The sequence below is a fragment of the Poecilia mexicana genome, unplaced genomic scaffold (assembly GCF_051168715.1).
Source record: "Poecilia mexicana isolate PSO_F unplaced genomic scaffold, ASM5116871v1 scaffold_15, whole genome shotgun sequence".
Classification (NCBI taxonomy): domain Eukaryota; kingdom Metazoa; phylum Chordata; class Actinopteri; order Cyprinodontiformes; family Poeciliidae; genus Poecilia; species Poecilia mexicana.
Window position 1 is genome coordinate 3059578 of NW_028263384.1, and position 144179 is coordinate 3203756.

A 144179-nucleotide genomic window follows, 5' to 3' on the forward strand; every position below is an offset into this window, starting at 1 on the left:
AATATAACAGTCATAACTGGTTTCAGACTCAAACATACCAATCGTACTGAAGGTCATTTATCTTAACATCCAAGGCAAAAAAAATTTAAATCTACACTCCTTAACATGAATTCATTCTGACTACACAACACACAATAAACTGTCATGTGTTGTCATTCCACAGCAGATAAAGCAGATTTGTGCAACAGCCTGCTATAGCAATGTTGCTTCTTTAGTTATGCAGTTACACAAGGAGGACATAGATGAGCTTTTAAGCTCTAAAGTTCTTAGACAATTTTTAACTAACTTTTTTTATTTTGCATTACACTGTCACTTCTACTTAACTGTAGCTTGTTGAAGATGAAACAGGTTATGCAGTCTGTGTAACATGAACCAAACTGTCACACTAAATTACAAAATAATATGTTAATTAATCTCAGGGTGTGCAACAGTCTGATGTAAAATGTTTCTTTGAAAATCTGAACCATGAGGTAAAAATGCCTGTTCAAATCACTATAATTTTTGGAAGTAAAATGTTACACATCATCACTGCTTCACTTCAGGGCTCATGATCGTGAGGGAAGCTGTGCTGTGAAGCATACTGGAAATTGCATGTAATGACAAGAAGAGGATTAGACATCTGTGCCAGAAATAAAATATCTTAATCATTTCTGCTTACTCCAACTTCAGTTGCTCAAAATTTGGAAGTTTGGCCAACACAGAGTGAACAACTTTGCTGCTGTTGCTAAAACTACAAGCAGACTACAATTCTTAAACAGTGCAGAAAGTGAACTAAGCCATTCAGTCCAAATACTGAGCAAATCCAATTCACATTGAGCTTTTTTTCTCTGGTAGAATTTCTACTGGGCCAGTCAGCGAACAGAAGTAGTAGTGAATGACTCTGCGCTGTTTTAGAGTTGCAGTCTGCCTGTAGTTTTAACAAAGTCAGCGGAGGAAGTGAACGAAGTTGTTGACTCTATACGTTTCTAAATACTAAATTAACAGTCGTCTTGTCTGGCTCTCTTCGTAGTGAAGGATGGTTGTTAACAGTGCAGGCAATTTGTGGTAAACTCCATACAGTTGAACTGCTGCATTTCATGTCACGTTAGTGATTGGGTTAAATAAACAGAGTCCACATCTCCAACCATTTCTGAATAGCTAAGGGTCCAATCTGACTGTTCATAGAAGAAGGGGGTGGTTTTGCCAGGCTACAGTAAGTAGAAATTAAAAAAAGGGGGTAAAGAATCATGTAAAATGTTGTTTTATGTATTAAACAGTTGCCATATTTTTACTGGTTGAAGAGGCACTTGGCTCCTTTCTACAAGCAATGTAATAAATAGCTGCTGTTTCCATTAAAGACAACTGACTAAAAATAATTGAATATATCCCCCCCCCAAAAAAAAAAAACAAAAAAAAAAAAATAAAAAAATAAAAAAATTCCCCTCTCACCCTCCGTGGGTGGTCTCTTTCATCCTCTGAGCTCGGGTCCTCTACCAGAGGCCTGGGAGCTTGAGGGTTCTGCGCAGTATCTTGGCTGTGCCTAGAACTGCACATTTCTGGACTGAGATGTCTGATGTTGTTCCTGGGATCTGTTTGAGCCACTGCTCCAGTTTGGGGGTGACTGCCCCGAGGGCCCCGATGACCACAGGCACCACTGTGGTCTTCACCTTCCAGGCCTTCTCCAGTTCCTCTCTGAGGCCCTGGTATTTCTCCAGTTTCTCGTGCTCCTTTTTCCTGATGTTGTGGTCACTTGGTATTGCTACATCCACCACAACGGCTTTCCTCTGTTCTTTATCCACCACCACAATGTCCGGTTGGTTCGACATTACCATCTTGTCTGTCTGGATCTGGAAGTCCCACAGGATCTTAGCTCGGTCATTCTCCACCACCTTTGGGGGTGTCCCCCATTTTGACCTCGGGGCTTCCAGTCCATATTCTGCACAGATGTTCCTGTACACTATGCCCGCCACTTGGTTATGTCGTTCCATGTACGCTTTCCCTGCCAGCATCTTGCACCCTGCTGTTATGTGCTGGACTGTCTCAGAGGCCTCCTTGCACAACCTACACCTTGGGTCTTGTCTGGTGTGGTAGATCTGAGCTTCTATTGCTCTGGTGTTTAGGGCCTGTTCCTGGGCGGCCAGGATGAGGGCCTCCGTGCTGTCCTTGAGTCCAGCTTTCTCCAGCCATTGGTAGGATTTCCTGATATCAGCCACTTCAGTTATTTGTCGGTGGTACATCCCATGTAGGGGCTTGTCTTCCCATGATGGGAAGACAATATATATATATATATATATATATATATATATATATATATATATATATATATATTGTCTTCCCATGATGGGAAGACAATATATATATATATATATATATATATATATATATATATATATATATATATATATATATATATATATATATATATATATATATATATATATACATACATATATACATACACACATGTCTCAGGGGTATCTTTACATTATAGAGTGTGCAGGTAAATGTTGCCACTCAGTTTTATTTCTGTCTGAAACATTATGTTGTGTGTTCCCTGACAGACGAGATGAGGACAGCCTATTTTCAGCAGCCTTATTGCAACATTGCCCTCTACCAGCTTCTTGACTGACAGCTCAGTTTGAGGGTGGAGGAAAGGCTTTATGTTACCTCCGGATCATCTGCCAATCACACCTGGACCCAGTCATGTTATGTGTTGAGCAAGTATGTAAAAAAAGTGTTTATTGGTGTCTGCTTGACATTTGCTTCTATATAATTTTGAACTGCATTGAAGTTTAAAGGATCGCTTGCAAATTTGTATTGTGTTGACTATGTAGTGGGTTAGTGACGGTAACACCGATAGAAACCAGTCCTGTAAACCACCTCAAGCAGAAGTCCTGACAGCTACGCTCAGTCACACAGTGTGTTTCATATGGTCTCACTCGTTTTTATCAAATGCCTGAAGGAAACCAGCATATAATTGAAGTCATTTTGAATTTACATTCTCCTTATTCCAAAGAAAATACATTACCATGCAGTTTGAAAATACTTAAAAAATCCAATGTGCAATTTAAATTTTTTGTTATTCAAAGTGTGTACAGCGCATGGACTGCTGTATATGTTGCCTGTGGCAGTCCACTCATCAAACAATACGAGTGAGCCTTTCAGCGGCTTACGCAATTACCTCATGTGCCTGCGTCAGAAAGTTGACTGATGGTTCTCCAGTTTCCAAAAAGTATTTATTTATTTATTTATTTATTTATTTATTTATTTATTCTGTTCTGATTTAAAGTTCACACAACTAAAACTGTGGAAGTTCAAAAGAGTTTAAAGTTCATGGTACAGTTTATGTTTATCAGAATATTATGCATGAGTTCAATCTTCAGCCTTAAAATGTAAACATAAAAAAATATTATGTGCTAGGGAGTATTTCATCACTTTCAATGGGAAATTATATTGAAAGGCTTATGATCCTGTGTTTCCTCTGGCATTGTTTACCCATTTTTCTCAGCTGCTCATGTTTTGACCTTGCTGTATTCAGGGATTCACCAAGTCAAATTAAAGCCTTTTCAATGCCTATATATATATATATATATATACATATATATATATATAATGGAAGACTATTAATGCAGAAATAATACTCTTTGATTATTTGTTTTATTTGTTAGTGGAAGACATTAATACAATTCCTTTTAACCATTTTTCATTATCTGTCAGTCATAGTTGTATCTGTTCTTTTTTGGTTCAGTGTTCTACTCCTTTTTTTGTCTTTCTCACCTGTATTTTCCTCCAAAATAACAACTTTGTTGAAGTAAAATTTAAAATTTTAAATATGTAATACTAGTGGAACAAATCAGAGCTGGGCTGTGGGCTTTCTGATCTAGCATGAAAACAAATACTGTTGTCTTTCATTGTTGCCCTTTTCTAATTATGATAGTGATTAAGTGAGTTGAAAACAGGATCAGGGAGGGAAAAACGCCTACAAGCAGAACAATAAGCTGAGTTCTGAGTATTACAACCAAGGATTGGATTTTTACAAGTCACTTCAAAAGCTTCTTCTGGCTCCTCCTTGCAAGGTGTTTGGGAAACTCTGGTGCTTGGGTTGTGCTCACAGAACAGAGCTTTCTTTAGACATAACATCCAGGGGAGGATAGCTGGCCAGCCAAGCCCAGCCCGGGGAGCCAGATTCCGATAGCAATAATTTGTTTAGGTCAGGTTGACATCAGTTTACTGCCTGCCTTGAAAGTCTCGCTGGTGCTTCTCAGTGGCAAATCCAAACAGCCGAATTTAGGGTCTCCTGCCTTATCCGAGTGAACAACGTTCTCCAAGGTCACACTATATCCATTCTGAGTCCGAGATCCGCTGCCCGGCCACGGTCCTGTTCCAGGATTACAGCCAGTCTGTGGCTGAGCTCCCGTATCATCTGAGTCTGAATGTTGATCACTCTGCAGATCCCATCAACCGGACCCGGCAGCCTTGAAGTGGCCAAAACGGCCACCGGCATCTTCCGAAATTTCTGATAAGGCAGGTATCCGCCAACTACAATAAGCAGAAAACCTGTTATCATGAATCCAATCATGTACACATCTTCAACATCCTCGACTGGCAGCATCATCAGACACACGGTCTTCCACTTCCATCCGGAATCCATCATATATCTAGCGAAGAATGTCCCGTGGGGACACGAGGGTTCCCCTTACCCGGTTTCCGAGAGGAAAAATTTTTATCAATTGCGTTGAGAGATCAGCTGATCAGATCCATAATTTGCAACTTCAGAAGCTATTCAAAGAAGACCCTAAAAACACAGGATACAGACGCTGAGCAGGGAAGACAGGAAGGGCAGGGAGACAGAGAAAGTGTGTCCTCTTTCAAAGAACAGAGGAGAAAAAAACCTTGAATTCCCATGAAGACATTTGTCGGAGAACTGGGCTTCGCCCTGAACCTCAGCAGAAAACAAACAGTTACTAGGCCACACTGCACTGGCAGGAGGCCATCACACTCAACCAGGAATACAAATACAATCAAAATAAGGATTTAATCTGTGGGATAATTTGGGATGCTGCTGTTCATAATGCAGCTGGTAATTTGAATGAGCTTATTTTTAATTAAGTTATTTTCCACAAATAAAACCGCACAACAAGCATAAAAGTCAACAACCTTTCAATTATTTCAATGTTATTTTACTCACAACTAATGGTTGTCCTCCTTTTTGTCTTACAGCATCTATACTTTGTCATATCTTAAAATACACCCATCACATTAAACCACAGTCTTTTGTGATTAATACAACACAGCTGCCAGTGATATGACAGTTTTTCTTTAGCAATGGATAATTATTGCTCAATAATTTTTTTCTAGAGCACATCTCTGGATGTCTCTGGTTGTCTGTATCTCCTCCAGGGAAAGGCTCAGTTCAGGGTTGTTCAGTTCCATTAAAGCTAAGAATAATGACAAGATGTGCTTTGTTCATTATTCCTTTTGGGTATCACTGTCAAGTTAAAAATGTTTTGTTGCAGTTTGGAAACAGTACGCTTAAAGGTTCACTATTGAAGTCTTGTTGCAAAAACAGGTCTCAAAAGTCAGGAATAAAACAGAAGGGGGAATGAAAAGTGAGATTTCCACAAAAACTAAGAATTTGGGTACAAATCTAAGGTTCAGAACATAAAACTTGTAAGAGTGGACAGGGAAATGACTGCATTCTTGGAAAAAGTTAATACATCTGTATTCCTTCATTGCATAATCATTACTTCATTAAGTAAAAGTTACTATCTCAATAGGAGAGATCCCAGACCATGTTTTACGTTTTATTTTGTACAGACCATCTGGACTTTCGGCTATTGAGAGATGATTACTTGCTGGAGGTCTGGGCTCTGTTGAGGGTTTGCTAACATAACATATGTAATGCACCAGTTTAACTATGAAATTTACCAGAAGTTTCCTACACTTTGTGAAGAGAGAAGTGCCAAACCAAGCGAAGCGGCTGTTAATGTTAATTGAATATTTGAAAGTGTGACCAGCTTCGTTCTCTTCCTCCGCTGCTTTTGCTAAAACTACAGGCAGACTACAATTCTGAAACAGCACAGAAATTTGACATCATCATTCACAACTTCGGTTAGAACATAGGGTACATATAGCTTTGACTTAGAATAGACTTCACAATGCTGATTGTATCTTCTTGGTACTGGCAAAACTTTTTATACATGACAGCTCATTAAATATTTACAGAACTCATCGTTCTGTGGACCAGAAAAAGACAGGAGGAAGAGAAGCTGAAGGAAAGACAGATTTGGACTAAAGGAAGTGATAGAAAAGACACTCTCAACTCTGATTAGTTTTAAGGGTCAGTGGCCAGATTTTTCACTTCATGCAGTTTGAGTGACACCAAACTCTAGGTTTTCCAGAGTTAGTCAGCATGTAATTCCATCATAAAAGTTCACATGAGGCCTTAAAGCATGATGTCTTCAAACATTAGTGACATTTTCTTAAAAAATTTGACTGCAAAAATATTTGGGTGGTAATTCAGAAATCAAACTACCACATTGAGTGGGAAATCGGTACATGTGAAAAGAGCTACATGCACACACGCACACACTCTTAACACTTATTCTGTTGCCAAAAGTTGTTAGGAAGATCTTAGAGTGCTTAGACAGGGAAAACAGGCAAAAGTGCCAGTCCAATTTCTTGTAAAAAATAAATAAATTTAAATAATAATAATAATAATAATAATAATTATAATAATAGGGTCGGCTTTTCAACAGTGTAAAAATGGAGCATCTCTGTAACACTTGCTGTCCAAATGGAAATTATTGAGCTCATTTTCATATATCGTGATTAATTAATCTGTTCCTTACTGTTAAAAAAAGAAACACAATTTCAAAGAATCAATAGAAATCACATACCATGTAAAATTAGCATTATTTTCAAACATTTTCTGAGAGAATGAGTGTTTGCAACCAGGCACGTGCAGAGGGGTGGGGGGTTGGGGGCTGGGGGTGCTTGAGCACCTGCCCTTTTTGCTCCTTGCCCCATAGTGCCCTTTTGGTCAATTTGTTTTTTGTTTTTTTTTGTATTATTTTCAAAGCCCTCTTCTGATACATAATAACATGTACTAAAATTATTTTTTTGTTTTGTTTTGGTTTTTTGTACAACATAATAAGCCCTCTGGTCACCTTGTTACCTTTGACCTTTTGCCCGTGACGCATGACGCAGTTGCCTCTCGTGCAGTGAGATAAGTCGGCTAACTGGAGCTCAGCATAGCGAACGTTCCAGATTACAGCAGTTTTTGGTGAATTATATATATATATATATATATATATATATATATATATATATATATATATATATATATATATATATTAAAAAAACGTTTCAGGTGAATAAAGTGGAGTAGACTTGCTACTTGTCAGATGACGGAAAACGTTGTAGTATTGTTTCTGCTTCAGCACGGAGTCGCGGTTTAAGCAGAGAGATAATGAAATACAACAGACACTGACAGGCATCTAGTCTGCCTTTCTCTGAAGAACTACTGAGGGGAGGAGACAGCCAGGTGAGGAAAAACTGTTCTTATCTATCGATTCAGTATTTTTATCATACAGACATTAGGCTGTTGTTGCTAGCTGCTAGCTACGACTTTGCTAGAAGCTAGATAACTAAAAAGCTTCTTCCCTGTGTACGAGGCACATCGTCCGTCCAAAACTTATCATCTCCATAATGGATATATGTCCAATCTTCTAATTTCCTTTGCTGCATAATGTACATTGCATTTATTCTGGCGTTAAGTAAATGTATCTTGAAAGAGAATAGCATTAAATAAAAGTCCAACAAGGATATTCATTTAGAATTAAAAATAACACACCCTGAATTACCATGATAGATATAATGTATGTCATTAATGAAGGGGAAAAAACTCAACCCAGACTTTAAGTTTAGGGTTCGCAGAGTATGTAGTTAAATTTTTTCCCCAATTATTCAATGGGAAAAAATAAACTAACCTCAGTTAAGTAAAATAAAATTGTAATCAAAACTTTTGGAATTGTAATGATTTCTTTTTTAAAAACAAATTATTTTGTTTAAAAAACTTTTTTTTTAAATTAAATAACTAATTCTTGTCTTGTGAACTTAAGAAGTTATTTGCCAAACATAAACTTTTATTTGCACACATCAGAAATCTTTTGTTGTGATTTTGGGTCCTGCCCCTGACATCATGTGAGAATCACAAGCAAAACTTTGAGTCAAACAAAAACTTAGAATATCAAGAAACGATTTCTGACTTGCACAAATAAGTTTGTTTTGCAAAAAAATTCACTTCATGAGACAAATGTGTGATTTAAATGTTTAAAAAAGTTTTAAGCAAAACTCAGTAGGCTTTTCCCATAGTGACATGCATTAACAATTAAATTTTTGCTTTTGTTTTTTTCTTTTTTTCTGCAGTTCCACCTTAAAGTTTGATGCAGCTCTGCTTTCCTGAATGGACCATCTTCATCTCCACTGCAGCAAACAGGCAGATCTTTTTTATAGATTACAGTCACTAAGAGGTTGCATTGTGCCTTTGTTTATATTTTTAATAGTGTAATTCTGTAAAGACAAAATATGTAAATCAGAGCTAAACCACCAGCTCTGATTTACATATCTTACTAAATTGTGGGTTTGAATATTGCAATACTTTCCTATAACAAAATAAACCTGCAGAAAGAAATTACTAATAAAATATCTTACATATGCACAGTTGTATGCTCTGTATAGAGATATACCTTAGCTTTGATTGTATATTTCACAATTTTGTAATTTATCATTGTTTATTAAACTCTGAAAGCTGTGTGGCTTTGTTCATATTCTGTCCTAGAATGCGGTAAGATGTGCCCTTTGGTTTTTTTTTTTTGAGCACCTGCCCTTTTAGTGGTCTCTGCACGGCACTGTTTGCAACATTGTAACCTATTTTAGATACACAACAAATTCACCAAAAAAAACAACTCAGAAATGTTCTTTTTAAAAAGAAAAAAAAGTCTTAAATTCCAGTTTGAAAAGACAAAAATTGGCTAAAGAAACATTTTTCTAACAATTACATTATAGCTAGCTGGTCAAACAGTAACTTAAAAAGATTTTCTAGAAAAAAACATGGACATTTCTGAGATTAATTTTTAAAAATGATAGAAAAAATCAGAAATGTCTGAGTTTGAGAAGCTTAACATTTGCTAGAAAAAACTAAAACTTTACTGAGAAAATTTTTTGACCTTTTAGAAAGTTTTTACTTTTGAAACTAAGAAATGTCCATGTGTTTAGCATGAATTTATTCTTTTTTTATATTCAACTAATGGAATTAATTCACAGTAGCACTAAATTTTTCATCTCGGGATAAAAACACAGAGCAGGTTTTAATCCCATCACACCACAAAAAAGTGATAATGAAAACAGGGAGGATTAAAAACTCAAACTGTTCTCTAAATAACATTCATACATTAATGCATCTCATCTTACCCTGTTTTTCATCTCACAGTGAAACAGTGTAATGACAAAAGGACATGGCATTGCATGTTTCTCATCTTCTGTTTTAGTAACCCAACTTTCCCCAGATCCTGTCAAAAGAATCTCTTTGTGTCACATGTTAATAAAAGCCCCTTTGGTCCATCCTTAAGGAAAACGAAGTACCATGTCAACGAACAAACGCCAACTGTTTCTTCCCTTCATTAGTAAAACCATGAGATTAGAAGGAGCCATGGCAACGAGCTCAGAACAGCAGCAGACGTGTCACATGAGAAAATTTTTAAAAGAAATAAACAAAAAACAAAGAGGTAGTGACCGGATTGTGAGATCTTATGTTTACAGGGTTTTTTTGTTTTTGTTTTTGGGGAGTTTTCTTGTAATTAACCCAAATTTTAAATGTTTCAGTTTAAGTTACACCCTGCTTATCCACTTCAAGACAAGAATTTTGTTCTGGATTTAAATATATAAGGACTACACACACTGTGTTGTGCACCAGGTATGGTCATTTGCCAAACTTTTAAAAGATTATAGCTTCAAAATCAGAACATTTCATACAATTTAAAGTCCTTATATTGGACTTGAGCAGTTTGTTGACAATTTTGCGATGTATGTCTCTTTTGCACAAGTTGGATCAATTTGTAGATCCAATACAGGTGCTGCATATAACCACCTTCCTAAAATAATAATATCGATATTATCAATACCAAGTTCCTTGAAGTAACATGAATGCTTAAAGTCCACTGCTTAAATGACCAATTAAATCATAAGTTATTATTTTCTGTTTTACATTTCCAGACCTGAAAAATGTGTCTTTTTTGAAGAGAGTTTGCAATGAACAAACATAAAAAAGGTCTGTAAAAAACACAGACCCCACAGATCTCATTTACTTTTATAATAGAATCCCTAATCAGAGATAAAAAGAATAATGGAGGGTTCTGGCTGCTTGAGTTTTCCCAGGGTTTAATGAGATAACGGAGAATCTACGCACAAACAGCACCCGTTTTAAGAGCATAATACAGCAAGCAGAGATGGGCCAAAACAAATAAAACAAGGCCTTAGGAAATCTATTCTGGGGTTGATTGCTTGCATAATCAACTGTGAGCCAAGATCCAGCATGCGTTGTTCCTCCGATTTATTTGGAATTTTACGGAGGCTGACATACTGGATTCAAAAAGTAACACAAAACAACTTTTAAATACATTCCAATCTTCTTCAGCTTGGATTTCATGCAAAGCTTAATATGCTCTCCTATCAGTTACCATAGCAATATGACTACATGTGCTTGTCAACAGGAGTGAGAAAATATTTTTGTAAAATGTGTACAGGTCACTATTTTATTTAAATCTGATTTTAGATGTTTTTTATGTTTGCAAGCAACGTTACCCTAGTTTTGTTGAGAAACTTATCATTTTACTGCACAGTGGTTGGTACGGCAACCTGCAATTTGTCTGTTACAGCACGGCTCCACCACTGTTATCAGCACACCGGCAGCAATAAAGCTCTGATAAATCAACAGGGAATATATGATCAAAACAGGGAAATTGATGCTTTTATTATGACTTTGCTATAAAGTGTATAGGGCTATTAGAGATAGTTTTAATTTCAATGTAATGATATATGACAGAGTATTAGGATACATTTAATAAGAATTACAAGAAAAAGGCAAAATATTAAAAGAATAAAGACAAAAATGCCAGAAGAAAGTTGTAACCTTATGACAAAGTTGTTTTAATGAGAGCAAAGTTCTGCTAACATAATAATAATTTGATGCTGATGTGTTAAATCTTTCACAAGATCCTCAACAATCCTCATTTTTATTTTTTAATATTTTTCATGTAGGACTCATAAAATTACTACTTCATTATTATGACTTTATTCGTTTTAGATTATAACTTTGTTTTATGACTTTGTTCTTATATTATTTTGACTGTTCTGGCAATATAATGACTTTATTCTTGTATAATTACAATTTTGTTTGTGTTATTTTTATTTACTGTTGTATGAATTTATTCTTGTATTATTACTTTTTCTTGTGTTATTACGCCTTTATCCTCATAACTTTGTAACTTTAGTCTTGTAATATTACAACTTTGTCGTATTTCATTTACTGTCGTATTACTTTATTTTCTTAAAACCTTTTTCTTGTATTATTACTTTATTCTCATTATAAACATTAAGCTGATAACATTCAGTATTAATACTCTTGTAATAATACTTTTGGAATATAAGTATATACAAGTATAAATTTTGTTTTTTTGCTTTTGTTTACTGCAGACTTTGAATATACTTTTGCATGGCAGTTTATTTTTCACAATTTGTCATAATCACAAACTTCAATGCATTGCATTGGGATTTATTGTGACATCAAAAGTACTAAAATATTTTTAAATCAAGGCAAAATATATGGATTACTTACTTTACTTTTTCTTGTGTTATTATGCCTTTATTCTTATAACTTTGTAACTGTAGTCTTGTAATATTACAACTTTGTCGTATTTCATTTACTGTCGTATGACTTTATTTTCTTAGAATTTTTTTTTGTATCATTACTTTATTCTCATTATTATGACCTTATTTATATTATTTTGGCTAGATGTTGTAAAAATTTGCTCTCGTAGTATTATTTTGACTTAACATTATAACACACAACTTTTTCTTGCAACATTACACATTTTCTCTTATTACCACTTTACACCCATGATAGCATTCAGCATTAGTACTCTTGTAATAATACTTTTGTAATATATTTTGTTTTTTGCTTTTGTTTGTTTACTGTAGACTTTGAATTTACTTTTGCATGGCAGTTTATTTTTCACAATTTGTTGTAATCACAAACTTCAGTGCATTGCATTGGGATTTATTGTGACATCAAAAGCAAAATTTTTTAATTCAAGACAAAATATATGGATTTTCAACAATTTTACAAATAAAAATGAGAAAAATCCCACATTTGTATTCCTCCTCCTTAACCATTGCATTAATACATGTTTCCCTTTTAATCCAGGTGCAATGATCCACCAGCTTTACACAAATGCAGAATAAAATTACAGAGAAGTGTTTTTTAGACATAAATCTGTACAATATGAGTAATAATTTTAACACCTTGCTAATGACAACTGAAACAGTATGACAACTTTGAACATTCGAAGCACAGAGTATAACTATTCCTGAATTCTTTATTGAGAACAAGGCCAACAGACATACTTTCTTGGAATCAAGTGACACATTGCAGTGGAACTTCACGGTAGGGCTGTTGTAAACGAATATTTTAGTAATCGAGTAATCTATCGATTTTTCTTACGATTAATCGAGTAATCGGATTAAAAAAAATTATAAAATGAAATATTGGTAAATCTGGCATAATACTGGTGTTACTATCAGATATCAATATCAGTCCAATTTTCCATATTTGAGCATCCCTAACAGTTGCTTTTTTGTAGCTTAGAAAACTAACCTGTAACAATAATAGCTCACTTTCTAAGTTAACCAGAAGAAAAGTTATAGAAAAATCTGAAATTATATTGAATGTAATAACAAAGAGGCAGGCTCACAAATGTGCTTATAAAAAATGTCTACAATCCAGCTTTTAGTTTATGTATTCATCTTCAGTGAGTTTAATAGATTAATTAAACTCACCTTGCCACCTAACCTGTCACGCTTTGGGTTTGAAAATACTGGAAATGCCGCCTGGAGTGGGAGGAGAGGGCGAATGAACGAACATGGGGTGGAGGGGAGGAAATACATAGACATAATATAAGGATAGACGCCTCATGGACCGCTCTCTCCTATTGTCGCTGACGAGATTTAGGGCGGCCATCTTGGAGCGGTATACCACTCCACTCGGTCCTATGTGTTTAACAGCACAGTGACGGATCAGCGCATTTAATCGATCATAACACGCTTTTTTGTTACTGGAAACCATATTCAAACATCTATCAAAGCTACATTTATAAACAATTGTATTATTTAAGTATTTAAATATGCTTAGTGGCTAAAACAATAGAATAGGAATGGAATATTCTGATATTGATGTATAAAGAGCATATTACAAAGCACACAGCCGTTCATAATTTATTTAATAAATTATTTAGTAATATCAATACATATTTAAATAACTATACAACACAAATAAAGATTCATAATGGCACAAATAAATAATTAATACTGAATAATAATATATATATATGTTCTAGGCACAGCCAAGATACTGCGCAGAACCCTCAAGCTCCCAGGCCTCTGGTAGAGGACCCGAGCTCAGAGGATGAAAGAGACCACCCGCGGAGGGTGAGAAGGGAATTATATATATATATATATATATATATCCATCCATCCATTTTCCTTCACCCTTGTCCCTCAGTGGGGTCGGGAGGGGTGCTGGTGCCTATCTCCAGCTCACGTTCTGGGCGAGAGGCGGGGTACACCCTGGACAGGTCGCCAGCCTGTCGCAGGGCAACACAGAGACACACAGGACAAACAACCATGCACACACACACTCACACCAAGGGGCAATATATATATATATATATATATATATATATATATATATATATATATATATTTTTTTTTTTTTTTTTTTTTTTTTTTTTTGCCGACTTCTAGCTTCAGAGATTCAGCAGCTGAGATTAAGTCCAAAATCTGATGAGATCCATCCTGCTGCAGTGAATTCGTCTCTCTTTATAGATTTCTCCCTCTTCTTCCTCACATCGTGTCTTTATGAAACTTTCAAAACAAAAACGGAAGATTTGGGATGTATCTTACTAGTGAAAGAATTACATATAAATAATAGTCTTTACCACCTGTGTAAACTTTGCTGGTGAATGTTATAACACATAAGTTTTATAATATGTGTTATATTGTTTCATTTCTAATGCTCTTGTGTCATATAATCTAAGTCAATGTTAGAGAATAATTAATATTTTTAGATGTACAGAATCTCAGTTAGTCTTCATAGCGGGGCTGAACCTGTATTACACCGGGTTCAGATACCAGCTAATATTAGCTGGTATCTCGCCGGTGGACATAAATACAGTAAAGTAATATTCTAATATATAATATAATCACAATATATACACAATAATATGTCCATCTTACTTGTGAAATGCTGTCTGTGGAGCCCTCACATCAATAATCCATAGATCCGAACAATAATATCCCTCAGAGCTGAGGCATCGTCTATTGTTTTGATTGAGGAAAGTAGGAGTTTATACCGCTCTAAGATGGCCGCCGTATTTTCTGCGCCGGAGCAGCCAATGCGGCGTCTACCCTTATATTATGTCTATGAGGAAATAGACCAGCGGACTGACGAACCGTTAGACCGGGGGACGAACACGGGGGGAAGCAATACGGGATATTTACGACACCTTCACTGGTCACACTCAGAAACTCATCTACCAGCCATGTACGATGCGCTCCGCCACCCGTTTCTTCAGACCGGGATATGAAATTTATTGTGCGGTTCGTCGGTAAAGCTACATTTACACGGTAAGCATCAGCTACTCAGCCGCCCGCCCTGTTCAGGCTATCCGCTCACCTCAGCGCTCTTCCCGCCGTTCGCTTTCAACCAGCAGCCCCGGAGGAGAAATGCTGCCGTACTCCAGGCATTCCCCCAGTCATTTTAAGGATGCTTATTGGTTCCCCAAAAACGATAAAAAGTCGGGCATTATCATCAATCAATAAAATCCCCACGGGCCAATCTTGAAGATTGGACTTTATGCCGCTGAGACTTAGCTTTTGTCAACAACTCAGAGGCGGAAGTGAGAGCTCCGCGCAACGCAAATGAAGTCCCGGCCGGAACACGGTGCGCTAACTAATAAAACATAAATTAACGAAGCTTCGAGGCAGGTAAATTTTCCTCGAGGAATTTTAGTAATCGAGGTACTCGAATCATTCGAGGAATCGTTTCAGCCCTACTTCACGGACTTGACAGAAGTCATTGAGAACTTCCCATGTTCACCCAGCTAGACTGCTAAGACTATTGAACGTGTTTGCTAGTGATAAGGACCTGACAGGGCTGTCGGCCAGCACTGGGCGACAATTAACTCAGGATGTGTCAGCCTTATCGGAGCGCAGAGGACAGGACCATGGTGACCCTGCTGATGTCCACCTCATGAATCTATCTGGATCAGCCACATCAGGCGTTTTATCAGATACAGATCTGATGACTTCAGCTGAAAATGGCTTCACACAGTTCCACATCGGGGGCTGATTTGAAACAGAAAAGGTGTCATAGAGAGGCTTTGTTCATACTATGTGTCCTCAAAAATTTAGAAGCTTCTTCCTGATGTACTCTGTCAATATACACTTTTTAAGTTACTAGCTATATCGCAGAGGTCAGAAAAATTCATAAACATCCAAGAGATGCTAGAAAGGCCATCATAAGCAGCGTTTCCATTACAACTGTGTGCAAAACTTTGTCAATATTCCCCCATTGTCAAAATAAGTGAAGAACTTATCACTTATCACATGAATATGTTTGTTCAAGCGATAAGTCATTAAAAGTATGGCGCATCATAATCCTTCAATAACTTCCTGTGTGCTTCAATTGAAGTTTTGCCAAACAAATTTCCATACAGCCAAAAAAAAAAAAAAAACACCTCATCTTAGGGTAAAGAAACATTTTAAAAAATTTAGTTTTATCAGAATTGTTGTATTTCCATTAAGACAATTCAATTTCATAATTCCAGTTTGCACAACATTAAGGTCAATGGAAACACAGCTATAGTTGCCTGACTACATTCAAATATCTTGTGTGTTTTGAAAAAGCACACAAACCTCAGAATAATATTGAGCTGTCCATTGACGAAGATTCCTCAGGAACACTGCCAGAAACTGGTATTTGGCTGCAAATCACATTTACAACAAGTCATAACAGCAAAACAATACTCTAGTTAATAAGTACTAAAAAATCTTGTCATTAATGGGTTAAAAATAACTAAGGCTGCGGCAGTTATTAGCTGGTAGTTCGAATATGTTTCTAGTAAACCTAATTTGAAGATGGTTGAATTTTTTGCTCTCTCTGAGCTTCTTCTTAAAAAAAAAATACACATGTCTACCACCCGGGAGACCGGGGTTCGAATCCAGGCTGGGGCAAGTTACAACAGTGCAATTGAGCTATGCAGTGTGGGTCCCTAGGCAAGACCCTTGGAGCTATATAGCCTACCTCATACCATGAGAGACATTGATATGCATAACATGCCGGCTCAGACGTCGCCCGGCCAAACAAGGTCTGCGTCAGGTGCTGGGGAACCAGAGCACCTTGATGAAAAATGGGCTACTGGAACAAGACGGAAATGGGCGAGAGACGAAAACATGGATCTGTTGGAATGCTACTACTCAAGTAACCCTAGTCAGAGGGGCTACATGCAAAGACTGAGGGTGGAATGGTTACTTCGACACCCACAGTCTACAATGACTGCCAAACAACTAGTAGCTCAGTGTTCCAACATCCCCAAACAGCAATTGCTATCACAACTTGAGATTGACGAGATACAACACAAATGCTACGGCAACAGGGAGGAGTCCGGATGTAAGGTCAGGGGGGAGTTAACTACAACTCCCCACCCCGAGACTGGGTATGCAGCCCCAGTAATGAACGAACTATCAAAGCTGAACGAGACAGCAACTGACCTGAGAGAAAGAATTGTGGCCCGAATGAACACCAGGCAACCCCGACGCCAATTACAACGGCTGAGTGAAGTACCATCAGAAAGTCTCATTGAAGATGTGAATGCAGCATTGAGAACAATCCCTACCAACACCATAACAGAAACCAATGAGCTGATATACAACTCAGCATCAGTGATCCTTGAAATGCTCAGCTATAAGAGCAACCATGAGACCCAATATCCATCATGGAAAAGATGGTTAGAGGCTAAGATCAAGATAACAAGGAGGGAAGTGAGCCAACTGTCAGAGCTCCAAAGAGGTGCAATGAAAAGACCAGTACCTAAGAAGTACAGCCAGATGCCCATACCTGAAGCACTCGAAACTGCCAAACAAAGGCTCCAAGCCTTGGCCAGCCGCCTAAAGAGATACACAAGAGAGAATGAAGCCAGAAGGATTAACCGGCTCTTCTCCACCCAACCAGCTAAAGTGTACTCTCAATGGCAGGGTAATAACAACAGAGCAGACCCACCAAGGCTGGAGACTGAACAATACTGGAAAGGCATATGGGAAAGGGAGGCGTCCCACACCAGCAATGCACAGTGGCTAACCTCTCTACGAGAGGACCACAGCAACCTCCCTGAACAAGCCCCGGTAACCATCACTGTGGCAGATGTCCAAGAAAGAGTCTCGGGTATGAAAAACTGGACAGCACCAGGGCCTGACATGATCCATGCCTACTGGCTAAAGAAACTCACTGCCCTCCATGAGCGACTGGCAGCTCAACTGAACCAGCTGCTACAGAATGGGACTCACCCTGAATGGCTAACTGAAGGGCGCACAATCCTGATCCAGAAGGATCCCTCAAAGGGTCAGGCATCATAGCAGCTAAGATAAGCGGGCACGTGGATAAATACATGAGCACGGCACAGAAGGGCATCGGCATAAATAGCAGAGGAGCCAAACACCAACTCCTTGTAGACCACACAGTCGCCCGAGACTGCAAAACCCGACACACCAACCTGTGCACCGCTTGGATTGATTACAAGAAAGCCTATGACTCAATGCCACATACCTGGATCATTGAATGCTTAGAGATGTACAACATCAATAGGACTCTAAGAGCCTTCATTGCAAACTCGATGGGGCTGTGGAAAACCACCCTTGAAGCCAACTGCAAACCACTTGCCCAAGTGTCCATCAAATGTGGCATATACCAAGGAGATGCTCTGTCCCCACTGCTGTTCTGCATAGGCCTGAACCCCCTCAGCCAAATCATCAACAAGACTGGCTACGGATACCGACTCAAGAATGGGGCCACAATCAGTCACCTCCTCTACATGGATGACATCAAGCTGTACACCAAGAGCGAGCGAGACATCGACTCACTGATCCACACCACCAGGATCTACAGCACTGACATTGGGATGTCATTCGGACTAGAGAAGTGTGGCCGGATGGTTACAAAGAGAGGGAAGGTCGTCCGCACAGAAGGGGTCTCACTCCCAGAGGGAACGATAGCAGACATAGAGCACAGCTACAAGTACCTGGGAATACCACAAGCAAATGGCAACCTCGATGAGGTCACAAGGAAAGGAGCCACAGCCAAATACCTCCAACGAATAAGGCAAGTCCTGAGAAGCCAGCTCAATGGCAAGAACAAGATCCGTGCAATAAACAGCTATGCCTTACCAGTAATCAGATACCCTGCCGGAATAATTAGCTGGCCAATGGAAGAGATAAAGGCCACGGACGTTAAGACTCGGAAGCTACTAACCATGCATGGAGGGTTCCACCCCAAATCCAGCACCCTGAGACTGTACACAAGCCGTAAGGAAGGAGGCAGAGGACTAGTGAGTGTGAGAGCCACTGTCCAGGATGAAACATCCAAGATACATAAATACATCAAGGACAAAGCCTCAATGGACGATGTGCTCAGCGAATGTCTCAGACAATGGGGAACAGAGGACGAGGTGCTGGAGGAACCATCATGGGAAGACAAGCCCCTACATGGGATGTACCACCGACAAATAACTGAAGTGGCTGATATCAGGAAATCCTACCAATGGCTGGAGAAAGCTGGACTCAAGGACAGCACAGAGGCCCTCATCCTGGCCGCCCAGGAACAGGCCCTAAACACCAGAGCAATAGAGGCTCAGATCTACCACACCAGACAAGACCCAAGGTGTAGGTTGTGCAAGGAGGCCTCTGAGACAGTCCAGCACATAACAGCAGGGTGCAAGATGCTGGCAGGGAAAGCGTACATGGAACGACATAACCAAGTGGCGGGCATAGTGTACAGGAACATCTGTGCCGAATATGGACTGGAAGCCCCGAGGTCAAAATGGGGAACACCCCCAAAGGTGGTGGAGAATGACCGAGCTAAGATCCTGTGGGACTTCCAGATCCAGACAGACAAGATGGTAATGGCGAACCAACCGGACATTGTGGTGGTGTATAAACAACAGAGGAAAGTCGTTGTGGTGGATGTAGCAATACCAAGTGACCACAACATCAGGAAAAAGGAGCATGAGAAACTGGAGAAATACCAGGGCCTCAGAGAGGAACTAGAGAAGGCCTGGAAGGTGAAGACCACAGTGGTGCCTGTGGTCATCGGGGCCCTCAGGGCAGTCACCCCCAAACTGGAGCAGTGGCTCAAACAGATCCCAGGAACAACATCAGACATCTCAGTCCAGAAATGTGCAGTTCTAGGCACAGCCAAGATACTGCGCAGAACCCTCAAGCTCCCAGGCCTCTGGTAGAGGACCCGAGCTCAGAGGATGAAAGAGACCACCCGCGGAGGGTGAGAAGGGAATTTTTTTTTTTTCACACACAAACACACACCGTATTTTTTAGACTATAAGCCGCTACTTTTTTCCCACGCTTTGAACTACACGGCTTATAGCCTGGTGCGGCTTTGCTGTGGACTTTTCTTAAACCACCAGGGGGCTCTTTAGCAGGAAGTGAATGATTGGAAGTCAAAACTGGAAATAAAAGAATGTGCTAATTTTCATTAAGAACAAGCACATGGTAGCAGCAGGAAAAATTTCTTCAAACTCATTCCCCCTCATCATGGAAACAACACGAAGAAAAAGATGCAGCTTTTAAGTTGAGGGATATCTATCTGGCAGTACAGGAGGGAAATAGAGCCGCTGCACGTAAGCTCGGCGTGAACGAAACCATGGTTCAGAGTTGGAGACGTTACGTCCTTAATAACAGATTTATTAAGGACCCAGCCCTCTGCTGTGTCCTTGTGGACACCGAGAGCAGCGGAGACCTGCTGTGGGCCTGCTACAGTGAGTTTGTTTTAACTTTCCTGAGGAAACAAACTCATAAAGATTCTGAAATCTATTTGAACTATTATTTAAAAACATAAAATGCCTCTTTGAACAATTGCATTTCACATCAAAGTCTTTCTCACTCTATATTGACTCTAATATCAAGGCAGTAGGATTGTGGGGATGATTAGCTAGATTAAAAGTGCAAAGATTTGTAAGTGTTGACAAGAGTGTCTTCACACCTGATTGTGAACCAAAATTGCAACATTTGTTACATTTTCAGCTGATTTAGTCCTCTCACACTCTGATTCAAACCAATTAAAAAAACTGACTGACTAAAATCAATTAGTCAGTTAGTCTGTCAGTTCGGTCATGATGCCAGTAAGGACTAAAGCAAATTTCTTTTATATTGGTCAATTTATTTTACATAATTGTCTGTGTTAAAATGAGTTTAAGATATAACAAACCATGACTCCAATACTTTATGAAATATTTAGTCCAATTTAATGTTTGTTATGAATATCGCCAGGATCTACAAACAAATGAAGCTTTTATTTATTAAACATTTGAAAATTCCAGGAGCTGCAGCTCGCCACAGCAAAGGGAAAGTAAACTGATAAACAGATAAAACAACTTTAAACCACTTATAATCTGCTTTTCCTCACTCTCTCTGTCACCTTGACTACATGTAGACCCGTTGCCATATCAATCAACAAAACACCTCCACTAATCCACAGAGCAGACAGAGAGTAATATATTGACCAGAATGCCCTCACTGAAATGCTGGCTTATGCTAGATTTGCTTATTTGTTTTAGTTGTATTTACCCAGAACAGTGGTGGAGAAAGTACTCAAAAAATGTACTTAAGTAAAAGTAAAACTACCACATTAACATTTGTACTTAAGTAAAGGTAAAAAAGTACTGGCTTTTAAAAATACTTAAGTATTAAAAGTAAAAGTACTTGCTGAATGCATTACCTAATCCCTAATACAATATCATTAAGTGAACCGATCATATTTAATTTTAATAAATTAGAAATGTACCATTTTGATGAACAATGCCACAAGTAAAGTATGTTTTTATTGTGTTTACTTTGTAACATAGTTTAGACTTAGATATGTGATTCTATGCATCATAATTTCAGGGCTGGAAACATCATGTCTCCTGTCCTAACATAACATGAACTTCATTAGTGACATTTATTTAGAAAGAAATCCAACTGAAAGGGGATGGAACAAAGGTGGATGGGGGAGGACATGCAACCGAGGAGCCACGTAGCAGAGTTGTAGTAAGACCACCTACCCAAGACCAAGTCAAGACCAGCACCCGGAACTACGTGACATAAAAAAATTAAGTTTTACCTTCAAAATTGCTTCTCAAATTGATCTGAAAGATCCACATTCCCATAAAACACCTAGATATTAAATACTTAGAGCTGAAATAAATTTAATCAGTAAAGATCCGTCCAGAAGAATCAGATCATTCCTGAATGTCATATCAATGCAGACTTTGGTCACAGCGTTGTCCCATATTTGCGACACCTCAGTCAACACCTCCACACAATAATTCAGCGCATGAGTGACAACTTTTTTTCATCGCAGATGCAGCATATGTGTCTCAGTACAGCTAGCTTTGCTAGCATCACGTCCACGGAGCTTACCTTTCTTTAAGCTTTCCTTCCAAGTGACGCTAAAAGTTGGACGAAGTCCCCGCCGTCTGTGAAAGCGAAGCGCTGCTGAGTTTACATGTCGCCATATCTTATGATTTATGCAGCGCTATTATATAACTGACGATTAGACAGACATCTTCTCGCTCAGAGGAAACCACTGCGCATGTCTGGAGCTCCGCGTGCGAGTAAAGGTGGAGGCGATGGGTGATGTTGAGAAAATAAATTTAAAATAAGCTAGTTTTAAAACTTAACATGTCTTGATTCAAATGGCCTAAATTGTGGTTTTAAATCAGTAACTTATTCTGGCCTATTGACCTTTATTTTACTTGTAGTTACAGCAGATGGTTTGCTAGGATCGTTTGAACTGCCTTTTGTCTGTGAGAAAACAATACAGTGGAAGTTGTAGCTTTTCACACTCATCTGTGAAAGGCCGTAAACACGGCAGGGGTTTAGGCTTCAGATAGAGGGTCAGAGATAGCTCCTGGTTGGAGGAGCAAAGATACGCCTTATTTGAATAAATTAAATACAAGAGGATAAAACTTTCTACACAGAAGTAACAATTTAGATTTGCTCTTGCAATTCTCCAAAGATGTCTTTGCACGTCTTTGCTTTTCTTTCTTTCTTTCTTTCCTTTTATGTCAGGTAAATGAATGTATGTCTCCGTTGTTCTGCAGTTTCTGGTGTAAGTTTGTGCATTGTCTTACTTTTAAGTTATGCATTGTCTTATATTGGATTAAACTCTGTAATTCTGTGATGTCAACACGCATTGTTGTTTCCTTGTGGCTACACGTGGCCTGCCGAGAGGACCTGGGATCTAAGGAAGAGAGAGAGCCAGACTTTTTTCTAAAGTTAACTATTTTATTAATTTCTTCCTTAACATTTGGGGGCTCGTGCCGGTTCTGGAGTCTCGGTGGGCGGCTGTTTGGCCCTGATTGATCCGTTTCGGCCCGACGCTTCGGTGTGGTAAGACAGTATTTAATTGTTTTTTGGTTGTCTGAAGTGCTGTGTCGTTGGACCGTCGCTGATTGCTTTTGGTGTGTGCGGCATCACGGAATTTAGAAACTGCAGCGGTATATAGAATCCCTCCTAAAAGAGTCTATAGTTTAAGGATTTGAAAATACACACAAACGGGGGTTCGTGGCTGTTCCACGCAGCAGGACTTTGCGCTACCTCTGCTAAAGCTGGGTTTCTTTTGAATTCTTTGCCCTGAGAGTCGTCCCGTACCTCTTTAAAAGAATTTGGGTCTTTGTGTATTCAGATAGTGTGGGCTTGAATCAGCCCGGAGATTACGACTCATCTCCAGAGGACTTATAATTGGACTGGTTTGGGATTAATTGGATAGGTTCGGGTTGAATCACCCTACTCTAGCAGTAAAAGGACTGAAGCGGGTTGAATCACCCTACTCTAGCAGTAAAAGGACTGAAGCGGGTTGAATCACCCTACTCTAGCAGTAAAAGGACTGAAGCGGGTTGAATCACCCTACTCTAGCAGTAAAAGGACTGAAGCGGGTTGAATCACCCTACTCTAGCAGTAAAAGGACTGAAGCGGGTTGAATCACCCTACTCTGGGAGTAAAAGGACTGAAGCGGGTTGAATCACCCTACTCTGGGAGTAAAAGGACTGAGAATAAATAATAAATTACAGGTTGAATCACCTTGAAGGACTGATAAGTTGAAATGAGAATAAAAGAGATTTATAAAAGTGAAGTTGGAAGATTAAATGATGCATCATACGTTCTTTTAAGCCGGCGCCTAACATTTTCTTCTTTTCTGTCTTTTCTTGGCTGAACTACGACGTCGTCTGTGTATCTGTGTTTGTGTGCGGGTTGATCTATTACTGATTGTGTGTCTGTCTTCCGCCGTTATATGTTCCGCCACGCGCTGCTGTCTGTCTCAGTCTGAGTTGTGTTGAGATTGTGCAGAAGAGATTTGTGTCTTATGTGTTTGTCTGTTTTGCTGGATGTTCTGTTGCTGTGTTTCTGTTAACTCATGCTTCTGTGGGACAGAGATTTCTTCTCCATTTTGGTTACAGGTTTTGTTCCACAGAGCAGGGGGCCTGATTGACCACTCCATTTGCATTTGGGAGTGCTGCAGTTCTGTTAGCACTGACATTTCCAGCTCACTCTTTCAGGATTCTTGGAATTTGATGTGAATTTCTTTTAGAACTGTGTTTTATGTTGAAATGAAAAGTACAAGATAACAGATTTAAAGATGTTTTTACTTTCTCAGCGGGAGTAATGTGTGGTGTCAGTTCCAGGCTGGAGCACTGGAATGATCTCATTGCTTTTTCATAATATTGTAACATTTACAATCACTTCAATTTCTAGGTTTCCTGACACTGGATGGAACACCCTCACTTATCAGAACGGGGACGCAGAACTGATAAATATGATGTTTTTCTCCTTGACAGTGTTTTGTACACTGTTAATGTGGGACATGTTGGAACACTAATGAATTACTTTGTTTCTTGTAGGATGATCTTCGTGTGCAGCCCATTTTTTCTTATTTCATGACCATATGAATGGTTTTTGGGATTTTCCTACAGGGGGTCTAGTTACTGAGTAGCCATTTAATAACAATAGGCTATCTTGAAATAAGGTTGTGTGTATAACATGGAGTTTTTGAAACAGGTTCACTCAAAACTGAACATTAGAACTGTTGGATGATTTTGTTTCCTTTCGGGCATAGTCTTATCATAATTGTGTTTAAAACTTTCTACAGGATGAATTTTGGTTTGAAATTTGGGTAAATATGTGTTTGGAAGATGGAATCAGTACAAATTGGGAAGTTCTAACTTTATGGTTCACAAATATTTTATTTCACATGTTGGAGTGTGACGGAAAATTACAGGTGAACATGGGGATCTTTTCAGTTGCTGTAGGTGGATTACACTACTTAATGTGTTTTGCCCAATGTCATCGAGGATAATTGGGAGTATATTTCTTACATTATGGGTCAACTAATGTACAGCTCTCTTCAGATGCTGAGAATGGGGTCTTCTTCCTGCTCTCACGGCAGTGTTGGGGGAGGATCACACCTCACTTTGTTTGGTCAGCTTGATCTGGGGTAACATCCTGCATCTTTCTTACAATGGGATGTTAAAGAGTCTGTTTGAGTGTGAATGAGAGTGAATGTGTATGCAAATGGCCATTGCTGGGTTTTAGGAAGCGCTATGTAAATATGATGTCACTTTAGTGAGTAGCTGTGTGATATTTTTCTTATTTTGAAACTATTTAGGGACAGTAAAGGTTTTGTTTCATAAAATTACTTGTATTACTGGTTTACGGACAATCTTAAAGGTGATGATTACATATTTTGGTATCACAATCTGGTTGAAGCTGAATCATCTGCCTGTGCAGTAGAATTAATACGAAACAAGAATTCAGCCTTGGCTTAAAGAAGATAAATGTAGTTATTAGGAAACTGTCTCATCCACTTTGACTAACAACACTAACAAACTAACCTATATTCTAACTAAATTAACTTGGTTTATATGTCACATGGGTAACTGATTGGACATGTTGAAATTTTAGCATAATGGGAGAAAGTTCTTCAATTTTAGTTTTCCACCTCTAAATTGTTTTTCTTTTTGAAATAAGAAAAACACAGGGGGATATTATAAAGTTAAGAGATTACTGATAGAACTTTGGAATTTGAAACATCTCAGTTTGAATATCATCTATTTTGAATACTAGATGGGTGATTTGGAGAAATGGTGGAGCATCTTACAATATTTTGGTTTTTCAGCAAATTATAACAGTAACATAGATTCAAAATTGTTTTCAAAATGATAATTTTATTATATCAACAGGGGGAGAAGGAAAAGTAGACCCTAATTCCTGGTAAATTTTTGGATACGGTTAATTGTAAATTAGTTAATCAATAATGACTTTTTTATTCAACAATAGTGAATTATGGATTTCTTTAATGTAGAGTCATATTGCCTTCCTGCTGGACTAAAATATGGTGTATGTGATATAGAAGCTTCTACTAAATTGGATTTCATCATCTAAAATGGAACAGCTATAAACAATATCTATGCCATGTTTATTTCATTTAAAATTGTTAATGGATTTCTGCATCACTGCTGATGTTGATTATATACAGTTGGGTGTAAATTGTGAATTTTGAGGAAAATTTTGGTTAAAACTGCTATGAAATTCAAATAAAATGTGAATAACTTCTGAAATTTTAAAATAGGACTTTGTCTTGAAGCGTGGGACAATGATAAGGATGTTTAGTATTTAGTAGAACAATATGAAATTCATAATTATTTGACAAAGTGCAATTCAATCACAACTTTTATTAGTGTCAGTATTAGGACATTCTAAATTTGTTCTAATTCTTTAATGAGTTTGTGAGGTTGTGATTTTAAAATTTGTAGTTGATATTTGGCACAAACGGAGTGAATGTCATCGAGGTATTGACGTCTATTGATTTTGAACAGTAAGTGTCATTATTTACTTAATTCTGGCACATCTGATGGTGGAATGTTTTAATGCATTTCTATGTTTACTCTTTTGCAGTTCAGGATTTGGGGCAGTTGGCCGTTTGTGCTGTAACAACAAATCTAGAGCCACACGGAAGGATGCATCACAAGATAAAATTAAATTTTATTTATAATAGTGAAAGTAACAAAATGTGGCATATATAAGTTTTGATTTTTAATTACTTTGTATTATTTTTTCTTTGGCAGTTCTCCTTCCTTCTGACTTGATGGCGATCTTTGGGGCAGGGTCTTTCAAGCTCAGAGATCATGGGACGATGTGATTAGAAAGGATCTTCTTGATTACCACATCAGGCCGCTGTTGTTGCTGCTGAACAAGGACATGACGATGCTGAACTGTGCCCATTTTCTGCTGGACTGCTGTATGGAAGCCAAAAACTGTTGAACGATTACTAAGGTCAGTGAAGATGAACTGTTGTCACGTGAGGGCAAAGTGCTGCTCACAGGACCTTGCAACAGATGTCTCCTTTGGGTGTTGCTTTTCACACCTGGCTGAAAACAAAAGGGACTCAGGCGTTATCTGCGAGAGTCTTCTACGGCCGGGAATCAGCAGGGAGTCTGGACCACAAAGATCAAAGCTTTTTGTCCAAACCCAGACGGGGGTTTCAGAGGATGACTGATCTGCTGTGTTTCTACGTCCTGCTCTGTCGACTACGAAAGGCTGACCAAAGTTCATCAAAAAGGGACTGTATCCAGATGTTTCTGCACTGCGGGAATGACTGCTACTCTGGACACCTTCTGATTCAGCAGATAAAGAATTGGGGCATGGCAAGTCGCTCAGCAGTGGTCCTGTTGTGTGTTCTCATGTTTGATCCTGGATTCTCACCTCTGATCATGTGACCTGAGCGCCAAAGCCCACTCCTGGGGTTCCCTTCAGTCTGCAGGTTGGAGACGAAATGGATGCCAACAAAACTTGGTAGTGGTGAATAAGTTCTTTTTAATTTTTTTTAGTGTGTGATGCCATTTTTTCTCTCCTTACTTTAGTTATAGCACAGATGCGCCCTGTTGCCTTCACGTCCTGAACCCATGCTGTGAAATGCTAAGTGTTGAGGACACCCCATCTCCTGGTGTCTGAGGTTTTACAATGCAGTTTGAGGGTTCATGTGAACCAACTGTTACGATTCTGCATTTCTCGGAAATGCATTAACTTCCTCCATGATTCACTCGGTTTGTCTCACAAAATGCTAATGTGTTTTGTTTTCCCTTCCTGCTTGAAAGAATGGGCAGGGACTAACTATTACAATTACAAAAGTTTTTCTTAACCATAGCTGAGTTTCATTGTGTGTTACGCTTCATCTACTAAACAAGATGATCTAAATTTTATTTGGCCTATTTTACAGTGGCTACCATTCAGTGACAACTAAATTTAAATTTAAATGGAATTTAAAATTCAGGTGTTAAAGTGGATTGAGTGTCTATAGAGCTTACTGAGCTAATGACACCAAGTTCTATGTTGATTTCATAAATTTAATCAAACATTAAATTCTTTGATTGAGGTGTGCAGATTGTAACAGCATCCGGGACACCATGTTTAAATTGCATCCAACTGTGTTATATGATGCTAAGGTTAGCGGTGCTAGCAGATTTCATCTCAATGAGTTGTATGGGATTTTTATTGTTTTCTATGACAGAACATTTATGTTCTGTTATAGAAACAGGGGGAAATGAATGGAATTGATCCAATAAGCAAATTTGTAGTTCGGAGCTCTCTTTACTTCTTGGAAAAAGAGGGTGTTAAAGTTAAATTAAAATACATTAAATGTTTTACAGTGTATTAGCAGCATTAAAATATGAGCTAACTATTTGGATATGGAATAACTAAAATTTATAAATTGAATACACTAAACTTAATATTACTTGTCAAATAATTTATATAAAAAGTGTTTCTTAAAACAGGGAAGGTGATTGTTGGATTGTTGAATCTCTATTCATATGATTTAAAATAAGTTGTTTAACTAAGACATCCAGGAAGGTCTAAGCTAAATATTTACATCATTTAATAAACTTAGTTGTATCGAATCTCTCCCCAAAACTGAAAATGCATTGATAATTGATAAACAATATAAAAAGGGTAATTCATTATCCAATTAAATACAAATAGCTTTTCAAAAGAATAAATGGATCAAAGGTAAAAAATGTTTGAAATTTTGGGATTCAAAACTATGATTGGAATAAAGTAAATCATTTTTGATATTTAGTGACACGGTTAACTTTATTCTTGTAAAACAGGCTAATTATTCTTTAAGGTTTTAAAATAGAAAATATGATGATTGAAATTAAATTGGTCTAAATTGGAGATTTACAAATGAACAATTATGGAACTGCTTCTAAAATATGGTTAAGGTTTGGGTTCAACACAATGGGAAAACATTTATTTCTCATGAATGCCTTACATAAAAAGAGGGTCAAAAGATTGACAAAAGCTTCTTAAAATTCGAAGTTTACTGAGTTATAATACAAAAGGAAAATTACTGGAAGAGACTTAACATAAGGAAATAAATGATAATTAGGAATGAAGTTTTAAAGAGAAATAAAACTAAAAGCTACCAAAAAATTTCTTACTTGGTGATAATAAAGTAAGTATTAAAATAAGATTTGAGAACAAGAACAATACATGACTTGAAACAATAAAGAATAATTAGAGTATTAATTAATAAATCAATGTAAATGAAACATTAATTCAAATTGGAAGGAATTACTTATTTTATTTTAAAATACATTAAGGAGCTCTACATAGGTGACAGACTCTGTTCCAGTATGGTGACCAGCTGATGACCTCATTGAATAACAAAGGACCACAACCTGGTGTGACTGAGGATCTTCCCTGACCGGAGGACGACCTCACACCTAGATGTTCATCAGGATTTCTTTCATTCTACTCTGCTTTTGATGTCATCAAATTGGAAAAGAGGGAACGACCTCTTTGTTAAACTCACCAAATTGTGGGCATAATAATCCCTAAATAGGTGAGCATCGGTTACTGAGCTGACGACCCTGAGTTCAAAACTATAAGGAAAATGAGCTGCTGGAGACCAGAGGATCATCTTTGTTTTTCCTATTAACAAGTTTTCATCTACGACGTGCCATCAAACTCATCTTACTTCAAGGAGCATCAAGAAACACGGACACAAAATGAAGATATGTGAAAAAAAAAAAAAAAAGAAAAAAAAAGAAAAAATTGTACAAAAACTATTCAACTGGAAGTTTATTAATAGCTTGTAAGTTTTTATATGCAGTATATTGTATCTAACTTTCTCATTTATTGCAGGGATAATTTTGGACAAATATTTGTGTAACATCCTATTGACATCAGGAATATGATTGAAAATATCATTTTAAGTATTACAGTAAGATTTGTGGTAAAGTTTCTGTTAAGTATTGATAAATTTATGCATCATCTTTTGGTAAGATATGACTATGGGCTAGATAATTTTGAACATTTATTTTAGGATTTGAATCCTTTATATGATTTTGCTGTGATTTTATGTGCAATGAATATGCCAACATTTTAACAACAAATGTTATGTAGAAGGTTGCATGCAAAAAGAGGGGCGTAATTTATCAGCTATAATATGGTGTTAGGCTTATATTCTCGCATAGCATATTTTGAATTTATATTTTAGAGTGTAATCTCTATTAAGAGATTAAAAGAGGGAACTGTTGAGAAAATAAATTTAAAATAAGCTAGTTTTAAAACTTAACATGTCTTGATTCAAATGGCCTAAATTGTGGTTTTAAATCAGTAACTTATTCTGGCCTATTGACCTTTATTTTACTTGTAGTTACAGCAGATGGTTTGCTAGGATCGTTTGAACTGCCTTTTGTCTGTGAGAAAACAATACAGTGGAAGTTGTAGCTTTTCACACTCATCTGTGAAAGGCCGTAAACACGGCAGGGGTTTAGGCTTCAGATAGAGGGTCAGAGATAGCTCCTGGTTGGAGGAGCAAAGATACGCCTTATTTGAATAAATTAAATACAAGAGGATAAAACTTTCTACACAGAAGTAACAATTTAGATTTGCTCTTGCAATTCTCCAAAGATGTCTTTGCACGTCTTTGCTTTTCTTTCTTTCTTTCTTTCCTTTTATGTCAGGTAAATGAATGTATGTCTCCGTTGTTCTGCAGTTTCTGGTGTAAGTTTGTGCATTGTCTTACTTTTAAGTTATGCATTGTCTTATATTGGATTAAACTCTGTAATTCTGTGATGTCAACACGCATTGTTGTTTCCTTGTGGCTACACGTGGCCTGCCGAGAGGACCTGGGATCTAAGGAAGAGAGAGAGCCAGACTTTTTTCTAAAGTTAACTATTTTATTAATTTCTTCCTTAACAGTGACAAGAGACACTAAGTCACGTTATTGCTCGGATTTTACGGCGCCACCTTAAGAACCTGAACTTCACATTTCAACGGAAAAAAGAGCAACGCGACTTGGATGTAACGAGTAACGTGACAGTTTTGTAGAAATGTAGTGAAGTAGAAAGTACAGTTACTTACTGTAAAATGTAGTGGAGTAAAAGTAGAAAGTACCCATTATTAAATCTACTTAAGTAAAGTACAGATACACGAAAATTGTACTTAAGTACAGTAACGAAGTATTTGTACTTCGTTTCTTCCCACCACTGACCCAGAATGCCTGGCGCATTAGTTCATTTCCTGCTTTTGGAACGGTCTCCATTCCACTTGGCGTTCACACATGCGTCTTAGCCGCATCAGAATTCATTTCAATTGAATCGAGTTCTATGTTTTCAGGCAGACTAGAGTTTGCATCAGAGTTTGATTACACATTCACACACACCCAGCCGAACCAGAGTTCAGCTGAAGCAGCTTAATTGCATAAACTCTGCAATTAATAGCAGATTGCTACATTGGCCAAGAGAGAAATAAATGTCTGATGAAACTAAGATTGCATTCACATTCAGCCCTGTTTAGTCTGCTTTAATCAAACTGTTTTGTTTGTCTAGAAAGTCCGGTTTGTTTGTGGAGGTGTGAATGCGCAATCAAACTCTGATGCAAATCAAAAACATGAATGGTGATCTGCCTAAAAACCTGGGTCTTTGTTCAGTTGAAGTGAACTGCATGTTCCATCCAGTTCCACTGCATGTGAATGCAAGCGGAGTGGAGACTGCTCCCAAAGCAGGAAGCTAACTACAGTTAGAAGCAGTTAACAGTTATTAGCATTTAGCCTAGCGGCAGTAAAAGGTCACTTCCAATACAAAGAAAGATCTCAAAATATGTCAATAAAATACTGTGCTGACCTTAGTTAACCTTTTAACAATGGTACCTGTCCTGTTACTTATGCACGTTATACACCTGCAAGAACAGAAATCAAATTCTTTACTAGTGGTTTCAAGGTGATTCTGACTTGACTTTTCAGCAGCTCATGTTTACAATGAGCTTCTTCTGTTACCTGTTACCATCTATTAACACCCTGAGCCCTGCTCTGTAAAACAAATGGTTCTGTCAGGACTAAATCAAGTATGATCTGTGCATTGCAAATTTGCTCAACTTAAGACAATCTGTGAGACTATGTTATTTAGATGTTGTAAAAGTGCAGTGTAAAGGTTATTCCTATTTTCATTTTCAGGGGGGAGGCATAATTTTATGATATTTTTTCAATCTTAGAAGCTGCTGCTAGACTCCATCTGTTGTGAACAAAGAGCTATAGCACCTGGTTTTTCGATTAGCTGATTCTCATTTCCTGCTGGGAAAACAATTTGAGGAGAAATATTTCATTCAAAAGAGGTATCTCCACATCATTTGAACATTTAGGTATGTCATCACTCACTTAAAATCCCAGAAGAGTTTAGACTGAGAAATTTATTGTACAGTCATTTCACATAAACAATGTTATGAAAAAATATTTGCTTCCATTAAAGAATTCTTGTTTTTCCTTCCTTTTTTGTGGTCACACTTCAACGTTTCAGATCACCAAAGATGTTTTTAAATCAATACCAACAAAAAAACCCCTAAGTAAATATAAAAAGCTGTTTGCTAATTAAGATTTTATTAATTAGAGGAAAAAGTAAACCAAACCAAATGTCCCTATTAATATTAGAGCAACATAATATATGTGCCCAACAGGAAAACAACATTTAACTAAAAGGGATTTGGTTTTTGTTATAGAAGAAAATCTTCTTCTATAAATAATAAATCTATTACAATCAGGCAAATTAAAACAATCCAGTGTTAGAGGTTTGAAACGTCCAAAAATAAAGCTGGTATCATATCAGTAATGACAAAATGTTCTGTCCGTACACCTGGATCTAAACTTTACTGGGAAATGTTCTGTGCTGCTGTGCATTCTGCTGAGCCTTCTTTGTATTTCAATAATAATAAAACATATGACTGTAGCTCATCCTTTCCAAGCACCTCTTTTAAAAGCGGTGTGGTGGATTATCAGGTATGAGAGGATTTTAAAGGACAGGTAGACTGTCATCTTCCTGTGCTGTGGGAGGATTTGTTGATAACCTTTAGCCAGACTACTTCCGAACGCGATCGTATTGCTGTTGAAGAAATTGGAACTTGCTTTATCTGGGAGGAGGCAACACTCACTTCTTATACATTTCATTTTCTTTCACAATGACAGCTTAGGCGAGAATGGATTCAAAGCATGCCCCTGACCCAGAGGAACAGGTTTCATTGCTGACGTCAGTGAGTGTGTGAGAGAGCAAACACTTTGAAATGATCCTGCTGCTTTCTTACATTACTGTACTCCATAGCTCCAAGGACTTCTATCACTCAGTAATTTACAGCAATGATTTTTAGGTTCAAACATCATACTTCCTGTCCTCTTGCTGGTTTAGCTGTACAAATACCTGCATTGCTGCATCAAGAGTTATTGTATAAATAGTGTGACAGTCCTCATAAGAGGGACCACGGTGAAATGTTTGCACAGGAAATATGTGATTTTAGACAAATGCTGGAAATAACATGTCTCAGGTTTTACAGAACCTAGAAGAAGTTATTCATATTTTCCCCCAAAACCTGTGAGTTTTGCATACTAAACATTCTAGTTAAGATAATACAACTAATGATGCCCTCATTTATCTGTGGAACCCGTGTAATAAAAACTGCAAGAAATGTGAGCAGGGCTTTAAAACGAGTCAATAAAAGTTAATAATTTATTTAAAAATGAGTCACTAAAAAAAGGGATGCAGGGCACGTATGTGCGACAGAGTCAATGGATCAGTCTGTATGAGGAAGAATTAAGTCTTAGCTAGCCCAAGGAGCAGTGACCTCATTTCTTTATACATGATTGGTGGCAGTGGTCTGAATCTCTCCCTTATAGGGCATGCATCTCCCATTGAAGTGGTGTGCTTGACGGCATCTGTCTGACCAAAGTCCTCATCATGTTTAGAAAACACTTTCCCATTTTTGAAGTAGGGTGGTCAGCTTACCGGCTTCGGCAGGTGTTAAACCTGGTTATTCCACTAGCCTCTATAGGCTGAAGCTTTGGCTCTCCTCTAGGGAATCCACAGCTTCCACCAGCCTGACCTGTACCATGCCACTGTCATCAACAGCCAGGTCAACATCTCGATCTCCATGGACATCCATGTTGTCGACTTGGTAGAGGCGGCCAATCTTTTGGTACCGCCCTAGGGTGACTGGAAAATTATTCCGATTTTTCAGACGAACAGGGAGCCTACCATTTCTGACGACAGCAAGGGTGCAGCCCACTGAGACAGTGTTGAGCTCCTCCAGGGCTTTCACCAGGCCACAGTAGTCTCTCCCTGCTGATCCTCCCTGAGCTCGTCCCCAGATCACCACATCGCTTCTTGCTGGAATCTTGACCCCTCGTTTCTGAGCTGGCCAGACGTATCCCTTGAACTCGTCCTCTGTGGCAACAGCTGTCCTCTGGCGAAGGGAAATAGCCTCCCGCCACGCTCCGGCAGGAAAAGGACAAAGGCTTCCCAGGGTTACGGAAAACCACATTCCAGCAAGGTCTGATTATATGCATGCCACTGATGAAGGGATTGGTGGAGCATTTATCAGTCACTACAAAAACACCTTTTTGGTTAATATCAACACCCTCAATCTTAAAGTCCATTAGGGTGTAGTCTATGCAGGGGATCTTAAGGCCATTTGCCGCCTTAAGCTGGATGTAAGTTGGAACATTATTAACACTGCAGTCAGGAAAGTGTTCGAGGAACAGGCTCTGCTGCATATGTGTCACTTGTGAGCCAGTATCCAAAAGTTCCTCCAAATTAATTCCTCCCACAGACACATCCACATATGGGAAGTTTCTTACTAAATTAGTAGTGGCTCTTTGGTTTTGTTGACCTGACCCCACTGCATGGGACTCAACAGCAGGGTGTGCTAGTTTAAAGCTGGCTGGTTTACAGAGGACTCTGCAAAATCGGGCTATATGACCCGGTTGTTTGCACACTCTACAAATGAATCTACCATCGGTAGCTGGTGTGACAGTCCTGGTGCCGTTTCCCCCGGGGATGTGAAGGGATGGTCCTGGGGCATACTGATGTTTGTGTGGGGCCCATTTATCTCTGATCTTTGATTAACTCATGGGCAAGGTCCTTCATCTAGGCCTTCACCTCCTCCATGAGTTCCTTTTTCAGCTCCTCTTTCCACACGTCACTCTGTTGTGAGATCGAACAGTGTTAGGGTCCCTTACCGCAGCACATGTCATTTCAGGCCATCTTGGACTTTGTTCTTCTTCCAATAGAAGAGCCTCCTGTTGAACAGCACTGAAGATTGCATCAGGGTCCAGGCGCACAACTCGCTTTAACATCTGAACATCTGAAGTATGGCACCATCCTCCAGGCCAAGCAGGAATTGGTCCCCAAATGGGTGCGTTCACACTGCAACTTGAAGTGACCCAATTGCAATTTCTTTTGATGTAATGCGACCTGTATCCGATCTTTTCATGGCAGTGTGAACAGCACAGGTCGGATTCTTTTACGAATGTGACCCATATCTGATACGTATCCGATTCAAATGTGACCTAACGTTCAGGTCGCATTCATCCGAACTGAACGTCACTGATTCTCAACAAATCTCACTATTCTGCGACCTGATACGCGCAAGCGGGAAGAAAAACAACAACCATGATGGACAACATGAGGATTAAGTTGTTAATATGCTGCTCCAGCCGGACAACAACTTCAAATGTGTAAGCTAAGCTCCACCGTTAGCCTTCATGTTTACTTCCGCAAACACTGAGCACTTCTATTTATGGCAGTTGACAGAACACTGAGAACGCTGACGCTATTGCGCCCTCTAGTGCGCATGCGGGACACTTTCAGGTCGTTTGCCCGTTCACACTGCAGAATGCATACAGGTCGCATTTACTGGCAGTGTGAACAACCCTGGCAAAAAAATCGGAATTGGGTCACTTCAGGCTGCAGTATGAACGCACCCAATGATGGGCATCAGTGGGTGCTTCTGTTGCATCATGTTTCTGTAGTTTTCGGTACAGCTCTCTCAACCAGAGCCCATATGCCTGGACAGACTCACCCAGCTTCTGCACACAACCAAAAAAATTGTGACCGTTAAGCAGAGACAGGAACCTTCTTTGTATACAAGTCATCCAGAACTGCAAATACTTTTGTCACCTATCACGTTCATCATCACAGAGCACATTAATTTGGCATCTGGGTAAACCAGACAAGGCACCAATCAAAATCTTTACTTTATGTGATTCAGGTGAGTCACTTGCATCTAAAAAAGGGATGCAGGGCAAGAATGTGCGGCATAGTCAATGGATCAGTCTGTATGAGGAAGAATGGAGTCTTAGCTAGCCCAAGGAGGGGCGCGGTCCTCTCCAGCTTCTGTACTTTTGTCCCTTAAGGCAGTGGTTCCCAAACTTTTTCTCCTGTGCCCCCCACAGTGGTTTTCAAACTTTTTCTGCCCCCCCCATGAATTACAAATAGCTGTCTTTTTGAAAGACGTTTTGGGGGGAATTGACTTTTTCGGGGGCAAAATGAATCGCAGCTGAACATAGACAACAGCCTACAGGCTACTTGTTAACAAGTTTAAGGTGCGGTATTGTTATTAGCTAGTCATCTTTTAGCTAACATTACCTGCATCCAGCAGCTTTACTCAACAGTCTGTTAGTTTGGGGGAAAAACTGTGAAAAGTTATTTGCATTTTGCTGGTTTGCTGCCATGATTCTAACACACCTGCGTAGCTCTGCACAGCAGCAGCAGGTCTCCTTCACTGCCACACAGGTGTAAACCCAGGGGGAGCGTGGTAGCGCTCATGTTGCGTTTAAAGGCGGCTCAGAAAAACAGGTCATCACATGTTAACAACGGATTAAACAGTTCTAACTGCTGATAAAAGTGACAGAGGACACAGATATGGGAAGTGAAGAAGCCCCTACTGTATCAAATTGACAGAGGAATAACAGAGAGTTGGCCATTCTAAGGTAAAAATCCAGCACATACAGCATTCATATTTTTTGTTTGTTTTTTTTTTTTTTCATCCAGACGGCAATTAGTTTGTTGTGTTTTATAATAATAAAACGTGTTTATTATTATTAACATTTTGGTGCAAAAAACTGATTGAAAATCGATTTATTTACTGCATGTTTATGTCTGTTAAGGCTAAGATGGAACGACACAGAAAGCAGCCCTTTAAACCATTCAGACTACGAACACAATAGAGACACAATCAGATGACTTATTACCCCGCGATAATAATTCAATAGTCCATGGAAAAACCTTATAAGCTTGTATTAAAGCAGAAAGTACGGCGGCCACTGTAAAAAAGGCTTACAGTATATATTATGCCGCATGAACTGATCAGTAGATTATTGCGAGGGAACGCAAAAGTTTTGCAAGGGAACGCAAAAGCAAAAAAATTCCCCATGTCCCCTGGAGGGCTCCGTAAATCAGAGATGCAAGCTTGTTGCTGGTTTATTGTTGTCATATTAACTCAGTAGAAAAGTATGAGACAGTTATGTTTGACAACTAGGGACATACAGAACAGCCATGTGTAACTTTGGGGCAGAAGCTACTGGACTGTTAACCACCAATTAGATTTTCTCTTTTGTTAGAATTAATACTGTAAATCAAGGGTGTCCAAAGTCAGTCCTCGAGGGGCGGAATCCTGCATGTTTTAGTTCTCTCCCTGGTTTAACGCACCTGGATCAAATAATGGCTAGTTAGAAGATTTAAGGAGAACATTGACATGCTGAAAAGGTTGTTACTACCACCAGGGAGAGAATTAAAACATGCAGGATGCCGGCCCTCGAGGACCGACTTTAGACACCCTAAATGCTTGCACACATGCAGTTAAGCACTGACTAAAATTATGAAACATATTAAAAGTGAATATTTTTTATTGGAGTAAAAGTGATCAGAGCAGAGTCTTGATGCCACTGTCGGATGTGGTTAATGTTTCCAGGCCAAACTTGCCGACGTTCAGCATTCAACTCCATTGTTTGACAGCCTTTGTGTTTCCAGATTTTTGGGATGTAGTGAAAACTGGGCGACCCGTTCGCACGGTTAGAACATCCGTTCACTGAACATAAAATCGTCATTGCAAACTTTATAAACAATTCTTATGTTACACACTCAGCCAAGGTGACTGGCAGCTAAAAAGTTCCTGGATGTGTGACATCAAATGAAAACTATGAATTGAGGACAGACCTAGGAAGTCAACAATGATCCCAGATGATGTGTGATCACAACCTGCAGAAACAATCACAACTCAGGATGAAATCCTGATGGAGAACTACATGAACATCGAGGATTATGTAGTACTAAATCAAATACCAGAGGCACAACCACTGGAACACCAAATAGAAACCTCTAGTCCAGTACTCAAATGGCCTAGAAACAGATCAAAATGAAACGGATCATGGGCACGGCGGTGGCAACCCATGTCTTATTCCTGTCACTGGTTCAAGACCTGGCTCAACAACTTTTGCTGCATGTCTTCCCTTCTTTCATAACACCCCTTCCTGTCTGACAACTGCAAAATAAAAGCCACAGAGCCAACAAAACCTTTTTTTTAAAAGGAACAAAACAACCAAAAAAAGAAACTGATCATAACCAAACATGTTTACCCAAAAGACAGCAAAACTGTCAGCTGTTTGTCGGCTGATGCCAGCTCATATTCAGCACTACATTCAAGGCAAGATCTTGTGTTTTTGCAGTGTACTTCCATGAGCAAATATCTAAAGATTAGTTTGTGATTATAGATAAATATAATAGGTAAGATAATTACAACTAATTGACTCCTAAAAAGAGAGAAAATGTGTTTGTTCCACCAGAGCACACAATTAAAAAATTATTTGGATGATTGTTTAGATAGATTATAGATATCCAAGTTGTGAATCAGAATGTTATTACAGTTCTATGCCATTAATTAGGGCCAAATAGATGCAAAAATAAATAATAATCAAATAATAATAATGCAATCTGAAAGGACAATTCACAGTACGTAGTTTACACTCTTTTGCCCAAAAGCTTTTGAGAGTAAAAGTTTGTCAATGTTCTTGTGAATAGGGATGTGCCGATCAGGTTTTTTCCTCCCGATACCGATACCGATACCGATCACCCATGAGGGCCGATACACCGATACCGATCACCGATACCGATCACATAATTATTATTATCATAAACACTACTGGTTACATTATGTGGAAAAAGGAACCATGAATTCACCTTAATTTAGACAAAAACTTGTTTTTAATAACTTTTTCCAAGAAGAAAACTAAACAAAACAGGCATTGTGCAAATTGTACTGCTATTGATAATACTATCTTTAACAGACTGATAACATATGAAGCCTCTGAAGAGGCTAAATAATACAAAGAGCCAAAATAAAACCTCTCAACATTGCCAAGAAGTTCAAGTATAAAACTTAACATTCAAAGGCAAAAACAGGTTCCATTACAATAAACAATCCAGAGTTACTGAATGAAAACTTCCTGATAGCATGGCGGCTAGCTGATTACTGCTAGCTCTGATTGGCTGTTTTTGACTGAGCGGAGTAATTATGCAGAACAGGGAGGAGATCGATTATTTTTTCAGAGATTATCTGTCTCATGTTAGGACAGCGAAAGTTTTAATACATATGTAAAATTTATTTTTTAAGTTAGATGCTGCAGCTTTAAGCAGGTTCAGTGTGAGAGTCACTACCAGGTGGAGCAGAAGCGGCGCTCCGTCTGTCAAATATTACTACCTGTAGCAGCGGTTCAACAGCGAGAGCAGAACCAGCGTCTTACATCGCAGCTCGAAGACTTAAATAATTTCGCGGGTTATTTGTTTAGCTTTCTGACCGTCATGCTAATCCGGGTGATTGTTTGTAGCTGTGCGCTGCTTTACCTGCTATCTGATCGCTCCGTATGTCTTTTTTACTGCAGTGAGGCTCGATGTAGCCAATCTCCGTCAAGTATGGCTTTGTTTTTATTCCATACTAGATTCGTCGTGTTGATGCATTTTGACCTGCTTCAATTTTCCGCCGCAACATGCAAACTTCCCCATTCATTCAGTGCGTTATAGTTCCACAACGCTTAGGATTTGTTGCTGCGCGTTTGCGCAGAGTGAAAGAAAGAGGAGACCAGCTGCACAGGCAGGTTGGAAATGAGAAGCAGGTGATCGGTATCGGTAAAAGAGACAATGATCGCCGATCACCGATCATGCACTTTTTCACGAAAATCGGCCCGATTGTGATCTGTGACCGATCGATCGGCACACCTCTACTTGTGAATGTTAACTTTGTTAAAAGAATGTTGTGTTTAAGGTCTCTGGTGATAAAAATACCTTAAACTTATTTAATTCATTTGTGTTGAATTGGTTGACAAACATGAATTCAGTGTTCTTAACTAAACAAAAAGTTATTTAAATAAAAAAGTTATAAGTAGAGGGTAAGCAAATTTAGCTTTAAATGTGGCTCCAGAACGAGCACAACTTTTATTGTTTGTGATTTAATTTTATAATTTATCATACACTGACAAGGTTTTCTGTGGTTGTAGTTCACAGTGAGTTGAACTTCGTTCTTGTTTTTACTGAGAGATGTCAAAAGCAACAGGTAAGCTACAGTAGTAATGGAGATTAAGGGGGCGTTTACACGACAACGATCCAACAAAAACGGAAGTTTTGTTCCGTTTTTGTTGGATAGTTTACACGAAAACGTTCTAATTACGATCTGTGTTTACACAGTAACGGCACACATCGAAAACGTGTAATGCTCTCGCTGCGCCTAGTAGGTAATAGGTTCTTTGAAACTGAGTGCGCATGTGTTTAAAAAAAAGTTCTACTTGAAGGCATGTGGATTCGTGTTTCCCTATCAGGTACCGTTCTCCCATAGATTGGGAGAAAACACGCATTGTGTGCGTCTGATTCGGACGCATGCAGTTGGAAAAAGTGGGATAACTTTGCTGCAACACCTTGTTTGAGCTTTCACGGTGTCCGTAGCGGGACCCGGACTGGAAGCTGTTTATTGTTTTTTCCTTGGAATGGCCAACAGTCTGTTATTCCTATATAAATTTGATAAAATAGGAGCTCCCGCCCTTCCCATATCCGTGTCCTCTGTCACCTTTTCCAGCAGTTAAAACAGTTTAACCCGTTGCTAACAAGTCGTAACCTGTTTTTCCGAGCCGCCTTCAAACGCAACATTAACGCTGAGACGCTCGCGCTGGGTTTACACCTGTGAGGCAGCAAAGTAGACCTGCTGCTGCTGCGCAGGTGTGTGTTAGAATCATGGCAGCAAACCAGCAAAACGCAAATAACTGCACAGTTTTTTTCCCCAAACTAACCGACTGAGTTGAGTAAAGCTGTTGGATGCAGGTAATGACAGCTAAAAGATGACTAGCTAATATCAATACAGCACGTTAAGCTTAACAAGTAGCCTGTATGCTATTGATGTTGTTGTCTATGTTCAGCTACGTAGATTCATTTTGCCCCCACCAAAATAAGTCGATGCCCCCCCCTGCTAAACTCGTCTGGAGCCGGGGCTGGTCCATAGTTCTCTAATAAGAGGCTGAACAAGCAGCCATGTATTTTGCCACCTGGGCGGTGGAGCGGTGAAGAGACGCTGAGGGAACCGTATCTGATGGGGAAACAGTAACACCAGTATTGTGAGTAGTTTCTTCTTCTTCTGTGGACTGTAGGAAGCAGCTATGTTTTGCGTCATACTATGCATGAGCTGGGGATTCTCTGGAAGAAAAGATCCGTTTTCTCGGTTTACACGACAATGGAAAACGGTACGTTTCAGAAACATCGCACTCTGGAACCCGTTTTCAATCTGTGCCGTTGTCAGAGAAAACATTCGGTGGTTTCATGTAAATGCGCACTACAAACGCAACAAAACTCAACACGACAACGATTTCGGGGGAAATCGTTGTCGTGTAAACGGGGCCTAAAGCTGTGGTGTAAAATAAGTGCTGCGAATTAAAGAGACAGTACACTGTAAACATGAACATTTTATTTTATCTATACAAGAATGGGTCTAGAAGTAAAAGTTGGTGTTGCCGAGTAAAGCTTCTTCTCAAACAAGACGGAGGCTCGTATTTCTTTTACTGAACCTTTCTGTTCAGTATTTATTTGAGAGAGAAAAAAAGGAACGGCGTCAGCTGATAAACGGGCAACAGCTGTTTATTACCAATAGCAATCAAAAGTCAACAAAGCAAGCTAGTGACAAAACAGAAACAGATCCTTAAGCATTCTTCAAAATAAAAGACTTCCTCCATTCAAATAAATCATGTCTTGCACTTAAATATATTTCACTTCACCTTTGTAATTATATGCAATCATGTTCAATACAATTAATAATCATCATGTAAATTATGCTTAACATATCAGTCACTTATCATGCAAATATACTGAACAACATAAGTGTAAAAAAGTCACAACAGTTGGGATTTGAGAAAATGCTTAAGAATAAGTATGATGAAATCAAACTAATTATCAAACGAATAAGTCAATGAATATGATTCTCTGTTAATAAATTAGACCAGGGCCTGCCTGCTGAAGACCATATTTCACATCTTCCTCACATGAATGTGTGAACATTTTTTTCAGTTCATGCACATGAGCTGGTGTAATAATTTATTACATTAGGAACTCATAAAACTACAGGATTTTGTAGGCTATCTAGATACCTAAACTGAAAAAAAACTAAAGTGTGATTCTCTTTTCTAATCATGGTTGGTTTCATCAGTGTTTCATTGTGTGTATTGTTCCAGCCAAATGTTTTCCATTTACACAAGGATTAAGACAGTGTTTTTCAACCACTGTGCCGCGGCACACTAGTGTACCGTGAGTGATCGTCAGGTGTGCCGTGGAAATTATCCAATTTCACCTGCCGTATTTTCCGGACTATAACCTGCTACTTTTTTCCTACACTTTGAACATTTGAACATGCGGCTTTTCTGTGGATTTTTCTTCAACCACCAGGGGGCTCTTTAGCAGAAAGTGAATCATTGGAAGTCAAAATTGGAAATCAAAGAAGAAAGTGCTAATTTTAATTTAGAACAAGCACATGCTAGCAGCAGGCACGACAGAGAAATGTTTTCAAACTCATATGATGCAGCTTCTAAGTTGAGGAGTATCGATCTGGCAGTACAGGAGGGAAATAAAGCCGCTGCACGGAAACTCGGCGTGAACAAAACCAGATTTGGAGAAGGAGAACTGCGTCCTTAATATGTCCAGCAGTTATTAGGACACAGCCCTCTTCTGCCCTCTGCTGGGTCCTTATGGGAAACCGAGAACGGCAGAGATACCAGCGGCCTGTAGCCCGGTGCGGCTGATATATGTAAGTTTCCAGCGGGGGGGGTGATGGGGGAAGAGTTCAAAGTTTTAAGGTACGGTTTATAGTACGGTGCGCTCATAGTCTGGAAAATACGGTAATTGGTCTTAAAAGATTTTTTGAAAATGAATTAATTATCTGCAAATAATGTCATCTTTGAGTGTCTGCTGTAGTAGTGACTAGCGGCGTAATCATGTAATTTTATTACTACTAGATGGCAGTAGGTACAGAGGATTTTACATTAAAACAAGAGAATTAGTGATGCATGAATGTTACTACATTCATGCATCACACACGACAGTGTTGTGGCACTGTTCAGGTGTTCAGGTGTATTTTTGAAGTGGACATGTTAAGTGCAGTTTGAAATAAGAAATGTAAAATATGATAAAAATAAATTTTTGTGTTTATTTGATTTTTATTCAAGACACTTTGATAAGAATGACTATATATATAATATAGGCGGCTACAGAGTATCTTTGTTTACATTTTTGCCTCATGATTTTTTCAATTAAAACAATGTACTTTGGCTCAAAAAAGGTTGAAAAACACTGGATCAAGCTAATTAGCATAGCTGTAGTATCAGCTAATGAGTTTGCAAAATCATGGTGTCTTATCATTAGAATGTCATGATCCCAGCCCACCTGGGTCTATAGTTTGACCACACCTTTTATTGTCCCACTGATGCAAACCTGATGAAATACTCCTTTAACCTGTTTTCCAGGCAAAAACAGTATTTTGGTTTTGAACAGTAAAAGTGAAGAAGTTGGGTGCATCGGAAATTGCGCCGTACTGCAGTTACCCAGATTTCATGTGAATAAACTAATCAAAACCTATTTTAAAATGACAGCAGCTAATTAGAGCTATTTCAACTTCAGCCGGCAGAGATTAGAGGTGCGACCTAATTACCCCCAACTGTTGCAAATGACTGAAATTAATTAAGGTCTGGGGGAGAGTGAGGCCTCAGACAAAGCAAAGTATGTTGGTCATTCTGACATCTGTCATTAACAGATGAGTTGCTGTGCCAAGGTAATGACTTAATCTTAAATAAGGGTGAAATTTTCTGTTTTCTTTTGGGAAAATGTATTATGGTAATCCAGCTGTTGATATTTTGGTGTAATATAAAAAGCAACCCAACTTCTAATTTTTTGTTCATAAATATTTTATAATCTTTCCTTTTTATCTTTCTTTTTTTGCTTTATTGCCTGCTTGTAATGATTTATATATTAATTTGCAAAAAAATGCTTCAATGTTAAGTATATTTTAATACCCTTAAATATTCCAACATATTTATAAGATAACTTGATCTTGGGCTGGATTAAGACTATACACTAAGATTTGTTTTAGCTCTCAATTGCATTTTTTTTGTAAAATGCACATACTGTAATACTTCCAAATTGCTGCAATAGTTTTTCTTAAAAAGACTTTGTGAATCATCAAAATGGTAAGATTTTATAATACTTTTTTTTCTTTACTAAAATAATTTAATAAGATCGATATATGTTTAAAGAATTTCTCTTTTCCAGTTTCCTAGACTCTGTTATCGTTTTGTCCTTTTACCATTTAAAACTAGATCATCTGTCAGTTTTGCCTCCCCCTCATATCCTTACTCAGATTTGGTGCAGCAGTGAGCTGGCAGGAGTGAGACGGCTGAATAGAAATGACTTCACCGAGCCCTGCTGCTACTTCGGGTCCTCTGGGTCGCACATGCCCTGCAGCAGCAGAGTTAATGGGATAGCAGCAGGACTGCTGATCAAGCACACTGCTGATATGCACTGCTTCACACGCACACACACACGCACGCACGCACGCATACACAGACACATGCAGACAGACACAGTAACAGCAGGAGTGCCCCGAGATTCAACTAGATGTACACAGAGACACACCTATAAACTAAAAAAGCATATCTGGCTGCAAACATTACACAGACTCATAAGAAACCCAGACACAGAGACAGGAAGACATCAAAACCTCCCTCAGGAGCTTTCATAGCAGGTCTGTGGAAAAAAACCCACGTATGCTGCAGTAGGTTTACTACACACCGAACACAATGCGCCGAGGCTTACAGTCATTTCCACCAACTGATACCAGCAGTGCAGTGTCCAAAACCAACACCTGCAGACTGGTAGGGCTATGAAGTAGGGCAGTATAATAATATCGATATTGCGATATATATTGATATTTTCTTTCCTAGAAAAAAATCGATATTCATCCGCAAGTATCATAACATCCAACTGTCACCTTGCTCACTCACTGCTTGCTTCACCAGGAGAATGATTAGGTCATCAGGCTTAGAGTGATTCCTTCAGATGTTAAGTGTCAAGGTTAAAAAGGTATCAGACTATTCAGAGCAGGGTACTTGGTGCACTTTATTTACTTTATAAATGCATGTAAGCTACAGTTTGTGCTGTTTCAATTAAAATAAACATGTTTTCTCACCACTTCTCTGATTCATTTTGTCCAGCTGTCGACTTTAAGTCTGTGTCCATGTCCAGCCAGAGCCAGGTATTGTGTAGTTGGTGCTTTTAATCAGTTTTCAGTTAAATTAATTCAATCCAACCAAAAAATCCGGTCAAAAAATGTCACTAAAATCACAAAATCTGCACATTGTTGTTTATTTGAGGAGCTTGAACATGTTACTGTTCATAAGGCTTTGACAGAAAGACGTGTGCTGCTATAAGACCTCTGCGGTTCAGCGGAGCTGAGGCATTGTTTTCACATTTTATATTTGCGTCGAAGATTGGATGCTTGATTCCTGAAGGAAGTGCATCATTATTGAGCCGCAGCGTGTTTACAGGTGGGCGTTTCAGGTTTCCAAGCACTTTCTTGAACATCTTGTAACACTTGCTTTTCACAGCGGGATTGTGGATTTCATTATCTTTGTGTGGTGGAATAAAACCCTAGTTTATGTAAAACTGATGCTTTGTGCATTATATTTCTCCAGAGCTGAAGAAACACTATTCCTATTACTCTGAGAGAAATTCTTTCAAACGATTTTTTTACTGACTCAGAAATTGTTTATCTAATGTTGTTTGTTCTGCAGGTACAGACCTATCCATAAGAAAAACTGAATATATATTTAATGCCTTTTATAGGAGTAGATGAGAGTACTGGATGATTATGTGTTATCAAATTTTTTTGCCCTGCTACCCTTATCTTTTGGGGTTGGTGGGGCTTCTTTTACATTTTTTCCTCTTTACTGACATATCGTAATGCTGGAATGAGAGTTTGAAGCTGAATAAGTCCATTTTTGACAGAACTTGTCTGACATTTTTAGAAATCTCACCCCTGACTTAATATCTTATAACCACAGCTTAATGGTAATCAACTAAAGGGACAATGTACAACTCGAATATAAATCGTATAATCTGCACTGTACCAGATTACACCAAAAGCTACGGTAATTCACATCTGCAATATCTCATGGGAACGACTTAATTATAACTCATGGCCATGAATTAATTAAGTCATGGGCACAAGATATTAAGTTGTGACCACAATTTTTTTTTCTTCCACATCACCAGACAGTCTTCGTATTGTCCTTCCTTCATTAGATAAAATGAGGCAGCTCTGTGCCCAGAAAGCATTTTAAAAAATAACCTATGTTTTTTTTTTTTTTTTTTTTGTTTGTTTTCTTTTGCTTAAGTGTTGACTTTTGAACATCATCCCAACTCTATTTGTTTGGTAAAATTTATTCAGGAATGGTGTGGTAACATCAATTCACACCTACAGGTTGGTTGAGATAAATGCTCCATATCAAAGTACAATCATACACTAAATACATTGAAGAAAACTGTTGAATTCATGCTGTTTTTAAAAAGTGTAGATTGAACAGAAATATAATTTCTTATGAACTTCTGATTTGTAGAAAATGTGTGTTATGTCAAAGGTTTTATTAGCGGATGGCCATAACCACCTTTTCCATTTTTTTTTCAATCAAATATTTGATTGGTCCTTTCAACTCCTTCTACATGTTTGAAAAATAATGAAATCTTGTTCTTTGTTCAAGTTAATTGCAGGTTGATGAATTCTGTTTTATGTGTTTGTTCTTGAGATATCAATAAATTAAAGCACTCCTCACAAAAGGTTAATGGAGATTGTTTTGGAACCCTGTTTGATGGAAATTTCTTCTCACTAAATTTGCTCATGAGCGTAGAGGCACATCGATTGTCCCTAAGCAGAATGACATGAAAAAAAAAAAAAAAAAAAAAAAACAGCTACGTTTCAGCTTCTTCATGGTCACCCAGGTTGTGAGGACAGCCTGATCTAGGCAGATTGAAGATATGATAGATAAAGAATGAGAGGGAGTGGGATGGTAAGGGGTGAATGGGAGGAGGGACAAAGGGAATTAATATTTTATTGCTTAAAGGTAAACGATGAAACTGAACCGCATTTATCCTCAGGCAATAAGGTAACACACACACAAAATAAAGAAAATAAAAATAGAAGTATGTGAAAACCTCTCTCGAATGTAGATAGTACTTTTCCTCAGTTTTTGTCTCATACAGGGCAACACATTGGTCCGTTAGCCGAAGCGCATGAATTGCATCTGCGGGGTAATTTCATTCTCACTAAAAGAAGACAACAGGGTTGGATCAGGAGATTAACTCAAACCTACTGATTAAAAATAATCAACAGGTTTGATTATTTTTAATGTGATCAAGGTTTGTATGCAATCACACGTATATAAGTAGCTACATAAAGGTGAGCCGCGTAATTGTGGAGCCCTTTGGTTCTGATGGAGAACATCCCCAATGGAAGGATTCAGAGGGAGGATTGATCAGAGATCATATTGATCTGCTGGGAAATGTTGATGGTGGTTTAATAGTGTTTAGATTGCTCTGACTGATCATCCTGGATTTCTGAGCAAAACTTAAAGAAGGCGTGCTGTACCGGTACTGGTACCGGTACTGGTACTGGTCCAACTGCAGCCATCCTTCAGTCGAGCTGCCCGCTTTGTGAATGTGCCTTATGGACAAAAAGCATCTTTATTCTGTAACTGTACAACTTGATTCTACTATTTAGAATAAACGTCCACATTCCCACTCAAATGACCCTCTGACTCTGTCTTTAAATCCCGGCTGAACGAGCTGCTGTTCTAACAGGATCTCTTTATTTTGTATTTTTTTAAATTTGTATTTTTTTTTCTTTAAAATGTATTTTTATTTTTGTGAGGTGGCATTATGTGCCCTCAAAGCATCTTTTAAATACAATATAAAATTAATATTATTGTAAATACTTATACTGTTTCAAACAAGCACGTCGCCATGGTTATTGCTTCATGTGGTGGCAGACTTCTGGGTATTTATACTAATTTATTTACATATGTATTTGTGGGTTCTCAGATGAGGCGTGAACCTTGAGATGAAATACTAGCTGAAATTCTGATATGAACATAAAAGTAGGCTCATATGGGTTGAGGATGGAATGAGGATAGAAGAGACGAAATGGATGAGACACAGCAAACTGATCTGTTGACTTCTCTGAAGAGTAATGTCTGAATGTTCTATGAATGATGATACCTGAAAAGCATGGATGAATGAAGGATTCTGCTTAAAGAAATAGAACAGGGGAGTAGGTTGGATATTATTGAAGAAGACGGTGGAGTTGAAGTTGGATGAATTTCTGAATCTGAAGAAAAGAGTCAGAATTTTGAAGAAAGTGACCGAACTTCGGCAATGTTCTGAGTTACTGGAATGAGAGCCGCTCGAACCTGGAACTGATGCTAGATTGAGACCTGAATGAGTCTGAAAAAAAAAAACGAGTAGACTTCTTATGCCATTCATGACCCCAAAGTTTCGCTGCATTAATGATGGAGTAAGTTTGAAAAGTGCAAGAAAAATGAATTCTTGGGGCCATTTTGGCTTCAACTATTTGTCTCTGACTAGCCACCAAGCCTCAAGTGTTCTTCACGTGCACAAACTTTTAAAGTAAAGGCGTATTCTTGTCTTTAATTTATTCAAATAAGGCGTATCTTTGCTCATCCAATCACAAGCTGTCTCGGAACCTCTTAAAAGTTAGAAACTCCCTACAATTTGTTTTCAAGATCAAACATCAGTTGTCACCTTTATCTAAACAAAGTGGAAGTGGAGCTTCTCCTCTACTGGCCTGAACCATGCTATTTTATGGCTTTTCACATATCAGTGTGAAGCTGGAACTTCTCCTGATTCTTTCCCACACAGACAAAGGGCAGTTCAAAAGATTTAGCAGGCAATCTGCTATAGCTACAGCAGATTAGTCCAAAAACTATATTTAGGCTATTTTAATCAAGACATGTTGCTAAGTTTTAAAACTAGCATATTTTAAATTTATTTTCTAAATATGTACAAAACAATACAATAAAACCTGTGTAAAAAAAAAAAAAAGTGGCATCAATTTTAATACAGTGGGTTTTCAGAAGACAGTATCAACAGGTGTGTATGTAAATGTGATGGTGCTATTTTTCCTAAGATGTAGCATGGTCATCTCCCTTAGCTGCTGCGGTAGCACAAAAGTCTTTGCGATTCCTTGAATGCTTTAGCCACCACAGCCTGGATTTCTATGTCCTTCAGTGACTCTGCTACCTGGCTCTTTTGTACAGCTCCTAAAAAAGGCATACAAATAATAAAAAAAAGATAATAATGAGAGTGGTGTGCAAGACAAAATAGGAAAAGCACTTGTGTCACCAAGTATCAACTACATTTCACACAGGATGTCTTGAAAACCAATCTGGCACAAATTTTGAGGATAAAAAGTACACAGACTTATACTTACTAAATATTACAGTCAGCAACTGCTTGTCAGCAGACAAACTTCTCTTTCCTTTCCACCCTAGGAAGCTGCACTGCTGTGCCAGACTGTCCAAGATGATCTTAGGCAATATGTTGTAAACTGTAGCTCTCAAATCCTTCCCTCCAATTGCAGCCAAGGCATTTACCTAAAATAGTAACACAAAGAACTTAAGTCAATATTTACACAGTATTGCACTTGACAGAAGATTACTGTGAAGAGAAAGACTAATTAAAATTTTAAAGTATTATACATACCTATTTTTTTCTAATAGTTCCTGACTCCAACTGTTTGTTCAGAGCTTCCAACTCCTCTGGAGTAGAGGCTGGAAGGCAGAGCTCATTCAGTGACTCCAAACCTTCAGCAGAAGAAGTGGGAGTTATTCTGGTCAGAATCGCTTGCAACAGTCTCCGGTTTTCCAAAATCATCAGCCTCAGATCCTCGTAGGCCTTGGTGTTCTGATAGTTGTCATCTGAAAAATAACATTTTTATATAGACAAACGCATATATTCAGTAAAGCACATTGTAATTTTGCCTCGTTCGTGCTGTCATATTATTAACTAATAAAATCCAAAAATGCCTTGCATTTACAAATAAAAAAAACAATTAAAATATGATTATATACACACTCAAAATGTGCTCACTTTATGTGTAACATCTTAGTAATTTACCTGGTAGAGGACTTCCCAATTGATGGCGGTTGGTTGCTGGAGGAACTGGATGCATTGCATGGGCGACAGGAGGAGACTGTCAAAGTGGTGGAGCTGGTGGCATTATCCGAGCTGGTGAAGGTGTAGGAGGTATGATGGACTTTTGCCTGGAATTTGGTAGCACCGGTGGCTTAGGAGGAGCTGGGGGCGGTGGAAGACCTTTTCTTGGTTTGAGTCTTTCCTCATCCTCATTCTCAGCATCAGAATAAACCAGAGTCCGGCTGTGAAAAAACCCCCCCAAAAAAACCCATAAACTTCAAAGTGATTTTTTTTTTCTATTAAAGCAAGTTGTGTGCCTTAATACCTACATTTTGAGCAGCTTATAATAGTGTAGAGTATACAACTCATATGCATGTTGTTTCCTAAAACAACATACATTGAAACACAAAGCAGCCCAATTCAAGGATTAAAAGGACTAAGAAAATTTATTTTTTTCTTTTCCTCCTACCCTCCTGTGTTTCTGTTTCCATCTCTGTGTCAAGGTTTGACACTTCTTCGGCCAGGCGACATTTTTGTCTTGCCTTTAGGTAGTCATCTGAAATTGACAGTAAAAAATAGTTATTAATTTAATCAAATTAACTAAAGCAAACGTGAATACAGCATGTGAATGTGTTTGTGAATGAATGACTGTAGTGCAAAGCATTTTGGAGTCCTCTGGACTTGATAAAGCACTATTCAAATACAGGCCATTTACCATTTTACAATAGAATGAATAACAGCACTTACCATAATGATAAAGAATCTTGATCTCATATGCATCCCAGTCTGATGGGTCTCCAACTTCCACCCTTTTTCTGGTCATCTTTTCTGCCATCATATTACTGTAATTGCTACATGGCCACCAACAGAGCTTATCATCACCATGGATCCAGGGTGATGCCACAATGTCTACCTCCGTTATGATCTGTTCTTCTCCATTAATAAGTTCTTTGCGTAGGAATTCCACCACAGTGTAAGTCATTTCTATATTAAAAAAACAAAACTCAGTTGGGGCTTGGGATACAAGGCTCTGAGTCCCTTTGTTTTTGTCAATCTTTCCCTATGTCTGCAAAGACACGTGGCCCGCACGCTCTCTCTGTTACAAAGTCAGAAAAAAAAAAAGTTCTCTGTGCTTCTCACAGAAAGCAAAAACAGGAGAATCCTCAAAGAATGACAAAATAACACTGAGCAGAAACCAACGGGCCTAAATAAAAAATGCCACTTAAACACGATTTAATAGAAAGCCAAAGTTCCAAAATAACTCCAACCCCAAAAAATAAATTAGTATCGAGGGCTGGAAATTTTAATTATTTGGATTAGCGTTTGATAACGAATGGAGCAGAGGCAGAGTCACAAATGTGGGCTTACTTTCTTCAGGGAAAAGAGCACATTTACATATGATGTCACTAGCTCTGACTAGTATCTGCTCTGGCCTCAAGTGGGACACCCTATAAATTGACAAAGTCCTAGAACTCACTGGGTAGGTGAAGTCATCACCACACTTGCCAAACAACTGAACAAGCACAAACCGTTCATCACCAGACATAATGATATTTTGAACCAAACCAACCTGTCCATTCACCTGCACAGTTATCTCCATCTGCAGATTTTATGCATCCCAAGTTCAAGTGCAGTTTTCTGTACTGCTCATAAGCAAGCACACTGCCACCCAAAGGCAGTGGACCATCAAAGTGCTGCCCTTTTGCCACATTCACCTCTGGCAAATCAACATGGGACTTTTTTCTTTTTTCCGATAGTCTCCTTATGATTTGCGACAAGACAAAATTTGGTTTCCTAAGCATACGCTTCATTTTTCCAAAAAAATTCTCAAAAGAAAATGCTGAAATATTTTCCAAACAACCATGCAAGAAAACTTCATCTGGTAAGTGGATGAGGCCATGAACATTATAAACCAAGTTTCGCCTCCCATACAAAAGGCCAAAATGCTCAACAAACTGAACCAGAAGTTGACGTGCAAACTGACAATAGTCCATGCTCAGTGCTGGTGACAGCAAGTAACGCATTGCTACTGAAAACAACATGAAGTTCTGGTACACTGCATCATCAAGCACTTTCTTCAAAGCAACAGGCCAAGTGTACAGCAGAAACTGCCTGAACTCAGTGGCTTTCCACCTATCTACATCCCAAAGAGACCGTGGTTTATGTGCAAATTCCACAGGAACTACAGTTTTCAACATGTCCATCGACTTTGAAATGGCACTGATCTGAGTGGGACCAAGACGAATAGCACCAGAGCCAGATTTCCACAAGATAATCAGTTTTCTCATGACACCCAAACAGATGTTTACCGATCAAATGTAATGTTTTATTTAATCCGGTATGTCCAATCCTCAATCTTGTCATTACTACTTGTTCTTTTTGATTTTCTCCAATTATTTCCATATTTCCTACTTTCTTTTGTATATTAAATAAATGATGACCTTTAGTTCCTTCCTCCCATAATTGTTGCCATTCAGATTTAATTTTTCTCTTAATCATTGATTTTATTTCAGATTTACAATATGCTATTTCCATAATTCCATTTTGTTTTAAAGACTCTTTAGCTAAATGATCTGCCATGTCATTCCCTTCTATGTCTTTATGAGCAGGTACCCACATAAACCTAATCTTTATTTGAATTTGTGTCATTCTAAATATCACTTCATAAATTTCATATACCAATTCCATACAAATTTCAGATGAGATATTTGAAATGGACATTAATGATGATAATGAATCTCAACATATAAGAACATTTTCAATTCTATTTTGTTCTATCCATTCTAAGGCCATCAGAATTGCTAACATTTCCACTGTATAAACAGATAAATAATCAGATGTGCTTTGCTTCTTAAATATACCTAGTTCAGGAATAACATAAGCAAATCCTGTTTTATTTGAAACTAAATCTTCTGAGCCCTCTGTATATATATATAACTGTAAAGGATTTATACATATTCTTAATTCTGTTATTTACAAAAATTTCCCAGTTATCTTTATTAACCTGCATTTCTTTATAAACTTCTAGATCTACATTCACATATGCAAATGACCAATAAGCTGTAATTGGATATGGCACCAGAGCACAGTTTGTCTTTCCCTGTATACCTGTATCAATTGAAATCATGTGTGTTGAAGCAGGGAAATACCTAAAACATGCAGGGCAGTGTGCCTTGAGTACCAGGGTTGAAAAACACTGAACTACGTGAACCACTGGAGAAAAAAAACTACCGTCCAGGAATAACACTGAAAAAAACAAAGAAAGAGACTCGCATTTTCCACAGAATAAAATAATATCACGTATAATCAAAACCATAAACTACACGTGTTTTTACTCTCAAAATAGAATTGAATAATAACTTACTGAAAGAGATCCGATCAGTTTTCAATTAGAGAGGATGAGTCCAGATGCAATGTCTGCTCAGTAATTATCCGAAGAAATGGCGAAGCGGGGTAAGGACCGTAGTTAATGGCAATGGCAGCCTCTTATATTGACAACTGTTGCAAGTAAACAGGAAGTCGGGCACGTCTTTTTCCTCTCTTCTTCTTGATGTTAACATCACCTCCACCAACCGATAACACGACAAGGAGTACAGAATAAAATGGGAATAAATAAATTCCATGTATTTTTATTTTAACAGTAAATTAGTTATTTTTTTATGCAGACATTGAAGAGATGTTTGCATTAGAATAACAGCAAGAGTAACAAAAAATAAAAAAATCTTAAACCTGCTTAAGTTTCGTAGGGAGACATAAAGAGAAGCTCTTCGAAGTGCCTACTTTTGCTTTGGAAATTTTTTAAAGCAGCATTTATAAAAACGTCTGGAAGATGTTCAAGAACGTTCAAACAACATTCAGAAGTATGCACTTTGTACAAGAAGAAAAAATATAAATTTGATTAAAAAAAATAACAGCCATAAAAGTTTTAAAGATATTAAAACTAAATCAAGTGAAATGACAGCAAAAAACGAAATTTAATTGGGAACGAATGTTCAGAGTGAATGTTCAGACAACGTTTGCTGAATATCAGGTCCGAACATTCGACGTTTGACTTTCAGACTACGTTCACGGACGTCGTGCGAACATTTGCTTGCTAGCTGGGTTGTTAAGCTGGGAGAATGGAATGGAGTTGAAACGACGGTACAGAAAAGAGCTTTGAAGCTCAAACAGAAGATGCGATCAGAGTGTAATACAACCTGGCTCCCACTAGGGGAGCTATCGGTGCAAGTGGAGGCGGAAATGACATCGCCAGTGATGCTGGAGGAGGAAGCAGACACTGAGAAGGAAGCGGAAGCACGGGATGTTTGGACTTATGTGGTGGTGCTGTTGACTGTTGAGTTTCTGAGGAGGAACACTGAGAAGTGGATATGTTGGTGTTGCTTGACTGAGAGAGTCTGGAAGTCTGCGGTGATCCGGGAGGAGCCTAACGCTCCGATGGAGGTCTACAAGCCGGCATTGGAAATGACGTCACCAGAGATTTTTATTTTTGGAGGAGGAAACAGACGAAGAAAAGCCGGAAGTCCAGGATGTTCGGATGAGGGCGATGCTGTTTGATGAGGTATGTAATATGAAAGGAGTCGGAAGAAACCTAGCTTGTTGTCTGGGCAGCTGAAAGGGATTCCTTTCTAATGTGGAGAGCATTGGAGGTGAGCGACGACCCGGAAGTTGAGACCTTGACGAGTTTAGACGCCTGCGGTGGAGCCCTGGGATGTGGAAGTGTTGGGGTTGTTTGGCTGAGTGACTCCGGAAGGCAGCGGTGGCCCGGAAGAAAGAGCCTGATGTCTGACGCCTCTTAGCGGTCTACAGCCAGGGGACTGGAATGTTGTTGGAGGTGAAGGATGAACGCCGGACGGATACTGAAATGACGCTAATGAGGTGCGAGATGGAGCTCGAGTATCGGAGATGAAAGAGCGCACAGGCGTTTGCGACTTGGAGCATCAAAGCTGAACCTGACGTCATTATTTTTTAAACTAAACAATGGTTTCGATGTAGCGGCTGAAGCCTTTTCCTCAGAGATGCGGCGGAAAACTTTCTCATTCCTCGCTGACCGATCTAGCCCATTCTGTACTCTTCATAAGGGAGTAAGTGGAGGGGAAAAAAATTACCTCATCATGGGACCAGGTAACAGCAGAATATTGAGAGGAATTCATCATAAATTAAAAATAATAATAATAAAAATATTAAAAAGAGCACTCTACAAAATACAGTAAGAACAGTTTAGTGAGAGCCAGCTAGACCCAATCAAAGGCAAGACTGCAAAACAACCAACCAAACTCTAAACCAGGGGTGGGCAACTCCAGGCCTCAAGGGCTGGACTCCTGCAACTTTTAGATGTGTCTCAACTTCAACACACCTGAGTCAAATAATGAGGTCGTTAGCAGGACTCTGAAGAACTTGACTACACTTAGGAGGTGATTCAGCTGTTGGATTCAAGTGTGTTGGACCAGAGAGACATCTAAGAGCTGCAGGACACCGGCCCTCGAGGACCAGGATTGCCCATCCCTCCTCTAAACCAATCAGCTGCTGAATTCAAAAGAGCCCCATTTGGCGGCCTGATTGGAACCACAGCTCTTGTTGATCCAAGGAGCTGGGTGGAACCGGGTCAGAAGTTCTAATGCAAACACGGTCAGGCCTACTTTGAACCCATGCCGTTCCGTTCCGTTCCTTGCAATGCGAAAACAGCTTAAAATAGGCCGCCTGGATAATTAGTGTTAATTGGTATAAAGTGTTACCAAATGTAACACTTTATTTGAAGGGGTGTGCATAAGACTGACATGACACTGTCATACATGACATAACACCTGTCATGAACATGAAGGAATCTTTATGAATGTTTATGACAATTGTCATGAAGTGTCATTCGGTAAATAATGACACTTTTAATGCAACGTTGCTTTAAAAGTTGCATTAAAAGTCCATTAAAAATGCAAACTGCATTAAATTGTCATTATTTACAAAATCATGCAAAGTTAGCACTTTTAATTGACTTTTAATGCAACTTTTAGAGCAACTTTGCATTAAAAGTGTCATTATTTACCGAATGACACTTCATGACAACAGTCATAAACATTCATAAAGACTTCTTTATGTTCATGGCAGGTGTTATGTCATGCTTATGACAGTGTCATGTAAGTCTTATGCACACCCCTTCAAATAAAGTGTTAACCAAAAGGTTTATTTTATCTTTTAATATATTTCTAATGTTGTATAAAAAAGGCTTATGTATTTAGAAATTGCATTTTAAGGATCTCATTTGTTTTTTTTTTTTGTTTTTTTTTTATATTCCCAAACTCCCTAAAGAACAATACAAAGTAATACTTCTGACAAAAGCTATAAGTTTGATGGCTATTGTCTAATCTGCACCATAACAGCAGTTTTCATAATTATCCCAGAGGAGAATTGTTCAACTTACCTCAGATATTCGCACTCTGACGTTGATTTACTTGTCCTGACATTTCGAGCAAAACGACTCGTGAAAAACGGATCAATTTAAAAAACAGAAACAGCAAATGTCTAAACCAAAGTGACAGAAATATAACATTCATATCATTTGGCACTGTTATTGATTTTAAATGGCTTGCTCTAATAGCTCCTGCAGTGTCCGTATACACTCTGACAAACAACTCCATTTGCATCAAGCGGACACTGCTGTCATTTGTGAGAGAAACAGTTTGAATCATCCATCACAGATGCGCTAAGAGAACTATTACGTCGTCTCTTTTAACCCTCTGTCATCACTTCCTGTATCATTTCACACATTATTTTCTGTTTGATTCAGTTCAGCTCTGCTACAATTCCCCCCAAGTCCCACTACAGGAGATAAGGGGATCAAGTAATGGACTTAGAGTTGACCTAAAAAACTGACAAAAAGGTTTAAGAGCAACTCTAGAACTTATTGTTAAAAAAAGAAAAAGAAAGTGTGACATTTTGTTTGCCTCCCAGGATGAACCCTTTGAGTATTGGCTTAGTATTTCTGGTTTAGTAATTCAGACACATTTTATTGTAGAAATGTGCTGCTCATGGTGGCAGCATGTTGGAGGAACTGTGTTATGTCAGGTCTGATTTGTCCTTTGTGTTGAATTTTTCATATTTTTCTTTTTGGTTGAGGCATTAGATGTCTGGACAATTATTTCTTCTGATTTTGGATGTTGAGCAGCTGGAAGGATGTTTCTTTATGACATGTAACCTTGGCAACAGGGTTTCATTTTTACAAATGGGAGCAGCTGATTAGCATCTCAAAAGCTCAAATAATACCTGAACTCTGACCCCAAATCCCAGAGGAGTTAAAAAGGAGGCTTCATGGATGCAGAGCAGCGAGAGGAGGAAATTCAAACCATCTCTTCCATCAATTATATTGGGAAAAGATCAGATTTCTCCACTGTCTTGCCGAAGTAAACTCAACATATAGATGATACAGATTTTGCTGCTTTTGTTTTTAGGCTATATTTGAGTAAGCAGTTTAATTTCTCATGTTTCCAGATTTTTGTCTAACATCTTCCAGCTCCATCTTGTCGCTTTTTGTAACTTCTAGGTGAGTCAAGGGGGATTCTTCTAGGATATGCGTTTGATAGGAGCCGAGCTGCATTGTGCAGTGTGCTTGTATTAGTCAAAATGACTTCTATTTATTTATTTCTTCAACAGAAAGAAAGAAATGCCCTTATTTGGGCATTTAGCCAAATAATGGTATGTAATCAGAAGATTTGTCACATTTTATTTACTTAAAATGACTCATCTGAAACCGTTTCTTACATTGAAAACAAAGCTCACCTTTGTTTTCAACTTTGCACCAAGCAGTGTAAAATGTGTTTGCAGGTTTAAAGAAGATCAATTTGAATTTCACTATTGTAAGAAAAAACATTCCATTTCTAATTCTATGGTATGACTGGGAGATGCCAAGCAAATCACAAAACATATCCAGTGCTTAACCAGACCTGATGCTAGAGCAAGTTGTTTAGATGTTTGGTTCCCACAGTCAGAAAACCAGCTTGGTACCAGGTCACTACGTAACTCCAAACGTTTGATCCTCCTCCTGTTGTGTTCTGAGTTTCAATGCAGTAGCACAGCAGACGGTTCAGCAACAAAAAACATATTCTTTATGCCTGCCTGGAAACACATGCACTAATAGTCACCAGCTTCATTTATTGAGGCTCAATATTTGTAAGTGGTTCACAATCGTATCCAATTATATCTGCACTGCAAAGAGAAATTAAATACGGCAATTAGAACATGATTTATTAACACTACCTGGCACCGAGTCAGAAATGGCATTCACCTCGACTCTGTTTGGATATCAGAAAGCAGGAAGATAAGAGACAGTCAGCTCATGCTAATCCACTGCTAATCTGACTTTTTAAGGAATCTTAAATTTCATTGATTTCACTGTTTGGTCTTAAATCAGGCAAAAGCAAAACTAACACTGGAGCTTTGCAGTGCTGCATTCATTCTATTTGTAAGCTGACTGGAGACCGCTCCAAATGCAGGGAGCGAGCTACAGAGCAGGGCATTCTGGGTAAATGCAACCAAAACAAACACCCATGTCTAGCGATGGTGTGAGAAAAGGCTCGATGAGCCCATTCATGGAGATTGTCTGGCACAAGCATCAAAGAAAAAAAGAGAAATGTTACATCCACTAGAACCTGAAACCACTCCATTGTTGTTCACATTTTGTGAAGAAGAAAGTTGCATTCTGATAATCTTAAGAGATATTCCTGCTTTGTGTGGTGTGCTAAGAGTGATCTAGTGCAGTCTAATCCATGTAACAACAGGCTGATTGAGTTTATTGGCCAAGCTGGAATAAAGGGCTCTAAAAGAGTCAAAGCGCTGCTAGTATCAAATATTTGCACTTGGCTTTCTAATTCTCAGTTTCACTGCCAATGGTACTAGTGCCCTGCCAAATGTGAATGGAATAATGTTGTGCATCCAATCACTGTTTTGAAAATTAATTGCAATTGTATGCCGTCTCAATCCACCTTCACTCAGCAACACCATCTAACATGAAGAGTGTTCATGGTAGATACTCCTTTTTCCCTAAAACCGGCCCAGGTCTCCATCCTTACAACTGGCACAAAGTTAGGATTTGTTCAATTCAAGCTCTTAATATCTTACTTTGTTCTTATTTTTGTTTCTTTGCTACTGGCTTAATATTTGTGTTGTGTGCTGTGTTGCAAACCATAACAGCTCAATTACTGAGACCTTTTGACAGTTGACTTGCTCATGGAAAAGCCGAGCTTAACAGCCATATCGCAGCTTACGTCTGCACTCAGTCTCCGTCTCCGAACACACAGACATTAATGATATATATTAAGAAATTCCTTTCGGAGATGAGGATGATGGTATTAGAGCACACACCCAGCTCAGTGGCAATCATATTTACATAGTTGTGTGGGCCTGGCACCATTGAGCCCATCCTGCACTGAGTAGATAAGGATTATACAGACAGCACAAAGTAAAGGTCTGCTCTGTCCTCCCACCAGACATATTTTCACCTTCTCCCATTCCTGCTGACACCGAGACATCCACCAGGCCTGTGGAGAGAGGGCAATAGAAATATCTCTACAATTACAAACAATAAATAACATCCACACAGGGGTACTTGTGCATGAACAAACACATTATTTAGATGTCTGTCTTTACACAAACACACACTCTCCCAAACACCATTACTCTCCATAATGACTGGCAATCGATTGGAGCAAAGGGGCTGCAGGAATCTTGCTCTTAAAAGGGCTTATTACTGAGCTTGATGGCCTGTAAGGGCCTGTAGTTTTACAGCTGTGGCATCATATCTTTATTAAGGTACCAGCTGAGGCCCCAGCCAATGCTAATTGTACAGCTAGTATCAGCACTTTCTGGAGTCTTATTTACAAGTTTCCTGGAGGGCAGCATCAATATGCAGCCATTTAGCATATGACCCTTAACCTAGGTTCTTTTAGTTTATCTTTTTGATAAAAACACTACTTTTACTTTACATGTAGTCAATTCTGTTTTCTTTAGTTCATATCTTTTTTTTCTTTTTTGAGCTACCCTGACATTTTTCTATAGAACTTTGGGCGAGCCATTTCTATTACAGCAATGAGACATATTGGTCCACAAAGGCCCAAATTATGATACCACCACATCATCTGGACCTTTCCTAATGTTCAGTGAAAAACAAAACACTTTAAATGTATGTAACCTGCAGAATCTAAAGAAAGCAATTGCAGTTGCCCAGAATGGTCAACAAAATGCAAAAGTCACAACAGTAGTTATGTTGCCATGCAGAAACAGAAGTGATAAACTTCCTACTATAACTTCCAGTGTGGCTCATGGTGTTGGGTTGTGGCTCTTGTTGTGTTGTCTGGTGTTGTTGTATCTTGTGTTGTGTTTTTTTTTATTGTTGTTTTGTCTGGAGGTGAGCAGAGAGAAAATGCAAATGGCACCCAGAAAAGCCCCAATCAGGATTCAAACCAAAGACCCTCTTTCTGCAAAACTGCACCAAAACATCTAACTAGCCTTTACTGCCAATGAGAGATTTTTTTGGCTTTGTTCATTTACTTGCAGGCGGATCCTGCTGTGATCCGATAGCAGCAGCACTGAGGGATTGACTCTTCTCTGAAGTGCAGATAATCTGTTGTTACTTTGTAAATTGTTCCCCTCTCAAACATGTAAATGTGATCCCTCTCTGAAATAATATTAGGCTGTGTGCCAACCACAAAATTTTGCACGTGTGTGAATCAAAACAGAGGGACTTAATCCAGCCTCCCCTTGCTCTGTTAGAAAATGGTTCTGTTATGTTGGAGGTTTTGATGTCGGTACATTTTTTGGACCATGTTTGCTTTCCATGGAATGGAAATTGTTGGTTCTGTGATGCATTTTATTTCAAATTCTGGTGGTTTGTCATTGTTGATTCAGTACAATCTATTATCAAAAAGACTGCTGTTTTTTTTTTTGTTTTTTTTTATCTTCACGTTTATTGCCATAACAACAAAACAAGACAACGCCACAAAATATTGTGATACAATTTTAAGTTCTTATTTCTGTCATCTTGCATGAAAATACGATTTAGGTTCCATTAGGCGAGGATGTTTAATTTGGAATTAGTCTGGTGCTGGGAGAAATGTGGGTCAGCAACTTGAGGCCTGCTCCAGCCTTGAAACATCAAAGAAAGGCAAGACACAACATTGTTTTATCCAATTAATTGTTTCTGTCCAGACACAACCACTTACCGTTCTGAAGGAGAAGTTTAGACATACAGGTTCATGCAGCTAGTCTTAGTTTTACATTACATTATAAATCCCAACAGAATACATTAAAGTTTGTACTTTTAATATGATAACATGTAGAAGTGTTCAATTCACTTTTTGCCAGCTACTGATTCAGTTTTCCCCACCCATATCTGGAATATTAGCAAACATTATCTAAAGAGCTCAAATAGATCTATGGAAATGATTCCATAAGACATCAAACCCTTTGCTTTGTACAACAAATATGCTGTTATACAGCATATAATTCCAGACAAGCACAAAAGCGTAAACACACCAGATTGAACTGCTGAAATTGTGGGTTAATGGGGACTCAGCAGCCTCATTTTCACTCATCAGCCACCCTTGTAAGATAATCCAGCAATGGCCTAAATCATCAACACTGAACTGAATGGTTTCATAACTTGTACACACACCCCTCAAGATGTTCTCTCTGTGGCCTCAACTGGAAACGTGAATGAACCTGGTGACAAACTCAATTACACCTGCTGTCTGGGAGCACACGCTCTTATTCATTCGGTGATCAAGTCTGTCCGTGGGAGCGTCTGAATCACCTGAGGAATAATGACGGTGTGGATCACGGTTCATTGTTAGGACAGAGGACACAACACTTTTTGGCGGGGAAATAATTGGGTAATGAGTTAATGTTGTTGGAAGAAGATGAAACAGGAGATTTTCTTGCACTCAGGAAGCAGAGGCTTAATTGGCTGAGTGCGCTTGTGCATATTTGTAACTACGTCGGACTGAAACAGTGACATGTTTCAGCATATTTCAGTTATGGTCTGTTCTTTTCAAAAATAGATGGTTTGTACATTTAATGCTTTTGTGTGTAAATTTCATCTGAGGTTTCCTTTAAACAACATTGAATGGTGTATGTTGTCAGTTTTATATGGAAGAGTTTTAGGACCACTGAGTTAAAAAAAAATAAAAAATCACTATTTTTTCAGAAGTATGACTTTTTTTCTCAGAATTTTGACTTTAATCTCAACATTTTTATTAATCTCAAAATTCTTACTATTTTATAGGAATTCTGAGAAAAAAGTCAGTTATTATTTATTTAATTCTAGGGGCCCTTTTCCTAGGGCCCCATTGTGCTGTGTAAACCACAAAGGAATCAAAAGCATGAAATAGTTTTCTTAATTAGTAAGTTAAGCAAAGTCATTTTACAAACGTAAAGTATTTCTGCCAGTTCAGTGAGGTTGGTGAGTTCCTTCATGCTCTGTCCTTCATGACCAAATGTCTGTGTTTTGGTCTCCTCTGTCTGAAGCATGTTGTTCCAAAGTTACTGCGGCTCAAACGCAGTTTCGCAAATTGAAGTTGTGCCGTAGTATGTTTTAGTAGGAGACGTGCTCTGTGTCAGTCCAAACGGTATTTCTTCTACCGTTTTCTAGCTGTATTGACAACGTGCTGACCGAGGCATGTGGAGTCTGAAATGGAGCTCTTGCATTAATCGCAGTTTCTGCTCAGATTTAGTTGAGATTTTCCACTCCAGGAAAAACTGGCAATATTTGGGAATAATCTTTCTTGCAGTAGGATAATGTATTTCCGATTGTTTGAAATTTCATTGAAAACCTTCCCAGACTGATGAGAAGCAACAGTTGTGAAAGAAATACCTCCTGTTTTTCCAGACATTTAGAGGTTGATAAAATAATCAAGGCTACAGCACCTACTTTTCTCATTATTGTTCTGACAATTCTGAACAATTATTTTAGTCTCCATTGTAAGAGTCAAATAGCATTTATTAGCAAAGATCTTCTATGATTACAACCAAAGAATTTGATGCAGAAGAGGAAGACAAAGCACTTCTTGTATTTTTTTTTAGTTAAAAAAAGTCATGTAGTTTTATGTGCCATTTGCCTTTGTATATCAAATGTAAAATATGAACATAACATCAGGCACTAGAAGATTATTCTGGTCATTACAAATAAACCAGGGCAGTCGCAAGAATCTAATCCAGCGTCCATTACTAAAGCTTTATTTATGTGTTTTACTTCAAAGGAAGACCTAAAAAAAGTCAAACAAAATTGACAAATTGTGAGCAACCAGTTATTTAAAAATAATCTAGCCACTGTCCAGTTGATTCTTTTTATTTTAAATAGACTATGTCACGACTGAAGCCTCATTTATGCATAAGTCACTGTGAGGGTTCTCACATTAACCAGCCAGAGAGACACTGAATGGAATTCAAAAATAATCTTAATTTATTACAAAAAAGTTCAAAAATAATCAAACAATGAAGAATTGGGCCCAAAAACTGAGGTCAACATAACAAACTACAACTCAGGTGTTAACACAAAGAACTCAAGCACAAAACTGACCTAACTAACAAGACATGAGGGGAACTTAAATAGTGGCTGATCAGACCACTGCTGACACACAAGGGGTAATTAAACATACAAAAATCTAATCAATATAATACCAAATCTTTAAATTAAACAAACATTAGACTGAAACTACCAAATAGAAAAAGCATTAAAGAAATGGTCAAATTATATTAAAGAAAACCAAATTTCCCCATTCCCTGGCAAACAAATGGAACGGCCCGCTGAGGAGGTTTGCCAGCCATATAAGGACGTCAATTAGCTGGAGCTTTTCTGTGACCCTCCAGGAGCAGCTCCAAAGGAAACTGGGAACTCAAAACAAATAAATTAATTTGTTGCTTTCAACAAAAATATAAAGAACTGACAAATAAGGTTAACTAAATGTGTGCACTCCAAACAGTTAACCAAAAAAGTCAGACTAATGAAAATAATTAACAAAAATCTAAACTATTCACCAATTAATGTCTAAATTAATGTAAAGGATAAAACAAACAAAATGATTACCATTCAGGTCTGTGTGACAGTAGGGTCAGCTGTCACAGTCACTAAGCAGACTTGAGTTGTCATCTATAATAAATTAGAATTAATTTGATTTGTTTGTTAGATTAATCTTTTGAAGATGACAACCTTTAACCAGGTTTTATATCTGATGTAATATTCTAATCTTAGAAGTCATGTTGTCATTTGGTGCGATCAGAAAATCATCATAATTATCAGAAAAATGGCTTATAAATGGTGTGTAATTAATCTAAATAATGTTTCACTTTCTGTAATGAACTGTTCAATAATATTTCAATTTACTGAATGGGTCTGTGGATATTTAGTCAAAGCGTAACTGACTGGCTTTAAAGTGGTTTAGATTTACAAATATTGTTCTGTAAATCATCCCAGGAAACATAATAGAAACTCAAAGGCAGCTTTATTTGATTACATATGAATAATAATCAAGATATTGCAGAAATAATATTGTGCAGAAAAGTATTATTTTGCTTAACAATATTGAGAGAGCAGTAGTAAATATAATAGATGAACATAAGTGCAATGCATTGTGGATGAAAACAACACATGACAATATTTAATCCATAATCTTTCTTCTAAAATGTGGTTAAAGTATGTGAGCGGTACAGGCTGAGTTCAGCTGGTTTCCATAAAGAGAGTTTTATTTGTTTTTGCTTGTTTTTTTTTCACAGCAATGTTCCAAATATGACTGCACATTTAAAATGTTCTAATATGATGTAAACCAGTAGATAAATGTTTGTAGTTCAACCAAACTTCATTCCACTAATTCTTAGCTTTTTTGTCTCAGCATTTATGTGAAATGTATGAAAACACTCCCAACAATAATTCACTAGTTTTTGATCAAATGTGTGTTTATTTTAGCCAACCTGCCAATGAGCTGGTTTCTGCACTCTGTAGCGCAGACCTGAAGGTGAAAGTTAAAACTGATTACAGTATGTCCAGGATGTGTGGGGTCTGCAGAGATGTTACCTGACCCATTAATAAACCTTTAGTTTATTGCCTGTGGTGATGATGCCACAGTGACTGTTTTTTGGGGGTGAAGGTGGAATAATGAGAAATCCCAGCTGACAGTTAAAGCAAACAGATGCAAAGGGAGGAGGTTTGTCTAGACAGCAAAATGATGATCAAAAATCAGAGGTGCTGTAAATATGAGTGACATTAAAATCTGCTGTGTGTGTTTGGGCACATGATTTGTTTGCACCAGCAGGTCATCAAGTTAGTATTTCACTATCACTGCAGAATAAACAAAAAAAACATGAAGCTGTGACAGACTGGACATCTTTCCTTGTCTTTGTGCAGAAATCTGTTCTGTCTCCAGAGTCGTCATCCCAGGTATGTAAGCCATTTTCACTTTTGGGTCATATCAAGATCACGAATGTTGATAAAACAAACTATTAATATATTATAAATTAGCTGAATTTAATAAGTGTTTCTTAAAATTAAATAAAATTGAATGTCTTTTCACATTGATCAGTTCCTCTAAAATTTCACAATTTTCTTTGTGATTTTTTTCATTTTTGTTGCAATGGTGTTCAATCAATCAATCAAATTTTATTTGTATAGCACATTTCAGCAGCAAGGCATTTCAAAATGCTTTACAACATTAAAAACAGAAACAAAGTCATATAACATTGAATAAACGATTAAAAAGAATTAATAGATAAAAAAATAAAGATAAAAACATTAAAGACATTAAAACCCACACTCTAACCCTAATTTAGCCATAAGCAACTCTAAACAGGTGGGTTTTAAGTTGAGATTTAAAGGCACTCAGTGTTTCAGCTGTTTTACAGTTTTCTGGAAGTTTGTTCCATATTTGTGGTGCATAGAAACTGAATGCTGCTTCTCCCAGGTTTCAGGCCTGATCGCTGGTTTTAGTTGTAATAACTGAAGCTCTATATTGACTCTAGTTCGCTCCTCTTTAGCTCCAAAGATAATAACTTCAGTTTTGTTTCTGTTCAACTGGAGAAAGTTTTGGCACATCCACACATTTATCTGTTCTAAGCATCTGTTCAGTGATTGGATGGGTTCAGAGTCACCTGGTGACATCGTAATGTAGAGCTGTGTATCATCTGCATAGTTATGGTAGCTCATCTTATTTCCTGTTATAATCTGAGCCAGTGGGAGCATATACATATTGAAAAGAAAGGGTCCTAGGATTGAACCTTTAGGGCACCCCACATATGACCTTTGACCTCTTTGATGAGAAGTTTCCGATTGAAACAAAGAAGTCCCTGTTCTTTATGTAAGATTCAAACCAGTTGAGCACTGGACCAGAGAGTCCGACCCAACTCTCCAGTCGATTCAGTAAAATGTCATGGTCAACAGTGTCGAAAGCTGCACTGAGGTCCAACAGAACCAGCACTGTGGTTCTCCCACAGTCCGTATTTATATGGATATCATTGAACACTTTGACTAGGCCAGTCTCCATGCTGTGGTGAGATTGGAAACCAGACTGGAAGGAAGTTATTTAATTATTTAAAAACAGCTTTTTCAATAACTTTGCTGATGAATGGGAGGTTGGAGATCAGCCGGTAGTGCAGTAGTGATTTGTCCAGATTGTTCTTTTTTATCAGTGGTTTGAAAACTGCTGTTTCGAAAGCCTGGGGGAAAACACCTGAAGAGAGCGATGAGTTCACTATTTGGATCAGATCATTAATGACAGGCAGGACTTTCTTAAAGAAATGTGTGGGTAGGACATCCAGACAGCAGGAACTGGAGCTTAATTGACTTATAAATTCTTCTAGGGTTTTATAATTAAGTTGGGTCATTTTTTCTGTATTTGTTTTGTTTAGGCACAGCATAGGAACTGACTTTGGAGTGGATGTGCAGATTAATCCTCTGATCATTTGAATTTTCTCTGAGAAGAAGCTGGAAAACTTGTTGCAGTCGGCATTAGATTGAAGTTCAGGTGGTAACGTCACAGGAGGGTTTGTGAGCCTGTCAACTGTTGCAAATAAAGCTCGAGCATTGATTGTTAATGTTTTTGTTTATGACATCCACAAAGAAAGCCTCCCTTGCATGTTTTAGTGTTGAGTGATAGTTCCATCCATCCATCCATCCATTTTCTGTACACCTTTGTCCCTAGTGGTGTCAGGAGGGGTTCCGGCAAACATTTCAGACAAGAGGAGGGGCCACCCTGGACAGGTTGCAAGTCTGTCACAGGGCAACACAGAGAGACAGGACAAACAACCATGCACACACACACTCACACCTAGGAAGAATGTAGAGAAATCAATTAACCTGACAATCATGTTTTTGGACTGTGGGAGGAAGCCAGAGTACCTGGAAAGAACCCACCATGCAGAGGGAGAACATGCGAAACTTCATGCAGAAAGGCTGGGAATCCAACCCAGGACCTTCTTGCTGCAATGGTGCAATTGTGTTAATTTGGAAATTTTCACAAGAAATGTTGCAATATTTGTGCTTATGTGCGCTGAGTGGGAGGCAGAGCTTGTGCGTGTGTTGTTTTTATACAGTGTTGGTCAGAAGTATACATACACTCATCATTGTCATAACATTAAACTTGAGTCATCAAATGGAGTGGAATAATGATGCAACATAGTTTCTATGATCTTTAAAAATTCAAATCAAGTTTTTAATTTATTGCTTACCGTTCATCCACTTGGGGTAAAGTGTGCTCAAATTAATCCACACATAGATAATAACTACAACAAGCTTGTGGCATAAGTCTGGATGTAAACTTCTTATCTCGGCGACATTAAAACATTGTTAAACTAATTTAAAAAATAAATACAATAAACATGAAGTGAATTGTCAGAAGAAGAAAAAAAACCTCCTATCTCGTTCATTCTTGTCACTTTTCCTCTTCTCTTGGTTCCTGCTCCCTCTCTGGTGGAAACGGAGAGACACAATTGACGATGTCCAAATTTTAAAAAATTGTATTAGAGCATGAAGTTTTAATGCCAAGATGCTGCCGTGTTAAAAGAAACTTGACATTTAACTGCAAAGGAAAGCTGGGCTTGGAGGCCTTAGAGTTAAGCCAATTTTCTCAAAGATTTGAGAGAAACGTCCTGGAAGCGTCTCGCACAGAGATAGAGCTCATTTTCAAACACTTCTACATGGAATCCACTGATTCATTCAGGTCGAAAATCAGCAGAGAGACAGATTTCCCCATGTTTTTACTTATTGGTCTTGTACATGTTGATGCTGATATTTTGGACGTATATTACAGATGTTTAATCTTTAGATATGACAGACACTGCAGTGCTTTCAAAGACATTCCTAACCTTTGGCATTCATTCCATTTTTTACACTCTACAACAAAATCCAGTAATTTAGTGACAGTGATGTAACATTTTTTCTTGTCTAATAGTACCACAAAATATAGTGATAAAACCTGAAGTTCATATCACAGACCCATAGTTTAGATCAAAGCACATTTCTGTTTTGGAGGATCCCACTTTACTTCAGCCACTAAACTCAATTGATAGTCAAAGGACAGACCTGAAAATGTTAACCAACATGTTGTATCCAATCTAAGAGAAAGATGTTCGAACTTCATCCTAAAAGCTTTCAGCAGCAAAAAGTCTTGGGAGATAAAAACAAAACTTTAGAATATTGCTACTAAGTGATGCTGAAAAGTCTTAAATGATTGTTTAACACACTGTGCATGTTTGCTCACATTGACAATTTGAATATTCAAAAATCAACGGCCCTTTGTTGAAACTTCCTAAACTAACTTTTAAAATCATTTTCTAATACCCAGAGATAACTGATCTTATCAAAAATAATCACTTTAGGTGTAATAAATATCATCAAACACATGAAGAAAAATAATCCAAACTTTTTTCATTGGTGTGAAAACATTAACTGATGTATTTTGATGATCTTCATACAATGGAGCAAAAATATGTTTGCTACCTTGCAGATTTCTTCTGTTTGTTGCTTTTTTTTCCGCACCTAAATGTTACATATCATCAAACAAATGTTATCATTACACAAAGATAACCTGAGTAATTACCAGTGGTGGAGAAAGTACTCAAAAAATGTACTTAAGTAAAAGTACAAATACACAGGCAAAAATGTACTCAAGTAAAAGTGAAAGTACCACATTAACATTTTACTTAAGTAAAAGTAAAAAAAGTACTGGCTTTTAAAAATACTTAAGTAGTAAAAGTAAAAGTACTTGCTGAATACATAACCTAATCGCTAATATCATTAAGTGTGCCGATAGTATTTAATTTGAATACATCATAAATGTGCCATTTTAATAAACAATGTCACGGATTAAACATGTTCTTATTGTGTTTATTCTCTGTAAGAGTTTAGACTTAGATATGTGATTCTATGCATCATAATTTCAGGGATGGAAACATCTTGTTTGTCACTAATGAACTTCATTAGTGACATTTATTTAGAAAGAAATCCAACTGAAAGGGGATGGAACGAAGGTGTGGGGGGGGAAGACATGCAATTGAGGAGCCACGTAGCAGAGTTGTAGTCAAGACCACCGAACCCGAGACCAAGACCAGCGCCCTGCGCTACATGACACAATAAAATGAAGTGCACCTATCAAAATTGGTTCTCAGATTGATCTGAAAGATCCACATTTCCATAAAAACACCTAGATATTAAATACTTAGAGCTGAAATATATTTAACCAGTATCAATTAAAACTCATTTCATTCTGTTTTGCTTTCATCGCTGTGCTACAATCCGCAGAGGTCTCCTGCCATCCCTATAAAAATAACGCCCTGGGCGGTTGCCCATATTGCCCATGTCAGAAATCACAACGGTTTGCACCATTAAACCATGAAACATAGCAATTAACGGTAAACAACACTATGAACACTGTCCAACGGCGCAACAAGCAGAAGGAGCACCGCGACTGTCCTCCCTCCCACTCCATTTTTGCCACCATGACAGGAGACGAAATCAATCAATGAGCATGCTCTGTGTTCATACGTTCAACTTTTACTTATTCGGCAATTAAATAAATGTGTGTGTGTGTGTGTGTGTGTGTGTGTGTGTGTGTATATATATATATATATATATATATATATATATATATATATATAGCCATTGCAGTGTACACAAGAACAAAGAACGGCTCTCAGTGAGGCTTCAGTCCCATCAACCTTAGTAAAGATCCGTCCAGAAGAATCGGATCGTTCCTGAATGTCATATCAATGCAGACTTTGGTCACAGCGTTGTCCCATATTTGCGTCACCTCAGTCAACACCTCCACACAATAATTCAGCGCATGAGTGACAACTTTTTTTCAACACAGATGCAACATGTGTCTCTGTACAGCTAGCTTTGCTAGCATCACGTCCACAGATTTTACCTTTCTTTAAGCTTTCCTTCCAAGTGACGCTAAAAGTTGGACGAAGTCCCCACCGTCTGTGAAAGCGAAGCACTGCTGGTTTTACATGTCGCCATATCTTATGATTTATGCAGCTATTATCAATTAGTTAGACATCTTCTCGGTCAGAGGAAACCACTGCACATGTCTGGAGCTCCACGCGCGAGTAAAGGTGGAGGCGATGGGTGACAACAGACACTAAGTCACGTTATTGCTCGGATTTTACGGCGCCACCTTAAGAACCTGAACTTCACATTTCAACGGAAAAAAGAGCAATGTGACTTGGATGTAAAGAGTAGGTTTTGTAGGAATGTAGTGAAGTAGAAAGTACAGATACTTACTGTAAATTTTTTTTTCTTTCAAGTTTATTTGATAGGGACAGACACACATTGACATAGACAAACTGAATAAAACGGCAGTCCCATGTTTGCATCATGGTGCAGTAGCAACAGCTAATTCGCAGCACTTGTCCCTAAAATGTAGTGGAGTAAAAGTAGAAAGTACCCATTATTAAATCTACTTAAGTAAAGTACAGATACACGAAAATTGTACTTAAGTACAGTAACAAAGTACTTGTACTTCGTTACTTCCCACCACTGGTAATTACAAAATGATATTTAAAAATGACTAATGGAAATATGTCAGCATTGTTTTTTGTGAGTATATAATTATCCTTCTTGCTAAGTGAAAAATGAAGTGTGGCTAACCACATTTTTTGGTTAAATTTGACTAACCACACCCAGACCTGATCACCAGTAGAATCTAAAAAACACAAATACACAAAGTGAGACAATCGAAAGGAATGGCGGAAGGAAAAAAGTAATTGAAATCTGTCAGTCTGGAAAAGGTTACAAAGCAATTTCAAAGACTCTGACTCCAGCGAACCACAGTATGTGCCATTAAGCTACAATAGTAGGAAGCATGAGACAGTAGGGGGTTTGTGTGGTGTAGAGGTTGAGCTGGTGCTCTGTAGATGGAGCCTGTTAGTCCTCAGCAGAGCCAACTGAGGTTTGATTTCTGACTCTGGGACCTTTGCTGCATATCTTTCCTCTTCTCTCTCTATCTGAAAACAGCAAAAGTAAAGGAACTTGTCACAAAAACCTACAAAACAAACATTAGTAAAGGTCAAAGATGGCATGATCTATTGGAAAGCTCCAGGAGCAAAACTATTAGTTTTCATAAAAATATATAATTCTTAATGATTCCTGAATCCTCTGAGAAAAATTATGTGGGCTGATGAGATTTCAGGAAGGTGTGTATAGTGTAACTTCTGGTGTAAAACTAACACAACACTTTAGAAATAGAACATCACACCAGTAGTGTTAAACATGGTAATGTGATTTCGTGGTGCTTTGCTTCTCCTGCATCTGGAGGATCTGCTGTAAGAGAATGGCCATCAAACTGTGACCTTGAGTTCAAGGACACTCAGGTTGCACAACAGAACAATGACCTGAACAACAGCAAATCTAGATCTCAATGGCTCAAGTTATGTAGATTTTGGAATGGCCTAGTAAAAGTCTAGACTTAAATCAATATGATACATTTTGACATTAAACAGGCTGTTCATACTAGAAAACCCTTTGTGACTCAGTATGCTCCTCCAATATAATGTAAAAGACTGAGTGTCATGTATCACAAGCAGCACTTGATGGTTCAAATAGTTATTAGATTTAGACAATTACTTTTTCCACAGAGGTTCAGTTTGGTTCGAATAGTTTCATTTGAAATAATTAAACCACTTAAATATATATTTTTAAATTACCTTTCAAAAGTGATTCACAAAGATCCAAACTCTACACTATGTTCATCAAATAGATAATTCACAGGTTTAGCACAACCTTATGTGAAGTTCTGTACCATCCATCTCTGAGCTTCAGCCATAAATAAAACAAGAAAACCTTTCTACTGCCACAGGATGAAGAGTGTTTTTAGGCGGTGCCAAGAATGGACACCATTGATATTCTCCTTTACAACAGAGGAACGTATCAGCAAAGGCACAGCTGAAAAAAGCTAGACTGGAGGAAAGAGGCAAGAAACCTTTTTCAAAATGCTAACTTTACCATCGTCAAATAGGCATTTTTCATCTTTCACTGACTTTACTTTGGCAAGACATTCATCAGGCAGGACTGCAGAGGGGAAATGTTACTCTGATGGGCTTATAATAGGACCCTGCATTGTTCCGCCGGCCAGTTGCACAAGAGCTATTCACATTTTGAACAATGCGGGACTGTAATGATGTATTATTGCTGAAGAATTCACATAGCATGATTCACTTGCTTAATTACTAGTTAAGCAATTTGTTGGCTCAAGGTCTTTTTTTCTGCCAGGAAGTAGTTGGATTTTCTGTGTTTAATGTATTTGCAAAGGAGGTCGTGTTTAAATGTGCAAGTGACCTTTTCACATTTACATATTTTTAAAATAAACCTTCTCCAGACTTTAGCTACTGCATAAAAGATACATAGGAGACCTGGAGCATTGAAAGGGGCATGTGAAACGTCACGCTGCTCCAGGACGTCTCATGACACACAATGCTCAGATGTACAACTTCAACTTTGAAATACCAGGATGTATGAAACGTACAAAGAAAGTTGTCAAATGTCAAGAGCAGTAAGTACAAAGTACTGGTTCACTTCATGCCCAGCAAACATGAATAACACAGAAATGAAAGTCCACAACATCCTCAAAGTTTAAGGAGTGGTTGAAGAGACAGGGATGCTCTGTGAGGCAGACGGTTTATTCCAGCGACAGCGTTAATAATTAATCAAACACAGAAAGGCCAAAAATAAACAAAAGCCCTTGATTCTACTCAGCAAAGTTTGACTCTGGAGAGGAAACTTTCATTTTGATTGGAACAAACCCACAAAACAAAGTCCCTAATGACCAGGAGGATCATCTGCTCTGACCATTTACAGCTTAAAAGGACAGGAAAGACACAAATGCATGTCAGTAGAATAAATGTAAAATCAGTAATAGTAATAAGATTTTTTTAATGTTAAGAGTAAGAGACGAGGCTGATAGCAGCAGACCCTTGTTGGTGCACTAGTACCAAGGTTTCAAAGTAGCTACCAGCTGACTTTGAAGCTGTTAGAACAACATATTTTAACTAGAACATTTCTGAAGAAATTTAAATGGGGCCTGCCAAAGTGTGCCCGTCTGATGCTACAAATTAGCATCAATGCAAACGTAAGCTGCAATGTACTCAATAGCATGTGGAGAGTCACAAACATGTTGAGTAATATGGACTTACTCCATTCTGTATGTTAAAATTAGTGTACAAGTTAAAATGAGCCAAATTGCTAACATTATCCTAAATGCTGTCACTAGCATGTTGTTTTACATTTTCTTCCTCCGTTCAGTGTCCTAAGTGTGACTAATAAATAAGAAAAATGATAAAAGCAATATTTAGGGAAAAGGCTAATGCTAATGGGGAGCAGTGAAATGTTAATGTTTGTGCAGTGTATTAACCGACAAAAGAGATATAACTTCTATCATGAATATAGATTAGCTAAAAACCCAATAAATTACAATGAAATACTGCTACTTCCGCTAGTCACCAGAAGTAAGACCCATAATCATTTCCCCAGTAAGCCTCCCAGGAGTAAGGTAGATAGAATGTTCAGTTTCAATGGTATCAATGACATCAGCAGTGATGTCATCACTTTATGATATCACAAGGGAATCTCTCTCTTGAATGTAGCTCACAGACAGAGTTTTCTCTGATCTGTTCCACAGTTCTATCGCGACAGATCACCCTTCAGAGCACATTCGACGTTCAGAGAAGCAAGCAGTTACTAGAATATAGACATGAAGCAACAACAGATTGTTTGCGAACATGAAGCTTTTCCAGCTAAGCTTTCATGGGTCGACATGGTAGACCTCAACATCCAAGTCAACTATGATGCTGTCATTTTTCCTGTTGAAGATGACAGCCCCATTGAGCCAGAAGATGAATCAGAGATCCAGGGGGAATCAAGTCCTTCCAGCGACTTTGAGAGTCCAAGATCATTGGAAGTCAAGCAGGAAACAACACCTTGTGCTGGCTTCAAGATCACCCCCTCAGTGGAAGACGTGGCAGAGACTACACAACACGTCAAAGATTTGACAAAGCAGGTAGACGATCTTAAAACAGAACTGCAGAGAAAGAATTTTGAACTCCATGAGGAAAGAGACAGAAGGATTGCATATCAGGCTGAAGTCAAATCCCAGCAGGAGGAGATTCAAAGACTGCAAAAAATGTTGGAAAAAGAACGTCACCTGCAAGTCAAACGTGAACAGGTTTCTTGCTCTTCCAAAGTTACAACTGACAAGAACATTCTTCAACAGCTGGAGTACTTCAAGTGGGAGGCTGCAAAATATGCCTCCCGCAATAAAGGTCTGATTGAAGTAATGGTTGAAGAATACCGAGTGAGACTCAAATATGAGGAGCAGCTCAAAAGTCACTCTGAGCAAGCTTCCAAATTTAAGGCACAGGAGGAAACGGTGAAAGCTCTGCAGGGTCAGGTTGCAGACCTGAAGGTGGAGTTGAAACGTGCTCTAGAAAACAACCATCCTAGAGTCTCCACCCGATCAGAGGTCCCCTTGCAAAGAGAAGGCTCCCTACAAACAGAGGCCAAGGATAGACAGACCTCCAATCAACCAAGGAGGTCTGAAGAAAGATGGACCTCTAATCAACCAGGGAGGTCTGAGGAAAGACAGACCTACGACCAACCAGGTAGGTCCGAGGAAAGATGGACCTCCAATCAACCAGGGAGGTCTGAGGAAAGACAGACCTACGACCAACCAGGTAGGTCCGAGGAAAGATGGACCTCCAATCAACCAGGGAGGTCTGAGGAAAGACAGACCTCCAATCAACCAGGGAAGTCTGAAGAAAGACAGACCTCCAATCAATCAGGGAGGTCCGACGAAAGGCAGACCTCCAATCAACGAGGGGTCTCCATGCATAGCCAGGCTCAGCTTTTGCGCCGACCCACACTCAGTTTGCAAACAGAGGAGTCCATGCAAAGCCAAACCTCCACACAAACATGGAGGTCCAAGGAAAGACAGACATCCATGCGATCAACCTCCACTGGTTGCATGGAGGGTCTTCATGTTGGCGTTGGCACAAAGGCCAAGCTAAGCCCGGCTCGGCCTTTACACCGACCCACACCCAGGTGGCACTAACCTAGGTCTCTATCCAAGCCCAGGTTTTGCCCAGGTAATGCAAACATTATGAAAATTTGAGGCTTTGCACAATTTTGGCAAAGCCTCAAACTGTTTAACAAATATTCATGAATATTTGTTAAACAGTTGACAATAGAATACAAAACAGAGAATTTGTGAAAATTCATTTGACTCTGCTACTGTGCAGAAACAACCAATCAGAACCAAAAGGCAAACTTTTGGTTCTGATTGGTTTCTAATGTGTTGAATGTGTCTCAGCACATTGAACACATTAGACTACTAGTGTAGTGCAGCTATGCAATTGACAGAAAAACAACCTAACATTATATCATCATTATTTATAGAAAGATTTAGAAAACAAAATTCTATACAGGCTTGTCAAAACTATTTCGACCCATATTAGAACTTTGCATTGATTTCCCTTCATTTTAGTAGCTGCGATTTTGCCTAACCCAGACATTTTCCCTAACCCAAACCAATACTAGTCTATTCCTAACATTAACTAAACCTTAATTCACATCTTACCTCTAAACATTACCCCTGACCCAAAGCAATGAATCCATCATATTAGGACAAGTCTTTGGTCCTAATATGGTGGACCTAATTTGACACTGGACATATAATGGTGCGTTCACACCAAACACATTTAGGCCATCAGGCGCATCTGGTTTACATTCAAATTCTATGTGGAGGCGCGTCGAGGGCCGTTGGGGCGCACTTCGAGCGTCTAGCGCGGCGCCATTTGAACTGTTTGGAGCGTTTAACGTGTCCAACGCATCAAATACTTCACATAGACTTTGAATATAAAGCAGACTCGCCTGATGCTCAAACCATGTTTGGTGTGAATGCACCATTAGAATGTTTAGTTCCTATGGTAACAATGAAATCATCAGTGATGACATCACTCTTTGATGCATCAAAGGAATCTCTTTCTTGAGTGTAGCACACAGACTGTTTTTTCAGACCTGTTCCTTATAAGTTAACTTGTAGGTTCCTGTAATTTTTAAGTCATGAATCTTCTACAGGAGCATTAAAATTATTTGAAGGCACAGGATCAGCCCAGTAGGTTCACATTCTCAGGTGAGAGACTCACCTGGCATAAAGTTAATTTTTCGGTACTGGAATTGCACCGAGGATAAATTACTTTAATCAAAGCATGTCATGAATATATGTGCATATATTCCATATTAAGTACATAGCATAATAGTTTTTTTGTTACTTTTTCCACCACTAGATGATATAACATAAACAACACTATTCAGAGATGCAATGAGTTTATAGCAGCTGCCCTGATGCCAACATCTCCAGAAAACATATTAAAGATTGCAGCATGTGTTACACACATCAGGGCTGGTGTCGGTGTAACAGATGCTGATTTTCCTGTAAAAAGTCTAGAACAGGTAGGAGTGATGAGGCAGAAACAAATCTGTGCTTCGCTAATCCTCCTGGAATCTGTTCTGGTTAAATAGTTAACATTTCCAAACAGCACCATATCTGATCTTTCTTCAAAATAATCATTGTGTCCAAGTTATTTTCTTTCTCATTCTAGACAATATACTTATTCCTGTAATAAACAGTTTTAGATGATAAACCTCATGCACAATGAAATTCAGTCCGAGACTGACGACTATAAGCTTCGCACATGTGGTTCTTACTCAAGGTCCGAAATAAAATAATAATAATAATAATAATAATAAAGTAATAAAGTCAGTGGGTAATTGTTTATGTCTTGAAAATTTTCAACCTTCATACTAAGGATTTTAATTCACACTCAAAAATTCAGAGAAATAATAATTTTATGTAAGCAAAATATAAACAGTCACAGGAAATGTGTCAATGCGCCTGTTTGTGAGACTACTCACTGCCTTTCTCTGGGCCCTGTTGCTATGGTAATTAATTATCTGCACCTGGGCTGGTTTTCTCTGTCAGACAGTATGCTGGAGACAGAGTTTCTATACTTGTGAGACACCCAGCGTCGATCTCAAGGACCCTGACAAAAAAACCATAAGCCCTAGCAAAATTTTTTTAAATATTTTACGGGAGCAGGCATGTGTATCTATGTCATGACTGACTTTTAGACCAATAGGGCGATATTTGTGCCTGTGAGGGTGTTATGTGCTTCAGGCACATTGTGATTTTTGTCTATTTCTTTTCTTTGTTTTCTTATAGACTTTAATTTAATGACCTTTTGTTAATATATTTTGGAGTTTGGATAATTTCTTTTTGGTCATTGAATTACGTTAATTTGTGGCGCTGTTGGTCCGCCTATAAATAGGCTGGCTTTCGGCATGTTGAGGACACTCCCCATCCCCGCCTGGGCTCCGCCTTTCCACTCGCTTCCGCTCGCTCCACCACCAACAGACGCGGTGTGCGCTCGTCCAGCCGCTGTGGGCCGCAGCTGAGGTTTCCAGCCTGCCATGTGGCATTTCTGTTAGCCTTTGTTTGTTTTTTTTCGTTGTGCTTTTGGCCTGGTGGGACCGGTTGTCCTGTTTTCGATCTTTCTTTTGCATTATGTTCTTTTTGCTTTAGTCCGGTACTAGTAGGGGCTTCGACGGCCCTGTATAGGGTTGGCCCCCTGCTGTACCGTTTTGTTATGTTTGATCGGCTCACCAGGTCCAACTTTCTGTTAATACTTTTGGGGTTTTGTTTTTCTTTATTTTTTGGGACACGGGATCTGAGGGCCTGAACTCTATTTTCTTCACAGAAAATCAGAAGAAGCTGAACTAAGAAAATCAAAGTGAAGAGAATTTATGAATAAAATATGTTGTTGAACCCTAATCTTTTGTCTCGTGTCCTCAAATATGTTGTGCCCTTGGTGGACGTAACAGATGGGGAGTTAAAAAGAGTTTTGGAGTCAGAAATCCACTGTGCTGTGTGTGTGTTTCAGAGAGAAAGATTACTGATTCTATGAGACACTCAGCCTCAATTTTTCTCGTTTTTATCAATTTATGTTGTCATTTTAACTCAGAATCCCACTAAAAGTAATAGCTCCCTTCTCGGGATCAAGCTGAATGTTTTGATACCACTTTTGTGGGGGTCCACGCAGCGGTACGGGCCGCATTAACGGTGAACTTGCTTTGCAAGTCAGTCACTATTCCTATGCATTGCTATAATCTGCCGTCGCTCTGACACCCCCAAATAAAATACGAACTGCCTTCAGATGTGACAGATTTGGTAAATAGAGTCAATCTGTGCAGCTAAAGTTTTTCCTTCTGCTTCACACCTTTGTTTTGGAAGCAAAAATGTGTTGCAGTATGGGACATGAATCTGACAAAACTGAAGGTTGAGATCTTTTACAGTCATAAAACATCAAAAATAGAAATAATTTCTTTAAGCTGCTCTTTCATTTAAAATAACGTGCATGCTAAAGTTCACCGCCGTCTTCCAGCCTTCTCATTTAATTTCAAGAGTGCTTTGCAGCTTCTTGGAAGATCAACATCACTGATTACCGAGATAAATGTAAAAAAATTTAATCACTTCATTATTTCCTATTGAAGACTTTGAATAAGCCTAACCTTAAGAAGCTAATTAAAGTGTGAGACTAAATTTCCTCAAAATGAACTTTAGTGATCGTGGCATGTCATCACGCACAGGTTCCATCCACAAGTCTTTTAATATCGACTTGTACCACAGCAAAGGAGCGATAGCTACGCACAATTTTGGTCAATTATGCATCCTGACTCAGCAAATAACTTAACTAAAGCGGAGTGATTATTTCCACATAGAGTAATCTTCTCAAGTATATTAATCCAGTAAAAATAAATAGACCCTGCTGACTTCATTTAGCGGCACGAAACAGATTCCTGGCTTGGGAAATCATATTTAGTTTCATCACCAGAGTAATTAACACAATGCGTCGCAGCAAGGCATCTGTCTTGGCGTGTTTGGCGGAGAAGTTTCTGTCGTCATGACAACCCCTGCCCTCCAATTCACCTGCAGCAGCTAGCTAACTGGTCAGCTGTTCGGCAGCCTGCGCTGGCCGTGTCACCCTTCCCCTTCTCCACAACACAAACTCCTGATTGTTACCCAGTCATCAAATCGTTCTGCAGTGTTTTGAGAAAATAATTACATTACGCATACACACACACGCCCACGCCCACAGAGACACTAACACACACTTAAGCATCTGCAGCAGCTTCCTCCACTCCCTCTCCCTTTTCTGTGCTATTCAGCTGAATTGTTTCCTAATGGAGGCTTTTGGGCAGACGGCGCTGCAGTTGCAGCCCACTCACCTGTCTTTGTCTCACATTATGTTTGAATTTTTCAAGGTGAAATGAGTCAGCTTGCTGACACATTGACAAACACACCAGTGCTCTGAAAGGCAGCCATGACAACAAAAATATATACAATTATGAAATTTCATTAGAAGATTTGGAGAGATTTTCTCTTTTTTGGACATAAAATGTTATATTTAAGAATAAAAACAACTGTGTTTGTGCAAAGCAAATCCAGGAGGCCCAGATTAACACTGTCAGATTTGATTTCAACACTTTTAAAGTGTCTATATGGGTCCACACCAGAAAGTGTTAATTTAACTCTTTTTGGAGAGTTGGTACCTTAACTCTAATAAATTGTCAAATATCAAGTCTGCTGGAGTTAATAATTTAACACTTACTAACACTAATTCAGTGTTAGATCTTAATATTAACTCTCACAGAGTACTTCTTTAACTTCTTAAGAGTTATTTGTAATTAATATTAAATAGGTACTTTATTGTGTTGAACTTTTAAAAATTCTTTGGAAAATAAACATTTAATAAAGAGGCAATGATTTTCTCAAATGCATTTATTTCAAAACGTGCACCATAATTACAAAACATATTACAACGTGGAATAATGTGCATGTTTCATATGTCGCTTTCATTCACATATCGCTTTTTAAAAGGTCTAACATATCAGCTGGGCAATACAAAATGCAGTATGCTTCATACATTTTTCTTCAATACAATATGCATGAAATTGTTCAAAGTACAAGGTGGAGAAAGTAAAGCAAGCAGTTCATGTAATATGATAGAGTACATTTTCTTTTTAACGGGTAGATTGACAGATATTACATAACAGACCAACCTGATATTCAGATCCATCATTTTTTATCCAGTTTCTGTTTCTGTTAATAAGAGACAGTTCCTCTCTGCACTCCACCAGAGAGATGTCCACTCACTAACAGATTGTCTTCAGGTTGTTGGGCTGTTCGTGAAGTTTGGCCGGAGACATCAACATGCTCCTCTTCTGCATCGGACAGTCTTCAGTCTGAGTAGGACAACCAGTGTCGGTCTCTGGATCATAACAAACAAAAACAGAACAATGAGGAACGGAACGAAGGAATGCATTTTTACTACAACTCTAACAACAAGCCTCCATTACAGAAATGTGGAGTTTCAGAAATATTAACACTTACATAATCATTTTTGGAGCTTGAATCTGAAGAATCCATGGAGGGATCAGGAGGGGGAGGTTAGGCTGACGACTGGAGATTCATCCGCAACCAGACTGGTTCTATACAAAAAGGCAATAAAAGGATTAAAACATGCTGCAAAACGTATAGAAGACACAACAGCGGGAATAATGCTCTCAACGTGAAACAGCCTTTTACATTTTTTCAAAGGAAAAAAATCGATCAGAAAGGTTGATAAATCTGACCAATATGCATGTAAACGTTCAACATCACGAAAAAACATACTCCAGATTATTACGGATCTGTTCAAGTTAGCCAATAATTTGATTAAATCTTCACCGACTCGATATTTTTCCAACAAATACTCCGCTAACATTCGGCATGCTAAGCTAAATATGCTAACACCGAGCCGTCTATCATACAGGTTGAGCTCAACTCAAAATAATAGTTATAAACCATCTCAGAAAAAAAGTAACTTACCAAGCGCAGTAAATAACTCAGACATGTGGAGAGTAAATAGTCCTGAAATGACTTGGCTTCTGTCGCTTTGCTTCGGTGGGAATCTGTGATTCTGGGGCGGAGGCAGTGAATGAGCCGCTGGTGGAGTTCAGAGTTCAGAAGTCAAGAGTTATTGATTCCATTTTAACACCTCTAGATTTGATACGGAAACACTTTGTTTTAACACTGGATTTTAACTACTAATAATATACACCCCAGAGTTACATAAACAGAAAGTGACTCTATTAGAGTAAAATTAACTCTACTTTTGCACAAAGTCTACTAACACCAAAACATTTAACACTTTTGAATTTGCTGTGTGGAACTCTACTATTGCAGAGCTTACTCAACCTGAGGAGATAAAACTAGTGACATTTTTATAGAGTGAATATGAAAGGCACAAAGAGCAGACAAGATTTAAAAAGCAACCAATAACAAATAGGTAGACTCAATAATATCAAATGTGAATCCAGATTTCTGCAAAATGACAAATAAGATAAACATGTAATAAGTGATATAAATATTAATATAATATTAATTTATTAATCTCTAACCCCTTCAAACCAATGTTAAGTAAATGTTAGAAGTATTGATACTGCATATTACCAAAACCAAATAAATGGCAACTTTTTGAAATGTCATCTTCTGACCTTATGAGAGTTTTTATGGTTTCCCCTTTGAATTATTTTGTTAAAACCTATGACAAAATTTGGATAAAGTTTATAGGTAACTACAAAACACTTTAACAACATATTAATATAGTTAACAGAAAGAATAAAATTAGGGAAAAAAAAGACTGTGAAAAATTACAATGTGAGAGCTAATCAAAACAAAATCATTTCTGATGTAAAGCTGAGAAACTTCAATACAAATCTGAAGCAACATTTCAAGAGGGAATGTAAATCTAAATGATCAATTTTCCCACGCTGGTATCGATTGGATGCTGTTACCGACTGGGTATCAATATCTTAGTTGTGGACAGAGTCCGACTTCAACATCTGGACACGACAATCTTACATCATTCTTCCTTTAAAAATTGTTCAAGCCCTTTACATAGAGTTTGAAAATACAAAAAGAATATAGTCTTTTTTGGGGGAGCAATGATACCAACGATAACATGTTTTTATCTATAAACAAAAACATTAAATCAAAATGCTGAATAAAATGCATTTCCCAAAATACATCCTTGCTGTGATTTATCTCTGAATGTTTTATACATTTGAACAAAACATTTGTTTAACAGGGATTTTTGTTAAGCTCAACATGCTAAGCTAGCTGCAGAAACAAATGAGAATGAAAGTAAGAAAATGTTTTGGCTCAAACAGAAACGGCCCCCCTGAGAAAAAAATGAATAAATACATTTCTCAGGCACTTGTGAAGAGTGTTGTGGCGTTTAGGTCATGCATCTATCTTCATGCTGAAACTGTGACTGTGTGTAAAACCACAGAAAGTGGCTGACAGCTGATTTAGAGGCTGGGCTGTGGTAAATGAACCGTGGCGCTAATGGTCCTCCCAGCCACAGCTTTAATGGACATACCCACAGAGCAATGGGCAGAGAGCATTTCCAACAAGCTCTGGGTGGGAGGTGGATGATCCGAGCCAGCCATGCCGGGGATTAAAGATGAAGAGAAAAAAACAAGGAAAAGGTGAGTGAGATGAGAGGATCTGTAGAACACACACATCCCAAGTTTTTTTTTTTGGCTGCCATCCTTTAAGCAAAACATGCCAACACACAGAGGAAGTCAATCTGCTTTGACAAACTGGAGAATAATACCTCACCCACTCTCCTTCCTGATCACTGGTGACCTCTAACAAAAATCATTTTTGGAACCCAGGAGGATTTTCCTTTTGACAGGAACCATTAATCCTCCCACTGAATTTCCTCCAAGTGAGCTCTGAGTTTTATCTTTAGCAGTCGATGCTTTTCACAAGTGCCATCATTCTGTTTGAAATAAATCAGCAAAACAACATCCATGTACATAAAAAATAGGTTCTTTAGGGACATCTAACTAGCTGTCTATTTCTGAACCAGCTAGCTGCTCAGTTAGCTAGATAGATTATATAGCATCTTTAGTTTGGCTCTCTGATGGACTGGTGACTGTCCAGGTGACCCCACCTCTCACCTGTTGACCTCCGGAGATCAACACCTGCACCCCTCATGACCCCACTGAGTATGTTGGATTATGTATGTATGGATGTATGAATCTTTAGTTTGATTTTTGAACTTGTTTTTCCATCTCATGGAAAATGTCACAATATTAGGAAAACATAATATTTCTCACCAAAGTAAAGCTAAGAAGCCCAAATATGAAGGAAACTGATAATTCTATATTAAATATGTATTATTTAAAGCATAGTTTGAGATTTATGAAGCAATTATACTTGTAAATACCTCACTTATGTTCTTTCTTTTATTAATACTTTTATGACCAGCTTTAAATTTGATGTGAAGAGCATAAAACAGAACATATGGCTGGTTAAAACTGAAGTGGGGTTTTACATCTATGCACAGATTATTTTGTGTTATATGAAACATGTATTTATTTATGATAATAAAAGTTAGGATTTCAAATTTTGACAAAAATATAATTAATACCTCATCAGCTTGTTCCTATGATAGAAGGCTGACTTTGTAACTGTCTTTATGTGGATCCGAAGGCTCATGTCGGGGATCAGACTAAAACAAGGACAAATGTGTTCAAAAATTAGAAAAAAAAATCTATTTAATAATTCCAAAAAATAGTTAACAAAACATAAAGTTTCAATAAAAAAGTAAGTGAAATGATTAATAACAGATCTTGGCCCAACTCAAGTAAACACTAACTGAACACAAACAAAACTGACCTGCAAAGAACAAAAGGCTGTTTAAATAGGAGTGGAGGAACCCAAACCAGCACAAGATAACAAGGAACAATCAAATACAAAGTTAGCTAAAGCAACTATGAAACCAATAATGAAGCAAAACTAACTTTAACTTAGCACAAATAATAAGTGACAAAATTAAATAACTAAAGTCAACTTTAACAAACTCCCCCCTCAGTCTTTTAGAAAAACTAATGGTCTGTTCCAGGCTTTCTCCTCCAGCTGCTCCAGGTTTACAGAACCTCAAACTAAAGAACAAGTGTGAGTAAACCTTTCAGACAAATACTAACTAAAGTGTATATGTATATAAATAAAATGACTTTAACTTAAGCACAATGTAAGCTGTAACTAATAATGTAAATTAAGAAAAATAAATAAATACTATGTGGTGGTGGTAGCATCCATTCAGATCAGAGTTCATCCTGATCTTTACTTTCCAGCTGTAATAACTGAAGCTGTGTTGACTCCAGATCTAATACTCTAGATCTATAACTCTAGATCGATCCTCTTTAGGTTCAACGATAACTTCAGTTTTGTTTGTGTTCTATGAAGTGAAAATAGACTCAAAATATCTGCGCGTGTGTAAAAGGATTTGTGTGTGTGTGTGTAAAAATGGATTTGTAACTCGTGTAAGCATCTTTGCGTGTAAGTTTGGATAGTTGTATCTGTGAAACATGATTTACAAGCGGTAAAAAGAAAATAAACATTTTCCTACGCCTACAAATGTTTAAAAAGTACGCACGAGTCGCCAAATACACACACGCAAAACTGCAGTTACGTACAGATCCAGTGACGATTGCACAACTTCTTTTGAGACTCATTTCACGCTTTCCGAGGTCCCAGATTTGTGTGTAGATGGTGCGTTTACATGCTAGTAAAAGCTGGGTCATCTGAGTTTTGCTCTGAGTCTAGTGTTTTTATCCTCTGAACGTTTCTCACTGTGCTTGTGCCGAAGTGGAAAATACGTTAGTTCGGTGAAAAACGGAATATCTCAGCACTTCCTTATAATATTCCAAAATTAAGATATTGTGCATTTTGAGTGGTACAGGAGACTAGGTGGTTTGAAAATCAACCCCTGGGTGGCAGAATGGTTCGATGGCCGGAGGCAAACCAAGAAGCAAAACGGAGTGTCCCGGAGGTCTGTCCTCAGAAGTAAGTAGAAGTTACCCCTGCATGCTTTGCTCTCTGATTATAATGAGACATCGAGTAATTATTAATAATTTCAGATTACATTATGTCTGGTACTCTGCCCTCCTCACATGTTTCTGTTAGCGGGAGCTAAGGTTTATGTGAGCTATGCCATGTTAGCTGTTGGAAGCTGAGTCCGTGTATTTTTAGTGTCACAGTCAGCACAGCTTCATAGTCTATCTTCTTAACTTTAACCCAAGTTGATCTAATTTTATGATGCCGAAGTCGGCAAGCATCTTCAGGAGATTATGGCAGTTATGGATGTTGGTCACTATCACTGAAACCGTATTTTGTTGCTTCAGCAGTAATGAAGGTAGATCTGGACCTGCAGGAACATCGTCTGCAGCTAGACTTTATTCACCATAACAAACTGAGAGGTACTTCATTTATGTTGACTTCTCAACATACTTAAGGATTTAGTCTAATGTTCACACATAGGCCTGTCAGAATAATCAATAAATCAATTAATCGGATGATAAATTAAAACAAACTCAATCATTTCCATTGGCATGATTTATTGTTTCTCTTTTTTTCTCTCTTTCTACCAAAGACTGGATGATAAAAGTCTTCAGTTTGGTACTTTGGTCTCGTCTAGCCCTTATTTTGAAAGGCAATTTTGTTTACAAAGACTTCAAAATTCATTTTATTAGTTGTTTTCTTTATTTATTTTGGATATTAAATATGTCTCCCAGTTCCAGTGTTAAATATTCATTAGAATTTAAAGTCTAATGACCTTTGAGAATGCGTTCTTGCATTATTGTTTTGTCATTACCATTATATTACTTAAAAAATGGTCTCAAAAGAACTATATTATCATTTGTTGAGAACTTCTGGAACAATTTATCATACAGTAATATTTTTCATTGTGACAGACCTATTCACACATCCTCCAGAATCTTCAGATTAAACTGTGTTTGTGTCTGGATCTCTGAAATCCACAGACCCCATTTCATCGGCCCTTAAAAAATATATACTTCATCTGCAAACCAGGACAAACCAGCTGTTCCTGTTTGTCTTCATTTCAAGTTGACTAATGTAGATAGTAAAATATATTCAGATGGTTTAGATTTTCACAAACAATAAATTTATTTCTCAATTGATATTTTGACACAAATAACAGCTAAAAAACACATACTTAAGAAAATAATTATTTTATGCATTTACGTAAAGCACCACTGCAAAAATAGCCTTCACAGCAAAACATTCAATAGATAAACATTTGATCAACATAAAAATAAAAATTTCTACATGCATTGTGATGATTCAAGTATTTTTTAGGTTCAGTAATGTTCTGTCAAAGTCAGGTTTGTAAGTGCATCAGCTGTTCAGGAAAATCAACATAAATCTTTTTCTAACACTAACTGTCAATTTGTACTTTTTTCTGCATCTTCAGAAAATCTGCAGCAGGTGAGATTCTGGGAGGTTCATCACCAAAACCTGAAACTTTAAATTGTGCCATCGACAGGACCAAGGCGCATGCCTTCAAAACAACTACAGTACAGTGTTTCCCCCAGAAAACTTACTAAGCCTGGTGGTCAGGTTGCCGAGGCGGTCCACTGTGTTTTTGTATTAAAAGATGTTAAGGTGACAGGAAATTTTTAAATATCACCTGGTAATTACGGTGGCCGACAGGTGCAAATGCGCACCAAAAGAGAAAACATGCAAACAAAAGAAAAGACACACCCCCGAATCAAATGCAGCAAACAAAAAAGAAAACACCCCCGAATTAGAAAACACCCCCGAATCAAATGCAGCAAACAAAAAAGAAAACACCCCCGAATTAGAAAACACCCCCGAATTAGAAAACACCCCCGAATTAGAAAACACCCCCGAATTAAATGCAGCAAACAAAAAAGAAAACACCCCCGAATTAGAAAACACCCCCGAATTAGAAAACACCCCCGAATTAAATGCAGCAAACAAAAAAGAAAACACCCCCGAATTAGAAAACACCCCCGAATCAAATGCAGCAAACAAAAAAGAAAACACCCCCGAATTAGAAAACACCCCCGAATTAGAAAACACCCCCGAATTAAATGCAGCAAACAAAAAAGAAAACACCCCCGAATTAGAAAACACCCCCGAATTAAATGCAGCAAACAAAAAAGAAAACACCCCCGAATTAGAAAACACCCCCGAATGAAATGCAGCAAACAAAAAGTGTTGAAAACGGAAGTGCTCCAGACCACTATGGGGAGTCCAACAAAAAATAGCTGTGTCCGAATTCAGGCTCTGCATCCTTTAAAGCGGGTGTTCAGAAAAGCAGCAATGGCGACAAAATAATTTTTGCTGTATTACACTTAAAATTACACAAATTTATTTTTTACAATGTTTTTAGGCGAGAATGTAGATGTATAGATCTGAAATATCTGCTCGGTTCATTAATAAATCACCTACTTCCAATATTGCTCCGACGTTTTCGGAGATGTCTTCTCCCGCTGCATTAACAGCCAGCTTCACTCGCAAGCTGTCAGCTGGCCGGGCGCTCCATGTAGATATTAATAAAGTATTTAATTTATTCCTGAGCAAATGGGTTTGACTGATTAAAGTTAAGCCTTCAAACATAGTTTATTTAACTGTAATGTCTTACTACCTGAGATCTGGAGAGTATTTGAAAATGAATAATATCCCTTGTATACATTAAACATTTTAGAATCAGACAGATTTTCTTTTTACTATGGAACAACCTTTATTACAAAAGGTGAAGAATAATACAGAAATAAAGAGTAAAAAACAACTGAGTCCGTTTTTTTTACTTCGTTGCTCTGTGCTTCACGTTGTCACGGTTGCTAAGCAACATAACGCCGAGATGGAGGCTAGGCAGCTAGCCGGAGGCTACAGCTTCTCTCTTCTGGTCGTCCATATTCGTGGCCTTCGAAGGACCCGTCTTCTGTAGATCGGGCCGTTTCTCACATAGACATAATAAAAGGACAGACGCCTAACGGACCGCTCTCGTCTTATCAATACATACTTATATAAGTATACAAACATAAATAAATAATCATTAATACTGAATAATATACATTAGGCTATGCATGATTATGCACGCACACACACACACACACACACACACACACACACATATATATATATATATATATATATATATATATATATATATATATATATATATATATATATATATATATAATGTTTTCCAGCCTACGAGTTCTGGTTTAAGAGTGATTCAGCAGCTGAGATTGGGTCCAAAATCCGATACGAGATTCATCCGTGCTGTGCAGTGAATCTGTCTCTCCCTTCTTCCTCACGTCGTAGGAAACCTTCAAAACAAAAACGGGACATTTTCGAGTTATCTTACGTTGACTGAGTTAAATAATTAAATAATAGCCATTGTCATCTGTGTAAACTTTGCTGGTGAATGTTATGATTTTTATAATATTGTTTCATTTCTATAGTAGGCTCTTGTATCAGATAATCTAAATGTTGGAGAATGACTGAAACATTTTAAGATTTACGGAATCTCGGTTAGCTGTCAGAGCGGGGGCTGAACACCAAGCACTATAGCTAGCATTAGCTGGTATTTCGCCAGTGGACATAAATACAGTATAGTAATATTCTAATCACAAAAATACACAGTAATATGTCCATCTTACTTGCGAAAAGTCTGTCGAGCCCTCACGTCAGTAGTCCGTCGAACCGATCAACAATATTCCGCAGTGCTGAAGGCATCTTCTGCTGTTTTGGTTGAGCAAAGCAAAGTGTATTTGCGCCGGAGCAGCCAATCGTGGGGGGGAGGGTGTACTCTTTTATTATGTCTATGCTTCGAAGGATCAGTTTCTCAGGGCCCTTGAAAGGATGCAGAGCCTGAATTCGGACACAGCTATTTTTTGTTAGACTCCCCATAGTGGTCTGGAGCACTTCCGTTTTCAACACTTTTTGTTTGCTGCATTTCATTCGGGGGTGTTTTCTAATTCGGGGGTGTTTTCTTTTTTGTTTGCTGCATTTAATTCGGGGGTGTTTTCTAATTCGGGGGTGTTTTCTAATTCGGGGGTGTTTTCTTTTTTGTTTGCTGCATTTAATTCGGGGGTGTTTTCTAATTCGGGGGTGTTTTCTTTTTTGTTTGCTGCATTTGATTCGGGGGTGTTTTCTAATTCGGGGGTGTTTTCTTTTTTGTTTGCTGCATTTGATTCGGGGGGGGGTGTCTTTTCTTTTGTTTGCATGTTTTCTCTTTTGCTGCGCATTTGCACCTGTCGGCCACCGTAGGTAATTATACGCTACGGGAAAACATTGCCAGTGAAACACTACTTAAACCCACAACTAGTCTTAAAAACAACAAGTCAAAATATACATTTAAAATGAATATCAATTATTTGCACTTTTGTTTAATCCAAATTAAGTCAGGAGCTCCATCAGGCCCCCCAGATCTTCAGGGGCCCCATAAATGCTAATATTTTAACACAGACCAGATACATAAATGTAACACTTGTTTATTGAGATGATCAATGCTGCTAAATTTGATTCAATTTCAGCATACATAAATTAAAAGATTTTAAATTGCTTAACATTTAAATGTAAGATTTTAAGGAACTGGCAAGTTTACTTTGTAAAAGTTTAAAGGACAATACTCATAGTTAGATTCTTTAGTTACCCTAGCTACAATCTGATGCTGTGAGTTTAATCTTTAAGTTTGAGCTCTGTTTGTTCACAAATACAATTTAGTAAACTGCAATTATAACTGATTGCTTTTTAGGTTGGCTAATTAAACTACTCCCTCTCTCTGACTAAATCCAACACATATGTTAGAGGTGCTGATGTTTTTAGCAATAAAGGGGGCCCCTAAATCAAATTCTGCTCCAGGTCTCATACAGCCTTGGACCGGCCCTGCATGATGAGGTAATCTGCTGCACTACGCAGAGATGCACAACAAACGGGAGATTTAATTCAGTGATGCTAATGTGGCTTTAGTAGCTCTTTCATTTCGTTTCTATTGAGTTTTTAATAAGCGCCACAGAAACCATTCTGGTTGGTTGAGTTTATAGGACGAGTTTCTCAGATCTCCACGCGGCCGCGCACATTAACTCTGTCTGACTAAAGGACAAAGCATTTGATACGGTTTGATGCATTGTGTAACCGGAAAAATACAAAAAATAATCATATAATAATATAAAATCAGCATGATGCGTTACAGACAGGGGAGCGCGAAAGCTCCTCACTATACTAAACCTGCATGATCAGGTTAGCGCTACTTCTTTAACTAATACACCGGCCAACCTGGAACACATAAACTTTATCAGCGCAGGCAGGGCCGGGCTGGGCAGCGTGTTGAGATGGAAAAGCCGCAAAAAATTCTTCACAATATAAATCATTCTCACCGCTCGCTCAAGGCACCTTTGAAAGCGCGACTACAAGTTATTCTTGCAGTTCACATAGAGATGCACAACCAGAGCTAACCAGAGTGGTGTTTAAAGTCCTACCTTCATCAAAAACTCTGGAAAGAATTATAATTCCTCACAGGGAGTGGATGTAAATATCCACACAGGTCAGCCTGTGTCCAGTTAGAGTGAAAGGAGGCGCGTGGGATCTGCGCTGAGGTAAACTTAATCCAGCTAATGCAGCGCGCGAGGCAACACGCAGAGGCGCCAGCTGTGTGATTGGTCCGGCTTTAAATGCATAAACTATAAACATATCTTTTAGGAATAAATCTGCTCTGCCAGTGAAGCGCTCAGAGCAACAGAGATGCTTACAATCCAACTTAAAAAAGAAAGGAAAAAAATTTTTTTTATTATTATTTTCCTAAAATCATAAAAAGAAAGGCTTAGCCTGGCAGTGGCGCTAGTAAAGGATGGCGGGCCGCCAGGCCTATTATACACTGGGGGAAACCCTGATATATACTGCATGCACAATGCTGCCAGGAATATGTAGTCTTCTCATAAGTGCCGCTGGCGTTTTCCCGGCACGCAAAACGATTATCTTGCGTGATCTCATGTAATTTCCCATGATCTCGCGTGGTCTTCCGTGATCTCGCTAGTCGTCTTCAGCACAAGATCAGTCTGACTAAAATGAATCATGTTATCTCAACATGATTAAATTTCATAAAAGTTAAGTTGTTGAATTTCTTGTTTATCCAACATGATTTTACCACGTTTTCGTTTGAAACATGAAATTATTGTGTTAAAAGTACATGATATTCATTTGTTAATGTAATAACCCCCTAAGTTCATTTTTTTGAGTGTATAGGACCATCCTAAATGGATAAAGTACAGACCATTTATCATTATTCTGTACCCAGAATGCATTGCTGTAGATCAACAGTATGAAGTTTTAAATCTACTGCATACTTTCTGACCGAAGCACACTGACATTAGTTATTATTTTTGGTGCAATAAAAATATTACAGACAATAATCTTGATATAATAATATTGCTTTTTCTTGTCATTTCTGGATTAGAGTATTTTGCCTGGGTCTGTTTTTTTCTTCTTTCTTTCTTATGCAGGTTATAACATGAAGTGAAATGGACAGGGTGAAAGAAAAAAAAGGTTTAAAGAAATATCAACACTGTTGGAGCTGAATGAACATCAGTGTGAAACAGTAGGCTTCAAAATGGCATCAAGGGAACTGGTTGATCTCCCAGAAATGTTAAAAACATTATATTTGCGTTCAATGTTCCTGTGATCCACTGATGCTCAATAATTAGACATGTTTTAGTTCAAAAGCTTTATTGAAAAAATCAGGTTCATTGAAAACCTCTGCATTGTCTACCTTTCATTTTCAAGACCATTCACTTTCTAATGGTGAGTCTCTTCGTTTCATCTGTGTTTTTTGTTCAGTGTACTTAGCTTTTTGAGGACTGACCACTGGCTCTCCATGGGATTAAGATCAACCAAAAGTGCTCCATCATATTGGAAAAGTTAATGATCTAATTGCTTCTGGAAACCTGGAAAAAGTTCCTCCTGGAGGATGTCTTCAGGTTTATTTTTCTGGACAATCCTTCTTGTCCAGATTTGAGAAAATGAGAAGACCCTTGTTTTCTCTAAGAGAAAACAGTTCTCTGTAGTCCAATCCTAGAATGTCCTCCACAAGTTGAACATAAATTGTTTCTTTGCTGTCTTTCCTGAAACCATCCCGGTGCTGAAAACTCCTGCCTCCTGAATTCAGACGCAGACACTCTGCCTGCTGCCGTTCCACTGATGTCACTCCATGCCTGAATTAAATCCAATTTAGGAGACAGTTCTAGTATGAACTGAATTTTCCCAGGAGCTCCTTACACCATCTTGCCACCAACTGAAGCACTCTCTTCTTTAAGTTTCTGAAGACTTAATAATCAATTTGGGTGATATCGTCTGAGCAGCAATAGCCTCGGCCGTGTTACCGTTTGGATGCAAAGTGATGATGACAGCCCATGTTTCCATGGCGGTAACAATGGTTGACAAAAGAGCAATGATTTCAAGCACCATTACCTGTTAAAGCAACCATTTTGCTCTTCAGATTCAATCTAAATGACAGAGCGGCATCAGCTGCTCTGTCCTCATTAACCTGTCCCCTGGGCTGATGATCAGATCATCATCACCAACAGGTCACTTTGTGGCTCGGCACAAACACACTGCAGATGACTTCTTTTTGGTGATAAAGTTGGAATTTCTTACATTTTCATCTGATTGTTCTTTCTACTAAAAAAAAATGATGCAAATTGTCAATATAAAACACAGGCTTCCTGAAACAGGATTTGTTTGACAGTGTTGGAATTTAAATTCCTACTTTATTCTCAGGTTTTGATTCAGGTTTCCACTTTTCATGTTATTAATGAGAAGTATTGAACAACCCTTCACCTTCAAGATGGGAGAGGTCAAGTTTCATACCCATTAGGTTACAGGATGTTTAAAAAATTACCTAATTTAGTTTGCAATCACACAAACAAGCAGTTTTCATTGACATCAGAAGCTGTTTTTCAATCTTATTTCATCTCTTCTTCTAACTCTTGTCTTCTGTTTTACTATGTTTTTTCTGTTTTGTAAAACAAATTACTTAATGTTCATTTTCTTTATGCTTTTATTATTTAAAATGACTTAATATCACAAGTAACCAGGCAAGTGGATTAAGTTTTAACTAATTTCAGACATTTATACTGAGTTTGACCCACATTTGGAAAAATAAGCTGAAAAATTCAATCAGCAGGAAGAAACGTCTAGATTTCCACATGAAGCTTGCATTCTGTTGCATCCAAGAACCTCTATTCATGCAATTATTTTTCTTCTTGAGAGCAAACTTTTAGTAGAACTTTCATAATTCAATAAAAGAAGTGACAATGTATTAGTCCTTTTCTAATAGCCCATAGTGTGTCCACAAAAGCTCTTTAAACAAAAGCTGACATTAACTTAGTGAAACAGGCTTTCAGTCTGCGAGAAAATGACATTTTCTAGGATTGAATATCTGATCCGTTTTAGAGGATGTATATACATTTTATGAGCATATCACACTTTAGTCTGATTTTCATTTACAATCTGTCCTGGGACTTTCTGCTTGCAGCTGTGAATGCAGAATCAGGAGAGGGGACATTGTCTGTTTCTGATCAGAACCAGGTGTTTCCAGAACTGTCCCACTGAATGCAGCTTCATGACTGAAACTCCCACAAATTCCTGTAGACCTCTGATAAATTGTCTCCTACTATAGAACAGTAAAAGACACAAAGACAGCTCTCTCTCTAAATCCTTCTTGTCCGACTTTGTGGACCTGGTGGGTGAGGATGGTTACAGCTCTGCTGGGAAAACTCTGGAACTCTGTCCACATCATTGTGGTTGATCTCATGGCGTTCTATGGCCTGCAGAGACTAGTCTCCAAGTTCTGGGTTTGCCTTGGGGTGTTCTGGTGGTGGAACCATGACAGAGCATTGCAGTTGGGAAATGTAGCAATAGAACAGTTTGTTGAATGGTACATGACAAAAACAAGCCAACAAAGGAGGACAAAGTGTCGGCTTAGTTTAGTCAAACTACTAAAGAAAACTTAGTATGTGTGATTATTTTTGTTTAGCAGTGGAGTTTCACTAGTGTGGCCCATAAGGGGTCAACAACATGTAAAAGTCAGAACAGAAGTTATGCTAGCAAGTTTATCCTAAGTTCAGTTGTACCTTTTGTGGTTGTGGGTTTTGCATTTTGTTGAGCCTTCTGGGCCACTGTACCTCACAGAATAAGTGGTGTAATTTATGTTCACATGTCTGCACAGTACCAGGAAGCAGAACAGTCCTCAATACTTTATCTGTCTCCTGATGGAAGACAAGGAAAACACATCAACTGAAATCTGTATGAATAATACAGTAAAGCTAAAGAAAACAAAAGTCCACATGCAATAGAGCAATATTTATTTTAAAGAGACAATATTTAAAATATGAATTTATTGGATGTGAGTTAATGCTGCTACACACTCATGTATCTATAAGTTGGTTGTGATCCACCAATATATTAAAGGAGAAGAAGAAGAGACAGTATGGAGAACTAATCAGATGCCAAGTTGCATTATGGAGCCCCTGCATGTTGTTTACATCCAGAAACTTCATGCACACACACACAACGCTGGAGGGCATAAAGATAATTCCTTTACTTGCCATCCATAGCCTTTCATTAATTTAAAATTTCCCTGACCTTTTTATCTAGTTATTGTATAGTTGACAATAACTAGATAAAATTTGGGTGATATTTTATCACCCAAATTGTATGCATGTCAATTTTCAGGCATACATTTAAGATTTAGCACGTTATACATTGATAACTTAACAGCCAAAACCAAAGCTAGTCATCGTTGATGAGCAGCTGTTTGCCCTTCAGCAGGGAGGGGGGTCTTGTGCCTAGACATTACCCTGTAAGGGCTTTAAAATACAGTTTATACTGATAACTTTGTATATTACCGCTTATTTTTCTGACATGTTAATTTAATGAGCTCTATGTGCCTCTCTGTGTTGACGTTATGACCCAGCTCAGCCAGGGGGAAAGGGAAGTAAAATTAAAGAAACCTGGATGTTAAAGGTTTAACAATTAGAGGTTTATCGTTTGGGTTTGACAAAAATAAAAGGTAAAAAATTAACAATAATCAAAATGTAGGGACATACAACCAAAATGTACTAAATAAAACAAAATCCACAAAACAATCAGAGTTGTAAACCGAAGAATTTAACCAAACAAAAAGAAGAAGTCTACATTCTAACTTCCTTCTCTCCTCAGAGTACTTAGGACATAACAACAAAACATGTTTTACTGTCTCTTCTTGAAAACAAAAATCACAATTACCTGTTGGATTTTTCCCCATTTTAAATAGTGAACTGTTTAAACCAGTATGACCAAAACGTAACCTGGATATAATGTTTTCTTCTTTTCTACTTCTTCCTGTTCCCCTCATTGCACCAACTTTCCTTTGAATACTATAAAGCCATCTACCAGTTCTATCTTCTTCCCACTGCTTCTGCCATCCTTCCTTAACCTTTTGTTTTATAATAGATTTTATTTCCTCTTTACTAAATGGAATTAGTATCTCAATGTAACTGTTTTTAGAAGCTTGTTTTGCATATTTTATCTGCCAACTCATTTCCTTTTATTCCTACATGAGATGGAGTCCATGCAAAAATGACTATTTAATCCCATGGCCTGAATTCTATAACGTAATAATTGAATTTCCAATAAAAGGTCTGGTCTACTATTAGACTGATTATTTTTAATTGCGTATAATGAGGAACTTAAGTCAGAACAGATTAAACTTCTCAAAGGACGAACATCTTCAATCCAACCTAAAGCCAGAATGATTCCCCATCATCTCCCCTGTAAACACTGAGACCCCATCTGTAATCCTCTTACATTTTTTAATATTAAATTCTGGGACGATAAACGACACCCCATTATTACTACTTAAACTCTTAGAAGCATCTGTAAACACTTGAACATAACCAAAATATTTATTATCTATATATGATTGCACTGAGTATGATTCTGAAAAATGTCCTTTTTTCCTCTTCTTCAACAATGATAAGTCCACAACAGTATCATAAAATAGAGATGGATGGACCAGTGAAAGAGGAACTGTTTGACTCATATTTATAGACGATAAATCTAAATCTTTCACATCTTTCTATCTCCCATCCAAAGGATTTTAAAGTCTTTTCCCCTTTTTCCCAACTAGGTTTTAAAATTTCTTGACATGGACGGTTTTCATAATAACCCTTTAAATAACTCCAATAAGATAATCCTAACTGTAATCTTCTGAGGTAAAGTGGTATTTACCCCATTTCAACTAACAAAGCTGAAATTGGAGTTGTTCTGACAGCTTCTGTACACAACCTCAAGGCTTGATACTGAATAATATCAAATTTTTTGAGAAGTGTTTCTGATGCTGATCCAAAGGCTAGGCTGCCATAATCTAATACAGACCTTGTTAAACCCGTATATATTGTTTTCAACGTTTTCCTCTCAGGGCCCCACTCTTTCCCCACCAAACACCTCATAACATTTAAAACTCTCTTGCACTTATCCAAAACATTTTGAATATGAATTTTTCAAGTAAGTTTTTCATCCATCCACAAACCCAAAAACTTAAACTCCTTTACCCTTTCTAACTCATGATTATATATTTGCAGTTTTAAATCATTAGATACTTTCTTCCTAGTGAAAAATAAAATCTTTGTTTTATCTATTGAAATTTTAAATCTCCAATTATAAGACCACTCTTCTATACTATATATTGCTTCTTGTAATTTCTTAACTATAAAATTCAAGTTCTTACCTCTCTTCCAAATTGCTCCATCATCAGCAAATAATGAACCCTTTCTATTCTCCAAATTGTCAAACATATCATTAATCATAGTAGAGAATAACAAAGGACTCACAATACTTCCCTGAGGTGTTCCGTTTTCAACAAAATATTTTTCTGACAATTGTTGACCTATTCTTACTTGTATAGATCTATTATGTAAGAAATCTTTTATCCAATTAAACATTGAACCTCTAACCCCCATTTTCCTTAATTTAATTAAAAGACCTTCTTTCCACATCATATCATAGGCTTTCTCTATGTCAAAGAAAACAGCCACCACACTCCCCTTATTAACTTGCCCTTTTCTGATTTCATGTTCTAAACACAAAATAGGGTCCATAGTACTTCTACCTTTCCTAAATCCACTTTGAAATTTTGACAAATACCCCTTCTTCTCCACATAATAACTCAATCTTTCATTTATCATTCTTTCCATTATTTTGCATATATGTGAAGTTAGTGCAATAGGCCTATGGCTTGTAGGATTTGACTTCTCTTTTCCTTGCTTTAAAATTGGAACTATAATCGCTTCCTTCCACGCCACAGGTAAATAACCCCCTTCCCATATCTTATTAAAGAAATCTAATAATATCTTTTTAGATGAATTACTAAGTTTTTAATCATAATATAAGAAATATTGTCTTTTCCTGGAGAAGAATTTTTTGATTTCCTTAAAGCGTTGTTTAATTCAAATAATGAAAAATAATTATTCAATAAATCATTATATCCTGTATCTATTTCTAACAGATTAATATTTTCCTTAATTATACAAGCTCTTTTCATTATTTCTTCTGTATTTAAATTATTACAACTATGAATTTCAACAAATTTCTTACCCAGCATATTTGCCTTCTCCTCCTCATTAAGAGCAATTTCATCTGCATCCTTAAGAACTGGATACCCATATTCACTTCTAATTCCATTCATTCATTTAATCATTTCCCAAATTTTTGAAATCTTTGTTTCCCTTCCTACTGAATTACAAAAATTTCCCCAATAAACCTTTTAAGCATTTTTTACTGTTCTTTTAACCAGGGCTTGAGACTTTTTATATTCCAGAAAATTCTGGAAATTCTGATTTCTCTTTAACAATCTAAAGGCTTTATTTGTAGATTTAATTGCCACATCACATTCCTTTGTCCGCCATGATACTATTTTCTTCTTATACTTTCCTTTTTTCTTTTGAATTATTCCACGGGCCGCTCCTAAAATAGCTTCACACTACCAATATCCAAATCTAAATTAACCTTTAGCATTTCTTCATCACTTATTTTATATTTTTTCCCAATTAACACTTCTAAATATCCATCTTTCTATATTTCCATTATCAACTTTCCCTATTTCTAAACCGATTTCAATCACAATAGGATAATGATCACTTCCTAATGTTGATTCTTTTAAAACTTTCCAATTACTAATCCCAGCAAAATTCACTGATACTAGAGTTATATCTAAAACTGATTCATTTCCATTTCTAATATCAATTCTCGTCCCTTCTCCATTATTCATACAAACCAATTGTTTTTTATCCATTATTTGTTCTACCACTTCTCCATTTACATCATTTTTATGACCCCACACAGTGCTAAATGGATTAAAATCTCCACAACAAATTAGGTTTCTTACTAGATTTTTAAAAATTTCCTCCATTTGATCTAAATTCAGTTTTTTACAGGGATTAAAAACCTTAATATTTTCTTTATTAACCCAGATTTCCACAAATAACCATTCAAAAGATGATCCTTTATCTAAAAACCTATACTGAATTCCTTGCTTAGCAAATATTACACAACCTCCTCCACTTTCTTGCTCCCTATCTCTTCTAGTACTGTCATATCCCTTTATCACAAAATCTAGCTCTGGTTTAAGCCATGTTTCCTGAACACAAATATCTGGTTTAATTTCCATACAGTTTAAATATCCTTTAAATTCTTGACCATTTGCTAATAGACTTCTTGCATTCCATTGTAAGATAATCATTACAGTCTTCCTCCACCTTGTTTTCCATCCATTTCAAGCCTTTTATTTATTAGTTCCCAATAAATCCTTCACAGCTAAAAATTTTTCGGCACCTTTTACTATAATTTTAACTTTTTCCGTTTTCTGTTTTAGCCGCACCTTCTCCCAGGAAGTCTTAGGTTTAAAAGAAGGAGGCCTCATCAGGGATTGGTGGAGGTGACAATTGGTGAGCCAATTGCTGTAGGCCTCAGGGAGTGGCACAGGAAGACAGGGCTGTATCCACTTCCAGGTGGAGTCAATTTGATTAGAAGCTGCAGATATACAGAAAAGAAAGAAAAGAAAACATACAAGGCCACTGGCTGTAATAGTTGAGATGTTCATGATGACAGTTGATGAAGCTGAAACTAAACTCAGGGTTTTGATTTGAGGTTTAGCTCAGAGTCACCAACATCCATGTTGAAAACTTTATTAATTAGACTGCCTTACTGAACAACATTCTGAATCACATAAAATATCCCAATATTGATAACTTATCTCTCACACAGTATCTGTTAATTATAAATAGTCAGTTCAAAATTATCTTTTTTTTAATCGTCTCCCAGATGAACTATTGGCAATTTTTTTTTTGTCCTTCTGTCTGTGGAAAATTCTTCTATGGCTGCACAAAGTTGATGCAGACCTCATCATTTCTGCCTTCTCTTGCTTTTTTGCAGTGGAAATAATTCAATTTTTTTCACTTTGTCAATGTAGCTATGAGATTTGTATTGACAGGGCCTTTCGGTTTAGAGTAGCATTGCTGGGCTCGCTATTCAAAAATCAATACCTGGCAGGTGGATAATCACCATGCTACAAGTAAAGTGGAGATGGTGGCTTTTTCTCACTGCAGCCTCCTGCTTGGTTCTCCTTCAGAGCCATGACTTTAACACTTTGCATGCCTCTAACAGACTGCAGAAAAAATATTTATGCTCATTCCCTGTATGTATCTTCAGAAAGTGGGTATGAGGAAGAATGAAAACGTTTTGGAGCTGTTAAGATTAATGCATTAATGCATGCAATTTTAACACATTAATATTACATTATGCAGACTGATCGAACAGCCTCTCACCTGTGCAGAGTTAGCTACTTTACAGCAGTTTGTTACAGGAGCAATAAATGACAGCGAAACATGAAAGTTTTCCAAACAGCAGACAGCAACAAAAGTTGAACATTTTCAACTGTCTTGTGTTGCGTTGCTATCCTGCAATAAGCACATCTAAAAATTCAACATGCATGAATGTAAAATTATCCAGCTGGCCGCTTGGCTGAATGAGGAGGAGGAATGACTGTTGCTTCATCACACAAGTTCCATAAGTAATGAACGAAGATGGACGTTTCTAAATGAGCCTTTAAAACAAAATGGCTTCCTTTAAATCTTCCTGAATATAAAAATATGGAAAACTGAGAATCTTAAGAAATATTTGGTTTGAGACAATAAAACATTTCTTGAAAATGTGAATAGAGTGGTAGCTTTTGATGTAGGGAGCTGCCCAGGGCGGCATAAGAGAGAGATGGGAAACCCAAGAACTCAGGGCTGTGCAGAGACCACTAAAGGGGCAGGTGCTCAAAAAAACAAAGGGGCACATCTTACCGCATTCTAGGACAGAATATGAACAAAGCCACACAGCTTTCAGAGTTTAATAAACAATGATAACAACATTGTGAGATATTCAATCAAAGCTAAGGAAAATCTCTATACAGAGCATACAACTATGCATATGTAAGATATTTTATTAGTAATTTCTTTCTGCAGGTTTATTTTGTTATAAGAAAGTATTGCCATATTCAAACCCGCAATTTAGCAGGATATGTAAATCAGAGCTAGACCACCAGACATATTTTGTCTTTACAGAATTACACTATTAAAAATGTAAACAAGGGCACAATGCAACCTTTTAGTGACTGTAATCTATAAAAAAAGAGTTGCCTGTTTGCTGCAGTGGAGATGAAAATGGTCCATTCAGGAAAGCAGAGCTGCATCAAACTTTAACGTGGAACTACAGAAAAACGAAAAAAAACAAAAGCAAAAATTGAATTGTTAATGCATGTCACCATGAGCCTACTGAGTTTTGCTTAAAAAACTTTTTTCTCACATGACATCGTGTGCAGGGCCCAAAATCGCAACAAAATATTTCTGATGTGTGCAAATAAAAGTTTATGTTTGGCAAATAACTTTTTAAGTTCACAAGACAAAAATGAGTTATTTAATTTAGAAAAAAGTTATTAAAACAAAACATTTTGTTTTTAAAAAGAAATCATTACAATTCCAAAAGTTTTGATTACAATTTTATTTTACTTAACTGAGGTTAAAAAAATTTTTATTGAATAATTGGGAAAAAAAATAAATAACTTCATACTCTGCGAACCAGACCCTAAACTTAAAGTCTGGGTTGAGTTTTTTCCCCTTCATTAATAATATACATTATATCTATCATGGTAATTCAGGATGAGTTATTTTTAATTCTAAATTAATATCCTTGTTGGACTTTTATTTAAGTTCTATTTTCCTTCAAGATACATTTACCTAACGCCAGAATAAATGCAATGTACATTATGCAGCAAAGGAAATTAGAAGATCGGACATATATCCATTATGGAGATGATAAGTTTTGGACGGGCGATGTGCCTCGTACACAGGGAAGAAGCTTTTTAGTTATCTTGCTTTGGTAGCAAAGTCATTAGCTAGCAGCTAGCTAATAGCACAACAACAACAGCCTAATGTCTGCATGAGTTTTTCCTCACCTGGCTGTCTCCTCCCCTCAGTAGTTCTTCGGAGAAAAGCAGACTAGAGGCCTGTCAGTGTCTGTTGTATTTCATTATCTCTCTGCTTAAACCGCGACTCCGTGATGAAGCAGAAACGATACTACAACGTTTTCCGTCATCTGACAAGTAGCAAGTCTACTCCACTTTATTCACCAAAAACGTTTTTTTTTAAGTCACCAAAAGCTGATCTGTAATCTTAAACGTTCGCTATGCTGAGCTCCAGTTAGCCGCCTTATCTTACTGCGCGAGAGGCAATTGCATCATGCGTCACAGGCAAAAGGTCAAAGGTAACAAGGTGAGGGGGTGGGGGCTTATTATGTTGTACAAAAAAAACAAAAAAAAAAACAAATAATTTTAGTACATGTCATTATGTGTCAGAAGATGGCTTAGAAAATAATAATAATACCAAAAAAAAAAATAAAAATAAAAATAAAAAAATTTGACCAAAAGGGCACTTGGGGGCAAGGAGCAAAAGGGGCAGGTGCTCAAGCATCCCCAGCACCTCCTTCTGCACGTGCCTGCAAGAACTAGAAAACAAAATAAATCTTATCTGTTTCTTGTCCCTGAAAATGTTACTACTTCAATTCATATGTATCAATTCATATGTATCAATTCATATGTAGTGGTGTAAATTTCCTTAGTATTATTTTTTTGCATAATACAGTCCAGATGTTTGTTTGTTTGTTTGTTTTTTTCATTTTAATAGGAGGAAATCCTAATAACATCATAACTGCTTTGTGTGGAAAGGATAAGTTCTGATTGCTTAGTGCTAATTAGACATAAATATCACTTCAAGACAAAGATATTTTTAAAAATGTACTTAATTTCTTTAGACTTAGATCTATCTAATGCCTTAAGGTAATTTATACATTCACATACATGGTAGGAATCTGTAATTAAACACTTGTCAAATATGTGTATACAAGAGACCACTGAACTGAACCCTTATGGTTTTTCCACCAAATGTTGATTTCTGAAAGCATTGCATCTTTTTCGTTATTTTGACCATTTCTCATTTTCTGCAAATAAATGCTAAATGTTTGTTTGGAATTTTGGAGACATGATGTCAGTAGTTCATAGAATAAAAGAACAATGTTAAGTTTTTCCAGAACTGTTTATGTACTCAGTTGATTAGAATAATGTGCTAACCAAAGGCAGTAAAACCATACAGAACAGAACTCTGCTGTTAGGGTTGTTCCCTTTACTTAACTGCTGAAACACATAAGTAACACATCTAACAGTGCTACTGACAGTCGGAGCTTCTGAGCTACAGATTAACTGGAGGCGATCTGCTCAATGGGCTGTCCAGCCTCTTAGATAGATCTGGTGAGATGGACGAGGAGCGGTCGGCGGCACCTGGCCAAGGTGAGAGCAGGTTGGGGATTTATGGAGGAATACGAATAACCTCGAGGTGAACTAGCTGGTAATGACACTATCTCCACGTCCAGAGCCCCCTCACTCATCTTCACACCTCCAGTAAAATCGAAATGTGCCCAGAATCAAGGATCCTGCCAGCTGCTGCCAGATTTTCAATCTGACTACAGCAGGCCTCTTTTATAGAGATGTCCGCTGTTCACACTGAACGGCCTTTAATGCTGTCCAATCACTCCCAGAGTCTTTCAGTTGTCGCTCGCAGGCACCTTTAAATCTCACAGCGGAGAAACGAGCGTCAGTTATTTGGGATGCAACCAGAGAGAGAGTTATTGATAAGACAGAAACACATAAAGTGGACTGATGACCAGTCGTCAAAGTTGCACTGAAAGATAAAGGGAGATATAAAAGGCTTCTTATGGCTTGCAGGGACATAAGCTTTTCACTTGGTGCCTAAGTTGTGTTTATGTGCAAAAAAGTGTGTGGTGATAAACTACAGATATTAACTATGATGGCCTGTTGTAGACAGGAGGAAAAAAAGGAAGAGTGAATTTCTGTCAAAAAATTTTGAGATTAATCTAAGGAATTTTCTATTTGAAAAAAAAAGAGGAAAGTTCTGAGTTTCAAAAGCAGACAATGTATTTACTTAGTATTTTGAATTGCAATTATCATCTTAGGTTAGGTCAACCGGTTTCCATCAACCTAAAAATTGTGCAATTTGACAATCTGAAATTATATTTTCTCCACGGAAACAAGCCAATAAAAAAAACAACTTGTTTTTCAATATGAACTTTTGGCACTAGCATGTGGTGATTTTTCAGCTGCGTCCCAATTAATGCATTTCACAAAACTGGATAGAAACAATTTTTCTGCATCACACAAATCAAGTGATGAACAACTAATGTTATTGATGGTGGAAATGACGAACAAGTCAAACACTAAGAGGCAGGAAGATGATGGTGCTGCATGTTTCTTAATGACTTATCATGTGAACAAACTTATCCACCTGTAATTTTTGTTTCTAAATCACAAGACTCTAGTGGCCTTTATGAGAAAAGGAAAAAGACTGCGGAAAAAGTCAACGGACTGGGATTTGAACCTGTGACAGTCGCATTGAGGACTGAGGCCTCTGTATGAGTCCCACTCTCTACCGCCACATTGCAATTGCAAAATTGCGTTTTTTCGATTGTAGCAGACTTTTGGCAAAGTTTTTAGTATATTTAAAGGAAACTCAGCTTCTGATGTAATATTACCTTTGCAAAAGTAGCCTGGATGGATATTATGTCTCAAGTATTTGACCAGTTGGATGAAGTCTTGCTGTGCATTTATACACATAGTGGATGTAAAGTTTTAGAGGAGCAGGTTCGAAAACAGAGTACTCTGGACAGTTCAATGAGTAAAAAGAAAAAAAACATTGACAATATGGATTAAGTTGTATGTTTTCTAGAGGTTATATAGCATCAATAAATTTCTCTTTATGTTTTTTTGTCAGATGTTTGTGTTATTCTATAATTTACAATGGTGTATTAGGGCCATGTTTTTCTGAGTTTGAAAAGTTTAAAATTTGCTAGAATTTTTTTTTCTATCTACTATTGCCCTAGTAATCACTGTTTATGTGGGTAATATGGCATAGGGTTATGTTTAACCCTTGTGCGTGCAAGGACTGAGGCAAACATAGAGGACTGTGGCAAATGATACAAGTTTTACATGTGTGGGGTCGGTTGGACCCCATTTCTGGACACAAGGGATATTGGAGGCCAATATGATTTTTGGGGTACGTCTACTTACTGAACACATTGCAGATCACAGATGACATGGATTTCAGTCCAGGTCATTGTGTTGTGAACAGTGTGACTGAACAGAATGTGGTTTGATGCAAGGTCACGCCAAAGAATGATGCCACAGAAGAGAATGAGACCAAACATTTAAACAATCCTTCACAAAGCGGCCTTGTCTCATGATATCACCACTGCTACATAACACCTAGCTTACAAATAATGGACCTTTGAGCCACGATGCTGTATATGACACTTGCCAAGCAGCAGATGTGAATCCCTTTCAGTGACTAATTGGAGAACAGCAGTGCTCCCCCTTACACACACATTTCTGTTGTTAAGAAGGAAGTGTCTCTTACACTGTCCTCTGTCTTACCATGTATGTTGGCGAACTGAAGAAAGCATGTTTCACTCGCTGCATTTCCATTAGCCACAGAAGGACTAATGGAAATGAAAAAGCTCATGTTTATTGATAAAAACTTCTAGCCCTGTGACCAACAGCTAAGACAAAGGAGACGACAGGAAGTGGTAGAGGATGATGATGTCACGGCAAGTTTTTTAATGACTTACCGTGCAAACTACAAACTTATCCATGTCTGATTTTAATCGTGTTTCTTATTTTATGGAAACACAACAATTGCAAAATTTTGTTTTTTTAACATTATTGGAATGTTGCTGTCATTCTCCCAGTTTGAATAGAGCATGTCTACTGGGATTATGGGGTTTATCACTTTTCCCTCACTTCACTGTCTTGTTTTATTACTATTAGTAACAGAATTAATCAGAAAGAATGTTAGGGTTTTGATTTTAATTTCACTTTCAGACATCTGGATTGAGGATTTGTTAGCAGCAGCCTGACCTTTCTGGTCATCAGATTGTGAATGTCACAGTGTCAGATGCATAGGAAGATGACTATGGAGCGGTATTCTTGTAAGACATTGTGTCTTTGCCACTGGAACAAATTGACATGCAGTTGTGTTTGAGGGTGGAATATTAGTGATTGCTTGGACCCTAGAAAAAAGAACTCCAGCTTTGACTGCAGCTTTTTTCTCCTGGATGCTGGTAAAAACAGAAGTAAACAAAGTTATCAAAATAGCTTTTATCGGTCTCTGCCATCATAACTAGAAACATTTTACAAAGCCAGATAATGAGCACTGGTCCAGTCCAAGATACTGAACGCTTTCAGTTGACATCATTTTGTGATGAGTGGATAATTGTCATAACAAACAGTTGACACATACACTATATGCACATATATTTACTGTAAATGAGTTGTGTTTATTCAGCGTGGGCTGCTCATGTTCAGATATGATCATAAGTCCTAATGTTTAGGTGAATTGGTTCATGTTTCAATAGGCCTGCTGGGTGACATGCAAGCAACAGAAAAAGACAGTTAAGTCTTTGGCTCTGTTTGTGGAATGAAAAGTAACTATTCTGCCTCAGCATACACTTTGTGGAGAACTAGAAACTAATCTAGTTAAAGAGTTGCTTTAATTGTGGCCCCATGTTTCCATCAACAGCCACCAGTTTTATCTACAGCTGAGACCTCAGTTTGTTTATACCAATGGATTTTAATCAGTTTTCATTTCTGTCTTTAAATATTTATATTGTTGCTGATAGTAATATTAAAGGTTTATATTATTCCTTAACACCGATAGTTAACAAAAACTCTTATTTAGGCTTGTCACTAAGGATTCCCAGGGTTTTGTTTCTCTACTTTTACCTCATCTTTGTTTATGTTGATTTGTAAATATAGTTTTACTCATTAAATCTTTTCAGAATTTGCTTAAGCCATTTATTTTACATAGCACTTTTGAATAAACTAAAAAAAGCTGTGCCTTAAAATAACATAAAGGGAAAATACATGATTTAATTTATTTTCCATATAAAGTGTGTCATAGATATTTAGTTCGTACAATATTTTGCAGTTATAATAGACTTAAGTTTCCATTACAATACATTAAAGTCAGTAGCTATAAGATGACAAATACATCTATAACACTATATATTGTAGCATTTTTACAATAAAAGGAAAAAAAATTTGAAATACTTCCAGACATTCAAAACAACTTAAGAATTTGTTGTTTTGTTCAAACTATTCTCTGAGTGCCAGAAGATTTCATCGTGAACTTATTGAATTAAGCTTTGATTGTTTTCATATAGAATAAGCCTTTCAAAATATGCCCAACTGCAGTAGTCATTGGCTGACAGCTTTGGGACATGGATAGGTTGCCAGTCCAACAAACATAGACATAAACAGGAGAATCAAATTTAGAGAAACCGATTAGCCTAACAGTCATGATGTTGGACTGCAGAGATAAGTTGGAATACCCAGAGATTTTAGAAGTTATTAGAAATTTCTATTGTTTTTGGAAAAGACTACGAGCATTATCTTGTTCTAGGACTCAACTTATGAATTTGTTTTGGTTGTATTTACCCAGAATGCCCTCCGCTACAGTCTACTTCCTCTCTCTAGTCCACTTGACGTTCACAAATGCATTCAAACCGCACAAGAGTTCACTTCACCTGAACTGAGACTGGAGCAGACCAGAGTTCACTATTTTGGTTTGCATCAGAGTTTGATTCTGCAAATGAATCAGATTTTCTAGGCAAATGAACCAGAGCTGGATTAAAGCGAACTAACAGAGCAGGTGTGAATGCACCCTTCGTTTTCTGTTTCTAGCTGATGGGAGTGATTTTTTACTGCTGTCGCCCGTCTACCTGACTGTTCAGTGTGTTGCCTTTTGGAAGATGTTGCTTTATGTGTACGTATACTTTGGCTGCGCAAGTACATCAAGTCTTCTTCAACACATCTAGACCTGAATGCCTTGAGGTTCTACCATGTGATTGGCTCACTCGCTATCTGTACTAACAAGTCATTTAACAGGTTTATCTTATCGACTGACCCGTGAAAAAATGTCAACAGCAGCAATATTTGTAGCTTTGCAAGCATTAGAAGTTTTTGAATGCTAATATGAACTCTATACATTTAAAGAAATGAAAATTAGTAGCGGGCTGGTTTTGAAATGTCACTATTTGTTAATTTTATTGCTCAGTCATCAAACATTTTAAATGTGAATTACTACTGGCAGGCTCCAGCTAAGCTAAAACTACTTTGAATGTAATTTTCATAACTTAACATAATTTCTCAGAAGTAACTTAACTTGACACAGCATGGCTTCCCCTTCGTTTTGCAGATGTATTGAGTTTGATTACGACTGAAAACCAATCAAAAAACAAGTTACTGTAAATGAGTCTTCAGGGTCTCTTCTGTGTCCTTATATTATGTCTATGGGTAGATAGGTCAGTCAAACTTTATTAACAAACCAGCATTCTGACAACTATCCCAGCATGCACCACGCGCTTCTTCTTCTAAGAGTAGACCCCGCATTGGCCACTCCGGCACAGGAAATACGGCGGCCATCTTGGAGCGGTATACCTTCCTACTTTGCTCAATAGACCCTTTTCACATGACGTCACACAACCTCCGTTTTGGCTCGAAGCTGTGTATCCTTAGTTCCGGTGTACATAGTAAGTAACGATAAAGTTGTCTATTTCATATATATATATGTAAAATGGACACATATATATCTATGTATATCTATATAGAGACATATATATAGAAAGAGAGATTTAGATATTTATATATGTATATATCTGACAGCATATGTTGATCAGACAGAACACCGGAGCATGGAGTTTACACAGTCTCTAAAACATTTGCCTAAAATAAGATTTGAAGATAGATCACGATTTGCAAACCAATTTTCTCTGACAACAAAATCTAAATTAGACAAAAGCTAGAAATTCTTCACCGAACAATACCTGTTTGACTATGAAGGTAGGTATTTTTGTTTTGCGTAACCATTAGCTTAGCATTAGTGAATTTTGTTAGCTAGCTAACTACGTGACATAACTGTTCCTTAACCAGAACTTTTTACTGTTTTGGAACTATAACGTTTTAGGCTCTGTTGAGATGCTTTACCAAGGCCGAGAAAGAGTCACACGCTGTTAGACAAAGGGCCCATAGTAAAGAGTTACATTTTTGATTCTGTTAGACACCAAGGTCCATTTCTCACGAGAAACAGAAACTTATCAGGCCACAGAGATATGGTGTGATTTCAGGGAGTGTCTTCCGTCCATATAATCAGCTGCCCTCCTCTTTCTCCTCAGACGCTGCACAGACTTTTTTAGAAACTCTTCTCGGATGTAATGGTAAAGCGTCTCCTTTCAGCGCTGAAAGTTAATAAAATAAGTAAAGTCTGAATGCTTTTCTTGGCTGATTTTATGCTCCGTGTGTCAATACAAATTATGATTCATCGATTGAGATTCTCGTTCTCAACAGCTCTAATCTTGATCAGATTCTTAAATTATAGACTGGAGTTGCCACTCATCCCATAAATTAGGGGTTTGTTTGTTATAAGCAGAGATGTCCGGTGACGCCGCTGCTTTGTAATGCCTTCCTCTAATCAGACCACTTTTTCCAGTAACGAATAATCTAACGAGCTCATATTTCAAATCCAGTAATCAGATTAAAGTTATTTTTATGTCCTTTATTTTCCATTAATACAGAAAATGAACCTCTAAACCAGTGTTGTGGTACTCGAGATCGGTCTTGGTCTCGAGTCCGGTCTTAAGACCGTTTTCTGATGGTCTCGGTCTCGTCTCGGACTCGACCGCATTTGGTCTCGGTCTTGTCTCGGTCTCGGGCTCTGAGGACTCGGCATTTTATTTCAAGACCAGTAGAGACCGCAACTGTGAAAATATCACTAAACGTGCAGCATACTGTCCAGTTTATTTGTTAACATCTTTGTTTTCAGTGGATGCAAAACTCACCGATTAAAATCCAAGGAACTAGCGTTTCTCCCCCTCCCGCTCCCCTCCCCACCTTTCACTCGCGCACGGCGCTGCTCCCTCCTCCCTCCTCCCCCTCCCTTCCCCACCTTTCACTCGCACGCGGCGCTCCAGGACATGCGCAGTGGTTTTGTCTCAGCGGCAGAAAATGTTTGTCTAATCGTCAGTAATATAATAGCGCTGCATAAATAGTAAGAAATCCGATGGCCAGAGCTAACTCAGCAGCGCTTCGTTTTCAGAGACGATGGGGACAACGTCTAACTATTTTCGTCACTTAGAAAAGTAGCTCAAAGAAGGTAAGCTCCGTTAACGTGATGTTAGCAAAGCTAGCTGTACAGAGACACATAAGAATTTGTGATGAAAAAAAGTCACTCTGCCTGAATTATTGTGCGGAGATGTTGACTGACTTGTCGCATATATAGGACAACGCTATGTCCAAAAGTCTGCAATATAGTGATGTGACATTCAGAAACAGTCGATTCTTCTCCACGGCTCTTTACTTATTAGATAGGACTGGAGTGTCACTCACTGAGAGCCGTTGTTCTATCAGATTACCATACACTGTCAGAATAGCATACGTGCAGTGAGTACCATGCCTGTGCATGCGCATTAAGAAGTCCGACCGTCAGAGGAGTTGTCAGTTCACCATATGCAGCAAGTTATGACGAAAATAAGTCATTAAATTGTTTTCAATTATAACTATATAGATATACATGTGTTGTCATGGTTGCAAAGTGTATTTAAAGCAGGTCTGGCTGCAGCTGGAGTCAGCTACAACACACGCCCGTGTAAAACTCACTTAACCGCTAAGTCAGGATGCCATACAACTGTTAATAACAGATCTACGTCATGATTCTATGTTCCTAGCATACATGCAGTGAGTACCATGCCAGCGCATGCGCCTTAAGAAGTCCGACCGTCAGTGGAGTTGTCAGTTCAGCATATGCAACAAGTTATGACAAAAATAAGTCATTAAATTGTTTATAATATGACATAATATGATAACTAGATAGATATACATGCATTGTCGTGGTTTCAAAGTGTATTTAAAGTAGGTCTGGCTGCAGCTGGATGCCATACAACTGTTAATAACCAAGTGTATGATGATCTACGTCATCATTCTATGTTGCTGATTAAATAAAATCATATGGTAATGACAGCGTATGCATGTCTGAGCTAAGCGTACGACTATCTGACAACGTATGCTGATCTGACAGAACACCGTGAGTTCGTGTTAAGAGTATGACGATCTGACCTGACAGAACACCCGTTCTTTGTTCTAGTAATGCTCTGTGTACACTGCATCATTGTGTACCATGCCATGTACATACATTTAATTATGTATGTATGTAATTAAATGTACATACATTTAATTATGTACGTTGATATTTAAATTAACAAATAACTAAAACACAAGAACGAAAGAGCACGCAGAGCATGCACATTGCTCTTTGTTTTTGTTCAAAGTGGCAGCTGTAATGTCTGCCATGGTGTCAGACTACCTGGCTTCATGTACTGGGATAGAGAGTGAAAACAGTCCCGATGAGCGCCTTCTGTTTGGTTACTTCTTGTTTGTTGCTCCTTGGTCAGTGTTCATAGTTGAGTGTTATTTACCATCAGGGCATTGCCTCAATTGCTATGTTTAATGGTGCAACAGTGGTGGATTCTTATATGAGCAATATGGGCAAATTCCCAGGGTGCTATGTTTTTAGGGATGGCACGAGACCATCACACATTGTAACACAGAAATGGAATATTTAATATTGGTAAAATGTATTAAGTATTTAATATCTAGCTGTTTTTATGGGAATATGGATCTTTCAGATTATTCTGAGAAGCAATTTCGATCATATTTTACATTTTATTGTGTTATGTAGCGCGGGCCGCTGGTCTTGGTCTTGACTCGGTCTCGACTTTCCTCGGTCTTGGTCTTGACTTGGTCTCGGACCCTAAAAGTCTTGGTCTTGTCTCGGTCTCGATACACTCTGGTCTTGGTCTTGTCTTGGTCTCGGGTTAGGTGGTCTTGAACACAACACTGATATATTGTGATTAGAATATTACTTTACTGTATTTATGTCCACCGGCGAGATAGCAGCTAATATTAGCTACAGTGCTTGGTGTAATACGGGTTCAGCCCCGCTATGAAGGCTAACTGAGATTCCGTAAATCTAAAAAAATTATTATTCTCTAACATTGACTTAGATTATCTGACACAAGAGCCTATATTAGAAATGAAACAATATAACATATATTATAAAACTTATAACATTCACCAGCAAAGTTTACACAGGTGGTAAAGACTATTATTTATATGTAATTCTTTCACTCTGTCAAAAGTAAGATACATCCCAAATCTTCCGTTTTTGTTTTGAAGGTTTTCTAAAGACACGATGTGAGGAAGAAGTGGGAAATATCTTCTGAGAGACGAAGCTGAAGTTGGTTTCCAGTTCCAGCTGCCAATAGCTAAAGGGCGATTCCACTTAATTTTTCACTACTTTCCACATCTTTAATCAACTCTAGTTTAAAAACTATTACACCTAGAGACTTGAAACCTGGACTAGATTATTCTGCTCTAATATCAGAATATTTAAAACCATGTTTGGGATTTGTGAAACATTTTCCTGATTTGTGAAAACTCAATGAAGTTAGATTTTCACCATTTTTGGCACCTCTTTCATTACTACAACTCCTCTAATTAAAAAACTACAACTCCTAGACTCTTCAAACCTGGAATAGATTATTCTCCCCTTCAAGCAGAATATTTAAAACCATGTTTGGGATTTGTGAAACTTTTTTCTGATTTCTGAAACTTCAATAAATGTTGATTTTACCACTTTTTTGCATCTGTATCACACTAGAACTGGTCTAATTCCAAATCTACAACACCTAGACACTTCAAACCTGGATCAGATTATTTTTAATTAATAGCAGAATATTTAAAACCATGTTTGTGATTTGTGAAACCTTTTTCTGATTTGTGAAAACTCAATAAAGTTAGATTTTCACCATTTTTTGGCACCTCTTTCATTACTAGAACTGCTCTGATTTAAAAAATACAACTCCTACACTATTCAACCCTGGGCTAGATTATCATTCTCTAATAGCAGAATATTTAGAACCATGTTTGGGATTTGTGAAACTTTTTTCTGATTTGTGAAACTTCCAAAAAATACGATAGCACAACTTTTTTTTTTATCTTGGTCACACGAGAACTGCTCTAATTCCAAATCTACAACACCTAGACTCTTCAAACTTGGACTAATTTATTCTTCTCTAATAGTAGAATATTTAGAATCATTTTTGTGATTTGTGAAACCTTTTTCTGATTGTGAAACTTCACTTCACTTAACAGACCCCTGCAAAAGATCTTTCTTTCCAACAGCCATCACCATCTACAGTAACTCTTCGAAGAATTAATGAGTTACACCAACATTTTATTTCCCATTGGGATTAATAAAGTGATTTTGAATTAGAATTGAATTTGAAAAAAAAAAAAAAAACTGCATGGAACATGTATGAATAGTAATCTAATCACATAAGGGTTTCACAAATTCCAAACATGGATTAAAATATTCTGCTATTAGAGCACAACAATATAGTCCAGGTTTGAAGAGTCTAGGTGTTGTAGTTTTGGAGCTGGAGTGACCAATATCCAAAAAATGTCCAAAATCAGCCTTTATTGAAGTTTCACAAATCACAAACATGGTTTTAAATATTCTGCTATTAATTGAAAATAATCTGATCCAGGTTTGAAGTGTTTAGGTGTTGCAGATTTGGAATTAGACCAGTTCTAGTGTGATCCAGATGCAAAATGTGGTAAAATCAACCTTTATTGAAGTTTCACAAATCAGAAAAAAGTTTCACGAATCACAAACATGGTTATAAATATTCTGCTATTATAGCAGAATAATCTAGTCTAGGTTTGAAGAGTCTAGGTGTTGTAGTTTTTTAATTAGAGCAGTTTTAGTGTGATCCAGATGCCAAAAAATAGTGATTATCGAACTTTATTGAGTTTTCACAAATCAGGAAAAGGTTTCACAAATCACAAACTATGTTTTAAATATTCAGCTTGAAGAGGAGAATAATTCAGTCCAAGTTTCAAGTGTCTAGGTGTAGTAGTTTTTTAATTAGAGCAGTTCGAGTAATGAAGGAGGTGCCAAAATAGTGATTATCGAAATTTATTGAGTTTTCACAAATCAGAAAAAGGTTTCACAAATCCCAAACATGGTTATAGATATTCTGCTATTAGAGCAGAATAATCTAGTCCAGGTTTCAAGTCTCTAGGTGTAATAGTTTTTAAATTAGAGTTGATTAAAGATGCGGAAAGTAGTGAAAAATTAAGTGGAATCGCCCTTTAGCTATTGGAAGCTGGAATTGGAAACAAACTTCAGCTTCGTTTCAGAGAGACGGATTCACTGCACAGCACGGATGAATCTCGCATCGGATTTTGGACTCAATCTCTGCTGCTGAATCACTCTGAAGCTAGAAGTCATCGGCTGAAAAACACACACATATATATATATATATATATATATATATATATATATATATATATATATATATATATATATATATATATTATATATATATATATATATATATATATATAAACATATATCCAATATATATTATTCAGTATTAATCATTATTTATTTGTGCCATTATTAATCTTTATTTATTAGTGTTTGTATAGTTATATAAATATATATTGATATTACTAAATAATTTATTAAATAAATTATGAACGGCTGTGTGTTTTGTAATATGCTCTTCATACATCGATATCAAAATATTCCATTCCTATTCTATTGTTATAGCCACTAAGCATATTTAAATATGATGAACTATGTATTAAAAACATACTTAAAAAATACAATTGTTTATAAATGTAGCTTTGATAGATGTTTGAATATGGTTTACAGTAACAAAAAAGCGTGTTATGATCAATTAAATGCGCTGATACGTCATTGTGCCTGCTAAACACATAACGCTGAGTGGAGTGGTGTACCGCTCCAAGATGGCCGCCCTAAATCTCGTCAGCGACAATAGATGAGAGCGGTGCATGAGGCTTCTATTCTTATAGTATGTCTATGCTTCTACGGGCGAAAATGAAGTCAGCGGCTGCTTACCGTAGTTGCTAGACCTGTCGTGGCTCAATATTGGTCCATATATAAAGGCGCACCGGATTATAAGGCGCACTGTCAGCTTTTGAGGATATTGAAGGTTTTTAGGTGCCCCTTATAGTGCGGAAAATACAGTAGATGAAATACAACAAGCAGTTTCTGAGTTAGGGTTTGCTTTATCAAAGAAAAAAAGAGGTCTATCTACACCAACCTGAGCCAGGGGTAAAATAAATACCCCTGATGGTAAATCATGACTTAGCTGTCCAGTGTTTGGATGGAAAAGCTCAGTTTCACTATAGGAACCTGTTTAACAACATGAAGTAGGTACAAAGATGTCAACAAGCAACACATCATATGTATATATCTTTAAACCTACTTCATGTTGTCAGACAGGTTGCTATAGTGAAAAGTTGTGTGCACTTCATTATTTTTAAACACTGTTGACACTTTGCACAGCTCTCAGAACGTGATAAGGAGCAAACAATTACCGTCCCTATACGTTCCCTAAAGGAGCATGCATTAAAGCAGTTCCTGCAGTTTCTACCCACAAACCTGGAACTCAGGTGAAGATTGATGACTTACGAGATGGCGGTGCAGCCATATTTGGATTTGTTGATTGTTTGCATTGTGATAAGGGTTGAAATTCAGCTGAAAAGGAGTGCAAGTTTGTGTTCATGCAGCAATGCCGTGGCAGTGACAACGAAGGGGAGGAAAAGACAACATGATTGAGTGGGACATTTGTCTGCCACAGTTGGGAGTAGGGGCTGAGATTGTGTGTGTGTGTGAGTGTGTGTGTGTCCACAGGGTATACCAATGCCTGAGTCACCCTCGACCTATTCTTTACTTCTGTATTGGTATTCTAAAGCAGCCACCCCTGTCCCAACCTGAGCAGAGCGATGCAGGCTGCTGGGATTCACCTTCCTGCAGCATTAAGAAGGAAAACAATGGTTCATGGTCGTGTTTGGTGTATTTTATTGAAATGTTCTGCATTAAATCTACATATGGCATTTTGCATGTCTGTTTTTGTTTTAAAAATAATCTTTCTCTATGGTCTGTTTTTCACATTTCCAGTTTTATTTGTATTTTTTTCTGTCCTTAGAATCTACTTTTCTTTTTTTATTTTAGAGACACAAACAATTAACCAAGTTACAATTAAGTGTCGATTAATGTTATAGAAAATTAAAATAGAATAACTAATAAAGTCTACCTAAACCTTTTTCAGGTTAAGTGGCGCCCTCCAAAAGAGGGCACCGCTAGCCATCTTAATGTGGAAACAAAAATAAAGGTGGCGGGGCCATACCAGAACAGGAGAGAAATGGTACATTCAGAGTCTATTGTGGGATGCAAAATGCACTGTTTTAAAATATAAACATACCATATAGAATGACATGGTCTTTTTAAATTTCGCATATTAGAAAAATTTTACCCTTGTGTTAGAAAGACGGTTATTCATCTTAATACAAGAGAAAACTTGTTAAGAAAATGGCTGCTTATCAGTTACTCATCAGTTTATCAATAAGATCAATGAACTTTAGACTGACTCAGTATTACCTTATATCTGTATTTCTAACTCAACATAATTTTAATTGTGCTTCATTTCAGTTTTCTGTTTTTAAAATTGATGAAGTTTTCATTAGTAGAGCAAAACAGAAATCCTTTATCGATCCTTTATTCATGCATTTTGACACATAAGTTATGTTGTTTTTAATCTGATCTTGACTTACCTGTATATAAACTATGTTTGCTTGCCAAGTTTTGGATGTTAGCAAAGGAATCATGCTCCAAAGCAGACCTAAAATATACATAAAATGGGTTGGTGCCTAGTCAAGCACAAACCAAGAGATCTGAACTTTTCCAGTCACTGAAAAATCATTATGATTGCAGAAAAGGTGACTGGTCAATCACAAAAACATGTCAGTAATATTTCTGAACCTGAAGTGCTTAAAAAGGCCAAACAGACATCTACTGATGCCTCTCAGACAGTTTATGTACATTTCTTTTGGACACTAAAATGATTTGCTCATCTCTCCAAATCATTGAACACAGGTGTTCCAATCTGTCCGGGAACCACAATCCATACTGCTAAATTTGTGCTTTGGCTAAAATAAATACACCCTTGAGGATATTTTTTTATTCCTTTTTTCTTTTTGTATCTCAACTTGACTCTTCTGTGAGTAATACGCCCAACTTTTAAATTTTAGTTATGCTAATTGCACTAATTGCTGACATTATATGTTGACAGTTGTCCACCCCATAATCATATTGTCTGTATTTTAAATCAGTAGTGAAAGCCACTGCTCTTTAATAAACAGAATATAATATTGCCTCTGCTGCTCATGAATAATTAATCACTATTCACAGCAGGAACACTGGACAAAAACGGTATAGTTTCAGTGCTGTTTTTACATATTTGTTTTTTAATTGTTATAGAAAATTAGAATTGACTAATATTGGTTTTGGCAGATCAAAGCTATTCTAAAATAGGAGCCTGCTGTACATGCTCTGAATAACTCAGCTATATGTTTATTTACATTAGCATGTCAGCAAAAATAATCAGGTAAAATAATAATGAAATATTTTAAAGGGGCAACATTATGTATTGTCCAGTGACATAATGCCATTTTATTGAACAATCAAGTAACTGTGTTACCTGCAGTTATAAAAATGCTACACATATCAAATATGACATAAAATAACTTTGACTTAGTAATTTGACACCTTGAATTTGGCCTCTGTCTCTGTTCTTTCCAACTCTAAATGAAATGCTACTGTGTGTAGTTCAGTGTTACACACTTTTAATGTGATTGGTGAAGTGTTTTACAAAAGGTTTGTTTCTCAGGAGCAGTGTTTGTGTTTGTGGGATTATTATTGCTATTTCACACAGTCACAGCCATGCAGTTACCTAAAACATAAGTCATAAATTCTAATTGTAACTTTTATTGTTATCACAATACTACCACAAAATATGAAAAAAAAAATTCAGTCCACATCATCCACTCCTACCCCTCATTATATGTGTGCTACATAAGCATTTGGGTGGGTTCCTGTTTTCTAAATGAGGTGAAAGCTAAGGGTTGAAATAACATGCATATGTCAACTACAGCACCATCTAGTGCCCTGGCATGACAACTCAGCAAATTTAAGTTGCCTTGGTGGTGCTTTCTAAATGTGAGACGTTTCCCCAATCAACATCCAAAAATATTGGCAGTTTCCAGGCAGAGATCTTGTATAAATTTAGCAAAACTTATTAAAAAAGTGTGAGTGTTAAATCACTGATACAAGAGCGAGTGTTAAAACACCCCATGAGCGTGACACCCAAATACAGCACCCTTTACTTACTCTCTTTACTTACACTCTGGCTTAAGTTTGGTATGAAATGGCAAAACATCATTTCATATAAAGGAGAGACCATAAGCCTTAGCCTCTGTTGGAGCAGCCTGAATGAACAGCCAACATGTCTCTCAAGAAAACATTCGTTTTTTAAATGTTCAGAAATCTTTGTGCTTCTTCTAACTTAATTGAAAAGTGACAATAAAAACTTTGGATAAAATGTTACTGTGTGAAAAATAAAGACTGTTCTCAGTGCAACCTGACAGGGCAAAACCAATTGGACAAAAGTCAGTCTGCAATTGATGAAGTTAACTCTAAGTTCTAAGCCAGATTATTTTCAGATTCTTTCATGCTTTTGGACTTTGGATAGAATAAAAAACATATTTTTCATCCACACATTAAGTCCAAAGCATAGCCTTACTGGTATGTGGTTGCTTCATTGAGTTTATACAAGGTTGCTAGCTAGCCAAAGTAAAAAACACAGCAAATGCCTTCAAGACAAAACAATACTGAAAGTAGGACACTCTTCACCAGTACAAGCACAAGGACTTTGTTTTTTCTAGAATGAGTAGTTATGATTTCTGGACCACTGAAGTCCAGTGACGTACCCGTGCGTTTGATTGTTTGGAATTGTGGCTTTCAAAGAGAAGTGGACATGAACCAATGGTTTATTTAATGGTGTTTGAGGAGAAACAAAGCTGATTTTTCTTCTAAGCGGTGCCACTTAAACACCAGAATCAAAGGGATTATAAGATGAAAGGGACTGAATGCCTTTGTGTCAAATTAAGCAACAAGCATGAATACAGTGTTTACACATGGGTCCTGTCAGAGGAAGATGGCTCTCAAAAAACACTTCACTGAAACACTGACACCTCACATAGATTTTAATTTGTTCAACTATACATTGGTAATGCTTCACATGGATGATATGTAAACTCTAAATAGCAATTTAGATTTTATATGCATCAATTTAAAGCAAATGAATCTTAAAATGCTTATCTGATAAATATCTAACGAAGCCGGAAATTACAGACACTCAGTAGATGTAGGTTGCTCACATAGTTAAATTAATATTTATTTATATTTGTTGTAGACTGTATTTGAATGTTGATCTCCAATTGATGTTGATCTCCTCTTTCAATCTCCAATTGAAAGAGGACATCAACATCTATCTCAACATGTCTTTTTCAATTTTTCTACAATAGTGCCTTGGGATTAGCTCAGAGACCAGTATCAGCCCGATATTGATCATTAATCATTAATCAGGTCAGTAACTGGATTCTGAATGGATTTAGCCACTGCTGGGACAGTAGTCCTGATTCTGACTGTAATACCGTTACCATCGCTGTACCAGGAGTCACCGATCAGCTATATCACAGTCACAGCCATGCAGCTGCCTAAAAATAAGTTATAAATTCTAAGGGCTAAGGTTAGGGTTAGGGGGTTAGTTATAACATACATTTCAGCAAATTGTATTTGTAATCATAAAAACACGAAAAAGATCAGAAAGATGTTGATCAGAAAAAACTTACCAAAGGTAGACCTGCTGTGGCAGTGTCACAGACCTAATTAATTCAAAATGTTTTGCTCATTATATACATGACTGTGTTGTATTTATTGCAATTATTTCTAATGACATCAACTTTCAGATTCCATCCATTAACACAGATTTCATTTATGTAAATCTCCGGCACATGTACAGCTAAGCCTGAACTAAATATTCAAATGGACGTTAGATAATTTAAAATGGTGATTTACCCAAAAAGTTGGTTTCTGATAGGAAATAAGAGGCACCTATCAAAAAATAATAAAACAATGTGAAAGGGGCATTGGTTTTCTACATACTAACATTTTATTATGAAAAACTGAATATTTAAAATGATTTACACCCTTCTCAGAAATCCAAACCCTTCTTAAAATTACCAATTCAAATTAAAAAAATATTTTATTTATACCAAAGGGATATTAAATGTTGTAACTTATATTAGTTGAAATTCTTCAGAGTAGTAGTAGTAGCTTGCATGTCTCCACGTGTTTATTGAACATTTATCTTTCACAAAAAAACATGACTGTCAGGTTAATTGGTCTCTCTAAATTCTCCCTGAGTGTGTGTGCATGATTGTTTGTCCTGTCTGCCTCTGTATTGCCCTGCGACAGACTGGCGACCTGTCCAGGGTGACCCCGCCTCTCACCCAGAACGTTAGCTGGAGATAGGCACCAGCACCCCTCCTGACCCCACTAGGGACAAGGGCGTACAGAAAATGGATGGATGGATAACTTTCACACTGAGCTCCAACATGCACTGAGTCTTTAACATTTTAGAGAATTTTTTTTGTCCTTTTTAAATATTCTCCCATAGGGTAATGCTCAAATTGCATCTCATTGTTTGGATTATGTTCCCAATGTGTGTTAAACCACTACGTAACTGAACAAGCAAGTTCGGAGCCATTTATTGGATCCAATGAAATCCAAATATACGAGTGTGTGTGGCAGTGTTTCCTCTAAATCCTTTTCTTGCTCTATCCCTGGGCATTGGTTTGGGTCCAGTCCCAAGTTTCCTGTGTCTTGCTCTACATCTTGTTTATTTTTTTTTTTTAGTGTTTTCCCTGGTTACCAAGCGTGCACAGTGTGAGATAAATGTGCTTGTTTCCCTCGGCAATGTGTTTTCCAGACAAAGGAAGCAAGAGTCAAGCATGAGCAGCTTGTTCACACAGATTTAAAGAGAGAGAGAGGAAAAAAGCGTGCATTCAGACAAACTCACTTGGGTTTGCATACATACTATAATGAGTATGTTCTTATTAAAAATGTCAAGAAACTGAAGGAAAATTGCTCTGAAAATCACATGTTGGGAACTGGATTGAATGAGCTCTGAAGGAGAAAACAGGTGGCGGCTCTCCACAATGTTTGTATTTAAACTTAAACTTTTTAATAGTACCTTTCGCTTTAAACACGGGCGTTTGATCTGCAATGATTTCAAATGCTGCGAAACATCATAGTAGAGACTCAAAAGGAACAATGCCATAGGTTAAAAAAAGAAATTAGCTATGGTTTGTTCTACAGTCACAACAAACATCACTCTCACAAGCAGACCCCAAACACTTCTGTTTTTTATATTTTGTTGTTTGAGACAGCTACTATATAACAACCATGACAGTCTGTTCTAGGTTTTTACAACATGGGAACCATAAAATGCTCTCACACTGTTTGGTACTTTGCCACCTACTATATGTTGGGATACTAAGGCAAGATTTTTGTAATGCAAAGAAACATCTATGGTGTCTATGTGCCACTTTTGATGTTTCACTGTTTTGTATATTGAAGATGTAACATTTTGATGTGCCACTTTGCCAGAATGGAGTAATTTCTTGTCATGATGACCATTTATGATCCTTTAAAAAAGTCACATACACTTTCAGCTGCCCTGCTGCAATGTGTGCCCAATACCTTGAGTTTTATTCATATTGAAATAACGGCCAACTAGCCTCACAGCAGTTCTTTGAATTCAGCTGAAATCAAAGAACAGAGACATTTTCTTTTACTGGAGGTCATCATGAGAGATACCTTCAGTCCTCTGCTTTGGGCATAACCTCATTGATGACCCACAGAAGGCGCTCTATACTTCTATGAACTGCTTCAGTGGAAGCTGGAGGTTTGATGAAGCCAACAGAACCACTTTATCTAAGAGTCGATCAGGAAACCACCAAAACGGATCCCAGTAAATTTTTGACCACACCTTGAAATACAAGGTCAATTTCAAGGCGTGGTCTTGAAATTGACCACGCCTTGGTCAATTTCATAAGGTTATGAACCTTTATGAACCTTAATAAAGGTTCATAACCTTTATGAACCTTTCCGTTTATAAAGAATCTGACAAAAGGCAACTCTCACTGTAAATGGATCTGATTCACAGTGGTCATACAGAGACCATACAGAGTCACAAACCCAATCTAAAGTTAGATAAACCTGAGAAAGGGGCCCAACAACAGTATCTTAACACAATTCCTGAACCAAGACTAAATTAAATAAAAATAAGAAAACCAAGGCCAGTAGTACCATATTTTCCAGATTATAATTCACTCAGCCAATCAGTCAAAAGTGCCCCAGGAAGAGGAAACAAATGTACAGTCACATTTATTTATAAATGATAAAACATGAGTGGTTCCTTGTGTGTGTCATGATATCATCCATGTTGATATATTATTCAGAGACTTTGTGTTCAGTTTTCTGTTTTTCAACAAACTTACAGAAACTGTCACCCTTGGGTTTTAAATCAGCCGGCACAAATCTGATAGAGTGTTGCATGAAGCACCAACACCTAGAAGGCCCACCTGCAAAGTTATTCATATTCATTTCCTTGGCAACTGCGTGAGCTCAGAGATGTAGCTTGTCTCTCCTAGAATCATGTCCTTAAAGCACTGTCTGTGGATTCGCCCTCCAGCTCTGGCCGTCCTGGTTTCAGCTCCCATTACACATGGAGACCGATGGATTGATCGATTAATAACAGTGTTGATTTTGTTAAATAAAGAAGTTAGTGCACAGTTTCAAAGCATTTACTTTAACCCCTTCATATCTGAATTTTTTCTAGTGGACCAAAACATTTTTACTCAGCTGATTTTTACTCCTCTTAAGCTTAGAAATAAAGGGAAAAAGAGACATTTTTCCTATCTCATGTTTTAATATGTTTTTGCATCATAATCGACTAAATGAGTGTAGAATGTCTTGAAAACTTCTATGCTTTTCCCCATAGATTTCATGTAATATCTAATTAGGCATGATCTCAACCTTTTAAAATGGATGTCTGCTTTTTTGTTTATCAGTGTGCATGTCTGAATAGAGAATATATAATACAAAATGTAGTTTTGACTTTAGTAATGTGTCATTGAACTTTCAAATCCATTGGTATGTTATTATTTGTAGTAATGTAAAATGATTACACAGTTACCAAACCGTTGACAAAGCATCAGCTTGCTTGGTATTTTCATGTAATCTCTCATTTTTCATGAATACCCTTGAAGCAGTTTCAGTGTGGAACATAGCACAGTTGGATTTAACTTGTGTTACAGTAGAAATGTGTTTTTCCTGTGTATTATGGCCTCTTGCATTTGGTGAGCACTGACATTTTCCCAGATGTTTGTGTGGTACAGACTGGCAATTTCATCTAGCAGGACAACACCACCCATTGATTCACTGTATAGCTTGATCATCTCTGGATGAGACACTTTGAAAAACTAGGACTACTTTACTTCTCAATTTACCATCTAATTCCTATCTATTCTCACATGGCTTTTTTCCCATATCCAAGCACTCAAGATCAGATATCTCAGTTCAAGAAAGTGTGGGAGGTTATATTTCATCACTGAAAAAATAAAATAACATAAAATCATTAAATCACAAAATGGCTATGAAATGCTCATACATGCTTCTTTCTTTGCACGATAACACTGAATAATTAGGCGTTGTACAACATACACAAACTCCTAATGTCCATTTTAAAAAACCCTACAATTTCATGATAGAAAAAAAAATAATTTTACCGTCAAATACTATGACTGGAAATACTTAAGATTATAATGAGAGAATTTTTTTAGGCTGCTATGAGCATGAATTAATATTTTTGATGGAAAACAGATGCTTACTCATCATCGTCTCTTGTTTCATACACATGCTTGTCTTGTTTGACAACCTAACCCTCCTCTACATGGATGACATCAAGCTGTACGCCAAGAGTGAGCGAGACATCGACTCACTGATCCACACTACCAGGATCTACAGCACTGACATTGGGATGTCATTCGGACTAGAAAAGTGTGGCCGGATGGTTACTAAGAGAGGGGAAGGTCATCCACACAGAAGGGGTCTCACTCCCATAAGGAACAATAGCAGACATAGAGCACAGTTACAAGTACCTGGGAATACCACAAGCAAATGACAACCTCGATGAGGTCACAAGGAAAGAAGCCACAGCCAAGTACCTCCAACGAATAAGGCAAGTCCTGAGAAGCCAGCTCAATGGCAAGAACAAGATCAGTGGAATAAACAGCTATGCCTTGCCAGTAATCAGATACCCTGCAGGAATAATTAGCTGGCCAATGGAGGAGATAAAGACCACGGATGTTAAGACTCGGAAGCTACTAACCATGCATGGAGGGTTCCACCCCAAATCCAGCACCCTGAGACTGTACACAAGCCGTAAGGAAGGAGGCAGAGGACTAGTGAGTGTGAGAGCCACTGTCCAGGATGAAACATCCAAGATCCATAAATACATCAAGGACATAGCCTCAACGGACGATGTGCTCAGCGAATGTCTCAGACAATGGGGAACAGAGGATGAGGTGCTGGAGGTACCATCATGGGAGGACAAGCCCCTACATGGGATGTACCACCGACAAATAATTGAAGTGGCTGATATCAGGAAATCCTATCAATGGCTGGAAAAAGCTGGACTCAAGGACAGCACGGAGGCCCTCATCCTGGCCGCCCAGGAACAGGCCCTAAACACCAGAGCAATAGAGGCTCAGATCTACCACACCAGACAAGACCCAAGGTGTAGGTTATGCAAGGAGGCCCCTGAGACAGTCCAGCACAGCACAGCAGGGTGCAAGATGCTGGCAGGGAAAGCGTACATGGAACGACATAACCAAGTGGCGGGCATAGTGTACAGGAACATCTGTGCCGAATATGGACTGGAAGCCCCGAGGTCAAAGTGGGGAACACCCCCAAAGGTGGTGGAGAATGACCGAGCTAAGATCCTGTGGGACTTCCAGATCCAGACAGACAAGATGGTAATGGCGAACCAACCGGACATTGTGGTGGTGGATAAAGAACAGAGGAAAGCCGTTGTGGTGGATGTAGCAATACCAAGTGACCACAACATCAGGAAAAAGGAGCATGAGAAATTGGAGAAATATCAGGGCCTCAGAAAGGAACTGGAAAAGATCTGGAAGGTGAAGACCACAGTGGTGCCTGTGGTCATCAGGGCCCTCGGGGCAGTCATCCCCAAACTGGAGCAGTGGCTCAAACAGATCCCAGGAACAACATCAGACATCTCAGTCCAGAAATGTGCAGTTCTAGGCACAGCCAAGATACTGCGCAGAACCCTCAAGTTCCCAGGCCTCTGGTAGAGGACCCGAGCTCAGAGGATGAAAGAGACCACCCGCGGAGGGTGAGAAGGGAATTTTTTATATATATATAAAATTCCCTTCTCACCCTCCGCGGGTGGTCTCTCTCTCTCTTTCATCCTCTGAGCTCGGGTCCTCTACCAGAGGCCTAGGAGCTTGAGGTTTCTTCTCCAGTATCTTGGCTGTGCCTAGAGCTGCACATTTATGGACTGAGATGTCTGATGTTGTTCCTGGGATCTGTTTTAGCCACTGCTCCAGTTTAGGGGTGACTGCCCCGATGGCCCCGATGACCACAGGCACCACTGTGGTCTTCACCTTCCAGGCCTTCTCCAGTTCCTCTCTGAGGCCCTGGTATTTCTCCAGTTTCTCGTGCTCCTTTTTCCTGATGTTGTAGTCACTTGGTATTGCTACATCCACCACAACGGCTGACTGTATAGCTCAGTGGGTAAGTCACCAGTCTTCCACCCGGGAGACCTGGGTTTGAATCCAGGCTGGGGCAAACAGTTACAACAGTGAAATTGAGCTATTCAGTGTGGGTCCTTAGGCAAGACCCTTGGAGCTATATAGCCTACCTCATACCATGAGAGACATTGATAAGCACAACATGCTGGCTCAGACGTCGCCCGGCCAAACAAGGTCTGCGTCAGGTGCTGGGGAACCAGAGCAACTTGATGAAAAATGGGCTACTGGAACAAGATGGAAATGGGTGAGATATATATTATATTCATGACATTTGAAAGATGTTTTTCTGCAGGGAGAACTTTTGCCATCAGTCATGTTCTTTATGGTTGTTTACTCTTTTCATTAGTTAACTCCTTTGTAGAGGGATAAAAGAGGTACACTAATTAACTAAATGACTTGATGAATGCACCTTTTTCCAGCTGTTCATTCTGATAATCAAATTATTTCAAGTGCTAACAGAAAAAAGAATCTGTCTTATCTGCACTTTATCAAAGATTGTGAGAGCTAGACATGATCTGGCTGAGGTAACACGGTGAAAATAAAGAAGACTAAGACGGACAGACAAGAGAAGCAACAGTTCATACTGAGCATGAATAAGGCAACCTTCAAAAAATGTTGAAATAAGAGGTGCACCTTGCCTCTGAACAAGGCGAATCTCAATAAAAAGGGTTATAGAAAGGCGAGATAACACAAGGACGGCAATGAGAGGAGAGAAAGAGACAAGAGAACAGGTTAAGAGAGATGAATGGAGAATGCGTTGCAGCATAATATCCCCCTGCTCTTCTAACATCTGTCTACTTGCTCCTGAAACCAGGAAAGCAGCTGCTGCTCATCTGCTGATTAGAACCATAATCAATCACTCATTGCTCTTTCTGTATATAAGCAACGGTAGCGTATCTGCCGAAGGGGAAGTAATTAATAAGCAAATTCAGTCAATTTGAGTTCCTCATATAAACTTACTGGGCACATTTCAGGAACTTAAAATCAAATTTGTTCTTCTTTTGCTAATCTGAAAGACAATGTGCCAAACTTTTATCCAACCAATAAAGACCCAGCTGCTCTGCTAGCATCTGTTTGCTTAATAACAATAAATAAGTCAACATATTAAAGTGGCAGAATGCCACATGGGGCTGGTTTCAGTTAAAAGCATCTTGGCTCGAAGGAGTTTCTCTATCACTCAGAACCAACATCAGCAGAGTCACTGCGGATCTTTAAATGTGCATATATGTGAACTTTTAAGTTGACATTTGTGACTGTATACAAAATAGATCAGCAAATATTGCAGTTAACATATTGCAAGGAAACAAAAATTTTGCGAGGTAATGCAAAAAAAAAAAAAAAAAAAAGATTTCCTCTGTCCCCTAGGGGGCTCCATAAGGTAGAACATTCAAAGACATTGAAATAAAATAAAAAATAAAAATTGGAATAACAGTAAATAAATGCTATAGCTTTTTTTTTAAACTGATTTCAGATTTCTTTGCTATTCGCTCAGAGATATCTAACAGAATATCTATGTATATCTAAGTTTCAATTAATATTTCTGACCTGGTATGAAGTTGAGAAAATGACACATGAATGGTAAAATGATGCTCTCATACACAAAGAGCCATTCAAACGCTACAGAAAAATCTATAAATGTCAAGCATTCATGTCCATGAGTGCATGTAAACTTCTGAGCTTGGCTGATTTTTAATGGCCACTGTTGAGTGTGTATTATCATTCTGAATCACGATATTGCTGCTCGGGTCAGAAGCTTGTGTTTGATATTCAAACTATCCAAGACAATCTGTGTATGTCCATTAATATCCAATAAACAGAGACTGGCACATCATCCAGACCTGCTGACCCGGTACACTCCATCCAGGATGAGCCATCCTCACGGGTGTGAAATCTTTACACACCACGGATAGAGCTACTGAGATGAAAAGACTCCTGGGAGATTTCTAGTGAAATAAACCTGTTTTCTGGAAATCAGCGTTTTCATTACTGATGTAGCTATGAGTCACAGTTTTTTTAGTTCTTATTTCTCCAGTAGTCGTGGTAACTCCACATTGACATCCAAGAGAAAAGTTTCCATTGCTTGTTGATGCTTTGATCAGATATGCTGTTGAAGTCTACAGTAATCTGTATGAATGGAGAGAAACCAACTTTTATTTCATATTTTCTGCTTCAAGATGCAATGTGTTCTCCCTGCACTATATGTGTTCTTCATATCTTCATTGTAAGAAGTATTTTTTTCAGCAGCTGTAGCATTTCTGTCTTGTAGAACTAGTCTGTGTATTCTGACAGTTCCTCTCACAGCTTTCACTACTTTGGTATGTTGTCTTTGATGAGTTGCAGCCTTGAGATTGTCAAATTTACTATTTCTGTTAACAAGCAAATAGAAATGTTGTTCCACCACCGCAGTGTGGCTATGGATGGCAAGTAAAAGAATTGTGTTTTTGGCCTGAAGTGCCCAAAATTTCCAGATGTAAACAATAATATGCAATGGGTCTACAGGTCTGAGGTATGACATATTTTTTCACTAAAGGAAAAGCCTTTGTGATACATGATTGAAAGAAAGTGTTTACTTAAATAGCGATTATTATTTACATCTGTTATTATTTCATGAAAGAGATGTAAATATATGAGAGAGAATTACACTGGACCATGGTAAAGGTTAAACAGGACCTATTTTGCAAAATTCACTTTTTGCACATTTGTACTTTCATTTAGATCTCAACTTCTTGGATCTCAGCTATTTTTTGGGAAGAAGCTTGTGTGTTTTGATGTGTAGAGAAGGACTCCTTTCAAAAACTTCCCGATTGTTGAATTACAATTGACAAGCTCTGCACCGTTACCAAGCAACTGGAGCCCAACTCAGCCTGTCACCTAGCAACCCCAGCTGATCCAGCATGTTTGGTCAACTGGGTTTACCACTGTGTGTGCAACGCACAATGGCTGCTGGAAACTACAAATGTTTTGTTGATGACTTACCATCCAGAAATCACTTGCTGTGTTATTGTTGGTTGTGCAGGAGGCTCCACTTCTGCTTCTCAAAGACCACTATATGATTGTTGTTTGCAGCCATTTTCACATAAAAGAGCAAACATTGAGTTTAAGCAGCAGCTTATGTGGATTTAAAGTGAGAGTCCCTAAAACAGCTCATTCTGAAAGGAGCTCAAAACAGGCAGAACTGAACAGACTAAAACCTCTTTATCTAAGAATGTCTATGTCCAAAAAATGTAATTAACATGTTTTGCATATGCCATAGACATGTCCTAACCTGCTTACGCAGACATAATGGGTTACTTTTAAGTGTTTTGAGAAATAAACATCAAGTACAGCATCGTGTATTACTGATATTGTGCTTCTCTCTTTTAGAATGCCTTAGAGAACAAACATGTAGCAGCTGTGCCTTGTTTTTACACTGTTCCAACTTAAAATGAGTTTGTCTTTTATTTATGTGACCCATTATGGTACAAAACACATCTATTACCTATTACAGGTTAGCCAGATGCTGACCCAAACCACCACTGTGCTTTATCAGCTCTATTTTTACTACTGGAGTTAAAAAAAAAAAAAAAAAGCCAACAGCCCTGTGTATACTGTCAATGCAATTGCTCTTTTTCAAATATACTGTGTATTTCTTCATAAGAATGCAGTATTGCCCAGGGATGTAAGAACAATGTCACATTTAACTAGATAATTACCTTTTTTTTTTTTTTTTTTGGGATCTCCTCAAAAGTCGGTCATTTGATTCAAGGGTTTAGGACAAATTTTTAAGATACAATATGCTTTATTTTTTAATCCTGGAGTTGTATTTAGGTTTTTGAAAGTGTAAAAGTGAAAATTAACTTAAAACATTTTTATTTAAAATACAGATTACAAAGTAAAATTGAGGTTTGGACAAATTATTCCTAACATCCGTATGAATCTCCCTTTGAAAGAGCCAAGCGGCACTAACAGCAGTAACGAGTTCTCGCATGGCACTCACCACATAATATTTTATTCAAAAAATTATCTGGCAGCTGTTCAATGTCAGCAGTGGGCGGCTGCCAATTATCACAGTGAGAAAGATTCACTGGGCAGAAGCTAAATACTTTTACAGCACATTAAATCATAACCTTTAGAACTTGCAAAGACATTTCCCTTAAATAGAAATAAAAGAAATGGTATAGTTTAATGCAGCTCAGTATAAACTGAAACTGAATGACTTTTCTATTAGCTGTTTTTTTCTGTACAGGCTTTTTAATTTTCTGTTTCTGCACCAGTGGAGAGATAACACTGAATGTGCTTATATGTTAATAGGAGAAGTGAACTGGAGAATTAGACGAACGACTTGCAGGCAGGCGAACTGTCAATGAGGGGTCAAATGTGGCAGGTGGACTGGGGATTGAGAGTAATTGCTCTTCAGCATCAGTATCAGTGTCGAACACCAAAGAAGTGTTGAATATTTATGTTTACAGCAACATGTCGTTCCACGTGAGCTGCATGAGCAAAAGAAGACAGTTTTTCTACATTTTGGCATGTTGTTACAACCCCAATCTGCAATGGATTGGGATTGAAATAATTTAGTTTTAAATTTTTAACAGTTACAAATATGACAAGTATTGTGTTCATTTCCATCAAGTTTGTGTGAGTCAATTCTCTGTAGAATCACCATTCCTGTGGGCATCGTGTGGTCAGAGTGCAGGCGCCACAGAACATTCTTCCACCTTTGCTGTGCCTCCAACCAGCTTTGGAAATTTAAAAACTAAGTTATTTCAAATCCTCCCTCAGATTTTCTGGTGGATTTAAGTCTGGACCTTTACTAGACCATTTTTAATATGCTTAGAACTAAACTACTCCATTCTAGCTCACGCTTAGTGTTGTTGCAACCTCTAGAAGGCCTTCACAGAGCAACTTTTTTAACAGTGAGATTAAAGGTGTTTTCACACCTGACAGTCCGGTAAACTCAGCTCAACTGTGGTTTTTCCAAGGCATTCTTCTGTTGTTTCAATTTTTGTAAAACCTTCAGAGTGTACAATAGTTGATATTTTGTGTTTCTCACTACAGTTTCACTAACTGTGAACTCTTATTATAAAGTCTCAAAACTCAATAAAGATTATGTTCTTATCGTCAGCTTTGTAGCTGTTTTTGTTAGATTTTATTATCTCTATCCAACACTTTGACTTTCTTCAAATGTGCCAGGACACCTGCCAGCTTGTTGGTTGTCATTTTGCTTTGTTCTAAAGAGCTCCTCATCTAGTGTGCCGCCGATTATTTTTCATCATCTCCGTGTGGATTAGTCCACGTTTGCATATCCAAAGCTCAGCCTTTCCCTGTTAGTGGCTGCGCTCCGTTCCATGCTGCAGGCGCTCCAGCTGACTAGTGATGATGAGCATTGAAAGAAGAGTGTATCTGTTTAAAGGAAAGATTTGACGCTGGGAGGACGGTCGCATGGAAAGCATGTAGGTTAATAATGTGCAAAAAGAGACAAGCACCAGAAGTCACCAGTTGGGTGAGAAGCTAGCTTGGTGTGCTACATGCTCAACATTTTTACTGATCATTTTTGTGTGGCACTAAGTCAACTCTGTAGCTGAGGGTGTAGTGTGATTTCAACCTCCAGGTTTGATCTTACCGTTTACTGGACTCCTGTTGTTTCACCTCAAAGTGAATCCTTTGTTTCTCTTTTATACATTTATGCCATTTATCTTGGGCAACATTGTTGTTCTATCTGAAGGTTTTACATTAGTTTTACCATATATCCTGTAATATAACCAGGGCCACAGTCCGAATGAGTCAACCAGCAGTTCCGGACAGAGCAGGACTGGATAACAGAAACAACAATACATCCATGGAGTTTATAATTTGCAGTCTAGAGACAGCTCACGTAATGCTGACCACCTTCTGAGACACAATACCCTCTCATTCAGACAAACTGTTGTCCGTCCACTAGGCAGTAATACAGCCTTTTGTGTAGTGAAAACGAAGGCCCCAACTCCTGTCACTTAGAGGCGTGCTATGTCATTTTAGTCAAGTCGTGCATGTCCCAGTTTTGAAAGGTGGCTGCATGCAGCACAAGTGGCACTCACCGAACAGGAAGAACAACTAGAGTCTGAAAGCAGATGTTTTACAACAAAAAACAACATAACATGAACACAACACTTCCTGAATGTTCTGCTATCTGGCAGATATCAATGAATTTTCATTATAAATTCTATTAATTTCATTTATTTATTTCAAACAGGTTTTTAAAAACAAGAAAACAAGTTATCAGTATTACAAGAGAGAATAAGTGCATACATAACCAAGAACAAAATAATTAGCTCACACCTACTTTTCTGTTTGAAAAGAAGTAGGAAAAGGTGAACATTTATTTAATCCTTCCCCTTATCTCAATTTAATGAAATATATTACTAACTCAGTAATCATCAGAAATTTCTAATTAAAACCATGCTATGGTTTTCATATCTGTTCAATTTACTGTGCTAAAGAACCAACAAATACATTATATTACATAAGTAAAATGATTACAAACTGACTCTCTTAGCAAGACAAGAATATCTACAGGTCCATAAAAATAATATTAATATTAATAATGACAATTGCAAAAAACAGCTGGAGATACAGCATCAGAGTAATTACCAAATTCTTATCAATATACACCATATAGATTCTTCATAACCTGTTTTATAACTACAAAAAGAACAGAAAAAAGTAATAATATTAATGATATTAAAATAATTACATTCTGCTAATAATGGTTCTACAAACAGAAGAAAGGAAGGAAAAGACTCATATTTGTGTACAATGTGAGTTGTCATAGTTTTGTTTTTATTATTAAACTGGTTGATGTTTGGACATGGTTTTAGTTCCATATTCAGTTTTTCCATTGTTTGACTCCAGTTACAGTGATATAAAACCTTTTCGTAGCTGTTTGTTCGGATGCTACATATTTTGACATTCTGTGATCCCCTAAGTTGTACCTATCATCCCTTTCATTTCCTGAAGATGTTTAGGTGACAGATTATAACAGATTTTATACATAAATAGTTCAGTTTGATATTTCACAATGTCCTGCAATTTTAATAAATTAGATTTAACAAATAAAAGATTGTGTGTGTAAGAAAATTAGACTAAACTTGAGACCTGTTTAGCTACTTCACGTTGACAAAGAGGTTTGAATAAGATTAATCATTTCTTCTACATCAAATTTGTGTGTGGCTATTGAAATTCAACCAAAAATGTGGTTAAAACGGGGGACGGGTATATTTTCTCTTAAGGATCCACTTGGTTTGGACAATTTTTTCTCTTAACTTAAATCACTGACTTTTTGTAATTATCAGTAATTACATTTTGATTTAGTTTTACTTATTTGAATCTTATTTGATAATCTGAAACATTTAAGTGTGAGAGAAACTGAAGAAATCTGTAAAAGGCACCTGTGTCAGATTTTTTTTTTCTGGGATATTTTTTTAGCAAAGAGTTGAAATGTGAAAAAACAAAGAAACTGTTGAAATTTTCAGTAATCGTCAGGACTCTGTTTGTGGACTGTGTTTGTATCCTGGCAACACACACTCAGTGTCAACAGAAGCTGAAGGCGTAGCATGCCGCCAGCAGAACTCTCTAATAGACAAAGACGAATGAATTCTTACCAATGAATGAATGAATTCTTCAGATTAACTCAGTTTGTTAATCTGAAGAATCTCACCATTTATGGTGTTAGTTTTCCTATCTAGTCTTATAAAACAAAAATAATACTGCCAATATCTGCAGCTATGTCTTGATGAAAATACAAATTTCAGAATTCATAATATTTAAGTTATATTCTCATCAGCACTCCCAAGGGATTTCATGTTCGATGTCAGGATTACTTTAAACTTTTTTCTCCACGTCCCACATCTGTGACGTCTCCTCTTTAACTCCAGCCTTGGAAAGCTTAATCATCCATTCTTTCATGTAAAAATCTTGTCATGTTGCCATGGCTACTCATTATAGCAGATATTACAGTGCCAGAGATGCGTACAAAAATCACCAAGGCAGCACAACATATAAAACAAAATTAGTGTCTCACTGAAAATATTCTAAAATACGATGAAATTCTGAAACTCAATCTTGATGTTTAGATTCAAGTCCATAAGCAACATCAGTTCCTGTTCCTTATCCTGTAAGCAGGTCATTAAAAGAGGCCATTATATTCCCTGTCAACATATCACATCATCTTTTCTGTATTACGGCTTATATGACACTTTGATACAGCAGAGAATGGAGGCAGCATCACGACAAGTCCAAAGTTAGTCGCTGTTATGAGTTCTGCTGCCAAATGCTGCCCACTGACAACCTTTCTACTTTGTCAGAAAAATCATCTTCTGTGTGTCTGACTTTTTTATTTTATTATAAGTCATGGCTACAGCATCATAAAGTATCAAAATAGATCTAAAATCATTTAACGAATGAAAAAAACTCATTTCTCACTACAGTCTAAAATATTTGCTTTTATTTCAATCCTGTAAGGATAGCATTAATAAGAATATAGTTTGTATACTTCTCCCACATCAAGCATGACACATTAACACAGTGTCTGCCTGTATGTAAGTAGGCGGATGTATGTGTGACTATATTTGGACCTCGTGATTTTTCTAACTTGTTACCACTTCAGACCTCACTTCAGAACATCGGCACACATGGATGCCATAGCAACTTTGCTGGAGAAAGAAAAGCATTTGCTTAAAAGACTCCAAAATAGTCATTTTTATCATGTTATTGGAATTTTTGACATCCATTCATCCATTTCCTACCTTCATACCTTCCCATGTCCTCCCTTGGCTCACCTCAGGAGATTCCGAGTGGCAAAAAAATCGATTTGCGTAAAAATCGGGATTTTCTTTTTCTACAATTCAGAATCAACTTCAAATGTCCCAAGTTTGGTTTAAAAATAAAAATAAATAAAACAAATTTGTTGTCTGTTGGCCTTCATTTTGTAACGGGACGTTCTGACAGTACTGGAACGTACCCCAGTTCTGGCACCAGAGCAAAGAGGAAATGAAAAATGAAAGAGAGAGTAGAAGAATGAGCCTGGCGTGATCTTCAACATGTGTAAGGTCTGCAACATGAAGATTGATAACTTTCAGAACACTTCAAATATACAAAGCAAAGCTACAGTTGAGCCATACTGTAAGCCGTGATTAGTCAGAAATTTGTTAGCGTGTCAGACAGCAATGCTGACATGTTGGCTCAACAAGTTTGCCAAGTGGAAAACTTATCTTAGTTTGAAATATGAAATCAAAAAAACAAAATTAAATGGTTATTTTCCTCCACTTTAATTTGACAAAGAACAGCATGCAATAAGATACTTTGTTCCATAATTCAACCTCTGTTGCATTTCAATAAGGAACAGTTTGATGTTTTCACTTAATGGATGGCAGTATTGTGAGACTAAAAGCTGCACAGCAAATTTGGAAGTGTTCCATCAACTCCTACAGAATTGAATTCAACACTTTGAAAGTGTCTATATTGGTCCACTCTGGATGGTGTAGAAATTATACTTTTGAAAGTGTTATTTATGATACAGTTGAATCAACACTCACAGTAGTTGAACTTAAACACACATCAGTGTTGACTTACCCAACACTAGTGTATTTTGTCAAAAGTTAACACTATGAAGATGTTTATCTTACACAGAAAGGTGTAAAGTATATATTAACGTAGAAATCTGAGTTTTGAAATACTACTGGAAGAGTGTGCTGTGGTGGCGCAGGGGTTAAGCACAACCCACATATGGAGGCTCTAGTTTTCAATGCGGCTGTCGTGGGTTCACTTCCTGCTCTTCCCCTTCTCTCATTACTCACTTTTGTTTGTCAATTTACTACCAAATAAAGGCCACTAGAGCAATTAAAACCTTTTTTCCCCCAGAAACTACTGGCCATCAATAATCCCTAAATTCATTTTAAAAGACATTAGATGCCACATTAGATGCTACAAAAACAGCAGCACCATTTGCAGTATATAATCTACTTTTATTTCAAAACATCAAACAGAAAGGTCATACATTCATGGTACTTTGCACTGAAGGTGAAGTGTGCTTTGAAAGTTCATTGGAAGCGGCCATGGATGGTCTTGTGATCACTGATGGTGAAGTGTCTTTGGTGCTGCTCTTGTTTTAGCCAACATGAAGGAGGAAGACTTCTAGCCTGGAAGGAAAAACAGGAAATATAGCAGAAACATTAGGATAATAAATAAATATTTTAAAAAGAAGTGTGAGCTAAACTAATCAGACTCGCCTGTGTGTGTCACCGTCATATTCATTCAAATTACGCTGCCCACCCGGTTTACAAGATAAAGCATAAAAAAGTCAAAAATAATTACTAAAGAAATTAGTCAGCTTATAGAAACATTTTTGGACAGCATTAAAAGCCGTGCCAACTTGTCTGTCAGTGTGTCATGTTGGTGACTGAAGCCTGCAATGATGACTTCAACACATTTCTTCAAAGAAAAAAACATTTTGGCAGTTTTTAAATGTGCCACAGGTACAAAACACCAGAGTCAAATGGCTCAATTGCCTTCTCTTTGTGTAGATATGTTCTCCAGAGTCCTGCTAATCACCTAATTATTCTATTCAGGTGGTGCAGCAGCAGCACATATAAATGTTGCAGGACAGTGGCCCTGCAGGACTGGAGTTTGACACCTGTGGCTTAGATCAAGCCAATGGTTCAGCATAGCCACGCGCCCGTTTTGCAGTCTACAGCCAAAAGCTTAAAGAAAACGACCCCACAGCTAAATAATGTTAACTCAAATGGCCTCCAGATTTTCCTGACAGTTTTAATGTTTGGTTAAGATAATAAATAGTCATATTTACCGTGATATCCAAACAAATAAACTGAATGAATTGTGAAATGAACTGTGTATATGAATCGATACTCTTGTATAAACGGAAAAATAATGCCTCCATAAAAAATAGTCAAAAACATGATAATTTTTACATGGAACTTACCTTGTTATAATAATCTCCAGACAAGACGTCATACTGCTGCCTCCGCTCCTCAGGTAAACATGTGATGCAGTAGCGGAACAAGACGGCATCGGGCGGAGCTAATGACCGGGCCCAAATAATAAAGCTCATGATCATTTAACTTTACAACATGGACATGCCCGCAATAGCGGAGCTAACAAGTTTCATCACCAGAGAGTGCGACTTTGTCATTCTGAAATTCATCTGATATGAAGTACAACAACATGGTCCATGTTGATGAAAGGTTCCAGTGACACGTTGTGTTCAGGTGTCGATTATTCAGCAAACATATGGAAACAGTCGACTTTGGCTTAGAAGTCTGTTGGCAGTTTCTGTCACTACCGCAGCTGGTTAAGCAGAGCAGAGTGGTGCAGAGACACCTGTAGTAAATCCAGTCATAGAGAGGCCATTATGTTTATTGCGCCAAGGAGGCCCACCTGCAAAGTCATTTTTATTCACCTCCGTGGCTGTTACCAGGACTTGGAGACACAATGGGCTGCCCTCTGTGGCGTCATTCCTCCAGCTTTGGCCCTCTTCCTTTTTAGTTTTCCTCGCAGCTAATGTCTAATCCTTGGTTCATGTTCGTCATTGTGAATTAACATTTAACACATCAGTCAAAAAATGTGTCATGGAGAGGATAAAACACACATGTATAAGTCGCACTGGACGATAAGTTGCAGAACAAGCCAAACTAAAAAAGACTGTTACTTATAGTCTGATAAATATGGTATTTAGCCCTGAACATTTTACTGAAGTATGTGCAGATCCAACAAGAAGTATTTATTCCCTGTTCATTCTCCATATTCTCCTCAAAGTCCAAAAAATATTCCTCGGACCTTTGGGCTCTCTAGAATCCTTAGTTTATGAATGTTGCTATTTGTCCTCTGTGTCTAAGTGTTGCCTTGTAATGGACTGGTGATCTGCAAGCGGAGAATAAGAAGGAATTGACAGAAATAACTTTATCTTCATGTTCAGAGTGACAGACACTGAATCCATCATTACCTCTGTATCGTTATTCTGATTCATTTTATGCTGGCTTGTTGACTTAAAAGGACTGCAAGAAATTGCAGTACAAATGTCTGAATAATACATTATGACAATATGGCTAATGTACAAGAGAACTGTCTGTACCGTTTTTTAGAATATCCTGGGTCTTTAGGGATGTTTGTATGCATGTGTGCATGCTTGCATGAATGTATGCCAGAAGGACATCACAGAAAAGTATAAATATTTATGATCATAAGAACACAGTAAAATAAATTGGAACATAGCCTCACAGAAATGCTTTTAGCAACCACTCAAGTAATGCTTGCGATAAAAACAAATAAACAGAAGGACATTTTCAGAACAAATGTATTGCAATAAATCCATTTCTTTTCTTCATAATTGCTCAGACTTGCTTTATTATTTACCATCTTGTGGAAGGTGAAGTGGCATTTAAATTTATTTTCTATTTTTTTTATTTTGTCTGAACAAAAATAAAAATATATTAGTTGAACACAGTCCAGAGTGTGTTTCATGAAAAAGCATTCACAGGGCTATTCAAAGTAATCACCCCCACGCCCCCACACCCATCCCCATCCCCAAATACACACACACTGTTTTGTCTTTTTATTACTTTTAAATATTTCAGCTCATTGAACAAATTTTTAAACCAGACAAAGATAATTAAGATTAAGGGAAAAATACTATCTAGACCAGCTTGGCTTATAATGAAAAAAAAAATTGCTCACTAAAGCAAATAACTGTTTGTGACACTCTTGGCAGCAACACCGCCCATCAAGCTGAAGTGTTAACTGGAAATTAGTCTTTCACTTCACTGTGGAGGAATTTTGGCTCAGTCCTCTTTGCAGATATGTGTTAATTTAGCCACATAGAGGAACTTTACAACACGTCACAGCATTTTAATCTGATTTTTGTCAGGACTTTCACTAGGCCACTTCAAAACCTTGTGCTTTGAGTCATTGTCCAGATCTAGAACCAAAAGACCGCATGTATAAACTGATAGCTGGACATTTTCCTTCCAGATATCAAATGCATGATTAGAGCATATAAATTATCTAGGTCCTGCAGAAGGAAAGTATTCACAAATTATACCACAACTGCTATGCTTGACTGTAGGTATCACAGCATATATCTTTCTGATATGCTGTCCTGATTTTATGCCAAATATAACAAATTCTTCTTCCAAAAAGTTCTTCCTTTGACTCATCAGTCAGTAGTAGGGATGCTCCAATCAGGTTTTCTGCTGCTGATACCGATCACCAATCTTTGCCGATCACCTGGACTGACTGTTAAATTTTTGCTTTAGGTATAAATGCTATGTGATCTGATAAAATTTAAACAATGATCTTGCAATAAATTCACCTAAATTAGGCATAAAACATGCAAAATACTTGAAGGCATAATACAGCGGCTATTCAGTCAAAAGAACAACTGAAAAACCTGCAATCAGAAAAATAATATTTAACAATAAGGTTCTTGTATAACCATAAATTATACAAGAGTCAAATAAATCTGCCTATATCAAATAATGTCAAGCAAAAAAGGAAATATTCATTCAAAGTCAAACGCAGCCTGCATCAAAATAAACAATCCTTCCTGACAGCTTGGCTAGCTGAGTAATGATGGTTCTGATTGGTTGTTTCTGACCGAGCTGAGTCATTCTGCAGAACACAGGAGGAGGCAGAGGAGATCGATTATTTTTTCAGAGATTATCTGTATTGGACAGCGAAAGTTTTAATATATATCTAAAGTCTTTTCTTGTTTTAAGATACATGCTTCAGCTTTAAGCAGAGGTTCGGTGTGAGAGTTCACTGCAGGTGGAGCAGAAACGGCGCTACGTCTGTTAAATATTACTACCAGCAGCGCGAACAGAACCAGCGTCTTACACCACTAGCTCGAAGACTTAAATTATTTTTCAGGTTAATTTGTTTAGCTTTCTGACCGTGATGTGAATCCGGGTGAGTGTTGGTAGTTGTGCGCTACTATCTGGCCGCTCCGGATGTCCTATTTCCTGCATAGAGCCTCGATGTAGCCAAACTCCGTCAAGTGTGCTTGTTTTTTAAATGTCACTTTAGATTCGTTGTGTTGATGCATTTTGACGTGCTTCACCCCCGAGGTAATTTTCCACCGCAACACGCAAACTTCTCCATTTACTCTGAGAGCGTTCAAGTTCCACACCACACTGCTTAGGATTTATCGCTGCACGTTTTAAAAGTGTGAAGAGAAGAGGAGACAGCTGCACATGCAGGCTGCGAATGAGATACAGGTGATCGGCAACAAGAGACCGTGATCGGCAATCACCGATCATACACTTTTTCACGGGAAATCGGCTGATTATGATCGGTGGCCGATCGATCGGCACACCTCTAGTCAATAGAATAATTCCCAAAACTCTTGGTGATCAAGATGTTTTTTTGTGATTGTGACCAGGATCTTTCTGTTCTCTTGTCAATGACAACTAATACAGTGTTGTGAGAACAGGTGTTCTGTCTATCTGTCATACATCGTCAATCCAGCATACCTTGTGGTAATGCGCATGCGCACATCGATGTTACGCTTCTTATAAATCCGTCATACCTGTAGAAGTTTCTTTTTGTGTGTTTTATTTCTCGGAAGTTTACGGTAAATAAAAAATATTAAAATAAGAAAAATCTAGTTATTTCCACGCGGTGTCCAGAAAGAGGTGTTGCTCTGCTTGTTGCCTAACAGCTTCGGTCAGCATCCAGCGTTATTCATGCTTTTTTTTTAGGACATATTCTGTGCAGTTTTCTAAAGAAATATTGAAATATTAAAATGGTAGATTAGCTATAGGGACAAAATATCCCGACCGAATTTGTAGTCAAACAGTATTTTTAGTAATCGTGACGCTGAACGGGACTAATGTCTTGTTTACAGTTTGGTAACGATATTGGAAACAGCAAAAGTCATTTATGTTAATGTGTTTGATTAACATAGCAGCTTAATTAAATAAAATTTACTGTAAACGTCTGAGAAACAAAACACACAGGTATGACGGATTTATAAGAAATCTGCTGAGTAAGCAGTATGTGACATAACATCGATGTGCGCATGCGCATTACCTTAAGGCAGAGGTTCCCAAACTGTGGGGGAAGCCGTCTGGATGAAAAAACAAAACAAAACATGAACACTGTATGCGCTGGGTTTTTACCTTAGAATGGCCAACTCTCTGTTATTCCTATGTCAATTTGATACAGTAGAGGCTTCCACACGTCCCATATTTGTGTCCTCTGTCACTTTTATCAGCAGTTAAAACTGTTTAATCCGTTGTTAACATGTTGTAACCTGTTTTTCCGAACCATTATTGGAAAAGTGCATTTTTACATTTACTCAGGTTGTACTTGATGTTAGAATTTATGATCTGTATCAGTGGTCTAATTAAACCAGTAGTGTAAGAAATACAAAATAGCCCCTAATGATGGAAAGCTAAAGATTGAAACAAGGTTACAATTTGTAACTTTTCTGAAAAGTTATTCTTCTTGGGGAAGAATAACTGTCTTCCCCAAGGAGCAATCAGATTAAAATCTTTATATTAAACAATTATTGGTCGTGGAATCTTGTGGGAAAATAACTGAAGTGTTTACTTTTGGTCCATCTATGTGCAGATTCTAGCTACTGTTATTGAACGAAGAGCTGGTGCAAGGGAGGAAATCCCATTTCATTATTTGGGGGTGGGGGCAATAAACAGACATTTTTAAGAGCAATTTTGGGGGGAAAAGTTACAGTGAAATGTAATGTAAAATGTGATTTTAAAAGTTTTGTGTTCAAGTAGATAGAAATAATGAAAATCTGGGAAGAATCACAAACTTAATGCTCAAAGCAGGGTTTTATAGAAAAATATTCAGATTTTGTATGCGTGTGTGGTTTTAGAGGCTCTATGTTGAAGACGGTAAGAAATATAAGCATACATTTCTCTTCTCTCTGCTCCCCCACACTGAGCTTTCAGCTAGTTGTAGTACTTAGTTCCTCCCATTTCAAACTCTTCTCATGAACAGAAGACTTAAATGGCTAAATATAATTGAGATATTTACCACCTTTGACAAAAAAGTTTGTCTATCAAAGCAAAGTAGCCAGTTTTGCTAGTTTTGATTTCCAAGGCCTAACGAGGCAGTTTATCATGATTCAGCCAAAGTAATGAAATAATGAACTGCAGTTTGATTTTTATTGCTAATGTGTTTCTTCCCATTGAGCAGTGAAAGTAAATAAAATGTGTTACATGTCTTTTACTTACTGCAGGGTATTTTGTTTGTGCTGCAGAGCCACCGCTAACAGCTAGCTCCTCACTTCAGCTGCTCTGACAAGCCTGTGCCTTCTGCAGCTGCTGTTGCTCCTCCTACACTTTGGACTGAACCATTGTTCTAACAGTGACCTAAAAATTCATTGTTATTTTTTTCTTTGATGAATGGCAGATTTACTTTGTTCTTTGTTTCTCTCACCTTTTCATATTGATTTTGTTTAAATACAAAGGTTTCTTTTATCATTTTTGGGGGGTGTACAATTCTTTTTCAAAATTGAGGTGTAGGGAGCGTGGGGTCCGGACCCATCCGACCCCCCTGGGATTTCCACCCATGAGCTGGTGGATTCATTTCCTGCTCTTCCCTTCTGCGTTCCTTGGCCAAGCTACAGAAATGTTTTAAATGAGCTGAGCAAATGCCCGGAACTGTAAATGCTGTTCATTGTGAAGCAGGTAAAAAGCCCTCCCACATTAATCCATATACCTGCATCCAATATAGATTTTTGCGTGCTTGGAAAGGTTATGCATCAAAACATCTTTGTAAATGACTCATACAGAAGAACAAACATGTGCTTTTATCTCAAGGCCGTGTCAGTGGGTATTATTGTCTGTATTGCATTTAACTGAAAACTATTTAACAAGTTCCAAAATTAAAGGTTTTTTCTTGTATGTCATATAAGTATATAATACAGGATGACTATTAACTTATTGTACTCTGGCCAATACCATTTAGTTAAAGTGAAAGAATGGGTTGATGTTTGTGATTGGCTTGTAATTTAACCACATTAAAAGCTTATTACCACGTTATAAACCTAAATATTATGTTCCTCTATAAAAAAAATTTTTGCTATAAGCATTTCTTAAAATAATGTAAAATCATAGAGCAGAGGTTGTCCGCTGATGTTTTCTAAGAAACCTCTGAGACCTTCATAAATTACACACATCTGGACTCTCTTTACCAATTAGATGATGAATGAGTTTAGTTGGTAACACTGGATTTCAAAGATATCAAATATAAAGGGCCTTAAGTTCAGTTACATGTCACTATTTTGACATGTAATGTAACTTATTAAAAGTACATTAATAATACTATTACTTTTCCCTATTTGTCATCACAGCTGATGCAAAAAAGCTAGCTAGCTAGCAAGGGTATGTTGGCAGGTAGTTACTGTTAGCTGCAACTGCTTCAAATCACAGAATGCAAAGATGTCTGCCGTGA

General features: G+C 37.8%; 1 protein-coding gene across 1 annotated transcript; it reads left to right on the top strand.

Moving 5' to 3' along the window:
* The first annotated feature begins 74893 nt into the window (after positions 1–74893).
* LOC148155244 (uncharacterized) lies at positions 74894–78789 on the top strand. The gene is made up of 2 exons (XM_088013354.1): positions 74894–75872; positions 78779–78789. Exons 1-2 carry the CDS (start codon positions 74894–74896, stop codon positions 78787–78789), a joined length of 990 nt encoding a protein of 329 aa, XP_087869480.1.
* Positions 78790–144179: the final 65390 nt, after the last annotated feature.

Bases quoted from the DNA above. Each gene is read 5' to 3' on its own strand.
- LOC148155244 (XM_088013354.1), top strand. From the start codon at position 74,894: ATGAAGCAACAACAGATTGTTTGCGAACATGAAGCTTTTCCAGCTAAG.